Raw genomic sequence first — 138070 nt, forward strand, 5'->3', positions numbered from 1 at the left:
TTGAGCCATCTTAAATTTGACAAAAGGAGAAAAATATTCATTTAGTCTGTTTCAGATTATCTTGCACATCAAGGTTTCAAACTCTTAAACTTCAAATTAGCAATTATTTTGTTTTACACATGCCTATGTACAATGTTTAATTCATTATGCTTGGGGATGGGTCCCCCCATTATTTCACAATTACACGTTGAGATTAAATGTCATTTTATACTCTAATACAACATTTCTTCTTCAACAAAATACAAAGAAATTCTGATGAGGAATGTGGCAGGGTTTGGCTGATGGTACAGGAGGTAAGGTTGGAGCCCTTGCTTTGTGAGGTGCCATGGGCAAATTATCCTAGTTGTCCCCCCTCCCCAAGCAGCTTTACATCCTGCTTTCAGAGATACACTTGAAACTCTTCAACATCTCTTTTGCTTTTCACCATCCATATATATAAACTTGAACACTTCACTGCTCACCTGATCCCAGATCATTTATCTCCCAGGTAATATTGATACAAAAAGATTGTGTTTTTTAAACTAGTCACTGGGTGTGTATATGCTATTCAATGGCTGTTTTACTGCCAGGATGTTAGGGCATATACTATCTACAGAGTGCGGTCCGCATTCCTTGTTACCTTGTTCACAGTGATAGTTTCAAATGAGGGATACAAGAATCTTCTTGTGGTAGATGTTAAATAGAAATGTTCTTTGGGCAATGACTTCTGGCTATAATACCACTTTTCATGCCTCTACATTTATTTGTTTGTTTAATTCATAGCTGGCCTTTCTCACTGAGATTTAAGATAAATTACAGAATATTTTAAAAGGGCCAGTCTCACAGCATAAGATATCTAATAAACAATGCAGTAAAAGTAGAATTACAGTACTAGAAAACAATGCAGAGAAAAGAAAACCTCTGTAAGAGATGGCATACCATAATGCAGGAAGTGGGTTACAACTGTAGAAGACAATGCAATAAAAGCAAGGTAACAATATCATAAACATTGCAATAGACCGTGGCCCAAGGATATTAAGGGCTTTGTAAGAGATAACTAGACTGTTTAACTGAACCTGTAAACCTATGGACAAGCACAATGATGAACCAGCAAGAAATTGGGGGAATATGTGCAAGTGTTGCTCTGCCCTTGGTTTGGATTTGTGACACTCTTCCATAGTATCTGAAAAGAGCCTTCATCAGTGAAATACTGGACTACTTTTTCAGCTCAGTAAAAGTTTACATCATCTGAACAAGAATGTCTTAATTTACTTTCTTGCCAAGGACAAATGCAACTCTCTTATTTTGGTTGCTTTGCAACTCATATATACAAGCAACACAAAACAGCTATTTGTACTTCTGAATAATATAAAATCAATCAACCTATAAATCAATTCTATAAACACTATCTTTTTATTTATACTCTGCTTTTCTTCCCAAAGTGCCTTACTTTGTTATTTTCCTCCTCTCTCTCGTTCTTGCAACAACTGCCCTGTGAAGGAGATAAGGATGAGAGAGTGCGTGATTGGCCCAAGGTCACCCAACATGTTTCCATTGCAAAGTGGGGACTTGAACCTGTCTCCCAAATCCTAGTCTGACATTGTAACCACTTCCCCAGCACTTCAAGCATGTATTACTTTCAAGCAAATGTGTACAGGACTGCGCCCTTAGATATCTGCTATTGTAATCCACTCCTGAAATCACTTGCAAGCAATTCCAAGACCATGATTTTGCTGAAGCTCCATAAAACTTGTATCATTTACCAGTTTGAAGGAGCAGGGTTTTAGAGTAACTGTCTTATGTTATGCTGTGCAGCAAGACTAATAGCCCTATCCTTTAAGTGTACCTAGCCTTTAATAAGATGAGGCTGAAAGTGTTCGTTTATAGTGCCATTCTAAAGAAAGTTACAGAATTGACTTCAATTGACTTAGAAAGTTCAGGATGGTGCCACTAAATCTTCTTGTAAGTGATTTTACTCTAAGAATTTATACAAGAACTTGCAGAAACAGTATTTTAGAATTCGAACTCTTGAATTCCAGGGACTCCAAATGGGGCTGAGCAAACAATAATGCATCTTAGGGCAACTTTATATGTGTTATATTTGGTCTGTTTTGCTCACTGAGACTCAAGGCCATGTAATATGTTTTTGAGGCTTTCATGAGCTGAAAAAGCCCATTTTGTCAGATGGATATATATGTATCCTGATTACAGAAAGAAAAAAAACACATTTTATCTATTTTTACAACATGAAGCCAAAAGGCTAAGTAATGCAAAAGACACTGGTAGATATGTTATACTACTATGCTGAACATGAATGAATACAAAATCCAATCAGTGTGGAGTGTATGACTGGTGCCAAATAAACACAAGATGATGATTAATGTAAATGAATTCTCAAGACTGTGTCATGGGAGCCCATTCACTTCGAATCTCAGTTTCAAGGGGATGGACAAAAAGGGCCATGAGACTGTGCTTTTTTATGCATATGCAGCAATAGAAGTTAATTGTTTGCTAATTAAGTAGTGGATTTAAATTGCAGAAGACAACACCCTTGTAATTGATTGTGTTATTCTGTTGAACCATACAGTAAGACTAATAGGCCATCAGGTTAGTCTTTATCTAAAAGGGTTCTTAAAACCTTAGCCAACTGTAAGGAAGAGGCTGATAGGACAGTCTTGCATTTCAACAACAGAACAAAACAGTTTAAAGTTTTGGAACCGGCTAGAGAAGTAGTCAGGGGGAGGAGGTGGGAGTCCAGGTAGATTGCTAACTCTTGCAAGAATTGATGAAGTTGTGGGATTCGCAGGGTGTGTAGGACTACATGCTTCTTTCCTGCTTAATCTGTATAGCTTGTAATCTTTTTAAAAGGAGAAAATCACAAACCTGTTGTGTTTTTGTCCTCACAAGAAAATTGAGACTAAAGTTTCCATGGAATTTCCTACTTGGAAAAACTAGTAACTTGAAACAGTATTAACTCAACTCCCCAATCAGGTCTTTCTGGTCTAAGTTTAATCAGCCTTACTTTCAGGTAGATATATTTAGAAAACAATCCTAACCTGGTCTACTCAGAAGTACCATTTTAGTTGATGTGGCTTACTTCTAGGAAAGTGTTCTTAGGCTTGTAGCCTTAGGGTTTCAATCAGCTGATATTTTAAAATATGCAACACCATCTGTTTTCACATGAGAAATTAAGTATTTCTGTAGTTTAGTATTATTTAGAAGGGTGCAATATCATGGAAGATGTTCCTCCATGGAAGAAAAATTTATTTAGAAAAGATATATCAGTTTTAGTAGTCAGTTTGTTCTATGGTAAGGAAAGGAATACTGAAAATGGGCTGACAAACAATATTTAAGGATACTTGCTCCTCTGCATAAGGAAGTACGTATCTCACCCAACTTTTGAGGGGGGGAGAGAAAATAATAAATAAGCATTCTATGGGCTTTCTAAACAGAAGTATCTTTTTGTAGATTGGTCTTGTGATAGCACAGGAAACTCTGGAATAGAAGATTAAATCATTTGGACACAGTCTTGGTGTTCCATTTTTGAAGTGATACAGCATTTCCACAGAATAATCTCTGTGAATGTAGTAACTAGTTGGGTGTGTTTTAATAAACAAGAACTCAGTGCTAAATATACCCCTCCTCCCTTTTCTTATAATTTTTCAAAAATGCACATTCTTCTTTGTACACACACCTTGCACATTTCTGAGCATCCAACTAGCCATTTATTCGGAAACCAACAAGGCATCCTCCTCCCTGGGTACCACACTTGATGAGGAAGGGTCTTGTATAGATTAGAGCCCCGACACACTCCCCGCATCTTCTCCGCCACTAATTCAAAAATGGAGGATGAGCTTCTCATCCATTAATTAATAATGTAGCTCTCTTGTCTTCCTGTGTGTCATAAGCTGGAAAGGCAGCAAGCGGCCAATAAAGATGTAGGGGAAAGAAGTCGAAAGCTCCTCCCTACAGCTCTTCCTCATTGAGAGCTGAAGTAGATCAAAAACTTCCGAGGAGCCGGGGAAGAGCAAGAAAGGGCCACGGCAGGGGTGGGGAACAGAAGGGAGCCTTATTAAATACACCCAGGCGGAAGGGACAATCGCGTTACAAATCAGGTAGGAGGGGAAGGTGCAACCTTTAAGCCCGTCTGGAGAGGGTCGAATCTGCCTTCCAGACCAATCGGGGAAGACCGAAAAGGGCACTCTCGGAACATCCTGACAGGAGGAAGCTCGTCCCAGCTGGAGGGTGGAGGTGAATCCCTCATTAACCCTCAGCACTGGTGGGAGGAAACGCGGGGTTGAAGGGGCTAAGTCCCTACAGAAGCTGGGCAGATAAAGGATCAAATCGCTGCTTCCTCCTCTCCCTTTGCTCTCGTTTGCTAAGTGTTTAGGGAGGGAGCGCGGCGGGGTGGCCAACCCGAGCGCAGCCAGGTCAGGAGCCAGCGGGGGGCCGCCAAAGCGTGCTCGGGGAAGATTCCACCCCCTCCCTACCGGGGGTTGTTGAGCACGTTGTGCGGGGCGCGTTCGAGCAATCGTTGTGGCCGCCGCCGCCTGCTGTTTGGCGTCATGGCCCCATTGTGAGGCGGCCTAGGGGAGGGGGGGGAGCGGGGGAGGGGGGGAGCGAAGGAAGGATTCACACGCACGCCGAGCTCTCTCGGTCTCGGGCAGGAAAGCGGCGTGTCAGGCGCACACAAAAGAGAGTCTGCAGCTACTGGGGATTTTTTAAAAAACTTATCACGTTCCCCACCTCCCAATCCCCGCTCCCCAACGGAGTTAGGTCCCGAGCGATGCCGCTGTTACACCGCAAGCCTTTCGTGAGGGAGAAGCCTCCCGAGGATTTGCGACCCGACGAGCACGTCTTCTACTACAAGGTCACCAACGAGATCTTCAGGGACTACGAGTAAGAGGCGCTTCCACTTCTTTCTCTTTCTTTTCTCCCCCCCCCCCCCCGTCTCCTCGTGGGCTCTGGCGGGCTGGTTTGAAAGGGGAGCGCGCGGCGGCAAACGGCTGACACCTGGCGAGGGGGGGGGGGAATCCCCTGCAAGAGGTCCGGGAAAGCCCTGACCGCCCCTCTTCTCTTGGGCAGGCGGCAGGGAGGGGGGAGGAGCGGGGTTTCGGGGCTGGCTGCCCGCCCGCCCGCCTTCCACGCTCTTTCTGCCTCCCCTCCCCTTCCACTTCTCCTCTGGGCGGGAGGAGGGAAAGTTTTTGCGGCGAGCTAGAGTGGCCGGCCGCTGCCCTCAGCCTGGCGCTCGCTGGGCTTCAAGGACTGCGTCGCATGTCAGAGGGGCTCTTACTAGGCCTCGGGGCGAGTGTCGGAGCTTGGTTTCTGAGCGCGCAGCTCCCTTGAGCTTCCCCCGCGGAGACAGGGCGCGGAAACCGTCACGAGACCAACGGTTGAGCGCGCCCTATAGGCCGGGGCTTGGGGCTGAGACGGCGGGGGCTGCCTGCCTGCTTGACGGGTGCCAGCAGCCTCATGCTATTGTTTTCCCAGCAGCTGGGCGGACGGGGACCAAAACTCGCCGCCTCCTTAGCAGCCCTGGCGGGGCTTCCTGCTGCGCAGTCCGTCTCTTTTGGATTCAAAATCTCGATACAGGGGGCGTCAACAACAACAAAACCCCAAGCTAACCGTCACCTAGTTTATTGACGTTCGTCTCACCGCTTTTGCCCCATTAGAGATTTTAGGCAGCTTTCTATGTCGTTATTTCTACTGGTGCGGGCAGGCTTCAGCACCTGCTTGTAGGAAAATTGTATTTCTTAATATTTTTGTAGCCCGAAAGAAGATTTCTTCACAGCTTTGCCGTGGTTCTGCATAGTTCTAATCTAGAACTCTTTCTCACAGAGAAAAAATGGGATTCCTTTTTCATCCCTCCCTCCTTTTGCCCACAAAAGACTTGAGACACAATACTTTGAAGTTCTATTCCTTTTATTGCAAGAGATTTAAGTGTGTGGTTGGTTTTCCCCATTGATACAAGTGGACTTGCTGGTTAGGTTGTGATGCTGCATTTTTAAAATATATGAATCTTTAATCTGATTTTTTTTGGCAGTTTATAAATTCAGAACACACCTTGCTGTTTTCATGCTTAGACTTGTCTGTAATTCAAACAGGCTTTATGTAGTAAAACCATAAGGATGAGATTAAATAATATTGAGTGACTTTGCTGTCAGTACAAAGTATCAAAGTAATGACCTGGAGGAAAAAAACTTGTGATCTCTTGATTCAGTGTAGACTTGTTTCAGTGAAAGAGATCGCAGAACCTGTCAGTGTCAGAGGTCATCCCAGGGATAGATAATACCTCAAATCACACACACATTTCCCCCCCCCCCTCAGCACTGAGAAGTCATTGCCAGATTCTCTTATAGAGTGAGGTAAGTCTTAGAGCATACTGTGTGAGCTCCAAGAAGACACAATTCGATTCTGTTAAGTAGAAATGACATGGTAAGAAAAGAAGTCTTAAAAATTTCTTTAAAGATTCAACTGTATACATGTGTACTATGGATATATAATGTTACAAAGTACAATAAGCTTTTAAGAGTTCAAGTATCTTCACAGAATATTTGCTTACTTGCTTTTTAAATCTGTAATTTGGGTTTTAAAGTACTGCTTAGTGACAAAAATATGAATTCATTCTGATTAATGTTTTATTGCCACTTCATAAAAGTTTTTTTAAAAAAAGACTTTAGGAGACTTGTGCGAGGATCAGTAAAGCTGCCAGTTCTCTATTTTAATGGTAGATATTTGACTGTTTCAACAGTTGGTTGCAAGTCATATGTATTTTTTTAAAGAGATGAGCAAATAGTTCTGTGCTCATGCATTCTTCCAAGAAGCTCATGATGGCATATATATTGTTCAGTTTTATTTTCATTAAAAACTATGTAAAGTCAAGAGATCATGACTGGGCCATGGTTATCCAGTAAACATGGACCCAGATCTCTTAAGTCAAGTCCAGTCCTTGTCTACTATAGCACACATACACTAAAGTTTGGAAATTCGTCCTTTTCTGTGATCATGAGTCTGAAATATGATTTCCTATGTTACATACTCTGTTAATCACAAACCTTTCCTGGGCCAAAAAAATTTGCTAATAGGAAGCTCAGAGATGCTATGTCTTTGAGACAGATATTTAGAACTTCGTTTTTTCACAATACTAAGCTCCACAACTCTTAAGCAAATATAATCAAGGAAGCTAGGATTTCTGGAGCAGGGTCTCATTGTGACTAATTGGAGAATAAGTGCACATTTATTAATAATCAACTGTATTTATAGTTATATTCCAGTGTCAGAGAGTTATGTTTCAATAAAGCAAGGAGAACAGCAAGCAAATCAAAAGAGAACTTCCATTTAGTTCTGTGTATTAGGCACTATATTGACTAACTGCAGCATAAGAGAGTATCACAAATACTGTAAGCATAAAATATAGAATATCAGTTTTTGTTGAATCATTTGAATTACTAGTGTAACCAACCATAACCTATAACCTTCAACCTATAACCTTCTCCAAAAGTGAATACCAAATGTATAAAGAAAAGGGGCAAGTTAACATATTTTATCTCCTCTTTAAATTTATTTCCCTTTTTTATCTCTCAAGGGGACCCAAAGTAGTTTTACATTGTTCTTCCTTCCTCTACCTTAGCCTTCCAACAACAATCTTCTGAGGTAGGTTAGGAAGAGAGATTGTGATAGTACCAAAGTCATCTGGCAAGCTTAAATGATTCAAACCTGGTTGTCCCAGCTTCTAGTCTGCTACTGTAACTACTACCCATGCCAGTTCTGATGCTAATTCAGAAGTAATGGAAGAGTATGAATGTCACTATTTAAACAAGCTTCAGGAATCTGTTATTATAAGATACCTTTTCTAGTGAAGAAATGGCAACTTTCCTGAGGCTATCCAATACTTGTATTCTCTTCCAATAGCAGGAGAATGACAAGACTTGTAGTGTCTGAACTATTAACGTCTTACAATGCTTGTGGAATCCTAAAAAATAGCATATTTAGAAAATGCCCCTGATGAAATATAACTCAGAACGAAATCATTGAAGGAAAGTTAAATAGATTAAGACAAATTTGAAAGGAATAGAATATTCCATTTCTTACTGAAAGTGAAATCTTTTAGGGCAGTTCCAATACGTATACACCAAGCTACATCTCTAACACCTGCATCCCAAGTAAAGATCACATTTGAAAAAAAACACACCAAAGGATGATAGTGTGAATCCTATTCTTGCCAGGCAAAGTCTGAAGCCCAATGATAATTTGCCTTGAATCTCTGTGAGGAAGATGTACTACAGCTAATCCAAAAAGGCAGTAGACAGCAAGTTGTTGAGTTGTTTATTTTAGTTTTTCAGATGTTAGTATGAGTGGGTCAGTGGTGATGAAGTGTCAGTTATTGTATTGTGATCAAGGATGTTCATTCTAAAATTAATCATTTTGGTTAAGGATGGCCAGCTTCTTAATCTATGGAGAATTGATGGGTTCCTTTTGCTAGAGTTTGTGCAGTCCATCAATAATATGTGCATGTAAGCTAGCTGTGTGTTCAGGAAGTGTTTGCTGTAGGAAGAGGAAGTGACTTCTCAGCATGAGGGTGAAGCCACAAAGGGAACAAGCTGGAAACAAAACAAAAAATTGGGGTCATAGTGGAAATGGAGTGTAAAGGCAGTAGAACAAAAGTGGTGGTAAGGAGATGGCTGCTGGTTCATCTGGACGAATCAGCGGGTACAGAAAATGCACTGAGTCAGCTATGGCTGCAGTAGATGGATCCTACCATTGATGTGTCATATTTTTATTCTGCACTTCCATCGGGTATTCCCATCCTGTGTTTTATCCTTGCACCCTGACTTAAGTAACCCAGGAGAATGAAAGCTTTAATAGTTTAAAAAATACTGTTATCTGTCTGATAAGTGCAGGTTGACATGAACATGTCTGTCTAGAACATCAGCATTGATTACAAGTTTGCTACATGACTTGGACCCAGTTCTTTTGGAGATATTATCACATAGGAGTCTCTCATGGCTTTGAAAACAGTCAACAAGGCCGTACGCCAGTTATTTTTAGAGAACTGAGAACACTAGAAGCAGAACATTTTGGGGTTTTGAATCTAGAGATGCAGAATGCCCTTCTTTTGGATAGATCAATTTATGCTCCTTTTTTATTTCTTTTAAAAATAATGTGTAAGCTTTTTAAAAAAAAATTCTGCCAATCCTTTAGGGGTTATCTTAGGCTGTTCTTTCATGCTGTAAATTCATTTTTAAGTTTAAACTTTTAAATTAACAGTGCTGCATTAGGAACTTTGTTAAAACAATAGCTGTTGTAATGTTTATGGGAAACAGTGAGGTCCCCAGTTCAAATCTTCTGTCTACCATAAACTTACTAGCTGGCCTTAGGTAAACCCTCTCTTTGTAGCTCACCTTATTTGCAATATGAATATCATACTGGGCTAACTTGCAGAATGATATCAAGATTACAACATAACATTGTGAGGGGCTTTGAACACTGAAAGCGTTATATAAATGCAGAGTATTGATTTACACTTTAAAGAAATGGTAGAATCAACATCCCTTTAGACTACCTCAGACTATCCTCCTCCTATAAGCTATATTTTTTCCTGTCGTAAATGAACATTCTTAATGCCATAAACCTGTAGTCAACTTGAAATAACTTTTTTAGGTACTTGGGAAAACCCATCAAACATTTCTGAATCTCAAAATCCTTGAAATGAGGTATATGGATATGGTATAGCCCTCTTTGTATCACAACTGAAACCTGAGAAGAACAGAGTGGAATTTAGGGAGCTGAAGTTTGCAAATATTTCTGTCTCCTGAAAAGGACTTGTGTATGTTTTGAGAGGCCCAAACTGTTTTATGAAGGGTCGTGGTTGGAACAGGTAGTTCTTGTGTGAGCTTGCTCTGCCTTATGTGCTGCAATGAAATCATCACAGTGTAGTGTGGGAATAAACAACAACAACTCTGTTGCTGAGGCACAGTGGTTTCCCTGGTGATGTTCACTTGCTGTCCCCATACCAATTTAAACTGAGGCACAGGTTTGCCTTCATGAGTCCTAAGTGTGACATATCGATTGGCTGATTGACTATGTGAGGTGATGTCATGGCATTCCCAGTGCAGTTCCTGCCCAACCCAAGAAAAGCAGAACCAAAAAGAGAGAATTAGTTTGCAAGTAGCAGCTAAATAGTTACTGTTCTTCAGTGGTATAATTCATAATGCATAAAAAACACCCCTTTTGACTTAAACATTATAAGCATTTTAGAAGCCCTGCTAAATATGCAACCAAGTCTCACGCAGCTTCCATGAAGCCTGGAGAAAGAAGTAAGAAATGCTCAAGTTCTGATCCCTGCTTTCAATAATTAGTGAGAGAATATGTTTTGCTTCTCTAAGAGCTGCAGTTGTGAAGGTCTTGAAAAATTGGATGCAGGTGGAAACAGCCCCCCCCCCCAATTTTTGAAGGCTTTTCCAGTTTTTCTGAAGGAAAATTGAGATTTTTTGGAAGTGCTTAAAAAAAAATCCTGCGAATTTTGGGGAGTGCTAAAAATAACTCCTAAGACTTCTTCCCTTTTGGAATGAGTAAAATGTTTTTTAAGGCTAATGTTTACTCTAAATGCATAGTATGAACAGTCCTGTGTAAACCAATGTTCAGCATCATATAATAATTCCTGTGTATCCTGTAGACATATACAATATCTTAAAGAATGTTTTTACTGTTCAAATGTAAAAATGGGGCAACAGTTAATATGCTCTAATACTTTTAATGATAACACATTAAAGAGTTCAGTGTTTTCAGGGTTAAAAGTTGATAACCAGATTGTGGTGATTGTGACTGTATGATATTATACTTTTAAATACCATAAATATGCCAAATACTACAGTTCATTTTCTGAGTTACATACGATGCATTTGTGATGTTAAATCAGGAAAAGTTTGAATTTGACATGAGAGTAGGTATTGCATAGATTTCAATTTCTCCCTAAATGTACATTTTTTTCAGGAAGAAAAAGCTTTATTTTCTGTAGCTTCAAAATTTCCAGAAATACTACTCTAATAAAAGCAGAACAAACCATGAGTGATCAGATTTTAGAAATGGTATTTGACATCTTTGTATTTAATAGTTTTTTCTTCTGGAGTTCATGTCATGGGGCTCAAGAATCATGTAAGTGTTTAATTGCAAACTGGTCCATAAATCTTACTGAAAACTTGCTTCGGAAGTGTTCAGCATTGTCACATATGTAATACAAGATAAGTATGGTTAAAGTCACTGAAAAATACAGTTCTTATTGATGCTTAGACATGCCATCATTATGGAAGGAGATATAGCTAATAGTATATTGTTATAACGAACAGCTGACCACAATAGTGTAAACAGTGTCTAGATAGAATTTTTTCTTAGTCTGTTTTTTTTAAAAATGTGTGTTTTATCCAACCATAAGTAAATACTTTAAATTCCATAGTTCACTTATTTTAACTTCTTTCATTTCAGTGACTTTTTTGAACGAACAATTCTGTGTAACAGCCTTGTGTGGAGTTGTGCTGTTACAGGCAAGCCTGGACTCACGTATCAGGAAGCATTAGAATCAGAAAAGAAAGCCAGACAAAATCTTCAAAACTTTCCAGAGCCACTTGTTATTCCTGTTCTGTACTTGGTTACCCTCACCCATCGTTCACGGCTGCATGAAGTTTGTGATGACATCTTTGCTTATATCAAAGACCGTTACTTTGTTGGTGAAACTGTGGAAGTACTTAGGAATAATGGTGAAAGGTAGGCATCTTTGATATGTGCTTGTCTTGATGGCTGTGCTTGACAGAGTTAAACTTGTGAACAGTTATTTGGGGGTAGTTAAAGCTGCTGTTGATTCAACTCCTTGTTTCCTGACTTAAGATGACTTTAGCAGATTCACTAGTTCATTGACTGTATTATCCTAGTCAGTATAGAATATAGTTCTTCAGGTTGTTTTACTAAACCTATAGGAAGACTGGATTATAAATCTAAATAAAAACAATAGTGAGTGACAGTTTTCATTCTACTTTCAAGCATTAACTTTAAGCCTGGGATCTAGTATTATGTGTGCTTTGACACTAACTTAAGTTAATGCTAACTTAATTCTTGTGTAACCAGGATATAGAATTGTAATTCAAAATTATTTGTTTTAAACTCACGTGAAGAGCAGAAACCAATTTAGTGTAAACCAAGGTTAATTGTAGCAGGTCAGTTTTTTTAAAAGCTGCTTCGAGCTGCCATAGTCAATGGGAAGGGTGGTATATAAATAAATAATAAATATTATAAATAAATTATAAATTGGGCATTTGATTATGCATATTTGCCCGTGGATTCATAGAATCAAAGAGTTTGAAGGGGCCATACAGACCATCTAGTCCAACCCCCTTCCCAGTGCAGGATCAGCCTAAAGCATCTCTGACAAGTATTCATCCGGCCTCTTCTTGAAAACTGCCAGTGAGGGGGAGCTTGCCACCTCCTGAGGCAGCTGATTCTACTTTTGAACTACTCTGACGGTGAAAAAGTTTTTCCTAATATCCAGCCGGTACCTTTGTGCATGTAATTAAAGCCCATTGCTTCGGGTCCTACCCTCTGCTGCCAACTGGAACAGCTCCTTGCCCTCCTCCAAATGACAGCCTTTCAAATATTTAAAGAGAGCAATCATTTCCCCCCTCAACCTCCTCTTCTCCAAACTAAACATTCCCAAGGCCCTCAGCCTTTCCTTGTAGAGCTCAGTCTCCAGACCCCTGATCATCCTTGTCGCTCTCCTCTGCACCCTCTCGATTTTGTCCACATCCTTTTTGAAGTGAGGCCTCCAGAACTGCACACAATACTCCAGTTGCGGCCTGACCAAGGCAGTATAGAGTGGGGCTATGATCTCCGATTTCGACGCTATGGCTCCTTTGATACAACCGAAGACTGAATTAGCCTTTTTTGCCACCGCGTCACACTGACTGCTCATATTTAGTTTACAGTCCACTCTTACCCCAAGATCACTTTCACATATACTACTGCCCAGAAGTGTATCCCCCATCCAGTATTTGTGCTTCCCATTTTTGTGGCCCAGATGTACTACTGTGCACTTGTCTTTGTTGAATTGCATCCTATTCACAGCTGCCCACTTCTCCAGAGTATTCAGGTCTTGTTGAATTTTAATTCTATCTTCTTGGGTGTTTGCTACTCCTCCAAATTTGCTGTCATCAGCAAATTTAATGAGCAGCCCTTCCACTCCTTCATCCAGATCATTGATAAAAATATTGAAAAGTACTGGGCCCAAAACCGAGCCCTGCGGCACCCCACTGGACACCTCCCTCCAATCTGATGAAACACTGTTGACCACCACTCTTTGAGTGCGGCCCTCTAACCAGTTCCTTATCCACCGAACTGTCCTATAGTCCAGTCCACAGTCTTCCAGTTTGCCAATCAGAATGTCATGGGGGACCTTATCAAAAGCTTTACTGAAATCCAGATAAATCACGTCAATCCAGTAAATCCCCCAATCCAGTAAGCTGGTCACTTGATCAAAGAAGGAAACCAGGTTGGTCTGGCAAGATCTGTTAGGAACAGATTCAGATTAAGGAAAGCCAAAACCATGAACTGGGATAATCAAAAGGGCCAACTTTATTTTCATTGCTCAAGAGGATCTGCAGTGTACACAGAACATCATCCATTTCCAGACCTGGCTGCAGTACAGGCAGTTGGGATGCAGGTGAGGACACTCTGGCTCTGAGCTGTCACCTGGATGTATGGCTCATGCTCCTTCTTGCCAAAGCTGCTTTTAATGATCAAGGGAGGTATGCCATATGTAGTAACTTAGCTGCAAGGTCTATAGGTCAACAACAATGATACCCCTCAAGAGGGTCCTGTCCCAGGTCCCTGAAGGCACCAAGGTCTCTGGTCTGAGGATTACCTCAGATGGCTCAGAGTGCTCACCTAAGTTATGCCATGTATGACTCATTTTCCAAAACTACTACCGCCACAAGGGGTGATCACCTCATTGCTTGGTCCTCGTCACCCCACCTGGCTTTCTGTAAGGCACTGCTGTAGATCTCCCAAGAAGATGTCATTGCCCTCATCTGAAAGAGGGACATTATTGGCCCTGTACAGGTGTAGAAAACAATGCCTAATACCAAGATGTTCAATATACCTTTCACCCATACCTGCTACCCCATGCTGCACTTCACCATTCACCTTAGCCTGCTCCCTCTCCAGTAGCTCCAGGTCCATCCTGCTCTTCTATACTGTTCTTGGAGCATATCCAACCACACAATTAGCACAGCTGCCTTTAGGTGCACCATATTTGCCAAGGTCTGTCAAACAGTGGACTTTCCTGCATGTTACCCCTTGAAATTCTTTCCCTGGTGACTTAGTAAATGTGGGGTGGGGGGAGAAACCTTCAGGTGTTGTTAGAGGGTCAGAAAAAGCTAGCCTCACAGCATGTCCCTCATCCCCAACAACACAGTCTGGACTGTGTTGCTCAAGCCTAGTTTTAAGCTGAAGCTTCCAACAGTCACCTTGTGGCTGGTCTAGAAGATAATGCTGTGGCTACAGATGACAACTCTCTTCTGTGTGCCATGCCCTATTACACCTGTAAAGTCAGACGATTGATGCTTGTCCACGGAGAACTCTTGCATTGCTCCTGTAGCTCACATTTACCCTGCCAAGCACACAGGTTCTGAAAGTCAAGGAGCACCACCTACCTATTGTCTAATCATGCAATCCCTACTTGGAGCCCAAGAAATTCCCTCAGAGTTCTCACTAGGCAGACGGTGATCTTTGCATGGGTGTACAGGTTGATGACCTCCTTCCACTACTTCTATCTTTGAAGACCAAAGCCTAATTGCTATCCCTGTACTGATGAAGGTAGCATCCTGTATCTGTTGCACCTTTCCAGACTGAAGCTTGAGGTGCAGTATGACTTGTATCAAAGGGACATATTTAAAAGAATCTCTAGGGAGATTGGGATTGTACCATTCTTCCTCTTTGGCTGCTTTTGATGAACCACTCCAGCATCCTCCTTACCCCAAAGTTGCCTGTAGTATCAGTTTTCCCATTGGCCTTTGCACAGAAGGAAAACTCTGCCATGGAAGCTTGCTGGGTGACCTTGTGCTAGTCGCACATTCTTAGCCTAACCTACCTCACAGGGTTGTTGTGAGGGAGAAATGGAGGAGAGGAGAATGATGTAAGCCCATTGGGGAGAAAAGTGGGTATAAATAATAATAAATAAATAAAAGGCTGAGGTTGACAGATGGTCAGCTATAGTGGTGACTGAATAAGCTAATGCATGCATTCAACTGGATACAGTGTTGCATGAGATGGTCCATTGAGATTGAACAAGATTGCTTCAACTGCTTTTTAGCTCTATTTATGATCCTTAGTTTGATCTTAGATCCTATGTTGATGTCAGGCTTAGAAATGCTTATGCTCTGTTACAGCATTTCTTCAGCTCTGTATTGGATTTCTGCTGGTTTTTAAATCTCTTCAAATTTTCATTTATATACCCTATTACATTGTTTATTGAAGTGTCTTTGAAATTGACTGTACTGCATTGAAATTGACTGTACTGACACACACTATGTAATCTGCCTTGAGTCTCAGTGAGAAAAGCAGACTATATAAATAATGTTGTTAGTAATAATTCCTCAAAGGCCCTATAGATCCCAGCATAACTATGCCTGATCCTTGGGATCAAGGAGTTTTCTATGACCCGCCAAGCCTTACTCCTTCAAGGATCCTCAGTGTCCTGGACATCTCTTCTGGTGATTACTGCGCCATGGGGCTAGGAGTCTGAAGTGCTGCATCTATGACTGAAGGTAGTGAATTAGCAATAGTGTTGATGATCCCTGGAACACGCTGCACTGTGTTAAATTTAAAGCATTGGAGGACAAAGGGAAATCATCTAGGTAGTGCACTGTGCAGCACTGTGGAAATCTCTCCCTAACTGCCCGTTCCAACATAGTGTTGGATTTCTCAAATACTCTGCCATTGGCAGAGCCTTGTTTAAATAAAACGTGCCATTTAACACGAAGTCCAGGAGACAGAAGTTGCTTGGGTGCATGGGTAAGAAGTGGAATGCTTATCTGATATTTCACTTCCCTAACAGGGCATCCCTTCCACAGACCCATACCATCCGCACCGTACTATTGATGGATGAGTTGACCAAGCAGAGCTTCAGGAAAATGACATCATTGACTGATTGTCCCTTTGGATATGAGAGATGATCAGGCAAAATTCCCCTGGTTCCTTCTTTGGAACTATTCCTGATGATGAGATGCACACGTTCTCCTAGGGTAGGGCATCAAAAGGGCCTGCTACTCTGCCCTCCCTAACTTCCTTATCTGTTTTCTTTTGAATGATGTCCTCCATCCCAATGACCAAATTCAAGTTCCTAGCCATACGGGTGAAATCCTCCACCAAAAACTATACATCAAATTTTAAAGGGTGGTTGGCTTCCAATCGCCTAAGTTCAAGGAGCTTAATTGGCCTGTGAGCCATTTGGAGGAGTGCCTCTGTTAGCCAGTCTACCATTTTTTGACCTTTGCCCTGGGCCCCTGTTTAAGTGTTTTCCCTTTTATACTGGAACTGCAGCTTCTAAATAAAAGAGAAATTACTTGAACTAGATGTCATTTGGCTGAACCTATCCTCTGTCACATATTTTTTGTATTCTTATGCTTGAGTGATATGCGTACATACCAGATGGAGACTTAAATGTATTGGGAAGTAAATGGGCCATTATCAAGATCAGATTAGAAAAATAGTCATATTATCCTTGCTTATTTAGGTCATCAGCTATTATAAAGGAGGGTGAATTGCCAGTGTAGGTAGTTAAGCAGCATACATCCTTTGTATTTTTCCTAATTCCTCTTTAAAAATCAAGTGTTCAAGCAACGAACTGTGCTTTCCATTTAAGCTGTTTACTTATCAGTTGGATAAAACAAAGTTTTTGGGGTCAAAATATTAAACTAGAAGGTCATAATACTTATGATAAGATAAGGGACATCTCAGCCTTGAAACAAGAATTTGCTGCTGGATTGGGTGAAGTTCAAAAAACAGCACAGAAGAATACACAGGAAATTGAGACTGTCAAGAAACAATATAACGAACTTTAACAATGTCAAGAAGTCTTAGCTCAACAACTAGAACTAGCAGAACAAAAATTAGAAACCCTGGGAATGCAAAAAACTCCAATTTACGATTTTGGTTTATTCCAGAAGATTTTGGGGGGGAAAGATCTGGAAGAGGAATTTAGAGCACAATTACAAGACCATTTTAAAATTGAGGAAGACTATTTAGGCATAGATCAAATATACAGGATTTACTCAAGGTTTGCGGCCAAGATTAAAAAACCACGTGATATACTGGTAAAATTTACATGTAAGAAAACCAGAGACCTGATACTGAAGAAGCAGAGAGAAAATCCACTTAAACTGTCTGGGTCAGAAATAGAAGCTTCCAGGACCTTCCACAAAGCCTATTGAAAAAGAGGAAAGATCTAGACTTCTTGAGGCAACTTCTATGCAGAAAAGAGAGAAGATATTACTGGAGAATCCCGTTTGCTCTTGAAGTTCTACTACCAAAGGGAAGAAAGCTGATATCAACTACAGAGCAGGCTAAACAACTGTTTGAGGAACTAACAGCCGAAAACTCATTGGAAAGTCAATTGGAGAGAGTGGATAGAGGAAAACCAGAAAGTGAGAAAGGAAAACTGGATCAAGTAGCAGCATTTTGACTAAATGGGAAATTTTAGTTTTCTTTCAGTAAATATTAATGGTTTAAACCCCCCAACAAAACAATCTAAAACATTTAATCTGTTAAAAAAGCAAAAAGTGGATATAATGTCTTCAAGAAACCTACATCAAGAAAAAATTTGAACATATTTTGGAGAATAAAAAATTAGGCAAGGCCTATACATCATCAGCAGAGGAGAAGAAAAGAGGAGTGGCAGTTTATGTGAGGAACTGAAGGATTCAGGAGGAAGAAGATATGTATTGTTGAAAATTAAATGTCCAGAAGGGAGAATCTGTACCTTAGCTATAATATATGCTCCAAATAATGCTAAAGAAAAATTCTATGAGAATTTTTTTTGATAAATTGCTAGATTTTCGAAAAGGAGAAATTATTATTTGCAGGGATATGAATGGAGTATTGGATTTAAAGATTGGGCTGCTCCAAAAGAACAAGAGGAGGGAAATTACCCGAACATCTTGCATTACATGAAGCTGCTACACCTGGTAGATACTTGGAGAATTACAAACCCTAAAGTTAAGGATTACACTTTCTTTTCAGATAGGCATCAAATGAACGCGAGGATAGATATGTGCTGGTTATCCAAATCTGCGTTATTGAATTTAAAGAAAGTAGAGATACAACTGAAAATATATGCAGATCATAATCCTCTGCTGATAGAATAGAAAGAAAAATTTAAGAAAGGAAGATGGAGGCTGAACAACAATATATTACTACATGAAGACATTATAAAGAAGCATAGGGAGGATCTAGAAGAGTTCTTCCAACTGAATTGTAACGATGTCTCCATTACCACGGTTTGGGAAGCAAGAAAAGTTTTCATGAGAGGGAACCTAATAGCCTTGACCTCAAAGAAAAAGAAAGAAAAAGCATAATTCATCAATGAAATTACAATCAAAATTCAACATCTGGAAGGATAACATAAGAAATCCCTAAAGAAGTCAACATTAACTGAAATTAAGCAACTAAGAAATCAATTGAATTTGTTACAAGTTGAAGATCTGCAGAAATTGACCTTCATGAAGCCGAAATATTTTGAACACGCAAATAAATCAGGTTGTTTTTTGGCTTATTTTTTAAGGAAAGAAGATGAAAAAAGGATCACTGCCATTAAAAAGTCGGATGGAATAACATACATAGAAAAAGAAATACATCAACTATTTCCTTCGTCTCCAAATTGTATAAGAAACTCTTATAGAACAAGGAATGGAAGAATACATCAAAGACATGTTAAGACAAAGAGGTGTTGAATCATAACATTACAGTGCAAGAGATTTCACAAGCCATAAGGAAATTGAAAAAAGATAAAGCACCAGGCCCAGATGGACTAACAGCCACATATTACAAATGTTTTGAAGAAGAACTGACATTGCTGCTTCAAAAAGTGATGAACAAGATAAGTAAAGATAAGAGTCTACCTCCAACATGGCAGGAGGCACATATAACACTGATTTATAAAGAGGGGAATGACCCAATGTTACCCCAGTCATATAGACCTATTTCGTTATTGAATGTGGACTATAAATTATTTACTTCTATTTTGGCAGAGAGACTTAAGAGATGTATAACAAATATATATTCTGCTCAGACGGTCTTTGTTCCCAAGAGACATACGAAAGAAAATGTTTGATTTGTAATTGATGCCATGGAGTTAGTAGGAAAAAAACCCCCATAAGTCAGCATTTATCTTCCTGGATGCTGAAAAAGCATTTGATAATCTCTCTTGGACCTTTCTGCGTAGAGTAATACAAAATCTAAATTGCGGCCCAAAATTCAAGAATTGGATACAAAGTATTTATAGAAAGCAAAAGGCGAAGATTTTAGTTAATTGAGTATTAACTGATGAATCACAGATTGAAAAGGGCACCAGGCAAGGCTGTCCACTGTCACCACAACTATTTATCCTAGCAATAGAAAGTTTTGCTTCAAGGTTAAGGCAAGAACCTAAAATTAAAGGTTTGAAAGTTGACGATGAAGAATTTAAACTAAAATGTTATGCAGATGATGTGGTTTTGACAATTTTGAACCCGTAGGAGACACTACAACATGTTATGGAACACCTCGTGAGTAGAGATGGGCACGATCAGAATAAGAATAATAATAACATTCGATTTATATACTGCCCTTCAGGACAACTTAATGCCCACTCAGAGAGGTTTACAAAGTGTTATTATTACCCCACAACAATCACCCTGTGAGGTGGGTGGGGCTGAGAGAGCTCCAGAGAACTGTGACTCGCCCAAGGTCACCCAGCTGGCTTCGTGGAGGAGTGGGGACTCAAACCCGGCTCTCCAGATTAGAGTCCCGTGCTCTTAACCACTACACCAAACTGGCTTTCCACGATGTGGAAAAAACCCCGATAATGGCGTTTGCGCCATCTTGACTCAGCTAATCGGTTCCGTCCACGGTGACCGATCCAGCGTTCGGGGGGGGCTTGATCGGGGGGCCATCGTGATCTAATCGGAGAGCCAGACACTCAGGCGCCAATAATCTATTCCCCTAGCAACGGAGCCAGGGGAATGCCTGAGCTGTGTTTGCCCTCCTTCTGTTCTGTCACCCTGGAAAACCAAATGGAAGCCCAGCTTTTCTTGATTAGCAGGCTTCCTTCCAACCACGGAGCAGTAACCCGGGGGAGGGAGGGGGAAGGGGGTGTTCTGAAGCCATGCGCGCAAAGGTTTTTTGCTTTTTTTTTTTAAAAAACGGGGCTTTGTAGGAGGAATGGGTGTTTTTCTGTCTGTCACTCTCTGTTTTTAACCTGCTTTTAAAACACTGTATTTTGTGGGAAAACCTCATTCACGGTTCTGTGTGTGTGTTTAAAATATGCTTTTTGAAGACTGGCTGCTTGCTTTTAAAATCAGGTGGGGAGGAACGGAGGATTCTGTCCCTGCTTTTTTTAAAAAGCTGGCTGAAACATGTTGACGGGGTGTCTCTCTCTATTTGGAGAGGCAGGGATAGATCCCCCCCTCTGCTCTAAGAGTGTGTGAGAGAGTGAGAAAAAAATCAGGGCCAGATCGGCAAGGGGGTAGTCTGCCCCGAGTGCTGCCATAGAGGGTTGCCAGCCCCAGGAGCGCGCCTGGGGAAAGTTGAATGGCGCGCATGGCTTCAGAACACCCCCTTTCCCCAGGACAAGGGGTGTGCAGGCAAGCCGGCCACCCCTTGTCTTGCGGGGCAGGTGAATGGCGCGGGTAGCCTCCGAGCCACTCGTGCTGCCGCCAGCTCCACAGCTCACCGGAACAGCCAGCTTGCTGCGTGGGGGGGGGGAGCGTGTGTTTGTGCGCGCGTGCGCGCACACACAAGAGCCTGACTACGGTTGCCCTGGGCACTGGCAACCGTAGATCTGGCCCTGGTGTGAATGTCCCCTCCCTGAGGGGAGGCTGCTCGTTGCTGGGTTAAAAACTCCCCCCCCTGCTCTAAGTATGTGTGTGTGTGTGTGTGTGTGTGTGAACGTCCCCTCCCTCCCCGTGCCCGCCGGGCCTGGCGGCAGCTGCCACCAGCCACCATTTCTATGTCGCTGGAAACAGCAGGGTGCCTCCCGCTTTGGCCTCCCCTCAGGGACTTGATCGGTTAGAATCAGTGACCTGGGTTTGGCGGCGGCCCGGATCCACAAACGGCTTGATTGGTATTTTTTTGGGGATCATGCCCACCTCTACTCATGAGTTTTGGAAAATACTCTGGATTTAAAGTTAACAGGGAAAAAACTAAAATCTCCAAGTTTCTAACAAGACATGAAGAGGAGGAACTTCAGAAATTATCGGGATGTGAAATAGCAGCAAATCCAGTAAAATATCTGGGTATAAATTTAACAGGAAAAAAGAAACACTGTTTAAAGCTAATTATGAAGCATTATGGAAGACAATTAAAAAAGACTTAGAACGAAGGTCTAAGCTAAAATTGTCCTGGCTAGGAGGAATTTCCACAATTAAAATGAACATTCTACCAAAAATTAATTTCTTGTTTCAAATGTTGCCGATTAGTATTAAATATAAGACACTGAAAGACTGGCAGAGACAGATAAACCAATTTATTTGGAATGGCAAAAAGCCAAGGGTAAGATTTAAGGTACTGCAAGACGGAAGAAGTAGGGGAGGATTGGCATATATGTCAGTCTGTGGAAGGCAGGATACTCTGATTTCATCTCCCACCCCTTGCAGCAAGAAATCCAAGGTCTCTTGAGTCAAAGGTTATTTATTGAGAGAATATATATTCAGAAAGTACAAGTGCCCATAGATAATCCAAAGGCTAAAAGAAGCTTTGGCTGTACACAGATCTCTTGTTGAGAATGACATGTTAAGTGCTTGCTACAGTATATCACCCTTTTCGTCCAGCCCCCACCCTTGGTGTCTACCCAACTAGTACAGAAGATGGGAAAGCGAAAGGAGTTGTCTCTCAAGGTCTCTGTGGTGAGCCATCCTAGATAAGGCTGTCTCGGGAACCAGGCTGCTCCTGTGAACATAAACAGTACTGGAAAAATACATCAGGCAAGCAATATGGAAGAGCTGTGGGTAACAGATCTGACAAGGACAGATTAATTTGTTCAGAAGCAGCTGATTTGCCTGATGAGTTACATAATCACCTCGGGGTGAAAAGAAGAGCAAGGACAAAACAAAATGCCCATGTGATAAGGGACAGTTTGATCCAAATTTGGGATTCAGTTAAAATGAGAATAAGCTCTATGACTTCTCCAATATTTTCACCAATCAACGGCTTTTGTGATAAGAATCAGAGAAAAGATCATTACTTTTTAACTTATCAAGATATGATAAATTTGCAAGGCAAGATAAAATCATGGCAAGAAATTTGGGACGAGGGAAAGAAAATACAATAGCTGATATACTTTCAGGCAGCTTCCAGATTAAAAGAAGCCCTTATGGATTACAGAGGCCAACTGAGGGATCTCACTGATTTTGAGAAGATAATTACGCAGAAAAAGAATCATATACTATGTCAAATTTACTAACTCTTAGTTCGATATGATACAGAAACAGAACAAGTTAAAAATTGTACGATAAAATGGATGCAGAAGTTTGGAGAAAGCATAACATTTCAACAATGGGGAAATCTATGGACTAAAGGAACAAAATTTACCGCATGTCAATCACTTAGGGAAAATTGGTATAAGATGTTTTATAGATGGTATATTACACCAAAATACATTGAAAAAATGGACAAGAAATATGTAGGATCATGTTGGAATTGTAAAGAAGCAGATGGTTCCTTCTTTCATATATGGTGGACATGCAAAAAAAGCAAAAAAAAAATTGGAAAGATATACATGCTGAGATTCAGAAGATTTTAAGAATTAATTTTGCCCTGAAACCCCAGATTATGCTGTTGGGAATGATACCAGACAATATTGATAGAACATTACATGAACTATTTCAGTATTTGTTAACAGCAGCAAGAGTAGTGATGGCAAGCAAATGGAAAGAAGAATGCCCCCCCAGAGAAGTATGGACGGCTAAAATGTCAGAATATGAAGTGATGGCAAAATTGATCAACTATATCAATAGAAGGCCCATTGACAAATTTAAAGAGAAATGGGGAAGATATTTTGTTTACAATAAATAAAATTTTATGAGGTCTTAATTCTGGAAACTGGGAAACAATTGTATATTGATGTATTTCATAATTTGATTTTAAGATGGTCAATTACACAAAGATAATTGATTGTTTATGTAAATAGTCAGTAAAACAGACTGTATAATGTGGAAATATTGGTATAGAAGTAACATGTTTATTGAAAAGTAAAGAATTATCACAAGGTAAAGAGATGCAGAAGAGATAAGAGAATTCCCTTTTGTACAAGATAAGGGATAGAAAGAGGTTAACATTTTTTATAGTAACCCATATTTATATTAAAGGTTATGGTGAGCAGTTGTATTAAGAAATAACTAGCGATTCTGCCATTAATTGTAATTGTTAAAAAGGAATAGATAGTCAGGAGCAACAATGAAATAACGAGGTATTTCTTTTTATTAGTAGTATTATTAATATTAAAAATAAGCAGGAATAGGCTCAAACTATGCTTGTGTAGCATAGCTGGAAAATATATACTAGCGTAGTTTAATAATTAATTAATTTCTATCTTAATATTGGGAAAAATTTTTGGTTATAAACTCTGTATTTTATAATCTTTGTAGAACAAAGTTATGTATCTGTTTTAACTTTCGTCCCCCCTTTTCCCTTTTTCTTCTGTACCCCCCTATGAATTGAAAATAAAAATATATTTTTTAAAAAAGGTTTGGGGTTAATATCAATAACTAAAATGAATAATATAGAACCATAAAGACTCACTTAAAGGCTTGGCTGCATTAATAGAACATTGTTAATAGGGTAAATTTTATTATTGCTTATTCTTTGTGCATTAAAACTGGCAACACACTAAAGGCTTACATGTGGAAACTCTCCAGTGCTCTTGAAATGTTTAATGTACTGGATCCAAAGGACTGGACGTCTTCCATATGGATGTCTTGTACTAGAGCATTGTGCAAGAAAAGTGAAAATAAAGCGAAGTTCTTTCAATTTAAAGAAGAGCTTCCAAAATCATAAAATCTACTATAGGTCCTCCTATTAAAGCACTGCATAAGCTCTTCCTGTGCTTGCTCAAGCATTTGCAATACTTAGCTTGCAGATGTTTGTTTAGATCCTACCCATAGTAAATTATAGAATTGTATGCATGGGTGAAATGAAAGTAAGATAGTGATGAAGTGAAGGTTGTAGAGGTTAAGATGTTAAATTGGATTAGCAAATTGTTGCTGAAACACACTTCTGTTTATCTATTTTTGCTAGGTTGAATTACTGGATTGCAAAATATTTAAGTTACATACTCTAACTAAATCTGTCTGCACTCTAAAAGTATTGAATCTGCTTTATTTCAGATTGCACTGTAAGATTTTGGAAGTTAAAACACCATTGCATCACAATGGAATGGCTAATGGCCATGTCAGCAATAGAGATGGAGACACTATCGTCATTAGTGATAGTGATGATTCAGACCTGGATGCCAGTCCTGCACAAAATGGGTGAAGTCTGATTTTGTACTTGAGAAGCATGGATACATTTTTTTTAAAGTTTTCAAAAACTTACCTTAGTGTGGTTATTTAATGCTTGGTGCAAAATGTCTTCATACAATCCTGTAGAAGAATTTTGTCTTAAGTAATAAAAGTATTGCAGCTTTCACAAATCTGATAAATACCTCACTTTTTATGCTTTTGTTTGCATATCCTGGAACATGTTAATACATATACCTGGGTATGCTGTATGTATGTAAGTAAATATACATAATCATAAAGGTTTTTTTTCCTGGGAAAAGAGGTGGCAGAACTCTCGAGGTAAATGAGAAAGAAACACATGGGTTTCTTTGAAATAAAATTATTTTCAAGCACTGTTGCCAAGTATTTTCAAGAGGTTCCGGAACTCCTTTCCACCGTGTTCCCCCTGAAAAAAAGCCCTGATTATAAACAACTTTCCACCTCCTAATTGTATTCTAGGTGACCATTTGAATTTTAAAACCAATGAGACAGCACTTTGTACTTTCCAGAAATCCTGTTGGTTCAAATATAACTTAACTTGTACAATAAATGATACTCAGTGTTTATTATTGAGGAATAAAATTTTTTTTTTTTGTTTTTAGGAAGGGAAAAGCTGTAATTGATTCATCTTTGTTCAGATACAAAGTGAAGCCTTTAAAGAAACAGCTGTATGAATCTGTTACAGTGAAAGCATCTCAGATATGGTGAGCCTTACTGGTCATGGTCATACTATGTCTTTTTGTACATGAGACTACCGTCAGTTCTGAAGCTGGGCTGCTTCCTTTCCTAAAGATGGCTGTACTGAGTTTGTGGGCTGAATATAAAGATTTTTGATAAGGTTGGCATACAAGTCAAATATTGTTACTAGAGAACCATGTCCACAACATATCATGTACAGTTCTTTGTGCTAAAATTCATGTGTCAGCCTTTTAAAATAATTTATACATACTATGTCCGCTTTACATGTTTATAAGTATTCCAGTGAAAAATAATTTGTACATGAAACTTTGGGTTTGTTTGATTATAACATTTAAACCATACTTGATTTTTTCCTAATCAAGTATTTGTTACTATTGGGACATAAAATAAATGTGGGACACTTTTTAAAAATTTGCTTACTAATTAAAAGTCAAACATGCTAGATCAGATCACACTCTATTTAGGACACTGAAAACTTTTTCTCATCCAGATTTTTCTGGAGACCCCAAATAATTGATTATCCTGCTGTCTGCTTTGCACTACAGCCTTTAAAACTAACTAAAAAAATGTAATGGCATTTTATTTGTTTTACTTAGATTTCTAAATCATTGTACCAGTTAACACTAAAGTGTTCAGCCATTTGTTCACACTTCTGTAAACTTTACCTAATGTTGTTAATTTAAAAAATAATATAACTTTGTTTCACAATAATTATTACTAATTCGCTTTTTGGAATTAGCATAAGCACCAGATCTGTTGACTGAAATAGGGTTTTTTTGTCCTTATAAAGTTGGTGCTTTAAAAATACACGTCAGTTGACCAAATCACTCTTGACTGCCTAGCACTGGGTCGTGGGATAGCAAAACTTGTTAGACATTTTAAGAATAATATGAGCATAACAACAAAGAAATTCAAAAGCTAACAGTATTGTTCATTTGCTTTCTGGTAATGTGTGTCTTCCTCAATGGCTGTGTTTCAAAAGTTCTCTGTGGTTATGTCTCCTAAAAAATATTTTAATGAACAAGCAGCACTTTTAAGGTTTCTCTCTAACATCGTTACTTAGGATAACTTCTAAGTGCATAGAGTAGCTTTTCAATACAGTGTTGGAACTTTGTTCTATATGAAGGGTAGGCAGCCTTTTTTAGCCCAAGTGCTGGGAAAAAAATGTATCTAGCTGTGAAGATATGGGGTGGAGGGGACTCAGAGGGTTGTGCTTGCACATGCTTAGGGCAAGCAAGCCTCAGCAGAGTTGCCAGCTTCTCAGAGGGTTGCCTGGGACTCAGCTGGAGGCTGTGCAGATCTGGCAGGTGATGACTGGCATAAGGCATGCCCATTGTCTCCTCCGGTGCCACTGGCCCGCTCAGTACTTCAGTGTCTTGGTTACCTGGGCAGAGATCTGGCCCTGGGTGCTAAGCAAAATGGTATGATGTATAGCTGTCTGACATGTGCTGGGGGTTATCTTCCTTTTTCTGTGTAGTGCAAACCCTCTGTTTATTTGCTGCGTGAGAATGAATATAGCTTCTGCTTTTTCTTGCAATAAAATGGTAGACTGAGCCAGCTTTGGAGTGGGTCACTTGGTATCTGTATTTCCCATTAGAAGTGCTCAGTAGTTGCTTATTACTACTAAATTTAAATTTCTTTTTTTAAACCTGTAAAACTTCAATGCATGTTTGATATTTTAGTGCTAATATTGGTAATATGATCTTTGATAGTGAAGTTGTACTCCTTTTCTTTTTGGCCTGTACTGTAGTCGGAGGAAGCATCTCTTTTCTCGTGACAGACTTAAGCTTTTTTTGAAGCAACACTGTGAATCGCATGATGGTCTTGTTAGAATTAAGGTAATCAAAGTGTGTAAGCAAGTTAAAATTTAAATAGATAATTGAAAATATTTAATTAGTCTGAAGTAGGCTATACACAATTTAGTATTTTGACCTGTACTTTCTTGTTTAATAGTAAACTTGGCAGAACGGCAGCCAAATCCTACTGTGAAGTAAGGCCTACTGAGTTCATTAGTACCTGCTCTCCTCAGTTAAACAGGTTCCCCTTTGCTTTAAGTGAGCACAGGACTGTAAACTTAATTTATTTGGCTTAGACTTTAGTTTTCTGTAAGATTTATAACTTCAGGATGCCCATGTAGAATTTGCATGGGTTGACAGGAGAGGCGGCAATTTTTGCCCCCTTTTCCCCAGTGTGTGGCTGTTAATCTATGTGGACTCCACAGCCCCAGGAATCTACTTCTGTGGAAGGGACTATAGAAGCAGAGGAAAACATGCCAAAGGAGCCCATTCATTCTGTTGATGATGTTAAGATCTAACCCATTTAAGAAAAAAAGAAAACACTTCAGTAGGAAATTGTATCTTACATTGCTTTGCTTATTTGCCCCAGATTGTTCTAAGAGTTGTGTGTAGTACTATTATGTTTAATATAAATTAGAATTAGATTTGAAGTTTCATTGGTGGTATAATTTTTTCTGTTCTAAATTGCTTTTTATAAATAAAGAGTACAGTTCTTGGGCAGTTTCTCTCAATGGTGCTGACTCAAGAGTGGTTCTATTTAGTAGTTCTGTTTAGTGCTTCTGTTTAGTACAGATACGTCATTCTTGTGCAATGGACTAGAAAACATTGGCATTAGGAGTAGCTGCTGCTTTGTCCTTCTAAAACAGTACCTTCATAGACTGTCTCAACAAATTATTTTTTTTCTTTTTTGTCTATTAAGGCAATATCAGTTGCAAAGTACAAGATAGCAGAACAGAATTTTTCCTACTATTTTCCTGATGATCCACCCACTTTTGTCTTCAGTCCTTCAAGCAGGCAACGAAGGAGGCCTCCAAAGGTGGTATCTGAGGATCAGGTAAGTTCTTCCAATTTCTTGAGTTAGACTTTGTAATTTTTTCTACTTTCATAATAATTCTTGGAGGTAAGTCACTGCAAAGGGGAATATGATGCTGAGATATGCTAACCTGTCAGAATCTATGGGCAGAAGTACAGCTTGCAACCATGCCTCACAGATTCAGGCTGACTATATAGATCAACATAGTATTCATACTTGGAATTTGCAAAAAAAAAAATGGTCAAATCTGACTGTCACCGCAAAGGTCCTGGTCAGATGATTTTTCTAGTGATAAAATTACTCTTCCAGTCACTTACTATATTACTGCTAACTTGGAAATGCTTTCCCCTGTGTGTTAAAGATTACTGCTCAGCCATTTGTTGGGTGGTTTGGAAGACCGATACTCCCCTTGACCAGACCTTCTCCCCTCAAGTTGAGCCCTCCATGGAATGGGACTGTGTATTGTTTGGATCATCATGTGAGGAAGACAGGACCCAACCCCAGAACTGAAGCATCTTGACTGGCTTGGCTGCCTGATGCTTCTGTGTTGGGTCTGACTTTTGGGATCACTGTTAATCATCATCACGGTCAAAGGGGTAATACTTAGAATCTCTTCACCTATATCTTTCTGGATGGTACAGAGATTGCACACACAACACACCATCTCCAAATACCATACCCCTCATCTGTGCATTATGAGGGTTATGTTCCCTTGCAGAAACCACTGAACGATAATACACTAGACGATGGCAAACATTTCATCAAACCACAAAAATGCAAACACCAAAACCTTTGCATCCCTCCCACCTTCTCAACACCCTAACAAAACCCCAACTGCACCGGATCTACTTACTGGGCAAATTACAAACACAGAGAAATGTGCCTCAAAAATCAGAGTTACACACTGCGGAGACGTGATGCCCTTAAAGCCTGGTTGAATAAAAATAAGATCCAAACTATATATGAGATGTTCTGGGAGGAATTGACCTACTATAGAGAGCCAGTTTGGTGTAGTGGTTAAGAGTGGCGGGACGGTAATCTGGAGAACCGGGTTTGATTCCCCACTCTTCTGCTTGAAGGCAGCTGGGTGACCTTGGGTCAGTCACAGCTCTCTGGAGCTCTCTCAGCCCCACCCACCTCACAGGGTGATTGTTGTGGGGATAATAATGACATACTTTGTAAACTGCTCTGAGTGGGTGTTAAGCTGCTGTTGTTGTAGTTGTAGTATAAATGTGTCTGAAAGTTCCTGATAATAACATTTTGTCATAGCTCCGGCTGGGTTGGAGGATAGGACATCAGTCATGGTCCGCAGGTCTTTCTTCATTAATGGGTTCCTGCTGCAAATGGAATCTGGCATTGATTTGTGTACTTGTTGAGTGCAAGGATGGATTAGGATTTTATTAATTTACTGCCCATTTAGCTTTCCAGTTTGTGACATGGCCAAGTTGGCAGAGGTAGACTTCACCATGGTGTTGAGGATCTAGCGTCTTATTCTTCTGGAGTCTTCAACATCTATGCTAAAGCAGCCTTGTCTCTCAGATCTGTTCTAACTTGGATGCCAGATTATATGTAGTTCCTATATCAGGGAGTATCAGAAATGTGGATAGTTCAAGATTGTTCTGTCTGAGGGATTCTGCTAGATGGTAAGGCCACCATTTATATTTTAGAACTCTGTTTCTCTTGGCTGTTAAACTTTTGCAGAGAGAAATTAAGTAGCCATCTTGCTATTTTTAGCTAAAGAACTTTTCCAAGAACTGAAAAGAGGCTATAATTAGGCCTTTACTGAAAAAAGTCGTTGATAAAGAGAGTTGCAGCAAGTTGTAGACCAGCTTCAGTTCTGCCATTTCTGGTCCGCACTGTTGAGTGGGGTGCTGGCTAAGCAGCTCTTGAATTTCTTGAATGATACATTTGCCCTTGATCCATTTCAGAGTGATTTCAGACTTTGTTTTGAAATGGCTATAGCTTTGATTGCTTTGATGGGAAATCTCTGCCTTCAGATGTTGGATATGATTGTTCTTTGTTAATGTGGATCATTCAATTTTGTTAGCTTGATTGGCTTGTGAGGTGGGCATTTGGGAGTGGCACTTTAGTGGTGTCACTCATTTTTGTATGATTGGAGGCAGAAAGTGGGATATGACATGAGGTGCCCTAGAGTTCTGTTCTTTCACTGAAATGATGATGCTTGGAAAAACAGAGATCTTTGAGGGAGTTGTTAGAAACTTTAAAGCAGGCCATTATCACAGAGTAGCAAAACTCAAGGCTAGAGTATTATAATGCATTTTATGTGGGGCTTTCTTTAATGACAACTCAGCATTTTGTATTCATTGTCATTTCTGAAGTTTGGCTATGGTCCAGTAGTTTTACTTACATCTCACCTATTCTAAAGAATTGGCTTCCAATATAATTCTGAATTTTGGGTTCCATTTAAAATGCTGATTTTGACCTAGAAATTCTTCATGAACTGGGACCTACAGATGTGAAGCTGTTCCTCTCCTAGTATTTGTCTATGTGCAGTCTAAATTTCTTCCAACAACTTTTGCTGACTGTCTTCTTAATTATAGAGAATACATTCAACAGCAGCCCTTTTCAAAGCTTTCTGTCATTGTTCAAACTCTCTGGAATGGATTTCTGTTGGATGTTCATGTTACCCATCTTCAGAAGGAGCTGTTAAACTGCCCTATTCAGGAGAACATTTGGGGGCTTATGAATGCTGTATGTGGGTTAGGTTTCTGAGATTGTTCCCCCCGCCCCTCAGGTTAATGAGTTTTACCCATTGCCATGTTTTTATTTATATACTGCCTTCAGTAATATATGCAGTAAGGGTGTTTTATAAAAAATTTAAATAAATAAATACAGTGCCTTTAATTTGCAACACTGTGGAAAGATTTGAGTTTTCAATTAATTGCCTATTTGTAATTGTGTGTACCTCTCTTCCCACTTGCAACCCCCATTAAGGTGGATGGAGTTGTAGATGAACCACTTAGTTCTAGTAACATGAGAAGCACAGCAAAAGAGAGAGCAAGACTCCAAAAAGAAAAAGAAGAAATGAAGATCATAGGTAAGATGATGCACAACATGATCTAAAATCATGTTTACTTCTGCAGAGTAGTACCATGAGTAGTTTTGTGCATTATCTTTGGAGACTAGTACGGCTCAGTCTTAACCATATTTATTTGGAAATTAAGGCACCAGTGTCATTGAGCTTTGCTACCAGTTAATAACAATTAGAACAGTGGCCATTGTGTGTTTTTGTGTTTTAAAAATTCTAGCAATGTAAAAAATATATTATAGCCAATGTTGTTTTTTAAATCCCAGGCATTATGCATGGCCAGTTGGTGTTCAAGGATATAAAATATTTTCTAGCACTGCTTTGCTTAAAAGGAACTGATGCTGACCTTTGGGTGTGATTAGCTGATTACATTTATGTCTATCATGAATGTGATCAGAACACTTTGGTTTATTGTGTTTATGAACACATAAAGGTGACTTGTACAGAGTTAGACCATTGGTCTATCAAAGTCTGTATTGTCTACTCTGACTAACTGCAGCTGTCCAGAGTCTCCAGCAAACGTCTTTCAGGTTAAAAAATACCTGAATGTCTTTCACTCACCAAATACCTGATTGATCTATTTAACTGGAGATGCCAGGGACTGAACCTGGGACCTTTTGCATACAAAGACATAGACACAGTCCCTCCCCTAAATCAGGCAAAATTTGACTGATGCATTAGTCAGTCTGCTGAAGTACAGATACTGTTTGCATGCCTTTCCCGTTAAGCTCAAGGCAACTTTGTGCATATATTCTTGTATTCCAAGCTGTTTCTGACAGTGAAGTCAGCCAGAAAACTTGGGTGCCTAGTGTGCTTGTACCCAAAGTACAAGCAAATTCAGAGGCTGGTTATCTACTACTAACAGGACAGGATTGCTATTTTTACTCTCCATCTTTCTAGTGCAATATTTCTACAATATAGTGTTTGTGGCATTCATTCTGTCATGCAGAATCAAGCACACACCCCTTTTTAATTCAGGGTTACATTCTACATGTGGCAGGATCTATTAAGTAACCTCTAGAATGGTGCTCTGTGTTAAACAATGTGTCTTGAGCTACTTTTAAACATAAAGGGCCAGTAACTCTCTTTAAAAGGGAGAATTGGGATTTGTCCAGTGATCTGTGGTTAATTCTTGTTTATTCCCCCCACCTCAGCAGCCAGGTAAAGGTGAGAAGTAAAGATGCAAAGTAAAACAGTATATTTTTTGCTGGTTTTTACATGAATCATTTTTGAAACTATTTGCTTAACATTTTATTTTATAGATTTGAATTGGGTGATTAAACTAACATGCACTTGTTTGTCTTTATTTGAAAACTTGATCAGGGTATATAGTTTCTTTCTGTAACCTCTTTTAAAACAACTTTACTTCTCTGTACCTTTTGAAAAAGAAAAATTAAAAAGAGAGAAAGCAAATGTAGTAGAATCCAAGAAGAGGGAGAAGGAAGATAAAGAGAAGAGGAGAGAAGAACTTAAGAAGATTGTGGAAGAAGAAAGGCTCAAGAAGAAAGAAGAGAGAGAACGACTAAAAATAGAAAAAGAAAAGGTTAGGAGCTTCCTATTTAAGTCCTTAACAGCTGGAAATTTGAAATGGCAATCTTATTATGTAGCTGCACTTGAGCAGCAATAATGCTTCTTTTCAAACTGCTCCTGTGATAGACTACTTTTTAAATAAATGATCTGGATGAGAGTGTGAAAGGGTTATTCAGAGTCATTACTTTTGCAGGTGACACCAAACTGAGAGGAGTAGCATACACCCTTGAAGACAGGGATAGAATTCAATAAGATCTGAATACACTGGAAAAGAGGACAGATTTGAATAAGATACAGTTTAACATTAATAGGTGCTAGGTTCTTCACCTGGGTAACAAAAATGCAAAGCACGCATATTGTATGAGGGATACACTTCTGGGTAGCAGTGTGTGTGAACAAGATCTTGGGATATGGGTGGATATGAGCAGTCAGTGATGCAGCAGCAAAAAAGGCAAACACAATCCTGGGGTGTATATTAACAAAGGCATAACATCCAGATTACAGGATGTCATTGTCCCACTGTATACCACATTGGTCAGGTCCCACCTAGAGGCCTCACTTAAAAAAGGATGTGGACAAATTGGAACGGGTGCAGAGGAGAACAACCAGGATGATCAGGGGCCTGGAAACCAAGCCCTACAAGGAAAGACTGAGGGACCTGGGAATGTTCAGTTTGGAGGAGGAGGTTGAGGGGAGACATGATTGTTCTCTTTAAGTATTTAAAAGACTGCCACTTAGGGGAGGGAAGGAAGCTGTTCCTGTTGGCAACGGAGGATAGGACTCTAAACAGTAAGTTTAAACTATAGGATGGAAGGTACTGGTTGGATGTTAAGAAACTTATTCATATTAAGAGTAATTCAGCAGTGGAATCAGCTGCCTAAGGATGTGGTGAAGTCTCTCTCATTGGCATTCTTCAAGGAGCCTCTGGACAAATACTTGTCAGGGGTGCTTTAGGCTGTTCCTGCATTAGGCGTGTTGAACTAGATGGTCAATAAGGTCCCTTCCAACTCTATGATTCTATGAACTATTTGCTAGCAAAACACTCTTAACCTTGCAGATGAATGGCTCAAAATCTAAAGTATTGTCTTGTTGTTCAAAACCACTTAGCTAGTGCAAGTTAAAATTCTAAAATGCAATGTAAAACATAGGTTTAAATTTTCAAGCAAGTGGCATAATATATGTTGTAATGATGTCTTGATATGAACACATGTGAAGCTGCTTTATACTGAAGATGCTTGGCCCACCAAGATCAGTACTGTCTACTTAGACTGGCATATGCCACCCACTTAGTGCTCCCTCAGCCTTCAGAGGGGCTCTTGCTTCTTCTCGTATTTGCTGCCACCACCTGGCTTTTTTAATAACTGCCTGCAGAGAGGGCCAAGACTCCCTGCTCACCTATGCAGGCTTGCCACTCTGAGGGCCATGTCTTGTGCCCAGTCTCCTGCTACCCAGCGCCTGGTTGCCACAGGGACTGCTTGCTGCACTGGTGCACCACTGAGGGATCAGCAAATTAGTAACAGACCATGCACTTCCTGTGGCACCTTTTTTAAATATGGTGGTTTAGCAGTGGAAGTCTATGTGGTAAAGAGACAGCTACCAGTATTTAAGAATTTTAAAAAGCATTTATTAAAAAAGGGGGGGATATTCATATTTATAGTTTCAAGCACAACAAATTTGAGCAAGGGATCCCAAAGGAAATGTGTAAAAACGCAGTTCCTCTGTTCCTCAGCTTTTTGCAGGAAGTGGAATCTGCATGGCTAAAGTCCAACAAGGCTGGGTGTGGGTTAGGAAAGTATTTGGTTTTCCCTCCTCTTTCTTACCTGTTCTCAGCTAAGAGAGATATTTTAAACTGGGTGTAAATGTTTTGATACAGTCCAAAGCTATAGTCTAAAAAGCATTTCTCCTCAGATGCTACCAAAATGATTATACTAAAACTGTTATATTACCTTTGTGTATAAGGCATTCACTTAGACTGATTCACTTAGAAGTGTTTATGTAAATTTTATAGCTTTCTCAAGTACAATAAGTGAAAATTACAGTTCAATCTTTTTGATAATCATTTTCAATTTAATTACAGGAAAGAGAGAAACTACGTGAGGAAAAGAGGAAATACCTAGAACATCTAAAACAGTGGAGTAAGCGTAGAGAAGACATGGAATGTGATGATCTAAAGGTAACATGGTTTCAAGAAGGGTAGCCTATGGCATGTGTAAGCTGTGGAACACAGAAACCAAAAGGGATATAAGTGTCTGCATGCATGTGCTTTGAGTTCTTCAAGTTCCTGCCACATCACTATGCTTACATCTAGCATGTGAAAGGGGGAAAAAAAGCAGGAGATCATATATGCTTGGGAATATATCCTCCTAACTCCTTGAAATCTATATAGGGATGTTTATGTACTCCCTCTTCTGTGCCTTCATACTAGTTCTGAAGTCAGAGAAAGTTCTAGATGCAGCATATGGTGATTAATTATGTTCATTCCTGTTTAAGGACAATTATCATGTGTTTTCATTCACAAGGTGCTACCTGCATGTTATAGTTAAAAGCTTAAATAGGTTTTAGGAGGGTAGCAAATATTCTGTAAATGGAAAGTAACCCAATAGAAAGTGAAATATGACCACAGATTTATTTAAATACCCATTAATTGAAACTCAGATATAATCTGTACCACAAGTTAGGAGAGATACCATCAAATCGAAGAGGACACCAGCAAGGCTAATTGTCAAAGAAGCCATAAATGCAAGAAGGTTTTCTTTAAAAAATAAAAGTTGACAGGCAAGCAAGATGAAAATTTGAGCATACTGTTAAAACTATTACAGATGCAAATCTATGCCATTCATACAGTTGGGTGCTCACTTTATGGTTATATATAGCTGAAACCTGCAATAAAACTTCAGTTGTTTTTTCCTTACATTGCAGGAACTTCCAGTTCCAACCGCAGTGAAAACCAGACTACCTCCTGAGATCTTTGGAGATGCACTCATGGTCTTGGAGTTCCTTCATGCCTTTGGAGAACTCTTCGATCTTCAAGATGAGTTTCCTGATGGAGTGACTTTAGGCAAGTTTCTTAATTTTTTTTGCCTTAAGTTATGACTTCTTACGTTCTTGGGGTGTTTTTATATTTGTTTCCTAAAATACCATTTGTCTTGTGAATCATCTGGTTGTCTTTTTATGAATGTCATATCTTGCATATGTAATTGCATGATGAAGTCTTAATGTAAACGTGGCTGTATGATGGCTGCAGAAAGTGCCATCATGATAATTATATGCCTGTGGTCTATCTCTGTCTGCCCTTTTCACATGGTTCACATGCTTTCTTCATGTAGCTGGTTCATTGTATGTGATCTGGCCAAAACATCATTTTTGATAATGTAAAACATCCTCTAGTTTAGCCTATTTGAACATTCAATCTTGAAGTTTTACCATGATCAGTAATTAAACTGACTGCTGGCCAAATAGGCTATGTTTTATCCTTCCCTTCCACAACACATTTCTCCATCATAATTTATTTTAGTCAGAAGCTTCAGAGTTCTTTGCTGTTCATTCTAACTGGAAAGAAAAGGATGCAAAAAACATACATTGTACATTCTGTTACGTTTGTTTTTCATATTTCCCACTCTCCCAGTGGGCTGACCAGAACTTTTTTTCAGCTGGAACGCAGTGGAACGGAGTTCCGGAACCTCTTGAAAATGGTCACATGGCCGGTGGCCTCGCCCCCTGATCTCCAGACAGAGGGGAGTTTAGATTGACCTCTGCGCCGCTCCAGCAGTGTGGAGGGCAATCTAAACTCTCCTCTGTCTGGAGATCAGGAGGTGGGGCCACCGACCATGTGACCATTTTCTCCGAAGGCGATTTAAACTTTTAAAAACTCCCCCCTTGTTCCAGCTGACCCAAAGTGACGTCATTAGCCCTGGGAGCATGCGTGCACTTTGCGTGCACACATGTGGTACCAGTTCACCACCTCCTGCCAAGAATTGCCCCCTGTGCTGGCAACCCACTGAGTTCTACCACCTCTTTTCCCAGAAAAAAAGCCCTGGGTCTGACTGATGCTAAAGGATTCTTTGTACCTGTTTGAAAGGGCACAGGTGGATGGTGGAGATTAGCTATATTTGTCTTTGGTTTATGGGCTTCTGGTTAGCTATATTTATTTTAGTGTATCTAATTCATTTCGCTCCATAGTGTAAGTATGCTGTGTACAGTCACTCTGATCTTGAAATCTGTGTTCAGATGTATGTTCAGATCATTCATGTCATCAGAAGCTTTATTAATTTTGTTAGAGAGCAGTGACAAAATTAACATGAACATTACACACATATTGTCCAGAAACAGGTAGAGGAGCACCATGCCTGGGGCCAGGGGGTGGGGTAAATGCTGAATCAAGGCAAGACATCTTTTTGTGCTCCAGTTTGAAAATATCCCAAACAATGACTTGATAAGTTACATGGATAGTTACATGGGAGGGGATCAGCTTTCAGTTGTTCCATTAAATGGTCATAGCAGTTTAACTAAGTGACCTTTGTTTTGTTATTTACAGAAGTATTGGAAGAAGCACTTGTAGGAAATGACAGTGAAGGCCCACTATGTGAATTATTGTTTTTCTTCCTGACTGCTATTTTTCAAGCTATGACAGAAGAAGAAGAAGAAGTGGCCAAGGACCAAATTGCTGATGCTGAGACCAAAGGTCAGATTTCAGCTTTACTGCTAAAAAAAGAACTTTCACACTAATTTGCTTGCATGGCAGTCTTTCTTCTATTAACTTTGGTTTGCTTCATTGTGCTCAAATGATGTTTAAAAAGGGGCATTTTAGGTGTAAGCTGCAGTAGTGAACCTGAGTTCTTTAAAAGGCAAATAGTCTCACTATTATATACACCTCAAGAATTTCAGACCGGTGAATTTTCAAAAAGTGTCAAACTCCTTTGTTTTCTTTTAAAAATTAGTTCAGCACTACAGGGTTGCAAAGGACTTCATCACCAGCTTTGTGAACTGAATGATTATAATATGACATCTCTTAGTTCTGCTAATTCTTCAGTGGCAAGCACATATACCTGGGCCCAGCCTTGAATGCTACTGGCATATTTCATAGGCTAATTTAATTATGCCAAAGGGCACACTACTGAGATCAGAGCAGTACATTTTAATTGGTTTTTATTTTTGGAAGCTTAAAGCCTTATGTGTTCATAAAAATACTAGCTTTCTATAGAACTCAGGATGCACCAAAGATGGTGCTTCTTCACAGAATGCATAATTAACTCATGGAACACACCACTGAAGGATGTAATGACTGCCACTTGTTTTAAAGGGGATTAGGTATCTTCATGGAATGTAGTGGCTATCAGCAGGGGTCATTTCCTAGAAAAAAAGCTGCAGGAACTCATTAGCATAACTCATTAGCTTATGCCACACCCCTTGCCATCACCGGAAGTGTGTCATTGGCATAACCAATTTGCGTATGCCACACCCCCTGACATCGCTGGAAGTGTGTCAGAAGGCAGGACCCACCCCTCAGGCTCCACCCCAAAAATCTCCAGGTATTTCCCAACTGGCAAGCCTACCTGGAGAAAAAATGCTTCAAAACACAGAGAATATAGTCAAGATGTTAAATGGTTTTATTATAAAATCAAGGGAAATCAAGAAGTAAAACGGCACACTAGGCAGATAGCTGAAGCAGTAGAGCTAAGCGTCAGACGAAATGAATTCAAGATCTGTGGATTGATTTCCCTTTGCTTTTTAAAAAATTGTATGTACTATTTGTTCTCTACTAAAGTCAAAATTCAGATTTCTAAACTCTAGTTGCCAGCCTCCAGGTGGTAACTGGAGATCTCCCAGAATCACAACTGACTTCCAGGCCATAAAAATCAGTCCTAGTGGAGAAAATGGCTGTTATAGGGGGTGGACTCTATGGAATTGCATCCCCACTAAATTTCCTCCCCAAACAACATGTCCCCCCGGCTGTGCCCTAGATCTCCAGGAATTACCCAAAACAGGGTTGGCCAGCTAGTGGAATGATTTAGAAGTTATTTCCAAAACCCAAGAGGGATTTCAACTAAAAATAATGCACTAAACCATACAACCAACAAGTGCTTCATGGAATTATGAAAGGAATTAAAGATTGCATTAAGATATTATAAATCTAGAAGTTGAAAAGCAATTCATAACAATAAATAAACAATGAAAACACTGAAAAATCAGAAATCCATCACAAAATCAGAACACAGATGCTCTGCCAGTACATTACCCCTGCCCCATGACTGATACTGCCAAAATCCTTGTTTGGATTCATAAAAACCCCTTGACCTACCCCCCCCCTCTTTCTCTCTCCCTCCACAGACAGACACACATACACTTTATCTCTCTACACCACCCCTACTCACTCTCTCTCTCTCTCTCTCTCTCTCTCTCTCTCTCTCTCTCTCTCTCTCTCTCTCTCTCTCTGTCTCTCTCTCTCTCTCTCTCTCTCTCTCTCACACACACACACACACACACACACACACACACACTTTCTCTCCCCCCCTCACACACGCACTCTTTCTCTCCCGTTCTCCCTCTCTCTACCACCCACTGGCGCCGCGCCTCCTCCTAAGGCTGCAGCCACCCGCCCTGAGCTGGGACAAGCGGCAGGCGCGAGGAGGAAGCTGCGCCAGTGTCCGCTCGCCAGGGCTGGTGCTGCATCTCCTTCTAAGGCTGCAGCCACACACCCTGAGCTGGGATGAGCGGTGGGCATGGGGAGGAAGCTGTTCAGGCGGGTGTGGAGGAAGGGAGATGGAGGCGGCAGTGGCAGAGGGAGGAATGGATGGCCAGGTGGGCTGAGCAGAGAGCAGCACTGGGAGGGAAGCCAAGAGGGAGGCTTTTTGGTGGTGGCAGTGGTGGTGGCCGCGCCCCCCCCCCCCACTCCTGGCGTGGAGGCCTCTCACCGGGAGCAGAGGAGATGTCGCTCGGCCCGCTGCCCTGTCCTGTCAACAGGGAGGCACGGCAGCAGTGCCCCCCCCCCCCACTCTTGGTGCAGAGGCCTCTCACTAGGAGTGGAGGAGACACCGCTCGGCCCACCACCGCTCGGCCCCGCCGCCATTTTAATATTTTATTTTAATTTTATTAACGTTTATTTAATAAAAAATCCATGGGCGGGCACTCATTTCAAAGAGAATGAGGGGGCAGGGCCACAGCCACGTGATCTATTTGTAGCTCTGCCGGAATGCTGTTCCGGCAGGAAATGACTCCTGGCTTTCAGACATGATGGTTGAAATGAATGTTCGTGTTCTAAGTGAGTATAACTCTGTACTAGCTGCTAGGAGACAATAATGCAGGCCCTGTGGCCAGTTTGCGCTCATTTGTAGACCTTTCAAGAGCATCTGATTGGCCCCTGTGAGTAGTACAGAATTGGGCTAGAGGGACCCGTCGCTGTTTTAGATTCATTAATGTTGTCGTGAATTTTTGATTCTTTCACTGTCTCAAAAGCCTCAGTTCATTGTACATTGATTTGAGTGCAGTATAGATGTGCATATTCTGAGACGTAGTTTGCTGTAGTTTGATAAGGCTGATTTTTTTTCAGTTCACATGACTAAAATCAAAAGGCATTAAGATATGTCTGTAAAGCTGTTCAGAGGAGTGCATTAATTCTATTCACATATTTCACAACAGGATTCTTCCTGCACATGTTAAGTTTTGCTTCCTACAGATGTGTAAAATGCTTTGAGTCTCAGTGAGAAATGTGGACTATAAATAGTGTTAATAATAATGATCTCTAGAATGGGATCTGAGCAGTGGTTGAGATGTCATCAGTGTGGAATCAGTTCTTATGAACATACAGTGATAATATACCTCTTTTAACAAGGAACTGTTACTGTACTACTCACTCATTTAATTTCCAGATTAGAACAGGAGTGGACTTAGTGCTTTAAGGGCCTGTTAACTAGAAAGCTGTATGTGTGAAGGGGGTAATGGTTCCTTGCTTATAGGCCATAATGATTTGGAACTATCTACTCCCATTGAAAACATGCACCAAGTTGGTTCTGGAGAAGTTTTTGCGTTTTTCTTCTGGGTACCTTGTTGGTACATCTAAACTGCCTATAGCTACTGTAGAGTTGGTTTATTACTGTTTTCTGATCAGCAACTTAGAATATGAAGAGAGTTTCAGATAGAGAGTTTGTTGGACTGCAATAGAGCATCAGGATTTGAGTCCAACAGCATCTTAGAAACGAACAAGATTTTTTAAGGGTATAGGCTTTTAAGAGTCAAAGATAGAATATGGAATGTCTTTTGAGATACTCCACTATGAACTGTATGCTCGCATCTGTGTTTCTTTCTTTTGGTCTTGCACTATATGATAATTTTAATGACATGATTAATTAGTAGAAAAAATGCAGTTGGGTGCAGTTTGATGGCTTGCATGAATGGCTTTTACAAGAGCATTTTCTGGATTTTGCTTTTGCATGCGTGTATGCAGTCAATCTGTGTATGATGTAAGAAGCTTTTAGTGACCTCTGCATGCTTTCCATGGTGCTTCGGTAGCATGCCTCGCTGATTGTTTTGCCCTGGAGCTTACATGAATATCTATCTTTATATGTTGTATGTCTGCATTGCTTTAAAAAAGGTTTGCTTGCTTCTCCTCCCAGATGCAAGTCTTAATTTACACTAGAATAAAGTCTTTATTTCCTTAAAGATTTAACAGAGGCTTTGGATGAAGATGCAGACCCAACAAAATCTGCACTATCTGCAGTTGCAACTTTGGCAGCTGCTTGGCCCCAGTTACACCAGGGTATGTGTGGGTTCACTTTTTTGTTATGTTTTGATCTATTTTATAAAGAGTATATTTCACTTTGTTTGTTGAATACTGCAGATAAGTAAATAATCTAGCCATCATCTGTTATTAACTGTAGGTTGCAATTTGAAAAACCTGGATCTTGATAGTTGCACTCTTTCTGAGATTCTCAGACTCCATATCCTAGCATCTGGTGCAGATGTAACATCAGCCAATGCCAAATATCGTTACCAAAAGCGAGGAGGATTTGATTCTACTGATGATGCTTGTGTGGAGCTAAGGTTGAGTAATCCTGGATTGCTGAAGAAACTCTCCTGTACCTCGGTATATGATTTATCATCAGGTAATGAATCCAAATGAACTTACCAGATTTTTATTTAAAATAGTTATACCATGCTCTCAACATAAATGCTTCTAATATCAAACAAAATATTAAAACAATATCAGAAAAGTAAAATTACTGAACAATAAAACCATCTTAGAATAGCCATAGAATAAAATATTGGTAATTCTTGACATTGCACTCCTTGATAGGCTTCATTCGATGACTAGTAGTGCTCGAGTACTGGCCCTCATCCATTGCTTCTTTGATATGCTTGTTTTGGACATCCAGCAAAACAGATGAAAAGGAGAAGTAGATTTGCATGGCATCAGCATAGTGATAGCATTTTACTCCAGATCTGCAAATGTCCCCTCTCTCTGGTTTGTGTATAAATTAAAAAGCATAGGGAGCCTGGTGGAACGCTGTGGGACCTGTTATTATAAGCGCCATCATTCTGAGTAGTTGTCCCAGCACCACTTTTCTGGTGCCAGCCAGATACAAATAGAACCATTAGAACATAGTGCTTTTGAATGCCCATCTGATGTATCCAAAAGAATGCCCTCCTCCCTGCGAAGGCCATTCCTCAAGGCAGTCAAGGCAGTTTCAGGTCCAAAACTGATTCTGAATCTAGAGTGAAATGGCCCCATTTAATCCCAGGAATTCACTTTGCAGATGTCTTTAGACTGAGTTACACTTACAAGGATGAAGTCAAGAAAAACCTGCATAAATCTCTTCAAGGATAATAACAAATAGATTAAAATTTTTAGCACTAGAAATTGTGTTAAGTGCTGCACACAGTGCCCAGAAGTATTGCAATAAGGCAAGACATAGCACAGTAAGAGCAGTAAGACTTGGACTCTGTCGTTAACCACAGCTTTTAATTAGAAGTTAGGCAGGTCCTTTAATGTGGTGGAGCTTGTTTTTGTTGTTTCACTTGAGCTTATTCTTTCCAAGAACCAGTGGCTGAGATCCAATGAGCTACCTCAGGTGCAAGTACTTAAAAATGCTTCTTGGAATTTTTGATTTTCATTCTCTGAGCAGCTGATTCCACTCCTCACCTCCCATCCCCATGCTATACAAATTGCTTTTAAGAATTCTTTACAGTTCAAAAGTACTGTTCCAGGGGCACTGTTGTTCCACAAATTTAATTAATTTAATTTGAATCCTAGTCTATTTTAGACAAGAAAATACTTTTCAGGAAGTGACTATTGGAGGTTATGGTGGATCTTATACTGTCAGAAAAAATTAACATAAAATGACTAAATTCTGAATTTAACAGAGGCTTTGGGTGAAGATGCAGACCCAACAAAATCTGCATTATCTGCAGTTGCAACTTTGGCAGCTGCTTGGCCCCAGTTACACCAGGGTTGGCCCCAGTTACGCCAGGGACATTACAGCCAGTATAAAGGTTCCATTGTCCTCCTAAGAGATTCTGTTAGTGGGCTATGTGACTTAATTATCAAAATGCTACTTTTGGAGATACCCCATTGTACAATTATGAACCTAGCTATCAGAGCAAAGGGAAGTGCTCAGATTACCATAGTTAAACATTACTCTTAACATGAATTAGGAGAGAAGATGAAGATTCTTCATGCCCTTTGTGGGAAACTTTTGACTCTTGTTTCTACACGGGACTTCATTGAGGACTCCGTTGATGTGTTACGGCAGGCAAAACAGGAATTCAGAGAGTTAAAAGCAGAACAGCATCGCAAAGAAAGAGAAGCTGCTGCAGCAAGGTGAGCACAATACAGAAGTTTAAACATTACTAAGATAAAATTAAGTTGGGTCTCTTGTCAGAAGCTTCCTGATATCTAATAGTCAAGGGCTGTCCCCTGTGCATATCAAACTATAGACATAATGAGGCCTCTCATGGCTATAATTTAGGATTCTGCCAATCCAGGGCAACCACCAAAATCAATAAAAGTGAAATTTGTACAGCTGGCGTGCATGCACGTACACAAACAGCACAAAGTTTGGATGACATCTAGAATCACACACAAACATAGTGATGGCTACTTGGAACAGGCAGAAGCTGGAGCTGACTGCTGCTTACTTAATTCCACTCACCCACTTGCTTTACTGGTTTGAGTAGAAAGGTAAGTGGGCAGGAAGGAGAATGGTGGGAAGACTGAGCTGAGCAAGTGAAGAGAGGAAAGTGGGGAGGAAGATTGAGTGGAAGGAGATGCAGCAAGTGGTCCCATGTAGCTTTTAGTTTTTTAACTAAGTATTGAAAAGGTAGTAACCAATACAGCATATGGTATTAAGACCCTTCTATCATATCTAGCTTAGAAAAATTAATGTGTTTAAGACTGATTACTTCAAACAAAAACTTATTACAAATTTTTTAAAACCACTCCAGTACAAAAGTTTGACTTCGTAATCTGCCCATGAGACTTAATTATAAATATTTAGTAATATGATTTATACAAAGGTTTCTACTGAATTTGCATATGTTCTGTGTGTTATTATGCCATGCTTTTTAGAATAATGAGATGATCAGAGGAAATGGTTCAAAAATACCGTATGTTGAAACTAATAGTGTATACTATTTAACTCTAGAATCCGCAGGAGAAAAGAAGAAAGATTAAAAGGACAGGAACAAAAGTTGAAAGAGAAACTGGAAAAGCTGAAGGAAGAGCATAAAAATCCTGCAGTGGAAGTATCTGTTGGGTACGATCAGTTATTTACTTATGTTATCTACAGGTAGGGGAAAATGTTTAAATGCATTTAAAAGTTCATCTTTTTCTTAGAGGGACAATAATTGAGAGCAGTGCCTCTGCTTTGCCCATGGTGCATGGGTTTAACACAGCTTTACATAATATGCTGTATGGTTTATAACAATGTATTGTGCAGATTTAATTCATATAACTCTGATTATGGAAGGCTTGCTCTCTCTATTATGCTGTGCTTATTGTATTAGGGAGGAGGAACGGGAAGACCTTGATACAAGTACAGAAAGCAAGGAAGTTGAAACTAAGGAACAAGACCTAGATTTTGCATCAGATGATGAATATGACATAGGACCAAACAAAAAGAGAAGAGGAGGTAAATCAATGTTTATATCTCTTCATGGCCAAGTTTGTATTGGTGCAAAGTTTTATATTCCTAAGGGTTTTGATGGAAAGTACTATCACTAGATCTTCTGTATTAGCTCCTTCATCATGCTGGGGAGAGAGAGAGTGAGAAGTTAAAATCTTAAATTCATTCCACTCATTACTCTTATGTTGGCGTCTTGATCCTTGCATCCAAGGCACAAAAAACTTGCTAGGGTCCTCCTCATATTCCTAGAAACACTATCTTCTGATTACTCTCAACAAAAATGCATATTGTGAAGATGCCTATCTTTCCGTATTTATTCCTCTGTTATGTGTAGTTCTTGCCCCCCCCCCCCCCCCCCGCGCCGATAGCTATCTGGCTTTTTATTTCTCTGAAAGGATAGCAGTCATGCAGCTGTATAGCAGTAAGATCTGTGTTGGTATAAGAGAAAGATGTGATAAAGTTGGAGGTTGGAGGCTATCATCTGGTATCCTTCTGGACAACCTTTCTGGGCTGGGAAACATTATTTTGTGGTATAGAGTCCAGTAGCACCTTTAAGACTGACCGACTTTATTGTAGCATCATCTTTCAAGAACCACCATTCTTTTTGTCAGGTTGCATCTGACGAAGAGAGCTGTGGTTCTTGAAAGCTTATGCTACAATAAAGTTAGTTAGTCTTAAAGGTGCTACTGGATTCTTTATTATTTTGCAACTACAGATTAACAAGGCTACCTCCTCTGGATCTATTATTTTGTGGTGGTTCCAGTCCTAACTTGAAGGTAGTTTCAGAAATTGGTGTTGGGGGAGTGCTGCTTAGCCCCTTGGTTTTTGGCCTGTGTTGTCCTGCGGGGTTCCATCTTGCCCCCTGTGCTTTTCAACATCTACATGAAACTTCAGGGTAAAGTCATCCAGAGGTTTGGGCTGAATGGTCACAATGTGCATATGACATTCAGCTCTATCTCAGACTTCCAGTCTAGGGAGGCTGTAGATACCCTGAACAAGTGCCTGGAGGCAATTTTGGAATGGACGCAGGCTAATAAACTGGAGCTTAATTCCAACAAGACAGAAGTGCTACCGGTGAGCAGAAAGTCTCACCTGGAACTTAAGTTGTCACCGGTTCTAGTTGAGGGATTGTAAGTGTGAGGGATTGAACAGCAGATGGGTTCTTGTGCTGCTTCTGTTGTAAATTTGTGGAGTTTGCCATTTCACCTGTTAAAGTGTCACCCATTCTGGATGGTGTTGCACTCCCCTTGAAGGAACAGGTCCATACTTTGGGTGTGCTCTTGGACCCAGGCCTACTGCTGGAGAAGCAGGATGGCAACTCTGGCTAGGAGGGCTTTTTATTATCTTTGACTGGTTAGCCAGCTGTGGCCTTTTTTGGCCAGAAAGATTTAGGCATTGTGGTGCATATCCTGCTTGCATCTAGTCTAGATTATTGAAATGCACTGTATGTGGGACTACTCTTGAGAAGTGTTCAGAAACTTCAGTAGGTGCAGAATGTTATAGCCTGGAAGTTAACTGGAATGGGCTGTAGGGACCATATCGCTCCAGTCTTGACCCACCTATATTGGCTTCCAATTTGTTTCCATTCAAGTTTGTTTTAATTCAAGATGCTGATACTGACCTTTAAATCCCTGTATGGTTTGGCACCAACATACCTGAAGGTTCACCTATTCCCTTATCAACCTGTCCAACTGCCACAGTTATCTTTGGAAGCTCTGTTTCAGGTTTCCTCTATGTCTGAGATTAGGTGGACAGCAACCTGGGAGAATGCTCTCTCAGTCATGCTGCCAAACCTCTATAATTCTGTTTCCAAGGACATTGTCCATCCCTTTTTGTTGCCATCTTCCACCAGTGTGTGAAGATTTGTTTGATTAATCTGGCATTCCCACAATGATCCATCTGCCCTGCTGTGTTTTTAATTGTTCTAATGTATGTGTATTCTAGTGTGTTCTGTGTGTGTTTTAACTTGGTTTTAATGGTTTTAATTACATGTTTTTGTTTGTTTTAATGGTTTTAAAGATGTGTTTTTATTTGTTTTTAATCTGGTAGCTGCCTTGGGCCCTAATGAGGGCAGAAAGGTGTGTTATAAATCCTGTAAATGAGATTGTCAAGGTGCTCAGACGAGAGAGAGCTGGCTGTGGAGAAAGGGAATAAAATTGCCAACACCAGACACCAGCCAGCTTGCTCTCTTCCTAGATTGTTTACCATGGTGGTGTGGTGGTTTTATTCTCTGTGGCCAGCTTACTCTCCTCCCTGCAGCTCTCCAGGCACTGGGATGAGAGTTCAGAGGCTATGGAGAAGGGAGGGAGTTTTCAGAGAGGACAGACTTTTTACTTCATTTCTGAAAAACACCTCTCACTTAGGGAGGCTCACAGTTTACCGATTCTCCACAGCAGGGGATGTTCCACAGTCTGAATCACAAGATCTGCTGTGCCATGGCCTTGCTTGCCAACTTTCTGAAAATGGGGTGGGTACCATGTTGGGGACTGGTACTCCGAAGAACCACAGGTTGCATGGCAAAGAGCCCTGTTTGGCTCCCAAGCCACTGAATAACACTGTAAATAAAGCAAATACTACAAAAAGTCATAAGTCTCCAGTGCTCTATTTTCTGGTAAGGAAAAATTTCTTTAAAGGTACTCTGCATTCAGATTACATTTCCCAACAGCTGTCACCCACAGTGATCTAAGACACCAAAACAGTGATCCATAAAGAATAATGAGCTTTATTAACAATAAAACCCAGATGCAATGCCATGTTCCAACATATGCATAAAGATCAGTCACAGCAGAAAGTCTTATATACTTATCACAGCTAATTGTTTACAGAATAAAAGATCAAAGGTTAACACAGGGTTTATACAAATAATTCTTTGGAAATGCTGCCTTCAGGAATTATGGCACCTGATGGGTCTGGATGACAAGACAGTAAATACTTCCTGATATAAACATGTCAAAAGGTTTGGCACCTTACTTCTTACAGTGTTCATAAGAAGCTCCCTTAAAGGCTGTTTTCCAAGGCTATTTCTTTACTAGAGAAAAGGAAAACAAAGAATGTTGATATTCCTGTGTTTACTGTAAGGTTACTATGACTTTTAATTCTTATGACTTCTAATCTAAAGAGAGAATGTTCCCTGTATGAAAGATTTTAGCTTCTGTGTTAAAAGGTCTGCTTCAATAGCGCTCGTATATGGGTGAAAGGTTACAAAAATTCCCTAACACCTTCCAAAGAAGAAATTTCAAGGTTACCATTTCTTACCATTTGGAGAGTATGTAACATGCCTGTTAACTAAGTTATCAGTGACTACTAGAGATGGGCACGAACCGGGGAGGAAAATGAACCATGCAGTTCGTGGTTTGTTGTATTTCACGAACTTTCACAAACCTGCCCCAGTTCACAAACTGGTTCGTTTGGTCCATGAAAATGTCACATCCAGGTCAGCAAATCATCACTTCTGGGTCAGCAGAAGGCCACTTCCAGGCCAGCAGAAGGTCTGCAGGAAGTCCATTCCCTGTTGCCTAGGAAACTGATTGATCAGTGTCAGGCTGTCTGCAGTGATGAACCAAAAAAACGAACCAGCGTAAAGTTCGTGGTGGTTTGTCAGAAATGGGTTCTGATGAACTGCTGGTTCGCAAACCATGAACCGCCCTGGTTCGTCACAAACTTTGGTTTGTATTTTGGTTTGTGCCCATCTCTAGTGAGTACAAATTGGGAATACGTGACATGAAAAACTTACGGTACTATCAGTAAATCAATTTAAGTTCAAAAGTATGCAGAGGAAAGAATATCTCTATAAAAATCAGGCATCGGGCCACAACATGGGTATATAATGCAGAAGTGCTACCTTACTATTTATATTTAATAATTATTGGCAGTTTCTATCCATGGACAAACAAGAAAGGTACATTTTGAAGCTGTTTGCAGAGAATGGTACTGTTTATAGTGTCATCTCCTTTTTAACTGTCTCTTGTAGGCAGAAGAGGACAGAATGGCTTTAAAGATCTTGCAAGGCAAGTGGAGACTACTGTTGAAAAGTGTGAGCCACTTAATCCAGAGGAGGAAGAAGCCTTAAAACAGGAGCAGCAAACTAAAGAACGAGAACTTACAGAAAAGATTCAGAAAGCCACGGCCTGTACCAATATCTCTCCTTTGGGTCGTGATCGCCTATATCGACGCTACTGGCTTTTCCCCTCTGTTCCTGGATTATTTGTAGAAGAAGACTATTCTGGTCTTACAGAAGACATGCTCTTGCCACGGCCATCTTCATTTCAAAATAATGTACAATGTCATATTGTAGATAAATCTCAGACAGCCACTGACACTGGAGAGTCTACAAAAATGGAACCTACCTCCAATGATCACCAAGATGTGCATGCTGGTGTTCCTCTACAGGTGCCAAGACCAATATATAAACCAAACCGATGGTGCTTTTACAGTTCTCAGGAACAACTGGAACAACTCTTAGCAGCTCTCAATTCCCGAGGTCACAGGGAGAGTACCTTAAGGGAAATTCTTTTGCAGGAAAAGAACAGAATACTTGAACAATTGAACAATTTTCCTGTGGAAAAATACAATTTCTCAGGTAAATATTCTTGGTTTTTTCAGGTGTATTTAATTCAGTTATTGATGGCTGTCATATACTGTAGTTTCAAGATAAACTTCAAACTAGCTTCTCTCCTATGGAATTTTTCATTATATTAACAGTTTGAATTCCTTTGCTTTATATGAAAACATGGTTTGAATACTCTTTGCTGTAATAACATTTTACTGTAATTACCTCTCACAGTTGAATATGGAAGATACCTTATCTTTATTTCCTGTATGTCCTTTTTCTGATGTTCTTTGAAATTCTGTTACAAGAAAATTTCAATTAAATTCATCCTATGTGTAAAATGATGCATGGGCTTGAGATGTCCCTTTAATAAAAGATTTGTCATTTTTATTTGATTAAGGCCATGCCTTTGAGCCCCATGGCGCAGAGTGGTAAACTGCAGTACTGCAGCCCAAGCTCTACTCATGACCTGAGTTCAATCCTGGCGGAAGCCAGGTTCAGGTAACCGGCTCAAGGTTGACTCAGCCTTCCATCCTTCCGAGGTCGGTAAAATGAGTGCCCAGTTTCCTGGGGGAAAGCATAGCTGACTGGGGAAGGCAATGGCAAACCACCCCGTAACAAAAAGTCAGCCAATAAAACGTCGCGATGCGACGTCCCCCCATGGGTCAGTAATGACTCAGTGCTTGCACAAGGGACTACCTTTACCTAAGACCATGCCTTATTGTGAAGTAACCAAAGCAGGTTACAAATACGCCAAATCGGTCAATAGACTACATGTTGTTGACAGACACGAATGAAAAATTCCCTGCAGTGTATAAAAATACATTTAAATACATAATTATGCATTCAGTCATCAAATGGGCATGGACCATTCTCACAGGGCTTAATGGCCTCACCCCAAGTTGCACAGACATGCAACAAGACAGACTGTCAGAGTAAGAAGCTTGTGTGTGCATCCAGCATCCTCATCAAATGATCCCATTGCCTGAGGACCAGAGTTGCATGGGGATATGGAAAGCATGCTCAGAGACGTCCCCCTAATGACACATGGAAGGCTACATATGCATGCAGAAGTGGAGAGGGCAGTAGAATAGACAGAACTCTATTAGTTGTGTGGGCATCCCTGTTATAGGGACACAAAATGGATTGTGCCTATAACAAAGGCTTGCTGTGTTAAATAAATCATATTTTAAGCCTCAGAATAAGACACGATTAAAATATGGCCTCAAAAGCTATCCTTGATTCTTGCGCTTATACAGTATAGAAATGTACTTTGGCAATAGTATGACAATATCCTGAACCACTATATTATATATAAATAAAAATGTGTAAGATTTTTTGTTTAGTACATTTGGTCTCAGTGATAATCACTTTAGTTTGTGAAAAGCTGTTAATGCTGACATCAGAATGCAGTTTCAAAGTATATTTAGGTGCTGTGCTTTTCAGTCTTACTGTGAAGAATACTGTTAGAGTATTGGTTCCTGTTACAGAGAAGTCACAGAATGAAAGCAAGCCACTATTAGGACGGGGAAGAATGCAGAATGCCTGTGACATAGCTCTGATGTCTGCAGAAAAGCAACTTGAATTGAGACTTAGAGACTTTCTTTTGGACATTGAAGACAGAATCTACCAAGGAACTTTGGGCTCCATTAAGGTAGTTTCTAACTTGTATTTTATAGGGAATGTTTCAGGTGGATAGCCATGTTGGTCTGCACTAGAAGAGTAAGATTCTAGTCCAGTAGCACCTTAAAAACCAGTGAAATTTCCAGAGTATAAGCTTTTTAAAGTCAGCTCCCTTCATCAAATACAAGTCAGAATGGAGCTCCTTGAGCCCTTATATCCCAGTCAGAAGGTGGGAGGGGAGCTGTAATGAAGGGAGTTAGGATGCGAAAGGACAATGCAAAATGTTATCTGTTTGGAGCTGGGGAGAAATGCTAGAGGCAGGAAATGCAGAAAATGTGCATCTGTAGTGATGTAAGAATCCTTTATTTACAATGGAGATTGCTGAACAAGTTCATTCGTAAATTCAGAATAGTAGACTCCCCCTCCCCGCCAGGGCTTAACAGGGACATGGGATCTTATATAGCTACAGATGCTAATTTTCTGAATTTCCTACCCCTAACATTTCTCCACTGCTTCAAACACATTGATAACATTTTTCAGTGTACCTTTGCATTCAGACTTCCTACTTAACAGCATCTTTTGATTGGTGTATAAGGGCTCAGAGATCTCCTTTCCTATTTGAATCTGACAGAGGGAACATTGACTCTCAAAAGCTTATACCCTGCAAGTCTTGTTTTCTAAGGCGCTACAGGACTCAAATCTTGCTGTTTATGAGGAATGGTACCCATAAAAGTTATGACCTTGTATCCAACAAAACATAAGTAGCCTGAAGCTTATGAAATAGAACTTTCCAGCCTTCTACTTCCAGCTCACCGAGGCCCCAGCCCCCAACTCTGGGATCGGGACCTGCATGAACAGGATTGGGAGGCAGAGTCTGTAGTGACACTGGCAATTGGATAAAATCTTCCTTTGTTCTTCCATTCGCAAAATATGTCAGTAAGATGTAAGCCATTTTTTTGCTTGAAATAGCAAGTTAGAAATTGTGTTTAAAATACAGTGTCTGTGTGAGAGTCCAATAATATGCTATATTTACAGGTAACAGACAGGCAGGTTTGGCGGACAGCCTTGGAAAGTGGGCAATATGAACTTCTAAATGAGGAAAACAAAGAAAATGGTGTAACAAAAACAATCCCTGAAGATGAAGAGATGGAAGCCAATGATCAAGCAGGAGTTATTGTAAAAGACAGGTAAGAATATACGTTAAATGCTGACTTGCATTTCATTCCTATTTACACATTTTAATAATTTGGTGGAGGAGAGTGCCATCAAGTCATAGCTGACTAATGGCGACCCCTGTTGGGGTTTTCAAGGGAAAAGACTAACAGAGGTGGTTTTTTATTTGTCATTTGCTATTCTTGCCTCTGCATAGTGACCCTGGTCTTCCTCGGAGGTCTCCCATCCAATCACTAACCATGGTTGGCCCTGCTTAGCTTCTGAGAGCTGATGAGATTTGGCTTGCCTGAACGACCCAAAAGTTAGTTGTTTTTGTAATTTATTAACTAGTAGCTTCTGTATGTTGTGGGTTAATTATTTTTATCACTAACCTACTGAGACCTGGGGTATGGTTAAATTAGAAAGTGTGTTCAAACAGTCATGATAATATCTGATATACAGCAACAGTACTAACTGCTAGGTCAGTCACTGCTCTCTGAGAGCTCTCTCAGCCTCACCCATCTCACAGGGTGATTGTTGTGGGGATAAAAATAACACACTTTGTAAACAGTAAGGCAATGTTAAGTTGTCCTGAAGGGCAGTATATAAATCAAATGTTGCTGCTGCTGCTGCTGCTGCTGCTGGTGGTGGTGGTGGTGGTGGTAGAATGCTCATGTTAAAATAAAAATATATAAAATATAAAATAAAAGTGTACATTGAAAAGGTGTGTATAGTATTGTGTCACTCAGTAAAGACAGGAAAGAGGTAGAACAAGAAGGTAAGGCAGGGCTGGTTATAGCTACCTATCTGCAAAGTTTCCAGGCAAATTATGTGGATACAAAGCAAGAGTGTCATAATGCCTGGGCAGCCAGTAATCCATGGGGGTAATCCAAAAGCAAATACAGTGAGCAGAGAAAGCAAATAATGTGTGCTATGCTTAGATGCTTCTGTAATAGTACTCAAAGATGATGTCAACCAAAACACATCTGCCACATGAGGCAGAACTCATGGGTGCATGGCAGGATAAAACAGAGTACCCCATATGCTGAATGCATCGAGGATGATTTAGGTACATATTCTGACTTCAGTTATCAGGCTTTCCGCTTGAAGAAAAACAAGTTTCCTTTTTCCTAGATTAGGATAAGGGGCGGTGGGGTGGGGATGGGGGAAACCAGGTGAACTCTCCGGTGAACACACTCTGATTCTCCTGGGAACTTGTCCAAATAAGGAATGGAAGGGGAGGTCTTGGGATGGGGAGAAGGCATGTTGGAGGCAGTTGTAGTTACCTCATCAATCTAGGGTTTTTGAAGGAAATTCCAACTGATCTGTATTGAGTTTTTATGATGGAGAGCTTTTTTGCTGATGTAAGTCTACATCTTTACTAGCAGGAATGCAAATAGAGCAGAGCTGATTAAGTTGGATCCATTGGAAAAGGATACAGTTTTCATTTGCTCCCCTTTCCGCTGCTGATATTTGACTCTCCTCTCTTGTTTTTCCTAGTGGTCCCCTTGTCTGTCCCAGGAGGAGCATTTCAGGGGGCATTTGGGGCTGCAGGAGGAAGGGAAAGGGAAGGATGAGGAGCAAAGCCATTGTATACAAATGTACCTTGATTTATTGTGGTCCGAAATAATGGTCTATGGCTAGGAAAAGAGAGAGGCTTCCTTTTTTTCCCAATGAAGTTGATGGTGTCAAGATAGAGGTTTGCCCAGTTTTGCCTCATCTCTAAGGCTGTTGGAGAGTTTTTTTAATCTTATGCAGAGAAGAATTGGTCTCCGTGCCAACAAGATGAAGACTTGATAGATACATTATGCTCGTTGCCCTTCAGAAGCCATAGAATGAGGGGCAGGGTAAGAAAAGAGGGAGTGGATATCTCTGAAGTCTTATATAGTATTCTGGAGGAGGAAGGTTGGGATCTTGCTGCACATACTGTGAGGCACATCTCTGGACTGTAATTCTTCCTGCTATGCATAACACAAGGAAAGGCCGTCCTGGCAACATTCACACAGGCATGCATGCATGTGTTTGAGGATGGAGGGATCTCCTGCAGGCTCTGAGTCCCACGGCTACCACAGAAGTTCATGTTATGCAGATTAGGGTAAACAATGGAAAGAAAAAGCAATTATTAAAGAAGAGCCAGGAGGTTGCAGGCATGTAGAAGCTAGTTCATGTCCATCCAGTGACCTGCTGCTGCTGCTGCTCTTCATTTAGGTGCCATACCAGGGCCACTTACTCCAAAGTCCTCCGAAGATAGTGGGTTGAGGAGTCCCAGGAGGAATTTCTTCTTGCCCAGAAAACCTTTTGGTTTGGGGGGCTTTCCTGATTAAAACTGTTAACGCAGAGTTAAATGATGGAGAGGTAGTGTAAATTGCACACTCACACATGCATGCACCTCCAAGTCTTTCCAGATCAGTATTCCATGTGGAAGGACTGAGCTGGGGAACATGTTCAGTTCTTCCCACCATTTCATCTTCTTCAGTTTACTCTTGGGTAAAAGGTTTTACTTGGAAAGGGAGACTGGCACCAGCAACCTGTCCAGTCTCCTACTTTTACTAGTAAAAAATAGGGAGAAAGAGGGCCATCCTCCCTTTGCTTCCCTTCCCATGAAGGAAAAACCACTGTCTAGCCCTCCCTTTTTGTGTGCTTTTACGCAAAGTGCAAGGGCCAGCTGGCTGCCAGACAGTTTAATCGGATAGTCCCATGCTGACATGGGCTCCTGTAGGAAATTAGGGAGGAGGATTTGCCTCATTGTGGAAATGAAACTGTAAGACACAGGGAAACATGGTATCACAGTAGCATGCAAGGGTAAAATTTATTGGCTTTGTCACTGAAGTAGGAAAGTTTTTTTTTAAAAAAATTCGCTGTGCTGGTCCAATTGGCAATAGAGCGCTCTCCTTCTTGCACACTGTGCTGGTGCCTCTTGTTTCCCGCCATTGTGTGCGCCTGACCACCTCCAACTCCTTCTTTGGCGTTCATTGTTTTGTGAGTTTTCATGTACTTGAGGAGAAACTCACTGGATTGATAAGGTTTTGAACGATGCAGAAAGAACAGTGTGTGCGCAGCTGCCCAACACTCACTTTGACATGCGCCTTCCCCATTGTTGCATTCTCTCAAACTCAATGCTTTCTGTGTGATTTTGGGGCTGTTGCATGCGAAAACAGTTGCTCCAAAGCCTCCCCCTTGAAAAGAAGACCGTGTGTTTGTGCATGTGCAGCCAACACGTGTGCAAGGGACCTAAACTCATGAAAAAACTAAACAGATCACTTCTGAGCCGGCACTGCCCCAACCAGAACAAAGCAGTAAAGGGATGTGATTGATCCGGAACCCCCAGAATCAAAACTGAAATGGGAGCTTTCTAGATGCACTCTCCTATTTTACCATCTTATATACGAATAGCCTTTCCAGGGCTGTTTTGGCTTTTGAGGGAGGACTCCTTGCAGCCAGAAATAACCACCCAACAACTGATACTACATGACTTGCATAACTCTCCAAGGCTTGTCTGCTTGCTACTGTTCAACAGAAAAAAGCAAACAAGCCGTGAAATCTAACTAATGTTTCTATTGTAAATCAATCAAATTTAAAGCAATATTATAGTCAACTTGAACAAAAGAAACGTGTGTGTGCGCGCGCGCGCGCGCACACACACACACACACACACAGGGTGGGTGATTACAGAGGGCAAAGCATCATATAAAAGTAATTCAAATATAATTCAACAAGAATTCCAGTGCAATATTAAAGTGCTATATGCCTAGAATTGACCAGAGGTCTATACAGTAATCACCAAAGTCCCATTAAGTTTATGGTATAACAATGCAAGAAGGTCTTCAGTGCAATCAATTTCTTTTGGAGAAACGGTGTATATGGTCTCATATGATAACAATGAGAGGTGGCAGAGAAGAATTGATAAACAACTGCGACGCAAGCCAGCAATCTGCCCGTTTCATCTCTTCATCCTGGCAGTCGTTATATCACAGTCCAAGCATATACACTTCCACTAGTCACTCAATATTCTTGTCTTTAGCATCTGCCTTCCATTTTGGCACATGTGCTTGTTTGCTTTTTTCTGCTACTGTTCAACAGCAGTCCATCCTCCACAAAAGCCAGTGTAGCATAGTAGTTAGAGTTTCAGAGTAAGATCTGGAAGACCAAGGTTTGAATAGCCACTTTGCCACTTGGTGACTTTGATCCAGTAACACAAATTCAGCCTTGTGAGGATAATGTGGAGGCAAAGAGAATGATGTAAGCTGCTTCGAAAGGCGAAAAGCAGTATACAAAGGAAGTAAATTAATAAATATAGATGATGGGGGGGGGCAGATAAAAGGTGAGTTGTTTAGTGGGTTTGAAGGAGAGAAGGGGGCAGGAAAAAGGTGAGCATATGAAGGCTGCCGGGAGGAAGGAAAGAGGAAATGGAGTGAGGAGGGGGTGCAGGGGAAAGTGAAATCCTTCCAGCAAGTCCTTGCACGTTCCACATCATTCAACCACAGTAGATCAGTGGCTTCATTCACCCTCTATTGATATTATACTGCCGTATCTGTTTGGCTATGCGATGCTGTGACTTCACATTAATCATGTAATGCTTGATAGTTAGAACAAGTCAAATGAATGGAGAAAGAAGTCAAGGCAGCAGCAGAGGAAGTGGATGAAAATAGCAGAGGATAACTACAAAAGGGTTTTTTGGGGGTAGAGTTTCCCCCTCCTCCAAAGTAATGCTTTCACTCTTGAGATTTGATTGCAAAGTTTGATGCAGTCTTAGTAGTAATATTGACATCGTATATTTATGCCTTTGACTCCACAGATTGCTGAGCAAATAAATCCTTGTTAACGATAAGAAATTGTGCTGTTGGGAGACAGCAATCTCTTCTCCGTTTCAGGTTGTGTTTATTGGAGTGATAAAATATTAAAGATGTGTTTGGTTGCAAAATAATGGCTGAAACTTCAAAGCATCGAAAGTGTGTGCAACATCTGTTCTTTTGATCTGTTCTCCGAACACACCAACATCTGGATGATAGGTTTCCAAAGTCATTTTATTAAAGTCCCATTGCAGTTACTTTATCTTTTGAAGTTAAAACACTAATAGAAATTAAATTTTTAAAGCCACAGTATAATTATTAGAGGAGGACAGGATAAAATTCTAAATTTAAAACGATGGCTTTTACTACATTTTAAAGCTTTACATGTGAAGCTATTACAATAGAGCGTGTGCGCGCATGCGGTAGGTTTGAACAATAAAATAAGATACTGAATGTGAAACAGTAAGCTGAATTACAGTTTGTTGTTGGACATATAGTCTCTGTTGTTTGAAGCTTTTTAGAGTTAATCTGGAAGAAAAGACGAAATTTTGAACAATTATTTTCAAACCAGAGCCAACTAAAACTCTTTTGGTGATTTTTCTTTTGAATTCCTAGTACTTTAGCTTAAGTTTGTGGAATTCAGCCTGTTGTTGTTGTTGTTGTTGTTGTTGTTGTAGTAGTAGCAGCAGCAGCAGCAGCAGCAGCAGCAACAACAACAAAAACAACAATAGTGGAATTCAGCCACTGTGAGACTGATTATCTAGATTTGTGTTTAGATCACAAGGCTGTAGTTTTTTCCCTACACAATTCTTAAGAATGATTTATCTTCTACAAAACAAACCAATTTAGAAGGCTTTAGACAATTTTAGATGTCAGAGTCTGTGATGGGCACAAACTTGATTAATTTCCAGGCTCTTGTATGCCCTACCTCTTGTCTCTCCTTCTTACTTTGTACAGCTTGTTGAAATTAAAGTGTAGGTTATTCCCCACCCCCACTCTACGTTAGCAGCAAAATGTCTACCCATGTGCTAGCAGTCAGAAAATAGAATAGCTAGCAAACAGGATCCTGCTTATGTAGAGCTAGAAAGCCCTTATGAAGTCACTGAGAAAATACAGAGGATGCAGAGGAGTTAGCCATGTTAGTCTGTGGTAAAGGAAGCGGCAGACTTGCCTGCAAGCTGGGTTGGCACCTGGGGCCGGACAGCGTGGAGGCGGGACCGGAGCGGAGGCGGAGCGTCCATCCTGTGAGGGTCCAGCCGCATGGTCAGCGCCATTGCTGTTTGAGCATCTGCCGGATCAACTAGCACCCTCCCACCCTCCGCAGACTCAGAGCTATTGAGGGGGCTCTGTCACAACTTTATGGGTTGGCGGTTTTTGAGGCATTGGGCCGGATCCCATCAGGGTGAGCTGGCCTGCGGGACTGCTCACCCCGACGGAGCTGGAAGCAAGGGTCGCCAGGCGGAGCCGGCGACGGAGCAGAATGAGCCGACGGGCCAGCGGGAGGCTGGCGGGGGATGCATCGGTCGGCAGGAAGGCCTACGATGCCAACGGGGATCCAGCCCAGATGCCAGGCCAATGCTCCATATAGCTGTAATCAATAAAGTTGTGGCCATTTCAAACCCACGCAAGTGTCTGGTGTGATCATTTAGCCATAACGCAGACCGACATAGCCCCTAGGTGACAACAAAATCAAAAAGAGTCCAGTAGCGACTTCCGGTTTGGGATCTATGGAGGTCTGAAGCAGCTCCAGTGGCGGAGCTGACCGGACTGCCGTTTTAAGCGGCCGGCGGGGTGAAAATAGCCCGCGGCCGACTGCTCTCAGGCGGAGAGCAGGCAAAGAACGCTCGAGACCCTAGGGCGCGTTGATCTCGGACGAGGGGGGGCTCTGCGCAACGGGCCCCCTCCCGATCCTTGAGGTCCCACCCTGCGACGGGTCGGCTAAAATCTCTGCGGCAGTTTTGGGGCCAATTCGGCTGGCATAAGACCTACATACCCAAGCTTCGATTGGGAGAAGAAGTGGAGAGGAGAACTTAAAATCGAAACAGCGATTACAACCCGAGAAAAGTGAAGGGAAGGTAAAGATCACTATCTTCCGATACGGGACAGATTGATAAAAAGAGAGAGGAAAAAAAGTAGATTTTTAAACTGCAACAGACTAGTGAAAAGGAGGGGAAGACTCGGCAGGAGTTGTATTTGAAAAGAGACTAAGTTTAAAGAAGTTATTAAAGAAACTGGACTATTGTTTTGAATACCTGTGGTTTTGGAGCTGTGAGAAAAAGACACCATCGCGAGATCTGCTGTGGGAAGACGGGAGACAGGAAGTGCGTAACAACAATAGAGTGGCTGGAGAGAACCGGCCCTTGCTAGAGGGCAGGAAGAAGAGAATCGCCATCTTTGAGAGGGGAAGGGTCGCGGCCTCAGCGGAAAAGGAAGTAGGCCATCTTGGATTACAAAATCATAGAGAGACCATAGAGAAAAGACGCCCGACATTTTGGACCTTTTAAAATTAATTTACGCAAGAAGACCGGGACATTTGAAATAAAAAAGGTACCAAATTCAACGCCACGGAGTTAAGGAAGAGAGCGGACTCGTGGGAGCGAGCTAAAGCAAGCCCCACGATGTCGAAAAAAGAGTGGCAATCGGCAATAGAAAACCTGGACAAAAAACTTTTAGAGGTGATTAAGGAATTTAAAGACATGAAATTGGAGCTGATTAAAGAGGTTAAACAGACAGTAAAATCGGAGCTGTCAGAAGTAAAATCGGAGCTGTCAGAGGTGAAGAAAGGTATGGAAACAATACAAAACGAACTACAAGGGACGCAGCAGAGAGTTAAAACAGTAGAAGGAGCGATGGAGAACTTAGCAGACACGCAACAAACGGAGATGAGATTGATGAGGGGAAGGATGGCGATTGCGGAAAGTAAACACATGGAAAAGCAGCTCAGATTTCGCGGTTTGCCGGAGATAGAAGGAAAGACAGCGCAAGAACAGATGACTGAGGTGTTAGCTGAATACCTGGGGAAGGAGGAGGAGGAAGTTGTGGCTATCCTTGATGTGGCATATCGCGTGAATTCGAGAATTGCAACCCAGAGGAAAGTACCAAGAGATGTGATTGTGCAATTTACAACACGAAACATGAAAGAGAAGATTGTGACTAAACAGTTTCAAGATCCATTGGAGATTGATGGCAAGACAATTATCATAATGAAGGAATTACCCAGATCAGTGTTGCTAGATCGGAAAAAATACAAAACGCTAATCCAGATGTTGAAGGACATGAAAATCAGGTACAGATGGGAGCTTCCAGAAGGTGTGTCCTTTGAATTTGGAGGTGTCAAAAAGCGCATTAGATCTGAGCGGGAGATGGAGCGATTTATAAGGGACAATGAAAAAGACCAACAAGATTATGAGTATGGAGTGTAAAGTATTATCTTGGAATGTAAATGGACTAAACTCACCGAATAAGAGGAAAAATATTTTCCACTGGCTATTAAAACAAAAATGTGACATTGTTTGTTTGCAAGAGACTCATATTCGAAAGCAGGATGTAAAATATTTAAAATTGGGAAAATTGGGAAAGGAATTTGTAGTGGCCTCAAACAAGAAAAAAAGAGGAGTGGTGTTGTATGTAAAAGAGGAGCTACAGCCAAAATTTGTAATGAAAGATGCGGAAGCCAGATTTGTAGCAGTGGAATGTATTTGGAACCTAAAGAGAGTGTTGGTAGTCGGAATCTATGCACCTAACGGTGCAAAAGAGAGCTTCTTTGAGGATTTGAAGAAGCATTTAGACGATCTCTCATATGATCAGATAATTCTTGCTGGAGACTTCAATGGAGTGACAGATTTGGAATTGGATAAAAAGACAATAACGGCACAAAATAAAAGAGAATTATTACCAAAGTTCTTTTTTGAGTTGATTAAACAAGAGACTCTCGAAGATGTATGGAGGAGAGAATATCCCAAAAGCAGACAGTTTACTTTTTATTCTGCAAGGCACTCTACATTATCGAGAATTGACATGATCTGGGCCTCAAAAGACTTAGCGTTATGGACTAAGGAGGTAGAAATAATGCCGATGATAGGCTCAGATCACAACCCAATTATGTGGAAATTAGGGAAAAGGAGAAAAAGGAAAGCATGGAGAATAAATGAGGACTTGCTACAAGAAGACGAGAACATGGAGATATTGAGAAGAGAGACAAAGTTCTTCATACAGTATAATGTGAACAAAGAGGTACCAACTGACAAAGTTTGGGATGCTTATAAGGCGGTTATAAGGGGCATACTAATGGACTTAAACGGCAGAGCAAGAAAGAAAAAAGAGGAAAAAAGACAAGAGATTGAGGAGAAAATAAAAGCCAAAGAAATACAGCTAAAAAAGAGACCAGGGAAAAAGAAACTATTTCAGGAAATTAAAATACTTCAAGAACAACTGACAGCAATGAGTAACAAAGAATTGGAGTGGAACCTTAAAAGACTGAATCAGAAAGCATTTGAAGGTGCAAATAAACCTGGGAAATACCTGGCATGGCAATTGAAGAAGAGAAAGGAAAAGAAAATAATAAACAAAATTTGTGAAGACAACAAAACGTATTTGGAACAGACTACCATTAGTAGAGCCTTTTATAAATTCTACGCTAAGCTGTACAATAAGAAAGAAGTAAAGAAAGAATCAATAGCGTTATACTTGGAGAAAATGAAACTTCCAGAAATCTCGGAAGCTTGGAGAAATAAACTGAACGGTGAAGTAACAGATGAGGAAATAAGTAAGGCAATACAATCTGCAAATCTAGGAAAGGCGCCAGGGCCAGATGGACTTACGGCTAAATTTTATAAGACAATGGCCAATGAACTGGCACCATTCCTAAAAGAGGTGATCAATGGAGTTTTAAGGGATCAAAGGATTCCAGATACCTGGAGTGAAGCGAACATATCATTGATCCCAAAAGAGGGCCAAGACTTGACTAATGTGAAAAATTACAGACCGATATCGTTACTTAACAATGACTATAAAATCTTTGCGAAGATACTGGCGGAGAGACTGAAGGGGTGGCTCTCGGAAATCATAGAGGAGGAACAAGCAGGTTTTTTGCCAGACAGACAAATCAGAGACAATTTAAGGACAGTGATTAATGCTATTGAATATTATGACAAGCGTTGTGACAAAGAGGTTGGTTTCTTCTTTGTTGATGCTGAAAAGGCGTTTGACAATTTAAATTGGGATTTTATGTTTGCCACTATGGAAAAGCTACAACTGGGAGAAAGATTCATCAGAGCAATTAAGGAAATTTACAGAGACCAGACTGCAGCAATTGTAGTGAATGATGAATTGACTAAGAAATTGACTATTAGTAAAGGAACAAGACAAGGTTGCCCGTTGTCTCCACTGTTGTTCATTTTAGTATTGGAGATCCTGATGATACAAATACGACAAGACGAGGAAATTCGAGGAATAAAAATTAAGGACTATTCATACAAGGTCAGAGCATTTGCGGATGATATAATGTTAATCGTAGAGGACCCACTGGAGAACATGCCAAAAGTGATTGATAAGATTAAGGAGTTTGGAGACTTGGCAGGTTTCTATATTAATAAAAAGAAGTCAAAGATATTATGTAAAAACATGACTAAGCAGAAACAACAATTGTTAACGGAAATAACGGACTGTGAAGTAACAAGCAAGGTGAAATATTTGGGAATTGAACTGACTGCAAAGAATATAGACTTATTTAAAAACAATTATGAAAAACTATGGATTCAGATAGAGAGAGACTTGATTAAATGGAATAGACTGAATCTGTCATGGTTGGGTAGGATTGCAGCAGTTAAGATGAATGTGTTACCAAGAGTTATGTTTTTGCTACAGACAATACCAATCATCAGAGACTCTAAACAATTTGAAAAATGGCAGAGGAAATTATCAGATTTTGTATGGGCAGGCAAGAAGCCTCGAGTGAAAATGAAAGTTTTACAAGATGCAAAGGAAAGAGGCGGAATGCAACTGCCCAACCTGAGACTCTATCACGATGCAATCTGCCTAGTGTGGCTGAAAGAGTGGATGACATTAAAGAACAAGAAATTACTAGCCCTAGAGGGATACAAAAAAATATTTGGATGGCACGCATATCTATGGCACGATAAAGTAAAGGTCAACTCGATGTTCCTGCATCATTATATACGGAGAAGTCTATATACAATCTGGAAGAAGTACAGAATTTATTTACAAGAAGGAACTCCTTTGTGGGTAGTTCCATATGAGGTGATAGACCCGAGAGTTGTTGATAATGAACAATGTTTAACTTATAAAGAAATAACTAGAATTGAACTATCTAAACTCAGAATAAAGACGCAAGAGGAACTATCACCTCATTATGATTGGTTCCAGTATAGACAGATCAGAGACTTATATAATTCGGACTCTGCAAAGGGAGGCATACGAATAGAGAATTCGGAACTAGAGCAGACCCTTCTTAAAGAGGACAAGAAAAGAATATCCAAGGTATACCAAGTACTGTTGAAATGGTATACTGAGGATGAGACAGTTAAAACACAAATGGTGAAATGGGCTATAAATTTTAACAAAGAAATAACAATGGAGGCATGGGAATACTTGTGGAAGACTACAATGAAGACAACGACATGTACTAGTATTAAAGAGAACATTTACAAAATGATTTATCGTTGGTACATGACACCAAAGAAGATTGCGCTAGGGAATTTGAACATTTCTAATAAGTGCTGGAAATGCAGGAAGCATGAGGGCTCCCTCTACCATATGTGGTGGTCGTGTGAGGTAGCCAGGCAGTACTGGGCGGAAATAATAAGGGAAATGAGTGAAATTTTACAATTTCAAATTAATAAGAACCCAGAACTCCTGCTACTAAACTTGGGAATGGAGGGAATTCCAGCCCATCATCGGACATTGATATTTTATATGACGGCAGCGGCTAGACTTTTGTACGCGCAAAAATGGAAAGTACAAGAAGTACCAACCACTGAAGATTGGATTTACAAATTGCTGTATATGGCTGAAATGGACAAGATGACAAGAAAATTGAGAAATCTGGACTCAGGGCAGTTTAACACAGATTGGGAGAAGCTGAAACAATATTTGGAGAAGAAATGGGAGGTGGGAGGAAAACTGTGGCAGTTTGAGAACTACTGATGTATAACAAAGTGCAGAGGAGGGTGACTTTACCGGGGGGGAGAAGAGATAAAAGTGAATTTATAAGCAGTTAGATTAATAGATGGATATATATATAGATATATGAAGGTTAACAAATAGAACATTGATAGAAAATAATTAATTATAAGGTTTAAATATAAGGATTGAGTAACCAATAATATTTTCTTTCTTTGGTATGATCTGTATAATGCCAAACTGAATGTCTAAGGTTAAAGATGAGTCAAATTGATTGAATATATGATGAGAGTTATATTGAATTATAATGAAGAACTATTATAAGAAGACAACAATATATGGAGTATAAGTTAAATTGTTTGACTTAAATGAATGTATGATTTACATGGTTTATAGAAATATCTGAATTATAGAAATTGGGATAAATTGTTTATCCAAGATGGAAACGAGGACTTACAGTTTAGGCATAGAATATTAAAAATAGTTAAGGATGTACTGCTTAGAATAAAGGAGAATATATATTTGTTTTAGATAGAGAAATTAAATTGAAGTAAGGGAAAAGGGACAAGGGGTTGGAAAGCTGTTGGAAGTCAATAAAAGGGGGGGAAAGGGAGGGGGTTAGAAATGAAAAATTGGGGATAATTGAACGTAATGTAAAAAATAATGGATTCTAACCCAATAAAAAATTTTTCAAAAAAAAAAAAAGAGTCCAGTAGCACCTTTAAGACTAACCAATTTTATTGTAGCATAAGCTTTAGAGAATCAAGTTCTCTTCGTCAGATGTCTGATACAGAGACTGGTCAAATACAGAAGAGGGGGAGAGCTGTGGCTATCGAAGGCCCATACTGCATTGGAATTGGATGGTCTAGCTGTTTGGCTGCTACAAACTAACAGGGCAAACTCCTTTGAAGCCAACAGATCCACACACCAAAAGGAGATGTTTACATATACTAGCAAAGGAATGTTTTGGTTGCACCCTCCCCCTCTCCCCCCCTAATTGCCTCTTCTCTCTCCTCCCCTTCTCCTCCCTCCTCTTCTATATTTGACTAGTCTCTGTATCATGCATCTGACGAAGAGAACTTGATTCTCGAAAGCTTATGCTACAATAAAATTGGTTAGTCTTAAAGGTGCTACAGGACTCTTTTTGATTGAGAAAATACAGTGATTGGTAGAAAGTCCAGTTGCTGTGCATAGGAAATGCCTGTTGGGATGTACCTCTTTGATGGGTATGTTTGCTTAACTCTTCTGGTTGGAAGATGTCTCTATCACTTAAAATATCTGCTAAATTGCTTTTCCCTCACTGCTCCTTTTGCTTCCATTTTGTGGGACAGGACTGGCACCAGAATTTCTGAGGACAAGTAATCACCATGAGAATAGCTAGTCAGTCTGTTAATGGCTCTTTTACAGGATGAGTTTCTTACACAGATGAAGAGTATTGTGATTACTTCATGTGGGACACATGTACACATATATTTTGCAATGTATACACATGACTGCAAGCCACAATTAGTGGCTGCTGGCTCCTGCTGCAAGAACATATCCCAAAATAGATAGATAAATATGTTCATTGCACATGAGAGTGTGCATGGTGGTTATATACACTTATTTATTTAGAAACTGTATGCATTCTCTCCAGACAGCTGCCTGAGGTAGCTCCCAAAATCAAAACCATACAATATAGTTACTGATGTAGAAGTCTGTGTGTTAGAAATTCATGTTGTATAAAGTGGTCCTGCTTCTTTTTCAAACTTTTCTTAGGGCACAATTATTCATTTATGTTATTTGTAATGTTCTTAAATCTTGGTTTGATGTTCTTATTTCTTCATGACCTTTTGTTTACCAAGTACACTGTAACTTGTAGTGCACAGAATGTCTCAGTTCAAGTGTACTGCCATGATTTGAATGAGTATATATATATATATATATATATATATATATATATATATATATATATATATATATATATATATATATATATATATATATATATATATATATATATATATATAAAGTACATGTAACTTCAGGGTGAAAAAACTGATAACTTTTTAATGTACTCTAGGTTGACTGGACTCAAATCTGAACCTCCAAGTACTGCTTCAACTAATGCAAGCACTCCACAGCCCGTGAATAATATAGTCCGCTACTTGGCAGCTGCACTGCTTCAGATACAACAAGGCATTGAACGCAAGTTCCTGAAAGCCCCACTTGGTAAGCACCTACACCTATAACTTGATCTGTTCTCTAAAACAGCTACTACATGGTTAGCTGCTGGATGCATATGTACAGTCAGTCTGCTAAAGAAAAGATGAATTGTGTGGGTGTTGGCCATATGGGCCTAAGGGTCACTTCTTTCCCTTATTTTGAATATGAGTCAGGCAAAGTATGATTCAATCCCAAATTTAGAATATACAAACAAATCAAATGAGGTATGTATATGTGACCCATCCTTAAGACAGGTCATTCCTCTCACAATAGGAAATACTTATTTTATGAAGTAGTATTTTTGTGCTTGCTGAACTGTGCTAACATCACTGATCTGTAAATAGCCTTAAATATGAGTGTCTAAGGGCATCTTGCCAATTTATTAAAGGAATTTTTAACCTGTCTTTCTCCTGGACTCAGGATGAATTAATGTGGTTTAAAATACATGTCACATAGAGTAATTAAAATGGGAAATCAAAGGTCATACAATATACCCTTCCTAGCCAGTAAAATTATGCATTTGAAAAAGCTGTTCTCAGTAACTCCATCTGACATTGGCACTGAAATGCCATCAGTCTGGGGGCCTTCCTGATGGATTTAGGAAGACCACTCCATAATACAGGAGCCACTGCAGAAAAGGTCTGGTTCTGCAGATAATGACAAAATCTGCATGTGTTGGCTCCTTAAGCAGGCCTTAATGTGATGAATGGAGCCTCTGCACTAAAATATATTGGGACAGGTGGGATTTGCAGATAAAGAGGGTCCCAGGCCTTGAAAGCAATAAGCAGTGTGTTTAATTGGACCCAGAAACAAATGGGCAGCCTGTTCAGAGCTCTTAAAGCTGGTAGAATATGCACATTCTGGGTTGTCTTCAAGGACAGCCACATAAGAATAAGAATAATAAGAATATTCTATTTATATATTATCCTTCAGGATGACTTACACCCACTCAGAGCGGTTTACAAAGTATGTTATCATTATCCCCACAACAACAATCACCTTGTGAGGTGGGTGGGGCTGAGAGAGCTCCTAGAAGCTGTGACTGACTCAAGGTCACCCAGCTGGCTTCAAGTGGAGGAGTGGGGAATCAAACGCAGTTCTCCAGATTAGAGTCCTGCGCTCTTAACCACTATACCAAACTGGCTCAAACATGTAGAGCATGTTACTGTAATACATCCTTGAGATTACTGAGGCAAGGATAAGTGTTGCCAGATTTGTTGAGTCCAAATAGGGGGCCAATTTATCAACCAAATCTTAGTTTTATGTTAGTAAGAAGTTACAGTAGCTATCAAAACAATGCTGAAATAACTTTACACCTTTAATACTAGGTGATGCAGAGGAAAATAAGAGAGATTTAAAAGGGGATAAAAGGAGGAAGCGAGAAGATGATCCATCTAGTCAAAAAGATGGTAAACTTATTAATGTTCTTCCATATATAAATTTCAGTAATTACTTTTTGTTGTAACTTTGCTTACCATGTTCGTTCCATAATCCTCCACTTTAGTGTGGCTAATACAGCATTGAAACCACAAAATCTTGGTCTGAACTTTCCAATGGAGTAATGCATAAAAACGATTTTAAAGATAAAATTGATTTAGATTCTGGTGTATTTTATCTGTAAAATAACAGCAAATCTGAATCTGGCATACCATCATTTTTTTGTGTCATTTGAATTGATACAGTAATGCTTGATTAGAAAAAAGGCAAGTAGTAATTAACATTTTGGGAGTTTTAACCACCCAGTTTTTAAATTGATGGAGAACCGCTCCCCTTTCTGCAACCATTCCACTGTGCAGTTTTTTTGACCCTTGCTCTGGGACAATGTTCGGAACTAGAGACATAGATAAGTGCAATATGATAGTGGCTGTTGTATTTTCAATCCCTTTCCCAATAATCCCAGGCATGAAAATTGTGTCTCATTGCTCTATTGATGTTTTCATTGAACTACACCCAAGATCTCTTGCCTGGTAAGATTCCACAAGTTCAGACTCCCTCATGGTTAGGATTATGGTCTCAGTATACATCATTTTACATTTACTTTAATTTGCTGTTTTGTTACCCATCCATACAGTTTGGTGAGGTTCTTTAAAATCTCTTCATTGTACTTGGCTTTTCACTATCATGAATAACTAGATGTCATCCCAAACTTCACTGCTCACTCCTGACTTCAGGTTATTTGGGAAGAAATTAAACAGCAGCATGTAGTACCAAAACTCATCCCTGAGTGGCCCTGCTGCTTTCTCTCATTTGAGGAAAAGTTTTATTCCTCTTGTTTTGGTATCAGTTTTTAATCCATTAAGTGGCCTGCCCTCTTATCATTTGGACTACTAAGTTTACTGAGGAATTTTCATGAGGGACTTTCTACAGAGTCCAAGCACCTGCTGTTCATGACTATCTACATTTTTGCTGCCATGTTCACTGAATTCTAAAAACTTGGTGAAGCAGCCTTGGTGAAGCAGTCTATAGTGCTAGATTACAGATTTCTTCTAATAAAACTGGATAAATGTGTGGTATGTACTATAACTGCTTTTCAATTTTTTTTCTTCCTTCTGTTGCAAGACGGCTGTGATAGTAGCCGATCACATAGAACAGTCTTGGACCGGTGGCGAGAATCCCTTCTAACTTCTGCTAGCCTGTCTCAAATCTTCCTTCACCTCTCAACACTGGAGCGAAGTGTAATCTGGTCTAAATCTATTTTAAATACTCGCTGCAAAATGTGCAGGAAGAAAGGAGATGCAGAAAGCATGGTGCTATGTGATGGCTGTGATCGAGGTTATCATATCTACTGTATCAGGCCAAAGCTCAAGGTAACCTAGATTTTTTTTTAAAGTAGCCTGAACTAGTAAGGACATCTTACTAAAACATTCTTGCCCTTTGTTAGGCTGTACCTGATGGAGACTGGTTTTGTCCAGAATGTCGACCCAAGCAGCGTTCTAGGCGTCTCTCTTCTAGACAAAGACCTTCTGTGGAAAGTGATGAAGAGACTGAAGAACAGATTGAAGAGGAAGAAGATAAAATGAGTGATGAGGAAGTGGGGCAAAGTGAGGAAGATGACTATGAAGAAGATTACTCTGATTCTCAAGATGATGAAAAAAGGTAAATCAGCAATTGTAAGCCATATCCAGAGACTGTATACAGATCTCTGTACCAGCAGAAATTCTTTCTGCACATAGCCTGACCTGCAAATAAAGTTTCCGGATACTGAAATGAGTGGAGGTTCCCATTTGTACAGTACCTCCATGTATTTTGGTACAAAACGTACTATATGCAACTTATTTTCAGTATACCTTGTACTTACTACACCCAGGTTTACAGCTAAATATTTATGTATTTATGATCTGGAGCAGCTTTCATTCTCTATGAATATTTGCTCAAAAGTATGTTCCACTGAGTAAATATTTGTAGCATTATAACCATAGCTGTATTGAAATAGGATGTGCTCTGTTGATTGCAGTGAAATGTAAGATAGTGAGTTGCAATGCTTTTAATTCTTAGTTTGCAAGGACATGCTGACATTCTAAAATTGGCCATGTCTTTGTACTGATGAAGTTTTTGAAAAAGAATTATACATGTCTTCAATAAGCTAGTGAAAAAAGCTTGAGTAAACGTACATGAATACACCAATATATAGATGAACATTGGTACCATTAAAGGAAAGCATAACTTTACCAATGCAATTCTCCCATGTTTATCTCGGTCACTGAGACTTGTGTAACTTCTTACAGCGTATCCAAATCAGGAAAACCTCAGGTAAAACTTTCATTAAGAACAAGAGCAGCAAAACTTAACCCCATCAACTTGGGTCACTGCAGCCAGCAACAAATTACTGGACGGTACAGTTCTCGAAGTCAGCAGAATACACCTAAGCAAGCTGGATCTTCATGTAAAAACACTGGGAAGGGCATACGAAAGACAAAGTCAGCTCCTCCATCAGTAACAAAATCATTAAGCCTCAATAGTCGTACTACTCGTCAGAATCGAGGGTTGCTACAAGCAGATGCCTTTATTGAATTAACCAGTCCCCGAAGACAACGTAGAGGAAGGAAGACCACAGATAATACTCCAAACAGCAGTCCTTCCAGTTCTCTTGGCTTCAGAATTGTTAATACTACAAACAATGAACTGAAAAATCCTGCATTTTCTACAGAAAAATGTTCTCCCCAAAACATTGAGCCTAAGAAGAGGGGTAGGAATCGACAATCTGCCGGTAAGTTAGTTCTTATTAAAATAAAACTGAGCCTAATTCTCCTAGATTAATTGGAGGATGTCAGATCTTGGGAATGTAGTTGAACTTTACCATTGCTTTCAAGTATTGAGCAGACTCATTCAACTTTACTTTGTTTCTGTGTTTACAAATATGGAATTAGCCACAGACTTTTTTGGATCCAAGAGAATCTTCTGTCCCTGTGCTTCCACCTCCCCACTTCTGTTAAAGCCTTCTCTAGGGAGAAAGGTTACCTAGTTGAAAAACAAATGGGAAATTGCCAGAAAGCTTTCTTAACTTCAGTACAAGGAGTGGAAGTGGTTGGTTGAGTTGGGTTGCAGTCTGTTTAACCAATGATCGTTTTTCTCTTCTGCTGTACCTATCCTTAATGGATATCCAGGGTGTAATTTTCTATCTTAAAAAAGCATTACTGTGGCAGTGAGGGTCTTTAAATGATCTGGATAGCCTCAGATGTCTGTAATGGCTAAAGAAGCTGCTATATAGTTGTGTACATTTTCTCTAAAAGGAAGAGCTGTTCTAGTATCTGCTTTGGTAGGATGACTGGTTGAAAGAGTTGTTGGGCATGACATTAAAAAATCTAAACAGGAAGAAGCCAAATACAGCTAAAGCGATGAACATCACCTGATTAAAAAGTTAAAAGCTTGCCTAAAACATTGGTGAGGAAGAAAGTGAAAATATATATTGAAATCCAAGCAGTAGATAACATTCGATTTATATACTGCCCTTCAGGACAACTTAATACCCACTCAGAGTGATTTACAAAGTATGTCATTATTATCCCCACAACATACACCTTGTGAGGTGGGTGGGGCTGAGAGAGCTCCTAGAAGCTGTGATTGACCCAAGGTCACCCAGCTGGCTTCAAGTCAGAAGTGAGGAATCAAACCCGGTTCTCCAGATTAGAGTCCTGTGTGCTTAACCTCTACACCAAATTGGCTCTCAAGGATGAGGAGAAGAAAAATGGATACTTGATTATGAAGGGAGATGTACCTTTGTGTAATCTCAAGAGTAGTTCTATAAACCACTGTCTGAAAGAAAGTCACTCATGAGATGACTGTTTTCTTTTGTCTACTACCTGAGTATCCCTCAATGAAAGACACCTTTATTTTCTTTGAAAGTTTTTATCCCACTATTCCTCCTGGAGCTCAGACTGGGGGACACAGGTCTCCCCTCTTTCATTTTAACCTGACAGTAACCCTATGAAGCAGGCTTCTGTGAATGAGTGACTATCCCAAGTTCACCCATCTAGCTTCCATGTCAGCATCTGACGAAGAGAACTGTGGTTCTCGAAAGCTGATGCTACAGTAAAGTTAGTTAGTCTTAAAGGTGCTACTGAACTCTTTACTATTTTGCTACTACAGATTAACACGGCTAACTTCTCTTGATCCATGTCAGAGTAGAGATTGATCCTGGTGTCCCAGAATCCTAGCCAAATTGTCAGCAAACAAAATTACATTATTTCTTCAGTTGATTAGCTTTCCCTGACATGACTCTATACTCTGTTTAACATTGGCATTATATCTTTGTCAAGTGGTTCAGTGATGCTGTTTGTTTTTTTCAGAATGCCCTCAAATACCATTAAATAGGAGGAGTTCAGGTCGTCAGGGTGGAGTCCATGAACTGTCTGCTTTTGAGCAGCTTGTAGTGGAACTGGTGCGTCATGATGATAGCTGGCCTTTCATGAAGCTAGTGTCAAAAATCCAGGTAAACTTGGGTTGGGTTCAGAGTGGTGAAAGTGGTGTTCAATTGGCATTTACTTCTGATTCAGGAATAGTCATAAACATGCAGTGGGAATTCAGATTCTGCATTTGACTCTTATCGGGAACTAAAAGTTTGCTAGTTTCACATAATAATTATTACAATAATTATGATGTTTTGCTTATTTATTCATTTAAAACATTTATATGCCACCTTTCCACCCAAATAGGATCTCAGAGATGGTGAACATCATGGCATTAGCACCTTTAAAACATTTAAGCAACAATTTAAAATGTATGTAAAATATTTAAAAATACAATAAAAGCATATTAGACATAAGACAAACACAACCAGGGAGGAGGGACAATATAGTTTACTGGGGGTATGCCAAACAAAACAGAAAAGTCTTCAGTCGCTGGTGGAAGTCAATGACAGAGTTACACGAATTAATCTCTCTGGAAAGGGAGTTCCAAACGCCTAGCATCATGACCAAGACGACTCTCTCTTGTCACTCATCTAGCCTCAGATAGTAGTGGCACCTGAAGCAAGGCTTTTGAAGATGACTAGAGTGGACAGGTAGGTTCATATGGGAGAAGGTAGTCCTTAAGGTATGCTGCCCTCAAAGTCATATAGGGCTTTAAAGGTCAATACCAGCATTTTGAAATGGATCTGGAAGGAAATTGGCAGCCAGTATAGATGGAAGAAGGCTGGAATAATATGGTCCATACAACCTACTTCAGTCAACATACTGACTACAGCATTGTGTGCCAACTGTAGCTTCTAGACAGTCTTCAAGGTTAGCCCCTCATAGAGTGCATTGCAGTAATCTTAATTTGAATGTTACCAGAGCATGCACCACAGTGGCAAGATGTTTCCTGCCCAAGATGGGCCACAGCCAGCTCACCAGCCGAAGCTACCACTGCCCTGTTTATCCAACAGAAGCTCCAGCGGCACCCCCAGTGTATGAACCTGTTCCTTTAGGGGGCATGCAATCCCATCTAGAACAGGAGATATCCCTAGTCCTCCTGGGTCAAATCTTCCCTCCCACAGTAGCACCTCCATTTTGCCGGGACTAAGTTTCAGCTTGTTTGCCTTCATCCATCCCAATATTGCCTTCAGGCACCTGGGATATGCTGAAAGTGTGAGATAAAACTGAGCGTAATCCACATATTGGTGACAATTCACCCCAGATCTCCAGATAATCTTTTCCAATGGCTGTACATAGATGTTGAAAAGGATGAGAGGGACAATATGGAACTTTGTGGAACCAGGCTAGAGGCCCTCAGTACCATGCTCTGAAACCTACCTTCAAGGTCAGACTAAAACCGCTGCAAAACTGCCCCTCAATCCCAACCCCGAAAGGCAATCCAGAAGGATACCATGCTCAATAGTATCAAAAGCTGACAAGCAGTCCAGGAAAATTAGCAAGGTCACACTCCTCTAGTCCATCTCCCAGCATAGATCATCCACCAGGATAACCACAGCCATTTCAGCCCTGTGACCAGGCTTGAAAACAGATTGATACAGATCCAAACAATTGCAGATGGCCTTGTGTCTCCTTAGTAGACACCTGAAAACAGCAAGATTTGAGAATATCTGGCTTAATATAAATGCACTGGTATTGATTTTACCTTGGCACTTGATTATGACAATAATGGAAGTATGGTGCAAGTTCTTAGTACTATTTTATTTCAGAATTAGACTGTTGGGACTTTCAGCAATTTCCTTGCCATTTGTTCTTGAAGTCTTCGTTATACTGAACACTTTACTGTACCTCCTACAGGTAGAGGGCAATATCGTAGTGAAAAACATTCCATTTGTAGTTTTCCATTATTAGAAAGAATATAATTTTATACTCTCATAGAAGACTGGTGCAGGAGATTGGTAGGACTTTCAAATTGCCTAATCTCTTCCACACTGTGACTTCTTAGTAAAAAGATGACTCTACATTACAATGGGAGAAAGATCTCTTATATATAGGAAGGACTTAAATACAGTCATTCATTGATGTTTTAGAATGGATCAGTCTATTTAAATAGTGGCTCAAAGCAAATGTTGATTGCTTTGACTTGCTATTACACAAAAATAAGTGTAAAGAATTTTTAAAAGCAACATGTCATTCATTACAGTAAAATAGTATTCTGACTCATTTGGATTTGTAGTGTGACAAAACCAAAGACTTTTGAGAAGGCTTTAAAAATAAACTGTACAGTGTTAAATGCAGGGGGGAGATCAACTGGGTGCAGCAAGGTCAATATTAAGTTCCAGAAATGGAGAAACTTGTAATCTGTTATTGGCAATGAGAAGAGACATCTTGGTTTATATTTCAATTCAATCTCTCCCTTGAACATCACGAGAGAGAAATAAAAAGTGTATGCACTTTTAGAATATATTTCTATACTTTGTATCTAAAAACTGGTCATACCTTCTAACCTGATCACAAGTGGTGGAGGACTAAAAATGTATGATTGCTTCAAAATTCTCCTGTTTGCTTCTGTCTGCCTCCTTTTCTGGAATATTTGGGAAGGCAGACTGAAAAGATATAACAGTTCTGAGTGTGTTTTTTTAGCCTAGAAATTGGTATAATTTCTCTTGATTACGTACAGCATGGGGGTGTTTTTTGCATTGGATGCTTCTATTAATTAGAAATTCTTGGTGTGCTTTTTTCAGGTACCAGATTACTATGACATTATAAAAAAACCAATTGCCTTAAATATAATACGTGAAAAAGTAAACAAATGTGAATACAAGCTAGCATGTAAGTAAAGTTGACTCCTTTACTCATTCCTCTCAAAAAGTTTAAATTGCATGGACTCCTGATGGTTTTATGGTAGTGAACCTTATTCTCAGTTAGTGCAATAGAAACTGCCAGTGCACTGTGAGAGTTTTGGGCTGGGCCACTGGCAATGAGTATTCAGGATACAGCAAAGCACATGGTTAAGCAAAATTTACTTCTAAATGAAAATGTGCAATGCCTAGCTAGGTTTTAAACCCAGAGATAGCTTCTGACTTCTCATGTAAAATATTTTGAAACCATTGGCTTGGTTTCTATATCTGTGGATTTTATAACACGTCTAGTGCATTTTTTATCCCACCATTTCTCCAACGAGCACAGGGTGGCATACATTGTTCTCCTCACCTCAGCAATCCTGTATGATAGGTTTCTTTGAGAGAGAGTTACTGGCCCAAAGTCAGTGAATTTCATGACTGAATGGGAATTTGAATCAAGGTCTCCCTAGTCCTAATTTGCTGTTAATCACTGTACTGTACTGATACACTAAAGGGCTCGTTTGCATTTTCTTCCTAGCTGAATTCATTGAAGACATCGAGCTGATGTTTTCAAACTGTTTTGAGTACAACCCACGCAATACAAGTGAAGCAAAGGCTGGATCAAGACTTCAGGCATTTTTCCACATCCAGGCTCAAAAGCTTGGACTTCCTCTTGCATCTGGTAACATGGACTATGCTGCTCCAGCAGCCAAGAAATCCCGAATCTAGCTTTTTCCTTTTAAAGGACTTAGAGGAAATCTTTATAATTTCATGGGAAATTAAACCTTTAAATCATGCAGCCATCCTATCTATTGAAAGCAATAACATCTACCACATCTTAAAAGTGTGGTCTGCACTATGTTCTCGATTTATTAAGCACTCAGGATAATGTAGGAAAGATTATCTTTGCTACAGTTTTGTTGTGTCTAATAACTTTGATAGATGTGTATTGAATACAGTACTGGTTTACAGTAGTTTTTGTACTTTTAAAGAATGCTTTTGTGTACCAAATACTTTCCAGAAATATTTTTCTTTGGCACCAGGTAATATTGTCATGTCCTTTAGATTTTGTAAGAGCTGTATCATTGTTTTATGAGGGCTCCAACTAGGATAAAAATCATCTACACCAGTAAAAATGTTCGAGAAGTTGCTTAAGCACATATATTTGACACTACACATTAGTAAGTACAGTTTTATATCCTTTAAATTACTGTGCCAGTTTTGGTTGGAGAGATTCAGTCTGACTCTAAGTAGATATTTATTTAGCATTTAAATTTGTGGATTTGTTTTGTATTTATAAAATTTTTACTATGAGGATAAAGAATTCCTTAATTTTTTGTTTTCTGTTTGTTTTGTGTGTTATGCTTCTAATAATTATTATTCACTTCTACCTGGCAGTTCTTCCAGCAAGAAAACAAACTTTCAGACTTGTATCAGTTTGTTTGTACAACTTTTGAGTGTAAAAATAAAGATAAACATTTTTCAAAATACAACATGTTTCTCTGTATTTAATCGGTGTCCAATTCTTGGATGAAGCTGAGAATGGATGGCAGGAATTTTCTTTAGTCAGGGTTTTATCTTAAATTATAAATGATAACTTTTTAATGTTTTCTGATCTAGTGTGGACTGTCTCAATGCCTATCATGTATGATTCACTGTTCTTATGTCTTAGCCATAGCTGCCTTTTTTGTCAATTTAGCTAAAAATGCTATTTTTAGAAATGCCTTGATGTCATTTTCTACATTGGTAATAATTCCCAAGTGTTGGATAATTTAAGATTTCAATAAAATTGCTTTTGCCTGAAACCATCTTTGAGAATTTGTAAATTTGTCTAGATACAAGAGAACAAGTTTTTAATATTGAGCAGTATAATCTGCTGTGCTGCTTTCAATATGAGTAGTATGAACAACATATTACAATATAATAATCAAGAGCTAGCGAGAAGCTTTAAATTTGGTTTGGGTCTGTGCCACAGAAAGAGAGAGACTGGTTGGCAAATGAAGTAGGAGAAAATGTGTGTGCGTGTAGGTAAAATCTTCAACAGCATGTTTGCTAAAAATTTTCTCTCCATCCCTTGGTGCCTTAAGGAATTACATAGAAAAGTATTGGAAATGAGCTGATGGAGTGCCCACTACTCACAATTTTCAGTACCACAAATTTAATGAGACTTATTAGAATGCTGCTGCTACTTTTTGGACACCCAAGGACACCCATAATGCTTGTATTGGAAAATGCTGAATGATGCAGAGAAATTGCTTATTATTTATAAGGTCTGAACCAGAAAGACAACATCTGAAATCAATGCGTTAATTTTTATACCACATAAATTTGTTGAAGTTTGCAATGAAAAACATTAGAGTATATTGTAAACCTCGTTTTAGCAAACCTCCACCAAAGCAAGTTATTCTTGTGTTGGAAGATCCTTTCTCCGGAGGTCCTAGGAGTGGGGCAGTCCTTACTTTTGGGATATATTTTCTCCTCTCCGAAGGCAGGTTCAGTCAGCTGATTTTGATCCTGGAGGGGAGGGGCTTGTCCCTGGAATCACCAGTCTTTCTGGCCCTGCCATCCGAGCAGGACGTCTTCAGCAACGCTCTGCAGAGCGCAGTGATCCTGATGAAGAAGAAACTGCCAGAAATGAGCCGGGCGTGGTGGCGCGCGCCTGTAATCCCAGTACTCAGGGAGGCCGAGGCCACAGGCAGTGAGGAGCTCACAGGGGAAAGAAAAGGCCCTACCACCTACCACATCCCCATTTCACTCGGAGCGACAGCGAGCATTAGAGCCGATGGCCCTAGGTTCCTCCTAGGTTCCACGGCCATAACCACAAAACTCCACCGAGGTTCCCCACCTTTGGGTTGGAAGTACCCCCCCCCTCAGAAGGCCAGAGGGTGTGGTGTTTGAGTCTGCGGTAGCCTGTTGTAGAGACTGATATTATCGGGAACTCCCTCAGGCTTGGAAGGAGCAGCCTCCAGCAGCAGCAGAGGACCTGCTCCAACCCCGGCAGCCCCGACTGAACCGCGGTAAGACTGATCCTGCGAGTAATGGGGGCAGCGAAAGGAAGGAGGGAGGAGACGAGTAGCAGAAGCCTCAGAGCCAGCTTGCTCTAAATAAAAAGGAGCCCTCCTTTATTTCTCTTTCAGCCAGGACTTGTGAGGTATGCTTTCACTTTCATTTCTCCTTTTGGAGGGTAAATTTCTGTTGGCAGAATGTCAGCAAAGGCAGGCCTAGCCACCTCACAGGCCTCAAAGAGCATAAGCCTACGGCCTAGACCTTCTAAACTCACAGGCCTCAGCCCCTTCTAGGCCTCTCAACAGGCCAGTGAAAGAGAAATGTCCAAGGGCCTGGATGGCAGAGTTCAGCAAAGGCAGGCCTAGCTACCTCCCAGGCCTCAAAGAGCATATGCCTGTGGCCTAGATTTTCCAAATTCCCAGGCCTCAGCCCCCTCCTGGGCCTCTCAACAAGCCAGTGAAAGAGAAATGCCCAGGAGCCTAGATGGCAGAATGTCAGGAAAGGCACGCCTAGCCATCTCCCAGGCCTCTAAAAGTGCAAGCCTGTGGCCTAGACTTTCCAAACTCCCAGGCTTCAGCCTCTTCTAGACCTCTCAATAGGCCAGTGAAAGAGAAAAAGCCCAAGGGCCTGGACCCGTCAGGCAAGAATGCCTGGAAAATTTTCTGCTGGTGGTAGGTCAGAAAAGGCAGACCTAGCCTCCTTCCAGGCCTCAGATAGTGCGAGCCTGCGGCCTAAACTTGCCCAATTCTCAGGCCTCGGCCTACTCCCGGGTGTCTCAAGAGACTAGTGAAAGGGAGAAGGTCTGGGGTTTGTATCCACCAGGCAAGGAAGCCTGAAATGAGTTGCTGTAATGTTGTGGTTAAGTGCTGGGACATGAATCATTACCCTGCTGGTTCGAGTCCCATAATTTCTTGAACTCGGTGGCTGACCTTGGGTAAAAGTCTCAATTACCTAGCAGTTCTGGGGGAATAATGATGATTCTGACCTTATCACAGCCCCTGACTGTGATATCACAGTCCAGGCAAGCCACATCTCATCAGATCTCAGTACTTCAGCAGGGTTGGCCTTGGTTAGCAATTAGATGGGAGACCTCCAAAAAAGACCAGTGTTGCAGAGGCAACTATGAATGGATGACATTTTCCACCACTAAGGGGAAAGAAATTACATGCTCCCTATTTACGTAGTTGCAGCCATAGTTACTATTTAACAAATGAACTGGCATGGCCCAGGATGAAATAAGGAATTCAAAGAGGTCCTGAAGGCACACCAATAAATAGTCTAGCGGCTAGACTCTCAGATGGGCAAGAGAGGCATTCCAGTATGGGAGTCTGACTCCAGATAGGTAAAGGGGTGCCCCCTCCCCAGATTAAAGAGGCAAGGACCATTAAGAGCACAGATATCGGTTAAGCCTTCAATTGAGGACCCTGATCTATCAGATCATCTTCGTCCTTCTGTGCAGCCCCACATTGGGACTGCGCAGGCGCAGGCCGGCCGCGGAAAAGATTTTTCTAGCTCTAGAGATGTAAAGGGGACGTTCGGATCCACCGCGCATGCGCGCTGGTGTTCCCGCCAATTTTGAATGCATATATATCCGAACGTCCCCGGCATTCCCTCAGTTCCTTTTTCGCCGCCGTCGAAAAGGTTCTTATTGTCTAGTGTTAGTTGTCTCTCAGCGTCTCTTCGGAGTTTCTTGATCGTTTCCTTCTGCTGTTCGGTATTTTCCTGTGTCCCTCTGTCGGGAGATACCATTCAAAATGTCTCAGACATCTTTATTTAAGAAGTGTCTGAAATGTGGCACAAAAATGACACACTCAGATGGCCATGAGCTCTGTCTCATCTGCCTGGGCGAGGGGCACGTTGTGGAGCGTTGTGCCATATGCATGTCTTTCACCCCGAAAGCGAGGAGCGATCGAAAGGCCAGGCTCCGTGCCTTTTTCTGGGATGCCAACCTTCTCCCCCCTAAGCCATCGGGCTCATCGGGAGATAGGCTCCGCTCCGCCGCTCCGTCACCGGCGCCGTCTCGTAAGTCGCCAGAGCCGCTTCCATTGGAACCAACAGGGCAACCCGTTCTGGAGGCCTGATCCGACTCCGGCTCCGGGGATCGTCCTTCGGGCCGGAAGGCCAAGAAGCGTTCCTCGTCCAAGCCAAGGTCCTCCTCCAATGCTTCGGCTACAGTGGCTACTTCGGAGCCCCCGCCGAAAAAGGCCAAGGCGAAGTCAAAAGCCAAAGGCCGTGCACCATCTCCGGCTCCGACTGTGCGGCCTGGGACTCCGGCCGAACCGGTCCTGATACCCGACGATGTGGTGAGTCTCCACACCCCGTCGCCTCCCTGTACGCCTCCTCCGTCGGTTCCGGAGGAATTCCTGCCGTTCCCGTCTTTCTCGGAGCCCTTCTAACCCTTCGAGCGCTCCCTGCCGTCCGCCCCGGCACCTTCGGAGGCCTCCATTCCGATGCTGTCCACCTCATCGGTTCCGACAGCGTTTCGCTGGCCTGCCCCAATGCCTGCTCCACTGCCTCCTTCTCAGCCTGTCCCGGGAGTTGGGAATATGGCCTCCTGGCAGGATTTCGTGGCCTGGTTTCAGCAGTCCGTGCCCTTCCTGCAGCACGCTTCGGTTCTGCAGCCTTCCGTTCCGCCTCAGCCGGTCGGGTTCCCTGCATCTGCTCCTCCACCGGGCATCCTTCTCCATCCTTCGGTTCCTGCGGCTCGTCCATCAGCTGCGGCCGATCACCGGGCTTCGGTTCCGACGCAGACGTCACCGGAGTTTTCGGATTCCGAGGATGAGGAGGGTTTGGCCTCACCGTCGGAGTGTTCGTCGGATGGCCCTTCTGACCCTTCCCCAGATGACACCGTGGGTGAGCTCCGTTCGTCATCCCCGAACGATGACTACAGAGTGTTCTCCGAGCAGATGGTGAGAATGGCTGCCGCTCTGGAGATTGACGTTTCCTCCACGACCTCCAAGCCCAAAAGCAAGCTGCTAGAAGCGCTGTATTCTGGGTCCCCCGCATTGGTGGCGTTTCCCCCTGTGGAGGATTTCGTGGACAATGCTCTTGCGATCTGGCAGACTCCGGCGTCCCTGCCGGCGACGGTGAAGAAGGTTGAGAGGTACTACCGCCTGAAACAGGACGACTGCCCGTACCTCTTCACTCACCCTAAGCCCTCTTCCATCGTGGCTGAGGAAGGTCAGAGTCGGTTCCGCTCCGGTTCCTCATCGGCCCCGGCAGACCGAGAAGGCAGGAAGCTGGATGGCATGGGCAGGAAGCTCTACTCGTCTGCTTCTTTGGGATTCCGTATTGCCAACTTCCAGGCCATAATGGGATCCTACAATTTGTTCCTCTGGAAACAGCTGTCCTCTTACCTCTCCGATCTCCCTGAAGATCGCCGCCACTTGGTGAAAGCCCTCCAAGCTGAGGTCATGAGGCTGTCAAAACAGCTGATGACAGTTGGCAAGGACGCCGCCGACTCTGCAGCGCGCTCTATGGCAACTTCGGTGGTCCTACGCCGACACGCCTGGCTCCGATCCATGGCCCTGCATCCGGAGAAGAGGGCGAAAGTGGAGGACTTCCCCTTCGAGGGACCCCAGCTCTTCTCGGAGAAGACGGATGAGTCCCTCTCCCTGATGAAGAAAAACCAGCAAACAGCCAAGTCCCTGGGAGTTGCCCCTTCTGCTCAGCCGTCGGGTCCGAGGTACCAGTATGGTCGGTTCCGATCCTATCAGACCCCCTATCAGCCTTACCAGCAGCGTCAAGGGCGTTTCTCCTCGGGCCAGTCCTATGGCCACCGATCCTACTCTGCCCAGCAGCGTCATTCCTCCAGGCGCTCCGGCCGGTCCAAGGGCAGGCAACAGCCCCCTTCACCCAAGCCTTCGACCTCCGTACAGAAGCCCTCTGTCTTCTGACTAAGCCTGAACGCTACCCAGTTGGCCTTTGAGGACACTCCCTCTACTGCCCGGTTCCTGGACAGGCTTCGGCCTTTTTTGCCCTGTTGGCAACTTGTTACTTCTGATGCTTGGGTCCTGTCCATTGTGGCCCATGGTTACAAATTGTTATTTGCTGATGCACCTCCCCTTTCTCTCCCCCCCCCCGTTGTTCTCCATGTTGTGATGTTGTGTTACACAATAATGTTATAGAGTTGGTGAACAAAGGTGCTGTCCGGGTGGTCAATGTCACTGTCTCCCCTTGGGGATTTTACTCGAGGTACTTCCTTGTGGATAAGAAGGATGGAGGTTCCCGGCCCATTTTGGACCTTAGAGGTCTCAACAGCTATTTAAGGGTTGAGAAATTTCGGATGCTGACCCTGGCACGGGTCATAGAGCTCCTAGAGGTGGGCGTCTGATTAGCTATTCTAGACTTGAAAGACGCCTACTTCCACATCTCCATTTTTGAAGGCCACAGAAAATACCTACGGTTTGTCTATGGGGGTTCTGTGTATGAATACACGGTGTTGCCCTTTGGGCTGGCCTCTGCACCCAGGGTTTTCACGAAGTGCATGGCCACCGTGGTGGCATATCTACGGTCCAGGGGGTGCTTTATTTCCCCATACCTGGATGACTGGCTCCTGGTGGGACCCTCAGCTGACTCCCTCCAGGCCCATATTGCCCTCACTGTCTCGGTGCTGGCTAGGTTGGGCTTGGTGGTTAATGGGGATAAGTCTGTCCTGACTCCGGGCACGGCCATTAGGTTTATTGGGGTTCACTTCAGTTTACTGCAGGGCAGAGCCTACCTGCCCCCGGATCGCTTGACCAGGCTTTCCTCTTTGGCCCGTCACTTTCTGCACAACCGGTATCAAACTGCCCTTTTGATCCAAACCTTGCTTGGCCTTATGGCCTCCGCCAGGATTGGTTCCCACTCTTGCTCTCCCTTTCACGGGGGCGCTGCCTGGCGCTGCCGCCGGCCCCGGACCTATTAGTCAGGGACGGGGTCAGGCACCACAACGTGGCAGTTCTGAGTCTGGCTGCCTGGCTCCTGTGCGCCCCGGAGTAGGCCTCTCCTCGGAGGTCCTTAAGGTCATTCTGAATGCTTGGAAGCCGTCTACAAGGCTGTCCTACCAGAGGAAGTGGTCACGTTTTTCCCGCTGGTTGGCCCCAAAAGGGGTCTCTCCCTTTGATTGCCCTTTGCCTGTGATTCTCGACTACCTCCTGTATTTGTGCTCGCAGGGTCTAGCCTTCTCGAGCATTAAAGTCCACATGGCTGCAATCTCTGCTTTTCATGAGCAGATTGATGGAAAGACCGTTTTTACCCACTGGCTTTCCAAGCAGTTCCTGAAGGGCCTCTTTAAGACCTTCCCTCCTAGAGCCCCACCGATTCCTCAGTGGAGTCTGTCCCTGGTTCTCTCCCAACTGATGCTCCGGCCCTTTGAGCCTCTGTCCACCTGTCCTTTGCCCTTGCTCACGCAAAAGGTAGCCTTTCTGGTGGCAATCACGTCCTCTAGACGTGTTGGGGAGCTGTCTGCCCTACGGTGTGACCCTCCCTTCCTGCAGTTTTTCCCTGGTACGGTCATGCTTCACACTAGCATGGAGTTTCTACCCAAGGTGGTCTCAAAGTTTCACCTGCAGCAAAAGGTGTTTCTCCCTTCCTTTTTTCCAACACCCTCATCCCCAGGGGAACGGGCACTGCACACATTGGATGTAAAACGTGCTTTATTATTTTATTTACATCGCACCAAATGTTTCAGGAAGTCTCCTGCCCTGTTTTTGTGTTACTCTGGGCCTCGTAAGGGCTCACCTGCTTCTGCCCAGTCCATCTCTCGCTGGATTGTGTCTACCATTAAACTCTGTTATCTGCAAGCTGGAGTCCAATGCCCTTTGTTGGTTACTGCTCATTCCACTCGAGCGCAAGCTGCTTCTGCTGCCTTCCTGCGAGGAGTGCCGCTCCGGGACGTCTGCCAAGCTGCGACATGGTCCACTGCAGACACTTTCATCAAACATTACTCTGTGGACATGCATGCACGGCGTGAATCTGCTGTTGGCACGGCTGTCCTGCAGTCTTTGTTCAAGTAGACACTCACACCCGCCCCCATTGGTGAGATGCTAGTTACTCTCCCAATGTGGGGCTACACAGAAGGACGAAGATGATAAACAAGGTTTCTCACCTGTAACTGTTGATCGTCAAGTCTCTTCTGTGCAGACACACATTCCCTCCCACCTACCCCGCTGTGAGTGTTTGGTTAATTGAGTTTCTCCGGCGGCTCAGGTGAACTGAGGGAATGCCAGGGACGTGTGTGTCTGCACAGAAGAGACTCGACGATCAACAGTTACAGGTGAGAAACCCTGTTTTTTTCTCCCTCAGCCAAGAAGAAAGGGGAGCTGTTAAAAGAAGGGAAAATTCCCTAGTAGGTCTTCCTCAGGAGCCGTATCCTAGAAAGCTCCCTATGGTGATGAGGATCCTGGAGTCTTCTCCCTCTGAGTTGGAGGACATCCTGGGTGTTTCCCTCTGTCCAATCAGGGAGGCAGGAAAGTTGATCTTTCTTCCCCTTCCTGTGGCTGTATGTGGGAACACCCCCTGTCCTTCCAGTTCCTTTCCTGCCTCAGGGGAGAGCAGTTCGCTTTAGGCTAGCTCTGCACTGCCTTTCCTAATTTCTACCTCGTATCTTCTATTTCACATCCTTTCTTCCTCTTACCTTCTATTTTCCTTTTCTCTGCCTCCCTTCTCCTATACCCTTCCTGCCTGGGATGGCCAAGGAGAAGTTTGGAGGCTGAAGATCCAGAATGGACTCTGCAGCTTCGTCAGACTCGGAGGAGAGCTTTATGGAGAGGGCGAGCCACCTCCAGGAGCTGTCTTACCGATGGCGGGGGTGTGCTCAGCCAGCGCCGGCTCGCCTTGCGAGGCTGAGCAGCTCCCCGGCGAGAAGATGGCTCCCAGTGAAGATCAGCCCTCAACGAAATGGCCCCGTATCCAGCAGAGGGCGCCACGGAGCTCTACACTCTGACACCAAGAGGCCCCGAGCAACAGCAACGGAGCAAGTTTATTTTTGGCGGCAAACGACGGCGCGGCTAGTGTTTTCCCGCCTTTTGCTTTTCCAAAAGTGCAAGGCAGAAATGCAGAGGAGTAACTATTGGGTATGGAGATGCAATGATGGGATAGGCTGTCATTCAGTTTTCAAAGGCCTAGGGCCTGCAAGAATAATAAAGAAACTGGAAATGCTGTGTGTGTGATGTTATTAAAGCTAACTAACTGATAATGTTCAATAAAATGTATGACCATTTGAGTACTCTCTATTGTTAGTATTAGCAGATGGGGACTGCCACCTATTTCTATCTCACTGTAGATGTCTTCATAAAGGACCCACATAATGCGAAATTGACACCATGGATTCTTTACTACCCCTCCCCACAATTGTATTAAGGGTCTGGGTCTGAATCTTACTCATAATTTTACCAACTAAGCAATATTAAATATCAAATTTATTTTTCCCAGGAGAGGATGTGCACTTTACTAGATTAAACACATATGCAATGTTTCTTAACAGCCCAGATTGTCAAGGTGAAGCAGAACTTCAGCCATCTTGATCACTTAGATCAACTGTCTTCTGTTCCAGAAGAGAACAGGGTTGAGCAGCCCTGCAGCATTGACAATGCCACAGGGCCTATGAAAGATTCTGCTGCTGCCTGGATCATAACCACTCCTGTGACACAGTCAGCATCATTGGGGCTTCTCTTGGGTTGCTTCTGGCCATCAGTGACCCACTAGATTCTTTCCTGATCAATTAAAGGGTCACTCCCCATCCCTCTTACATTATTTATAACTTCATTTCCTGTGTCTGCAAACAGGCTGCAGATGTTTACTATGTGTGTTCCTGTCTTCTGTGCCCATGCTCTTCAGCTAAATACATAGCTATACACTATAAACCCTATAAGATAAAGGACCTTGTAGCTCCTCAAAAACTAACCTGTTGAGAACTGTGGCTAAAAAAACCCACCCTAACTGGATGCATTTTTGGTGATTGTAATGTTTTGCCATGTAAACATTTTTGTGTGTTTTATTTCAGCTAAGTAACTTGGGGTTTTGAATGTATGTTTACTGGGGTTAAAAATGTAGGCCTCTGAAGTATGAAAGAGTGAGGCTGGATGGTGGAGTGAAATGTGCTATTATTGGATGCTAGCTGTACTCTCAGGAACAGCGTAAAGTGCAGTTTAGTCAGAGCGGATTAGAGGGAAAGAGTTCAGTCAGTCAAATCTGTGTGAAAGTGTGTGAAGAGTTATTCTCCGGTGGTCCTAGAAGTGAGGCAGTCCTTACTTTTGAGAGATAGCTCCTCTCCAAAGGCAGGGTCAGTCAGCTGATTTTGATCCTGGGGGGAAAGCTTGTCCCTGGAATCACCAGTCTTTCTGGCCCTGCCATCCGAGCAGGATGTCTTCAGCAACACTCTGCAGAGCGCAGTGATCCTGATGAAGAAGAAACTGCCAGAGATGAGCCAGGTGTGGTGGCGCGCGCCTGTAATCCCAGTACTCAGGGAGGCTGAGGCCACAGGCAGTGTAGAGCTTGCAGGGGAAAGGAAAGGCCCTACCGCCTACCCCACCCCCATTCTGCTCAGAGCGACGGTGAGCATTAGAGCCAACAGCCCTAGGTTGCTCCTAGGTTCCACAGCCACAACGGCAAAACTCCACCGATGTTCTCCACCTTTGTGGAGACGGCCAGAGGGTGCGGTGTTTGTTGTAGAGACCGATATTATCGAGAACTCCCTCAGGCTTGGAAGGAGCAGCCTCCAGCAGTAGCAGAGGACCTGCTCCAACCCCAGCAGCCCCAACTGAACTGCGGTAAGACTGATACTGGGGGTAACAGGGGCCGCAAAAGGAAGAAGGGAGGAGAAAAGAGTAGCAGAAGCCTCAGAGCCAGCTCGCCCTAAATAAAAGGGAGCCCTCCTTTATTTCGCTTTCAGACAGGACTTGTGAGGTGCACTTTCATTTCTCCTTTTGTGTTGGCAGAATGTCAGCAAAGGCAGGCCTAGCCACCTCACAGGCCTAAAAGAGCAAAAGCCTGCGGCCTAGACTTTCCAAACTCGCAGGCCTCAGCCCCTCCTTGGTCCTCTCAACAGGCCAGTGAAAGAGAAATGCCCAGCGGCCTGGATGGCAGAATGTCAGGAAAGGCTAAGGCAGGCCTAGCCATCTTCCAGGCCTCTAAAAGTGCAGGCCTGCAGCCTAGACTTTTGCATATGACTAATTTAATCAATCCGCTGTCTAAACAGCTTGCCGAAATAAAGCTTGACTTGCAAACTGTTAACCTAAAAGCTGAGAAAGCTTTAGACTCTAGTTTGCAGTCTCAGAAGGAGGTAATTGTTATGCAAAAAGCAATTGAAATTCAACAGGACAGGATTCTTAGGCTCGAGGTCACAGCCAAGAAAAACTGCCTTAAGCTAAGGGGACTTAATATATCAAGTACCCATAATGAAGATCTCACAATGCTCCTTTCAAAGTGACTTGCAAAATATTTTAAGTTGGAAAATGAAACAGCCCCGCTCATAACTAATGCTTACCAAGTCGGCAGAGTATTACAAGCTAAAAATAAAATGACTCCAAAAGACGTCATTATTGAAATACCAAATCAAAGCATAAGAAGGAAAATATTGGAAGAAGCCAGATTAAAAGGATCAATTCCATATGAAGGCATGCCAATCTACGTATTTGTGGATCTCCCAAAAGAAGCTCTTGCTAAAAGAAAAGAATTAAAGCCTATAACTGAAGCGCTACGAAAGACCAGTACTCCCTATAAATGGCTAAACTACACTAAGCTTCTGGTGATATATCATGGAAAACATTATGTTGCTACAGACATGGACACAGGAATGAACCTTTTAAATTCTATTGAGCTGGAAATTCCTATGGAAAGAGAAATGAATAAATCCAATCAGAAAAGGAAACCAGTTGACCTGCTTTCACCACAGAAAGGAAGCAAGATTCCTATCAGACATATTTGATGTTCCCCTTTATGTTTGCAAGAACTTTAGGAAGAAATTTAAGCATGCTTTTATATATATGCAGTTCGTTGTAATACCCATTGAATGCCTTAAAACAAATGAAGGTTTGGGGGAAGGGAGGTTACAGTCCTCTCAGCATAGCTCCCCTTGTTTTATAGCTCTACCTGTTGGTGGGGGGTGGATTAAGTAGGGTACCCAAAATTTTTGTGTGTAGTATCACACTAATTCAGTAGGGCTATACATAAAGCTAATAGATATTAATATATATTAAGATCATATACTTTAATTATCAACCAAGATGCAAGGTTTACTTTTATGCAAAGGGGTTGTATGGGTTAGGGAGGGGAGGGGAGGGTTAGGGAGGGGGTGGGTAAGTGGTTTAGGAAGTATATAATTAGTATTATAATTCAATCAATAAACATCTGAATAAAATATTTATAAATTAAGTGGTTAAAGTAGATTTAACAGAGTTAAAAGGTAAAAAGACTGGTTAAATATAAATCATTGTTAGTATTATGTTTGTTTATAGCATGTTAACAGTCAAAGAAATCATAGAAATTTACTTTTGGAAAAATATACAATGATCTGTATAATAAGGATTTTTTTTAATATTCCATTTATCTATTTGTTAAATCTATCTTCAGATGTAATGTGGAACATTTTCTTTCATTGTTGTTATGGCTATAATACTATTGTTACATGTTAATTTGCTTAATACTAATAAAAATATTATAACCCCCCCCCCAAAAGAAAGAAAGAAAAAGCCTTCGATTCCTTAGAAATATCTTATTTAGATGAAACACTATACCATATGGGCTTTGGAGAAAATTTCCGACGTATAATAAAGACAATCTATTCACAACCCACAGCCTATGTAAAAATAAATGGCAACACTTCAGACAAAATCTATCTACATAGAGGAACAAGACAAGGCTGCCCTTTGTCACCTGCTTTATTTGCAGTTGCCTTAGAACCACTGACAATAGCGATCAGAGAGAACACCCAAATTCAAGGAATCACAGTTAACTCTAAAACATATAAACTAAGTGCTTTTGCCGATACCTCACAAACCTAATCCTATCGCTTCAACACTTATAAAATCTTTTAAGTTTATTTGGTCAAATTTCAGGATTAGAAGTAAACTACACCAAGTCAAACATACTTCCTTTAAACACAACAACTACAACTCAATTGAATATTAAACACATATATAAATTCCAGTGGGAACCAAAAAAACTACCATATCTGGGTATAATCTTACCATCTGACCTCAACCAATTACTAAAGTTAAATCACATAGATAAAATGGCTAAAATAAGAGCAGAATTAAGTGACTGGAATAAAAAACAATTATCATGGTATGATAGATACCATCTAATTAAATCATTTGCACTTCCCAAGTTAATTTTTCTCTTTCAAACAATTCCAATATTAATCCCACCAAAACTTTTAAAACAATGGCAAACCTTCTTCAATAAATTTTTGTGGCAAGATAAACATCCAAGAATTGCATTTACAACACTAAGATTAAAAAACACACAAGGAGGCTTTAATTTCCCAGATATTGATCTCTATCAAAAAGCTGCATGATTAAAAAATGTAATTTCTATAATACAGAAGGAAGATCATATGGATTGGATCAACCTTTTACAAAACACACAACAAATTGAATCCATTCAGGATCTTCTATGGAATAAACAACATGTCCGCCCCACAAACACTAAACAAAACATCTTTTTTACAGCTATCCTAAAAGTATGGGATGCTTATAGAAATAAAATCACCCCCAAATATTCCAGGTTCTCTTCTTTTTCAGGATTGGTTTCCACCGTGTCTCTCACCCGCATTCACTAAAAAATGGAACCAAAACAACATAACAAGGCTAACTGATATTGCTTCCCGAGAAGGCTTACTAGATAAACCAGAACTGGAGCAAAAAATTAATAGTAATATATCATGGTTTATTTATATTCAGTTTAAGAATCTAGCCTCTTTATGGCTAGATGGACATTATGAAACAACAAAAGACTGCATTTGAACGAATTATAGATAGGAAAGGTCTTTCAAATAAAGGAGTAATCTCCAAAATTTATAATATTTTGCTACAAAACATTAAACTAAAAACCTTAACATATCAGTCAAAATGGCACCAAGACTGTGACAAAATATTATCAAAAGAACAATGGGAAATATTATGGTCCTTTAAAATATTTAATTCATCAACAGTTAATATTAAACTACAGTCCTATAAGATATTAACAAGATGGTATCTTATACCCCCCAAATTAGCAGCTATTGACTCTCACAGTTCATCTTTATGTTGGAAAGGATGTGGCGATACAGGATCATATATACATTGTTGGTGGAAATGTCATTACATAGAAGAATTCTGGAATACAATCTTGCACCAAATCTTTTTGTTAACTGGCTACAAAATACCAAAGAAACTTGAGCTGATATTTCTGAATCGATGGGATGATATAGAGATCCCACCAATTCGACGAGACCTCATCAATATCTTCTTAATGGCAGCAAAAAAATTAATTGCTTTAAAATGGAAATCACATACTGTACCAACAATTACCAGTTGGTATTCTAAAATATGGGACCATTTTTTATTTGAAAAAATCAATGATGGAATCTATCAAGCTGAAAATTTCCCCAAAACAACAAATTTTATTGAAAAATGGTTCCCCTTTTTTGAATACATTTCTAAAGAAAATCTATATCTTCCCAATAAAATATACCAAACAATCCTGAATCTATAATCCAAAATATATCAGATCATTCAACTTGAATTTGTCTTTCCATGTTTTACCTTTCTCTGTTATGTATTTTAACAATTTACCCATGTTGTATTTCATATTGTAAACAGTTTTGTTAATAATTGAAATAAAAATATTTTAAAAAAAGAAAAGAAATGATCGATAAGGTGGTCACATGGAAATCAGTATATTCTCTCATCAAGAAATATAGGATAGATAAGTTGTCTTCCCCAGAGACAACCTTTAGCATGAGGGTACTACTACACACCCTCTAGGCCTGGAAGCCGGACTACCCACCCTGGGGTACATTGCTCTTGTATGTCCCAAAAGTAAGGACTGCTCCACTCCTAGGACCATCGGAGAATGGAAGATTTGTATTCGCTTACTGTGAAGCTTCCTTTCTCAGTAGTCCAGAAGTGGGGCAGTCCTGTCCACCTGAGTTTCTTGCAGGGCGGCTTCTTGGATTGGATGAAGAGTTAGGACAATAGTCTTCCAGTGGATTCAAGGGAGGGATGTATTTAAAAAAATTGAGGGGAGTTATTATTTTCCCTTCTGGTATCGTGATGGGGAGTCAGGGCTTGGGAACAGACTGGTGATTCCAGGGACAAGCCCCTCTCCTCCATGATCAAAATCAGCTGACTGACCCTGCCTTCGGAGAGGAGGAGCTATATCCCAAAAGTAAGGACTGCCCTACTTCTGGACCACCGAGAAAGGAAGCTTCATGGTAAGTGAATACAAATCTTCCATTCCATGAATGAAATGCTGAGGGAAGAAGTCTGTGTGTTTGATTTTGTGGAAGAAATCAACCTAAGCGGCAATTGAGGAAAATAAGTTTTTGTGACTGAATCTTTTAATAAATATTTTGATACAACTATGCTTATGAACTTTTCTATAACCACTACAGTTATGAATTGCTTTGCAATCATTATGCACATGTACCTATGTTTTAATCTAGAATAAACCATCCCTTTTTTACCTCATAGCCACTACCATCTATAGCTAAGCCTTTCTATACTATAAATCAAACTGAGAGAGAACTTGGGGTGAGAGCCTTTGATGGCAGCAAAATATAAGGAAATAATTGGAAAGGCAAGTTTGCAGTATAATACAGGTCTCATAAAGGGGGCAAAATGCCAGAGTCACAAAGTTGTTGATTTTTTTTAACAGACTGATACAGCTGCTGCTACATATGTGGCTGCTTTTCCAAAAATCCCTTCCTTGCCAACAGAATGTGCTTGAGTCTTTCATAACTTAGCACACTGATTACTCCTGAGTCACTATTTATGTTTTCCTGCTGGTGATTTATTGGGAACTACACATAAAAAGCCAGTTTTGATTTTGCCATACATCCTGTTGCTTACCAACATCATAACTATATTTCCTACCTAGATGTTTTTGCCTGTGATTCCGCATATTGATCTACTTTACAATATACAAATTTTCTCATGAATTCTACTGACCTAAGAAGTTGAACCACAAGCAGCTTTTAAAAAGTTCCACAATCATCTTCTCCAACCCTGTAGCTTTGTTTAGGCTTACTAGATTTCTTGTATTTTAAGGGAATACGGAATATCAAAAGATTGTGTTTCTTTTACCTCTCTTAGACTGCAGATCAAAATTTAAATTCAGAAAGCCCTGCAGGCTAGGTTCCCATTCTATCATGGTAATAAAGCATTTCCAGAATTTGACCAGGAAGAAAAATAGTGATGAGAGATGTTTTCAAGGAGGCTATTTCAAAAAACAGAGCTCAGTCAATTGCTGTTTGATTATTCTATGAAGTGGTCTGAGTGGTGGACTAGCAAAACTAATTGCTGGAAAGAATCTTCTTACTGTGTAAGTGTGAGGGATTGAAGAGCAAATGGGTTCTTGTGCTGCTTCTGTAGTAAATTTGTGAGGTTTGCCATCTCACTCATTAAAGTGTCCCCCATTCTGGGTGGTGCTGAACTCCCTTTAAGGAACAGATCTGTAATCTGGGGGTGCTCTTGGACCCAGGTCTACTGCTGGATAAGCAGGTGGCAGCTGTGGCCAGGAGAACCTTTTATTAGCTTCAAATGGTTAGCCAGCTGAGGCTTTTCATGCAGTGCGTACCTTGGCTACATCTAGATTAGATTACTACAATGGGCTGTACATAGGATTGCCCTGGAGAAGTGTTCAGAAACTTCATTTGGTGCAGAACGTTGACCTGAATGATTCATAGGAGCCACCTACACTGGCTCCAAATTGGTCTCTGGGCACAATTCAAGGTACTGGTGTTGAAATTTAAAGCCCTATATGGTTTAGGACCAACATACCTGCAGGTTCACCTTCTCCCTTATAAACCTACCCAACCACTGTGGTTATTTTCAGAAACCCTGCTTTGGGTGCCCTACCTTCTGAGATTAGGCAAGTAGTAACCCAGGAGAGGGCCTTCTCAGTCATGGCACCAAAACTCTAACTCTATCTTGAGGGAGATTAGTCTATCCTCTTCTGTTGCCATCTTCTGCCTGCGTATATTTTTGTTGTTGTTTCATTTAGCATTCCCTTGGTGATTCTGCCTTCCTGCCCAGTGTTTTAATTGCTGTTTTTATGTCTTTGTGTGTGGTTTTAATTGTTTTGATGTGTTTTGGGGGTTGGTTTTAATTGTTTTAAAATGTGATTTTATTACTAATATTTTAATTTGTTAGCCACCTTGGTAGCCCCTGTGAGGGCAGAAAGGTGGTGTATAAAATTTGGAAAATAAATACACAATCTTTCTTAATAGGTTAATACTTCTGTTTTTAATAACAATATGATTCTAATTAGTGGTAAAGCAGAAATTGTCTTGAGAATATGAGTAATACCTGGGAATACCTTAGACAGTGGTAAGCTTGTGTATTTTTTTGTGAAGAGGGCTGCCAGTGGTTATAGACTGGATGTCAGATCTAATATTTACCTATTTGTAAGGATTAAACAGTAGTCCTATCATTAGGCATCCATACTGATATAAATTGTTATAGTCCAGTTTGGCTAATGTAAATGGTAGAAGGGCTCCATTAGACCATAACAGAATATATTCACATTATAGGACATACAGATAAATGAGCCTTTGACTTTGTCTAGGCAAGAAAAAATGGGCACAACCCAAACTGGAAGCATTCAGGAACCAACGGGAGAGCATTTCAGCCTCCCTCAGGTGTTCAATAAATGGTAGAAGGGCACTGTTGCAGTACTTCAGCAAAAGGGGGCCTCACCAAGATGCTGGTTGTAAAATTCATAAGCAGATTTGGCATTATCTTAATAGGGATTTGGAGCAGCTGATTCACTAGAAAGTGATTGGCCTATAACAGGTTTATGTACGCTACTCATATTCATCTTTTGTTGCTTTTATGGCCAGTTCCTTTGGTTGGATCTTGTCCCCAGTCTCTGATGTGTCCTAGGATACGGCATTGTGGTCTCTCCATAATGCCTTCTGTCTGCTTGCATGCACATGTGTATACAAACAATATATGCTGCTGAGTGAAACCCTTCATGCATCTCACAAAGTGGGCTCTGGCTCTCCTAAGCTAATGTCACAGCAGATTTGTTAATCTTTAAAGTGCCATGCGACTATCATTTTATCTGCAGCACAGCTGCCCCTTTGGAATTATATTGAGATCTAATGAGATGTTATTCACTTGTTGCCTTTGGATCTTACTGTTTACATTTTCTGTGTGTGTCTCCCCTCCCCACTCCTCCTGAGGAAATACTTCATACTCTGTCCTGGATAGCCCAGGCTAGCCTAATCTTGTCGGATCTCAGAAACTAAGCTGGGTCAGTCCTAATTAGTAATTGCATTCAAGACCATGAAGGGCTCATGTAGGCTGTGACTCAAGAACTCTTTACACAAACACACACACAGAGTCTCACTCTTCATACCAAAGTTTGTGCAGCAATATGCAGTTTATGCAGCAATAAATGTGTACGTCTTCAAGAAACCAGAAGATTCTTTTGTTCATTGTCCGTCTTCTGTGCAGTTCTACATGGGACTGTGCATGTGCAAGCCTGCCGATTGGACATTTTTTCTAGCTAAGTCCACTAGGGGGCGTTCGCTTCTCAGTGCGCATGAGCGAGACTTGCTGCCAAAACGGCACTGGGAAGCAGTGCCCCTGACCTTCCAGTTCTTTTTTCACCGCTGGTCGAGAAAGTTCTAATTCAGCTCCGTTCGTCTTTGGTTGCATTTTAGGCCTAGTTGGTGAGATCTTCTTCATTATGACTGATACAGCCTTGTTTAAAAAGTGCGCTACTTGCGCTACCAAGATGACCAAAACAGATGGTTACCCTATCTATCTGGAGTGCCTGGGGGAGGGCCTTAATGTTCAGTCCTGTGAACATTGTAAGAGTTTTACCCCCAAGGCCAGGACGGAAAGAGCCAAGCAGCTTAAGGCTCTTCTCTGGGAGTGCGCAATGAAAGCGTCTGATGCCCCTAAAATTCTTTCCCCCTCATCATCGGGAATGGCAGCTATACAGGCCCTCAAAAAGGCCGCCTTCTGCCAAATTGCCTTGGATCCGTCATCCAGACCGTCAATCGACGGTATCCTCAGATCCGACTCGGAACTGACCTCGACTTCAGGGTGCGGAGCCGCCGGTTCTGGCAGTCATCTCGGATCCACACTCCTGCTAAATCTTCAGCGGTGTTGGATCCGCTTCCCTCGAGCACCCCTAAGACAAAGAAGAGGTGGTTGGAGGAACACCAAGAGACTCCAGGTTTGAGTTCTTCGGAACCAAAGAAGAAAACTGGGCCAGGAAGCTCGCATACGCCCTCTCTGCGGTCAGCCTCCCCTTCATACTGCTCCTCAGCTGAGGAGGGTGAGTTACAGGAAGGCTTCCTATCATACGAACCCTGGCACTCTGAGAGTCAATTTTATCATCAAGACTCTTTGAGAACCGAGTGGTCCCATCCAAAGCTTTCTCAATATGGTCTTGATCTCGGGGAGCCCTACGACACGCATTTGATAGCGTCAGGGTTTGAGGCTTTTGAGGAGAACGGGTTCTAGGTCGCCCTATGAGATCCCGGAGTCAGCAATGTCTTACCATCTGTCCGATAGGAGCAGGAAACGGAGTCCCAGCCCAGTGTCCGATCCGTTACTTGGTGAAATTATCATTGGATCTGGCCAGGTCTCTCCCACTGAGGACTACCGCATGTATATGGAGTAACTCCTCAGGATGGCCCGTTTCTTAGAAATCAAGGTGGCTGCAGTCAACCCCAAGCCGAGAGATAAAATTCTGAAGCACATTTATTCAGAGAACCCCTCAACTGTGGCTTTTCGCAATTATTGAAGGGTTCATGAATCTCATTAATACCATCTATGAGAAACTCGTTTCTACACAACCTACCTCCAAGAGGTCTAAGGGCCTCTACAAGACAAGGGAGGGGATTTGCACCTTTTTGTTTCAGCATCACCCTCCTTCATCTCTAGTAAAAGAGGAGATTCAGCTGCATCAACAGCGGGGCTCTTACCACTCTCCCTCGGACAAAGAGAGCCAAAAGCTCAATGCCCTAAGTAGGAAGCTATACTCTTCTGCTGCATTAAACGTTAAAATTGCCAACTATACGGCAATCATGGGTGCTTACCAGATATTTCTGTGGAGTCGTCTGTCCTCCTTCATAGACAAATTACCCCAAGACCAGAAGGTATTGGTGAAGGTCATCCAGGAGGAGGCGCTGAAACATTCCAAGCCGCAGATCAATGCAGGTCGCAATTCCGCTGACACTTCTGCAAGGGCGCTGGACTCCACTGTAGTCCTCAGCCGCCATGTCTGTGTCAGACTATGGAATCCCAGTTATCTAGAGTTCGTCTCCCCCTTCGGCAAGAAGCACAAGGTTTCTTGGTTTCAAAAGGTTTATTGGAAGATTATGCTCAGGATACAGGTGTCCACCATCCAAAGGCTTGAGGCCCTTGGCTGAACGAAAGCTTTGTTGAGAATGACACATGAAATGAAAGTAACAACACTTCAAACACCCATTCCCAGCCTCCCCCCTTAGTCCTGTCTGTGAAGGCATGGGAAGATGAGGACGTCAAGGTCTTTGGCCGGAACGGGCTAATAAGAATTCTTCGCTCCCATGGATATATGCAGCCTGGGCACCACCTGGGCCTAGAGGGAGGAAAACTAAACAACAATAGATTATAACAAAGTAAAATGGTGTAACTCTGGCTAGAGAACTGACAAGCAAACTGACACTGACATTCTGCCTCCCTTAAGACCCCTCCCCTCACCCTTCAGCCCCTGCTTTCTCAGGGTATTTCTTATGGAACTTAGCGAGTAGCTTAGGGGCATTTACATGAGAAGCCTCCACCCACTCACGAAACCCCTCCTCAAAGTTCTTCCACCTGACCAGGTAAAAAGTCTTGTTGTGTCTACGTTTGGAATCTAAGATTTCTTCTATCTCGTAGTGGATTTGGCCGTCAATCACCGTTGGGTGGGGCAGTGGTTTTTCTGGATGCGATTCATCTGGGGGAGGTGCCTTTTTGAGCAGGCTAATATGAAAAGTAGGGTGGACCTGGCGCAGATTCTTTGGCAATTCCAATTCTACGGTCACGTTGTTGATTACTCGTTTAATTGGGAAGGGCCCTAAATACTTTAACCCCAGTTTTCTACTGAATTGCTCTGATCTGAAATTTTTTGTAGAAACATAAACTTTATCTCCGGGGTGTAATTCCCATTGCGCCACACGATGGCGATCGGCATACTTTTTGTAGTCTGCTTTTGCTTTAGTCAAAGTCTTTTGAATTACAGTCCATTGCTCTGTGAGGGAGGTCCACCATTCCCCCAAGTCCCCCAAGCGCTTGGATTCTGGCTGCACTTCGAAGGGGAATGCCAACCCCTCATATCCATGTACAATTTTAAACGGGGTTTCACCTGTGGAACTGAACCGAGTTGTTATAGGCGTACTCAGACAGATGAAGAATTTAAGTCCAATTTTCTTGTTGAAAATTAATATAACATCTGAGGAATTGCTCTAACACCTGATTAGTTCTTTCTGATTGTCCGTCGCTCTCAGGATGGTAGGCGGAGCTTAATCCTTGTTCAATGCCTGCCACTTGCAAAAGCTCCCGCCAGAAGTTGGCAACAAACTGTACTCGATGTGATATCACCTTGGAAGGAAAAGAACGCAGCCTTACAATGTGTTTCATAAACAAACTGGCAAGTTTCTTTGCCGACGGTACAGTGGTGCAAGGAATAAAGTGTGCTTGTTTTGAGAACAAATCCACCACTACTAGAATGCATGTGCAACCTTCAGAGCGGGGTAGCTCAGTGATAAAATCCATGGAAATGACTTCCCACAGCCTGGAGGGGGTTTCCAGTGGTTGCAAAAGCCCCGGGGGCTTCCCCCTCCTAGGCTTCGCCATTATACAAGTAGGGCAGGAAGCTACGTACTGAGTCACATCCTTCCTGATACTGGGCTACCAGAACTGTCTTTGTATTAAATGCAATGTTTTTAGGTACCCAAAATGGCTGGCGGTCCAAGCGTCGTGGCATTGTTGCAGCATCTCTTTCCTTAAACTAGCTAGGATGTATAGCTTGTCTCCCTTCACCCACTCTCCAGCAGCCGTTTGTGTCATTTTCTCTGTGGGCGCTCGCTCCCCCTCCTTTTTCACTTCGCTTTTCACTTTGGTTGCACTTTTCAGTCTGGTTGCATGCGGCCGCCTTACCTTCGGAAACAAGGAGCAAGATCAAGGATCTGCCATTTAAGGGTACTACTGTTTTCATCCGTAACAGACTACTACCTCTCTCAGAAGAGGAAGGATCGCTTGACTGCTCGTTCCTATGGCGTACTCCCCAAGTATCCACCAAATCAGCATTATTCTTATCATCAACAGCATCTGGACCAGCAATCTTATCATGGGTGATCTGCTAGATACCAACCATATCCTCAGTATCCTCAGTATGGCCAACAACAATCCCACCAGGGACAATTTCAAAGGAGGTGCTCCAATAACTGTGGCAGACAGAACCAGCAACCTCCCTCCAATAAGGAGGTGTCTGGACAGAAATAGTTATGACTAGAATTGGAGCAGTCTATTGTTTTGGTGGATAGATTGACAAATTTCTTCCCTGCCTGGGAGGGGAGAGCCTCTGATGGATGGGTGTTAAGTATCATTCAGTTTGGTTATAAAGTTGAATGTAAATATTACCCGTCTCAGACTCTACCTAATAATGTGTCACGCTCCTCCTTGGAGGCCGTGCAGACAGAAATAGGGCAACTTTTGGTCAAGAGGGCAATACAACAGGTTCCCCCAGGAGAATCCCTGTTAGGCTTCTACTCTAATATGTTCTTAGTTGATAAGAAGGATGGGGGTATGAGGCCTATATTGGATCTTAGGAGGCTTAACAAGTACATTCAGCAGAAGAGATTTAAGATGGTGATGCTAAACATGGTATTGCAGCTGCTCCCACAGAATGCCTGGTTTGCCGTCTTAGATTTGAAAGACACTTATCTTCATATATTGATTCATCCCTCGCATAGGCGATTTTTGCATTTTAGTTGTATCGGCAACGTGTATCAATACCAGGTCTTACCCTTCGGTCTCTCCACGGCCCCTAGGGTCTTCACCAAGTGTATGGCTGTAGTAGTGGTTCATCTCAGAAGGCAGGGTTGCTTCCTATACCCTTACCTGGATGACTGGTTACTCACCGCCTCATCTGCTGAGGCTCTACAGGAATTTGTGGGATTGGTAGTTAGTACTTGCCAGAGATTGGGTCTGATTGTTAACTTTAAGATGTCCTCCCTAACCCCATCTAGGAGAGTTCCGTTTATTGGGACAGTGTTATATGGGACTGTGAACAGAGGGTTCCTCTCGATAGATCAAGCCAGAAGGATTTCTGGTCTAGTAAAGCATTTTCAATGCTGTAGATTTCAGTCTGCCCTGGCCATCCAAAGCTACGACGTTTGTCACCCTTTGGGCGAGACTACACATGCGGGTGCTCCAGTTATGGTTTTTTTCTGTACATGACTTCAAGACGCAGGGTCTGAACAAAAGATATTCCATCCCCAGACGGGTTGTACATTCATTGTCCTGGTGGACTGAAGATGTGACCTTACTAAGAGGTATAGAATTTGGACCCTCCCAGGTTGATGTTGCCATCTCCACTGATGCCTTGACTTCTGGGTGGGGGGCCCACTGTGGGACCCTGACTTCACACGAGAGATGACTTATCCAGGAGACACAGTTGCACATTAATGTTTTGGAGTTACGTGCCATCCGTTATGCCCTTATAGCATTTGCAGATAGTATTCAAAACAAGAATATTCAGGTCTTAACAGACAACTACACGGCCATGTTCTATCTGAACAAACAGGGAGGCACCGCATCTAGAATTTTGTGCAAAGAGGCCATGAGTATATGGGACTGGGCCGTGGCCAGAGGTGTCTCCCTACAGGCAGTTCACGTTCCAGGCATGGTGAATGTGACAGCAGACACTCTGAGCAGACTGAGATCGGAGAACCACAAGTGGTCCTTGACGGATGTGTATCTGAAGCCTGTGTTCCAACGACAGGGTTATCCAGAAGTGGACCTTTTTGCGAGAGAGAGGAATCAGAAAGCATTGGATTTCTGTTCCAGGGGAGGAATAGGACGCAACTCCCTAGGAGATGCCTTTCAGATTACCTGGAAGGGACGTCTATTCTATGCATTCCCTCCATTCCCATTAATTGCTCAGGTGGTAAGCAAGATTCAAGTGGACAAGCCATGTGTTATATTAGTAACACCCTTCTGCCCCAGGCAACCATGGTTCCAGCATGTATTGTATCTATCCAGGGGATGATGCCATCGATTTGGTCCTCAACTGGATCTTCTCACAACGGGGTATGGTTTCACGACCTACTCAGACTGAGGTTGACGGCATGGCTCATAGAGAACAAGGGACCCTTTCCGCCAGGGTAGCGGAGGTTGTGCTAAACGCGAGGAGGCAAAACACTAGGAGATCCTATGAGTTTAAACAGGGAAGATTTGTTCAGTGGGTCACATGGAGAGAGGTAGACCCATTTAACTTTCACATTTCAGACATCTTAGAATTTCTTTTGTTTCTCAAGGATGAAGGCATTTCCAATTCATCTATTAAGGTCTACCTTGCTGCTATTTTGGCCTTCCATCCCAGGGTTAATGGCAAAACAGTCTTTTCTCACAGCATGTCAAAATCATTCCTCAGGGGTCTTTAGAATTTGTTTCCCCCAGTTAAAGAAACAGTACCTCAGTGGTTGCTTCAGCTGTTTCTCTCAGAGCTGATGTGCCCCCCATTTGAACTTCTAGCTACGTGCGCCCTTGCCGAACTTTCATGCAAGGTAGTTTTCCTGGTAGCCATTACTTCCAGCAGAAGGGTGAATGAGATGGCTACCCTTTGCTTGGATCCCCCTTTCTGTAAGGTTCATAGTGGGAAGGTAGTCTTGAGACCTGATCTGAAGTTCAGACCCAAGGTGTCTAGTCAGTTTCACATGGTTCAAACCATTGTTTTACCTGTTTTTTCCCCGAATCCGAATTCAGAGTCAGAACAGGTGTTGCACTCCCTAGATGTTAGGAGGGCATTACTTTTCTACTTACACCACACTGCTGAGTTTAGAAAAGACAGGCGTTTGTCTGCTATGCTGGGCCAAAGAAGGGATGTAAGGCTACTGCCCAATCTATTTCTCGTTGGGTTGCTTCTACGATTAGACAATGTTACAATGTAGCTAACATACCTTGCCCCCTCGAGGTTCGAGCTCATTCCACAGGAGCGCAGGCTTCATCTTCAGTGCTCCTGAAGGGCATCCCGCTTTCCGATATCTGCAGTGCTGCTACGTGGTCTTCTCTGGACACGTTCATGAAGCACTACGCCCTGGATGTGATGGAGAGAAAAGAATCAGCTGTGGGACAGGCTGTGCTCCATTCTCTGTTTCAATGAAGAACACTCCCACCTCCAGGTAAGAAGCTTGGGAATCTACCATGTGGAACTGCACAGAAAACTGACAATGAAAGCAGAGTTGCACTTACCGTAACTGCTGTTCATTGACGTCTTCTGTGCAGGCACATATATCCTCCCTCCTACCCCGCTGCATTCTTCAGTACTTACCTGTGGGACTGGTGGCTCAGGAGAACTGGAGATTTAAGATTTCTTAAAGAAGCTGGCAGCAAACAGAAGCAAATTAATGTAGATGTTAATTTTTTTTTTTAATTTTTTATTTTTCAAACTACAAAACACTACACAGCACTACACAAGACTATCACAAGGAAAGGGGAAAGGGAAGGGACAAAGGGGGATGGAAAAAGAAGAGGGGGGGATGACCTACAAACACTAAACACTACACTTCAATGTTTTCCCTTCATACTGTCATAATACAAAAATAGCTCCATAGGATAATGATGGAGTGGTTAATCATACAGAGAATAGGCATTTCAAATTCTGATTAAACTTTTCTCCCCCTTCTAGGTCCCGGACGCAATTCTCTCTGTGCAACCGCTGTTGCGGTGCTCTCCTCCTCCTCCCCCCCCTCCGGCTTCTCCTTTTCTTCGTTCTCGGTGCAGCAGAATTCCGGGTTTTTCTCCTCAAAATCCTTTAGTTGATCTTCTGATAATATCTTATAGGCCTGATCTTTATATCTAAACCATATTCCTTCCGGGAATAACCATTTGTACTTTATTCCATGGTCCCTCAGAAGAGCTGCAAACTTTTTATACTTAAAACGCCTTTTCCGGACTAGAAATGGAACGTCCTTCAAAATCTTGACTTTCAAACCCATAAAGTCCAAATCCGCATTGTATGAGTTATATAGGATGGTGTCCCGAATCTTTTTAAATGAAAAGTCAATAATGATCTCACGAGGCAACTGTCGCTTTGTTGCATATTTTGAAGAAGCCCGACGGACCTCCAAAATGGCGCTTTTAACCTCTTCTTTAGTCGTCCTCGCGGGTATCGCCAATAGTTCCGAGACCACCTCCCACAGATCCTCATTTTCCTCCTCTTTCACGTTTTGGAGACGCAAAATTGTCTGCGTTCGTTCCATCTGTAGCCCGATCAGCTGGTTCTCAACCAACTTCAGCTCCTTTTTTGTAGCCTTCACAAGTGACGCACTTTCCAGAGCAGACTTCTCTGCCCCCCCCCCGCTACTTCCTTAATGGTTTTCACTTCGCTTTCAATTAAGCCCACCCTTTGATCAGTTTCGTTCAGCTTGTCAACAAAGGGTTTTATGGCTTCCACCACCGCCCTGCGCACCAACTCTTCGAGCGACTCTCCCTTCAAGGTAGCCGAGATTGACTTACCGAGAGCGGGACTTTGCTTCTTTGCTGCCATTTTGGGGGGGGGGGGGCGCCAACAAAATTCTGGAACTCACCGAAGGGGAAGAACGAGTCTTCTTCAGATCAACCTCTCCTTCATGAACGCTTGTAGAACAGAAGGGATTCGCTTGTTTACGGGCTTCCGCCTGTTTCTTTTATTTGCCGTTTCTCGTTGCCCGGTGGCACTCGAGGCGCCGCGCACATCTGCCGGCCTCCATAGGGACAAACGGGCAATCCCCCCCCCGCATTGATTTCGGGGAGTTCTTCCCGCAGCGTCCCGGACCCTGGCTCCCTCCCTGGGAGTCCTGGGGGCTAATCCTTGCGGATCAGCCGCCCGGTCAGGGTGCCCGGTCGTTTCCTCCCGGACCAGCCGAGAGGAGCGTCCGGCATGGCTGAGAAAACGAAACCGAATATCAATGTAGATGTTAATTTGATGATATTTTTACTTGTGTCTGGAGGAAGAAATAGATGATAGTAAATATATTTATAAATTGAGGTAATTTTCAGATTTTTGCCATGTAGAACTTTTGACTATTTCAAACTTTCAGCTGTCTCTTACTTACTAGAAGTGAAATGTATGTCTTTTAGAATACTGACTGATCTCGGTTAAAGAATTTAAAGCATGCAGACTATTGCTAGATGTCTTGATTTTGTAGCAGAAAAGAAAGTTTTAATACCCTTTAAAGGAGATGATTGGGAAGTGTGTATATTGTCCCATGTCTTTCAAAGATTCTGCCTTATGTACTGTATATAGCCTGGGTGCTATAAAGTCTGCTTTTTGCTCAGTCATTTTATAACCCAAGACTGCATTGGTTGTTTTCTAAAATTATGTGGTGATCTAACACTTTATTGCAGAGAACCCAAATGCTTTAAAATGAATGCTTGATTTAAAAAAATACAGAGTTCTTTGTAGCCCATCTGCAATGTAAAGCAGTCTTTCAGTTCGTGTAATCCTCTGCTAGTAATGTCACTGGTGTTTGCAAATTGTATTGAACAGATGTCTGAGGCTTTAGAACTGAATATTGGAGACTGTTTCCTTTACAATTAAGCTTGGTTGCTTGGGTTTCTGTAAATTTTAAACTGTGTTGATATTTCTGAACCCCACATTACACTAGCTTAGATACAAAAGTTTTAAAACCTGTTCATTGCTGAGAGGATACTAATTGAGATCCAGTGCAGTAAACTACAGCTTGCTTTTGGAAGTGCCACTACAAAACTCTTTCTGCTTGGACAATAAAACAAATGAGAGACAGCTGGCATGTGTTCCAAATGGGCTGTCAGCTGTTGTTTTCTGTCAGCATACAAAATGATGGCCTCATTGTGACTTGGAGATTGAAGGAAAGCTTCACAATCTGAGCATCTTGTCTCTCTCATCATAGATGTGACATTGGGTGTCAGCTTCAGTTACTTTATTGATAAAACAATGTTAAATAAAAGGTTTCATGACAGTATGGAGAATTTTTGCAGACATTGCATTTTTATTTTAAAATTCTTTTCTGCTACTTTAATTATAAATCAGCTAAGTTACAAATATGAAGAGTTTGAGTCTAATCAGAAAACAAAGCTAAATAAGTGTGAGCTAAAAGTGACTTTAGGAATAACCTTGAATAGAACTATTAAGTTGACGTCAGATGTAGTATGTTCATCTGGGGGAAAAAACCCAACCCCCTCTCTGGTCTTAATTTAAGCTCTGTGTCAGAGTTTTTTTCAGGTGAAGGATTTCCCCTCTTAGTTCAAAATGGATTTGCTTTGGTGAGTAATCAGGCAACCTGATCCTAGTTATGGGTGGTCTAATTGCCATTTATAGAAGTTGAAAATAAACATATAATTCTGGCTACAGAAGGTGGCAACATCTACATATTTAGTGTAGATGTTCACCCATTCTATCTGAAGCACTTTTGTGCGAAACAGTAGATCTTAACACAAGAATTTAATTTTATTTTGACTATTTCTGTGCCACCTCTTCAGTGTCCTGCTTCAGGCAGTTTACAATGAAAATGATATAATAATATAAAATAAGCCAAAGTGTTAGATAAATACTATCACCCTGAATTTTTCTCAGGTTTCTTAGACTGGAGCTGCTTACTGAAAGGAAAATAAATTTATGTTGGGATGCCTAAATATGGTCTCTTCAATATACAGGATTTTCTACTGACAAGTTTAATTACCCTACTTCTAGCAAAAAATGGCATTTGACTTACCTGTTTGTCTTTAGTGGTATCAATATATAGGGTGCTTTACAGAGAAGCACTATCAAAAATACAGTGAGAGATGTAGAGGAGAAGAAATGAAGCAAGAAGAAGAATGGCAGGTATGATGGGTGAAAAGGTATGGTTGCCAGTCAATGTGTTTTGTTTTGGTCGGAGGTAAGGTCTATGATTATGCCATCTTCATGAAAAATGACTTTAAAGAGATTTGAAAGAGTGGCATTGAAAAGAAAATCGTTTAAATGGAGTTACAGACATAAGAAAAAGCATTGGAGAATGGATTTCCTTGTTTCAAGATAATCTTAAGAGCAATACATTTGGAGGAACATATGGGGAATAACTCAAAATACAGCTAGTAGAAAATGGTATAGCAAGCCCATGGGTCAGAAACATTTTCACAAGATATAAAAATAGGAAGGGTCAAGGAGATGAATTATTTTGGTAGTTCTGAATAGAGATTAGAAGATTGGAGCATACTGGAAAGTTGAGAGTTAAGGTTTTGATCTCTGGCTTCTCTATTGCTATTTATTCTAGAATTTAAAAGAATTGACAATTTAAAAAAAAACATCAGTAAATGCCAGAAAAATGGGATGCAAGTAGTAATGTTGTAGTAAAATAACAGTAATACTTTCATTGTAGTCCCATTTTGTTTGCCCTGCTGGATGACAAGCATAAAAGTATTACTGAGCTCCTGAACAACTGAAGGCATACTTAAATTTCCTATACCGGAAGAGGAAAGAATTGTACAGTGGATTTCTTAATGTGTACCAGAAGAGGGAAAAAGTTTATACTATTGAAGGCTTTCTTTGTACTTTGTCTGAAGCCTTGGAAGATTATATAGCTGTACAGTGTTTCTGACAATCTCTACTGCTGCATGGCTGTCCAGACCTGCATTCTGCTGCTTGTCTTTAGAATGACAGGCAGACAAATATTTTCTTTTTACACAAATGTGACAGTAACAAAAATTTTGGTTATCGTACTCTGTATATTATGATAATGTCCTTGGTATCACTTCCAATATAGCTGTTTTATTAATAGCCTGGGCCTGAAAATAACTGATTAGAAATTAGATTAGATAATAACTAGATTAGAAAGGACTTCTCATGGGAGGGGAACACAGGAGAGAGAAGCAGTCTTTCTGTCTGCAGATCGTTGGATCCACCCCAATACTTGGATGTACACCTACTTGAAAGAATGGAAAGTTTAAACATGATTAAGGAGATGGCTGCCCACATCGTTTGTGTACTTACATATATTGTATGGCATGTAGTGGGAACTGGCCTTAAACCGGTTTTTGCCCTGTAACTTCTTCACTGTGTAGCCACAAAAACAGGAATCCTATGAGAAATCCACTGGACTGTATAGTAGACTAAACTAATCTACATGGCTATTGATTACGTCGTTACAGTTAAGGTATTCCCATTGAACTCTTCCCTATGTAATTCTGGAATGTTCTTAATGTAAACATCTTTCTAGCATAGTAGTTAAGTGACTGAGCTGCAAATCAGCACTCTGTTGGTTCAAATCCCACTACTGCCATAAACTCAGCTGGTGGCCTTGGGTAAGCCACTCTTTTCAGCCCCAGCTCCCCAGCTGTATTGTGGAGATAATAACACTGACTAGTCAAGAAGACTAGTATATAAGCACAATTTTTATTATTGTAATTTTTAGCTCTGAAGACGAAGTGGATGTGCTCTTACATGGTACTCCTGAGCAGAAGCACAAACTGATAAAGAGAAAGTGAATCCTCCATAGAAGCAGGCTGTTGTTATTACTGGTCTTAAAATAAAAATACTTAAAGACTAACAATATTTATTCCAATATTTCTAGTCTTGTTATTTCAATTCTTAGACTTTTGTGAGCCCCAGTCTGGTTTAGGGAACAAGGCTAATGTCTTTTTCACCTAATGATGTCAACAAGGCAACAAGCAGGGGGCATCCTTATTTTTAAAAGCAACTGGTTCCAGCATGCTGTACACATTTGGGCAGATAACAAAACTGGAACAAGTAATGCCATCATTCTCATAGCTGCTTCATACCCCTTGTCATTCAAACTATCTAAAGTACAATGGTGTAGTTCCAATACTGAGAAGTCAGTATGTGTAAGAAATGTTTACTGCTTGATTACTTGGCAAGGTTGATAGTTTCCAAGGTGGTTTTACATATGGAAAGCATTTGCTACAGATGTAGATGAATGAGTAGCAGTAAATCAAAGCAGTAGTCTCAGATGGTATAATTTTTCATATCACTGATTTATTTGGATCAGTTTCATATCCTAGAACATAGCTGAAATCATACAGCAGAACAACATAAGAATTTTTAAAAACCAAGTCCATATAAAGTGAAAGATAATTTATATGTGAACATCACACATACATTATGGATAAATTTATTTGTATTTTTTATCCTGCCTTCCAAACCAACCTTGTTTTATTTGCCTAGAATATACTCACATTCTTAGGAGAAGGTAAGTGTTCCTCAGATTGCTTGTAGTTATATGTTTCAAGTATGTGACTCTAAAGTGATCAAAATGCCCTTTGCAGGGAGGGGGGGAGGGGGAGAGGTGTTACTAATTCACTATAGTGGTTGCCTCCCCTGCTGTTGTCATTTCTGCCCCCTTCCATTAACTTTCAGTGCTTGTTACAACATTGTGCTCCTTTTCAAAACTCTAGAGTCAAAGTACCTTACTATCTTAACTATGTAACTTCTCTCCTACATATATGGAATGGGATTCAAGAGACAACATTGCAGGGAGCTTATTGATTAATCCATTTCATTTAAGGGAAACTTTATCAAAATCACCTAGTCCAGTTCCATCGGCAGCTAGAATCTTGAGTGTACACAAGGCCATGAAGCTAATAGCTATGGTGTTCGCATAACAGGATAGCAAGAGACTTCACCTTTGTACACGTGACCCATTAACTGTAACATCTAATACCAAATGTGTACTCCACAGAGTTGTCTAATTAGTTCTTCTATAATGTCTAATTAATCTTCAAAGCCACCAAAAGTTGTCACTGTTGCTGCAGGTTGTAATTGTAAATTCTGTACGTTCCCTCATGCGCTGTGAAATACTTATTGACCCTAAAGCCCTAAACACTTTTAATTATTCCTGGTAGTGAAGGGGTTCCAGCTTTCTTGATCATCTTAAGTTTTTCTTTTCCTGTACGTTACATAGCTCATTGTGTTTATCTCCTGTTTAGTCATTAATTCCAGGAGATTTTTGCAGTGGGGATATTAGAAGCATACTCTGTAAGCTAAAAAGTGACTTTGCTATTGATTTCTACAATGGCATTGATATTTGCAGTTTTGTTTTCAGCCTCTTTTTATATCTGTAGCAGGCTGAATGAACATTCTCAAAGTTTTGCATTTCATTACAGGATCTCTTGGTAGTTAGAATACCCTGTCAGGGTATTTTAGGAATTAGACATTTTTAATATCACTTTACACTAATAACTCATCCTGTCTGTCATTTTGTTGCTCATTTCAGTTTTGAGCCATTCTTTTGGAGGCAGTTTCAGGAGAGCCTTTGGAGATCTACTTAATTTGCTTAAGGTTTTACTACCCTACATGATTTGGTGTTAGTGGGAAATTTACTTGTACATCTCTAGCTCCAGATCAATTTTGAACCAGTTAAAAAGCACCATTCCCAATAGTGATTAATTGGAGAGTCTATTGTAGCAGGACTAGGGATTTGCCCAAGGACTTGAAACCAAACAGAATTTCAAGAAGGAAAATTTATTAAGCCGGCTGGCTCAGATGTGATATCATATCACTTCAAAATCTCTGAGCCCCGAATAGAGAGAGTTCAGATGCTGAAATAGTCAAGCTTGCTTACATCACATAGCATGTGGTACATAGTTGATTACAAGCTTACAATATTTTAGCTTCATCATTAGAATCAATTGACCCAGACATGACTTTCCTTAGTGCAGCATAAATCTAGACAAATTCTCTTAAATCATCAGTTTTATCTTTCAGGCAGTCTATTCTGAGATACACAATGCTGTATACTTCTTCTTTTTTCAGGCTACAAGTTTCCTGTTCCAACAGTATCTAGCTGACTTGACAGCTATATTTTACTCTGAAGAAGGATTTTATTTAATCTTTCTAAATGTTAGTTAATCAGAACAATATTATAACACTTATTAGTTAATAATCAATATAATATAAAACATTTTCCTTGAGGCCTGCTATACTATTACAGTGTATCTCAAGATAGGGGCAGCCTTTTCCCCTTTACAGACCTAGATCAGCAGACATGGTGATAGGTGCCTTGAGTCCTATCTCTGAAGAATGGCAGCTTATAAATGCCATAAATAACTTTATATTTTTGTGGACTTAAAATACAGTATCCCCTTTTGCAAATTTTTAAATACAGTGCTATACCAGTGCTGGCCATCTCTCTGTGTGTGCATAATACATGGATGTGGGAGGAGCAGGGCTATGGGAGACTGGATTAAGCCACTGGATGTCTTCAACAGTCCACCAAGCATGTGTGCACTCTGTGTGCGCGCATTGCTGTACTGCTGGTATGTGGTGTTGTGAACTAGTTTTGGCTTCTAGATTCCATTTGAAGCATTAGAAAAACTACAAAACTAACATTCATTTTGCTGTCTCCCCACAGTTTCTGGGCAGTGACACATTGACAAAATCATGAGCAACTGTCTGAAAAGCTGCCACCTCTATGCAGCCTCATTAGTATTTGCTATAATTAATAAAGGCAAAAAGAAACATGACCATTTAAAAAGTCATATGTGACAGACAGGACTGGCTCCAGTCCTGCCTCTCCTGAAAGACAGCCAATTGGAGCGGGTAGAATGCTGGGTCAATGAAAATTAGTTCTATTTAGAAAGTATTTATTATAAATGTGCACATATATAGATTAAAAACAAATTTAAAACATAAGGCCTGAATGGCAGGCTACATACATATGCTAAAACTTTCTAGAACATTCCCAATGTACAGATGATGGTACAGTGCAATGACCAATACAGACAGACCATGGTACAGTACAAAAACTGACCAGATGCATTTCAGCCCTAAGGCCTTCCTTAGTGGTCAATTGAAAATTCCTCCCCCCCCCTTCTTTTGTTGCAGTTTTGGATAAAACACTAGTAGCATATCATGATTGGTTTCTGTATGTGTGGGTGTGTTTGATTATAAATAGTTTACAACTGACCACTGAGGAAGGCCTTAGGGCTGAAACACGTCTGGTTGGTTTTGTACTGTACCATGGTCTGTTTGTATTGGTCATTGCACTGTACCATCATCTGTACATTGGGAATGTTCTAGCAAGTTTTAGCATATGTATGTAGCCTGCCATTCGGGACTTATGTTTTAAATTTGTTTTTAATCTATATATGTGCACATTTATAATAAATACTTTCTAAATATATTTTATTTTAGGTTGTAACTTGACCCCTCTATTTTGTTCCCTTGCTAGTTTGGGTTGAGTTTCCCCACACCCCTTTTTCTTCCTTGTTGTCAATGAAAATTATAGTGTCTGTTGGAGGGAGAGAAGGCTTTTGAGAGGCTGAGAAAGAGAAAAGTTTGAGGCACTGCTAAGAGAAGCAGCACAGCAGAAAGCTGGCTGTCAATCTGTTCTGTTACACTGAAACATTCTGTTTAACTCCAGTTTGTTTATTAGTTTAAAATCTGTTCACTCCTATGTTCCATCTTGTAAATAAAATTTGTTTTTGTTTAACCCTGGCTGGCTGGAAATTGTTAGCCAAGGGGAAATAAAACAGCCACAGGCCTCAAACACTTTAGATGAGTTAAATGGGCAGAATTTAAATAGTGGCAGAGTATATATAGGGAAAGTAATCTCTGAGTCAACTCCCCCCGCATAGCCCTGGGTTGTAGCTGGGTGAGGGGAGGTAAATACTGGGAACAGGCTGCCTGTCTGGTGGAGGCTCTGGAAGAGGAGAGAGGGGACCCTGTGAGGATTTGGGCCAGGGCTTTCTACCTGCTAAAGCAGAGGCTAGATAGGTGGTTTGTGGTGGACTCCCAGCCTTTACTTGCCTGGGAAGCCCCAAACCTGTGAAGGAAGGTTCAGGTAAATGGCAGCATGTGAAAGGCTGTGTGAAGGATCCCTGCTGTATCATATATAAAATGTTAGGCTTATTGTGAATATCGACATATAGTTTTCCTTAGATCATCCTGGAAATCACATGGTAAAGAGACAATATGTGCAATGGAATATGTTAAAACAATAGCCTGTGTATACATACAAAGTATGCGTGCGTATAATTTTTTTCTCCTAAATGATTTCATGCATATCTTTGGAGAAATACATGCACGCACACAGTATTTACAATCTAAATAAAAAGGAAATAGAGGGCTGTAATCGTGCATCTCTCCAAACTAAATTACATGGCCTTTGAGGTTTCCAGAAGTTTGCCTGTTGGAAGAATTTAAGGTTGCAGTTTGTAACTGAAGACTATTCACAAATGGTATCCAAGTTTCTAGCCGGCAATATTAAAATTATGTCCATAGCACCATCTACTGCCGATTAAGAGGTTTGCAAGTTTTTATTTGTAGCTAATTGTATTACACTTATAGTAGCTAATTAAATAAGATCCAAAGTAAACACAACTGGGACATCAAAGTGTACATATTAATGCATCTGCCTGTTCAGATGGAAAGGTATGTGTGTGCGTGCGTGCATGGGTGCACATGTGTTTATGTGTCCTTTTTTAAAACAGACAACAGAGCGTGTAGGTGAGGGGAACTAAATCCTGGCCTTCCTCCACTTCATTATGATATGCTCCAGTTTTTTTACAGCATTTTTCTCCCCAGCCAGGCTTAGTTATAGTACTGGAGTCAGGCTTTCCTTGGGAATGGTAAGACACATTTTTTAAATTTTAAAAATGTTTTTATCCTGCTTTTCCCAAAAAAGCTTGACACCTTACATTCATAAAAGCAATATACAACACTCTATAACCTAAATAATACTGAATAAACAGGTTACTTGAACATTTATAATCCTGACACATTCAAAAGACAATAAACTGAACTCTGACCATAATGATACAGATTCTTGAACAAAAAAGGCCCAAGAATTTATTTTTAGGTTTCAAATCTGCAAACATGTCCTTGCTTCTTACTGTTTCAGCTTTGCTCTCATTTTTCTAACTTTGAGAAAGATAAAGTTATAACCTTGAAAAAGATCATTTATAGCTTTACGACAAGACTAACACTGCAATCTTGTTTAGAGTTACCTCAGTCTAAGCCCATTGACTTCAATGGGTTAGACTGGAGTAACTCTCCATAGACATATAATAATATAATAATAACATTCAATTTATATACTGCCCTTCAGGACAACTTAATGCCCACTCAGAGTGGTTTACAAAGTATGCTATTATTATCCCCACAACAAAACATCCTGTGAGGTGGGTGGGCTGAGAGAGCTCCAGAGAACTGTAACTAGCCCAAGGTCACCCAGCTGGCTTCAAGTGGAAGAGTGGGGAATCAAACCCGGCTCTCCAGATTAGAGTCCCATGCTCTTAACCACTACACCAAACTTGCACTGTTCATCTTTGAATTCAGCAGAATTAAGCAGAATGTAGTTTGAAACAAGAACTCTTTGGGAAAGTGTCATTTAGTGCTTTGAGATGTCTGATATCATGCTTCAGAGGAAACCGATGGTTTAATACAGTTGTGAGGTTCATGTAACCGGACATATGTAAGGTAGCCACACCCTGAAACCTCAGATCTGGGTGCAATGAGAGTTTTTATCTTTCTGAAAATGCTTTGGGGAGAATTTTAGAAAGTGAATCATATTTTTTTAAATTAAGATAGATAGGATAAGATTTGATATATATGCTTTTTATTTCTAACTTCATTGACATGTGCTAGTATTTTTGTATGACTGTGATTCTTTTATACTTAATTGTTTCAAGAGTTACTAGACTGTTTTTAAATAAAAATCTTAAAAGATAACATCGAGTAATCATTGGCTGGGATAGAAAGTTTTCTGTCAGTCCTTAGCAAGTAGAATCCCCAAGTTCGTCATTGGTCTTCAGTGCAGTCCCACAATGGGACTGTGCAGGCGCAGGCCAGCCATCAGAAAGATTTTTACAAGCTCTCAAATGCTAGGGGGCACTCCTCCCCAGCAACACCTGCGCGGAACGTTCCTGCCGAATGCAGTGTTGCTGGGCGAAGCTACCCCTCTTCCCTCAGTTTCTTTCTTGCCACCTTAAGGAAGGTTCTTTTCTTCTAGCTCGCTCTTCTTTCTAGTTCTATTTTTTCTCCACTTTCTCTATTGTTGGTGTGACTACGATGTTGACTTCATCTCAGAAAGCCTTTTTAAAAAAATGTTCGCACTGTGGCATGAAAATGCCGCACTTGGACGAACACGATCTTTGTCTGCATTGCTTGGAGCACAATGTTAGGGCCTGCCAGCATTGTAAGCGCTTTACTCCCAAGGCTAGGAACGATTGTGCTGCCCACTTGAAAGCTACCTTTTGGGAGATGTTTCTCATGGGTTCCGACAGGTCGGCTGCGTCCCATTCAGCTGAGCAGGACCCAAGGGCACATTCTGATGGGACCCCCTCCAAGCCCAGGACAACCTCACTGGACCCGAACTGGACCCAACCCTCAGTTCTGGCTGCTCCACCATTGGTTCCGACTGCTCCACCGTCGGAACCTAAGACTTCTAAGGATGTGAAGTCAAAAGATAAATCGGAATCGAGGAAGTGCCATTCCCCGGCTGGGGAAGGTTGAGCCACATCGGAACCTCTGCCTAAAAAAGCTAAGGCAAACCCAAAACACCTGAAGAAGTTGGCTTCAACGTCACATCAACATCACACCAGCACCATCGCTCTTCTTCCTCAGTTCCATCTAACCATCAAGGAAGAGATACTGTGGCCACCAGCGACGCCATCACCACCTCAAACCCCCTTCTTCCAGAGGGATGAGGAAGAGAGAAGTCCTGCTGTGGATTTTCAGCTGGCATTCTCGCCAGATCCAGGAGCAGTTCCAACTACAACCACAAGTGTGATCCCTCTGGTACCGACAGCATCTTCTGCAGTTTGGGCTTTGCCTCCAGCAGTGCAGAACTCTCCATGGTCATGGGCTGTACCACCTCAGTAGCCCCCAAATTGGAAGGAGTTCCTTACTTGGCTCCAATCGGCACCACTGCTTCTACAGTCGACTCCAACGCCGATTCCTCCATCGGGCCCAACACCCACAGTGGGTATCCGAATACCTGCACCATTATTCTTGCCTCCTTCGGATCTGACCGCTTCATCTACTAGATCTCACCGCTCCTGTGACCACTCCCCATGTTTTTCAGATGACTCCAAGGAGAGGAATGAAGCAGCCTCACGTTGTTCGGATCCAGCCTCAGATCCTTCCCTGGAGGTAGCAGTGGGGGACACGTCATTGGTCTTGCCAACAGAAGACTCCCGACTGTTCGCAGAACAGATGCTATGAATGGCACGGGCACTAGATCTTGATGTCACTGCTGCCACACTGAAACCAAAGAGCAAGGTGTTACAGGCCCTCTACTCTTCCTCACCGGGTTCAGTAGCCTTCCCTTCTGTAGAGGACTTGCTGGCTTTTCCCACACTGTGTGCGCGATATCCAGTATCTTCACCTACGACCTCACAGAAGATTGACAACTCCTATAAACTCCAGCATAAGGACTGCACCTTCCTCTTCACACACCCATGCCCATCTTCTCTTGTCACTGAAGAGGTTCAATCGCGCCACCGCTATGGCTTGCACTCATCACCTGTAGATAAGGAAGGGTGCAAACTAGATTCCCTAGGGTGCAAAATCTACTTCTCGACAGCCTTTGAGTTCCGTATCGCGAATTACCAGGCCATTATGGGCTCTTACAACCTATTTTTGTGGGACCGTCTGTCATCTTACATACAGGTCATGTCAGAGGAGAGGAAGGCCCTGATTCGATCACATCATGGAGAAGCATCGAGGCTTGCTAAATAACAAATGTCAGCGGGCAAACATGCAGCAGATTGCTCGGCCAGATCTATGGCATCTGCCATAGTCCTCAGATGCCATGCTTGGCTACGATCCACAGCACTTCCCCAAGAGAAACGAAACAAGATTGAGGACTTCCCCTTTGAGGGTTCCTCCTTATTCTTGGAACACACCGCTGAATCGTTGCAGCAGATAAAGAAAAATCAGCAAACTGCACGTTCTCTGGGTGTCATCGCACCACAACAGCAACAGCAACAGCACTGCCCCTTCAAACAACGATACCAGAATCACCAGACCTACCAACATCGTTCGAGGTACACGTACCAGCAGTACCAGCCTTACCAACAGAGATATTACTCCAATTATTCCTGCTCTGGGACCAGAAGGTCCAGCAAGCCTAGGGCCCGTCAGCCCCAATCCAACTCACCAAAACTGGGGCAGAGTCAAAAACCCCTTTTCTTACTGACCGTTCAACCTTCTCAGTCTCTCCTATTTCAGGACAGGCTGACTGTTGTTGACTGTTGGGCCACAATTTTGTCAGACTCTTGGGTCCTACAAGTTATTCATCATGATGGTTGTTGTGGGTTTTCCGGGCTGTATTGCCGTGGTCTTGGCATTGTAGTTCCTGACGTTTCACCATACATGACCTACATCTTTTCCACACTGTGACACTGAGAGATCTCTGTCTTTTGGTGCTACACTTCTGAAGATGCCAGCCACAGCTGCTGGCGAAACGTCAGGAACTACAATGCCAAGACCACGGCAATACAGCCCGGAAAACCCACAACAACCATCGTTCTCCGGACGTGAAAGCCTTCGACAATACATTATTCATCATGGTTACAGTTTACGTTTCTCTGAGGTCCCCCAGCTGTCCTTGCCTGGCAACGCGTCAGCTCAGGCTTTCCCCCGTTATTGAAGAACTTCTTGCCAGTTCAGAGAGTCCCAGAAGATTAGTCCCCAAGAGGGTTTTCCTCCAGATATTTTCTGGTGGAAAAGAACGGTGGTGGCCTCAGGCCCATTTTGGACCTCAGAAAGTTGAATGTGTTCATTAAAACAGAAAAATTTTGAATGTTAACCTTGGCTAGTGTCTTACAATATCTCACACCAGGTTGTTGGTTTGTGGTCCTTGACCTCAAGGACGCTTACTTCCACATTGCCATTCACCCAGACCATAGGAAGTATCTCAGGTTCTACTTCCAGGGGAAAGTTTTCCAGTACTCAGTTCTCCCCTTTGGCCTATCTTTCACCCCAAGGGTTTTCACCAAATGTATGGCAGTAGTCATGGTATATTTACAATCATGGGGATGTTCACTTTATCCATACCTTCACGATTGGCTGTTGGTTGCCCGCTCCCATGACCTTCTTCAACAACACATTGAGATCACAGTTCGAACTTCGGTCTAGTCATCAATTGGAAGAAGTCCACATTGGTCCCCACACAATCTATCCAGTTTATTGGGGCCTGGTTGGACGCTATAGTGGGCCGATCCTTCTTACTCCTAGATAGGGCCAGGTCATTCCAAAGCATGGTTTCTCATTTTAAAAGGAAGCGATTCCAACTGGCCATACTTATCCAGAGACTCTTGGGCCTGATGGTGTCCACAATGAGTGTGATGCCACTTGCCCAATTCCACATGAGACCACACCAGAATTGGTTCCTATGACATTTTGACCCCCTTAGGGGACCCCAGAGAAGGGCACTCTCTATTCCCAGGGTTATAATTCCCTCCCTGGACTGGTGGTCCTTAGACGATAATCTTGTATGAGGCACACCCTTTGAGATCCCATTACCTGTATCACCACAAATGCCTCTCTACTGGGTTGGGGAGCACACTGTGGGAATTTATCTGCTTAGGGCACATGGTCACATACTGAGCATTCTATGCATATTAACGTGTTAGAATTAAGGGCAATTAGATACTCCCTTACTTCTTTTTCAGATCTCCTTCACAACAAGAGGGTGCAGGTGCAAACAGACAACATGACAGCCCTCTACTATGTCAACAAACAGGGAGGAACAGCCTCAATGACCCTTTGTGTGGAGGCAACGGAACTTTGGCACTGGGCAGTACAAAACAATACTGTCCCTCAAGCCATTCATATCGCCGGAACTGCGAACAGCAGGGCAGACTCCCTGAGCAGGGTGCTCAAGCCATAGCACGAGTGGGCGATCAACTCTACATACCTTTACCCCATCTTTGTGAAATGGGGAACAGCAGGGGTAGACCTGTTTGCAACAAGGGACAACTCCAAAGCAGACACCTTCTGTTCCCTGGGGGGCTCACATCCAAGATCTCTGGGGGACACCTTTCAGATTCCATGGGAGGGGGGCCTCTTTTATGCCTTTCCACCCACACCTCTCATCCCCAGAGTTCTAGGAAGAATCCGTCATTACAGAATACGTTGCATACTTGTTACCGCTTACTGGCCACACCGCGATTGGTTTCCAACCCTGTGGGAGATGTCACAGGGCTCTTACATACACTTCCCAGAGGTTCCAGATCTGATCCACAGAGGCCAGGTGTTACACCACACGGCATGGCTTGTACTTCCTCCATAGCACCTTTCTCTAAGGAGGTGACTCAAATATGTTAAATGCTCGTAAGGCTTTTACGAGGGCATCCTATGGCAGCAAATGGCATCGTTTTTCTCAGTGGGTGTCCAAAACACCCTTCTCCCCTTTCTCTTGCCCACTGGCAGTTGTGTTTGATTACTTGTTGTCACTGTTGAAGAGTGGACTGGCTGCATCTTCAATTAAAGTGCATCTTGCAGCTATCTCCACATTACATGAAACTGTTGATGGCAAAACGGTGTTTCCGCACCAGGCCTCCAAACAGTTCCTTAAGGAAGTAAACAATATCTTCCCACCTAGAAGGCCCCCCTTACTGCAATGGAGCCTATGGAGCTCATGCTAGCTCCCTTCGAACCTTTGGCCTCCTGCGACCTTAACCTGCTGTCCTGGAAGGTAGCCCTTCTGGTAGCTGTTACATCGCTTAGGCAAGTAGGGGAATTAGGCGCCCTTCACATAGACCCCCCTTTCCTCCAGTTTTTTGATGAGAAGGTCATACTGTATCACAGTTTAGAATTCCTGCCTAAAGTTGTTTCAAGGTTCCATTTACAGCAGAAGGCCATTCTTCCTGTGTTGTTCCCCGTTCCATCCTCGGATTTGGAACATGCACTTCACAAATTAGATGTGAGGAGGGCGCTTCTATATTATCTCCATAGGACCAAGCCATTCCGTAGATCTAAAAATTTATTCATTTGCTACACTGGACCCCGCAGAGGTCTCCCAGTGGCTAACCAGTCACTTTCATGGTGGATCATGGCAGCAATTAGACGCTGTTACATGACCACCAAAGTCCTCTTCCCTGTGACTATTAGAGCACACTCTACCAGAGCCCAATCAGCTTCAGCTGCATTCTTGTGGGGGACCTCACTACTAGATATTTGTCAAGCAGCGACTTCTTCATCAGCGGACACCTTCATCCAGCACTACTCCATGGACACAGCAGCCAGAAGGGATGCAGTGGTGGGGACGGCTGTCCTACACTCTATATTGACTTGATCATCTCACATCCTCCTCCATTGGTGAGTAGCTTGCTATACTCCCAATGTGGGACTGCACTGAAGACCAACGACAAAAACAGTGTTGCACTTACCTGTAACTGTTGTTCGTCTAGGTCTTCATGCAGGCGCACATTCCCTCCCTCCTACCCCGCTGTGAGACTCTCTGGAGGTTATGGCGGCTTAGGTGGAACTGAGGGAAGAGGGGTAGCTCCGCCCAGCAGCACCACATTCGGTGGGAATATTCCGCACAGGTGTGTTGCTGGGGAGGAGTGCCCCCTAGTGCTTGAGAGCTTTTAAAATTCTTTCCGACAGCTGGCCTGCGCCTGCGCAGTCCCAATGTGTGCCTGCACAAAGATCTTGACGAACAACAGTTACAGGTAAGTGCAACACTGTTTTTTCCACAGCAAACACACAGGTGTATTAGTTGAAGTAACTTTATTAGAGATCCATCAAGTTCAAGGTGCTCAGACAAGTGAACTGGCAGAAGTGATGTAAATGGGGTCGGTGATGTTAGTTATAGGGAGCATTTCCGCCATCAGGATAAGGACCATTAAAGTTTTGGGCGAGAAAGAGCCAGGGGGGGAGAAAGGGAGAAGCTAGGTTTAGGCTAGACAGAACAAAGAATGAAATCATCTCAGTTCCCAAGAAGGATACATTTCGAGCTGGCCGCAGCCAGTCTTCAAGGACACTTCTGGAGGCAGCGGGGAAAGAGAAAGTAAATACTTGTGAGATAACCTACTGCCTTAACATCAGTAAGAAACTTCTCATGCCCTCACAGGACCAGTGCATAACAGAATATATTCATGGTAGATATGCAGACAGGTATATATGACATTTTCACTTAACCCCTGGAATAAATAAACTTCTGATCTCTCTTTCGTCAGAGGACTGATTATCTGTTAAAGATATATTATTAGAGAATAATAATATAGACCTGTTATATAGAGAGGTTAATGTGTTACTTCGAAACAGACAAAGAGCTACTATCCTAAGCAGAGTTATTCCAGTCTAAGCTCATTGATTACAATTGGATTATACTGGAATAACTCTGTTTAGGATTTCACTGTTAGTTTCCATATGCTTGTTTAAAGTACATATTTCTGCCACAAATGTGATAAGGCTCTGTGATAAGCCTGTAAGTAAATGTAGATGACTCTAGCATGTCTAGTTTAGCTCTTATACTAATTTCCTTCAAGTTTTTGTTCTTCACAGTGAACCTGTATTAGAAAATCATTTCCCCTTTACCTAATAAACATGCATTGTTTAAAGGGGCTGCCTATAAGTGTAGTTTCACACCGCTTTTTGCCAGCCCAAGTCATCATGATGACCCAGGATTCAGCCTATTAGGCTGTTGGGGAGGGATTTAGAGGTCAGCAATGGTTGTTATAAGTAGTGCACTGACTGTCAGCTATAAGTATGTCTAAATAGCTGCCAGACAGTTTCAGACTGGACTGGCTTGATGCATATTAACACCAAAATGTCTTTTATGGTACAAGACAAAGATATGATTTATTTTGGTAGCTGTAAAGAACCACAACTTTATCTGGAAGGACACCTCTAGAATTAGTTCCTCTTCCACTTTTTATAATGCAACTATTAGCCATTTTTTCCTGCATCTATCATACAGAAAGTCAGTTGCTTCATTGTTTCTGAGGATGAGCCTTAGAAAAGAGGACAGGTTCAGATATGTTTGAATACTTCAGCGGGCCACTTTTATTTCCTTTCATATTATATCTGTAGGGTATTGGAGAAATGAATTTATGTTCTCTTTAAGAACAGGAGTAGAGCCTGATGAATCAGACCTCTGGTCTATCTAGTCCACCATTCTGTTTCATATAGTGACCAACCAATTACCCTGGAAGGCCAAACAAACAGAGCATAGAGGCCAACACCCTCCTCCGCAGCTGCCTCCTATCACAGGTATTCAGAAGTTTGCTGCCCCTGTATATTAGGGTTAGCAGCTGGCTAACCTCTGGGAGCAATTGGGTGGGCAAGGACAGGTGTGCTGATGGTGCACCAGTAGGCTTGCCAGTTCTTTGGTGGGGGAAGGGGGATTTCCCCCCCCAGCCTTCACCCCCCCCACACCTCTTGCCTGGCTGGGGAGGAGAAGGTGCAGGAACATAGGGAGGGGTGGAAGTGCACTCCTGAATGCTCAAGTGCCTTCAATTTGCACTGGGAATAATGTCATTGTGAGGCTCTACCTCCTGGCATCGAAGCCAGGGGGGGACATGCCCTCCAGGTTGGCCCTCTCCCCTAGTGGACTCAGGGATTGGCCTCAGAATTGAGGGGAGGAGGGGTGTTTCTCTCTCCCTCCGTTAGGCTGATAGACTTCCCACACTTTCTCTCTGGCTTGCTTGCTCTCTCTCTCTCTCCACTCTCTGGTCTCCAAAATACTCATCAGCCTCCCATCAATGCCTGCTTTTATGGGGCTTTTCTAGTGAGAATCCCCACCTCTCCCTGGCTTCACTCTACCCCCCATTACCCTGAGTGACTGCCAGCTGAGCTGGCCTATCCCAGTGTTACCAGAACTGCTTTTTATAATGGGGAAATTAGCTTTAGCAGTCTGTAACTAAAATTAGCGCAGATCTAACCAATGTTTACGGAGGTCCCGATTCCAGACACTCTAGTGACAAAGAGGCAGACTACAAATAGGTTCAATCACGTGTATTTACTAATAGTGTGGCGTAAGCCTGAACTTGCACATACACACAAGAAAGCATACAAGGACTAGGAAATACAGAGTAAGAAATATAGAGACTGTCGCATTAGCAGGTTCCCAATGATGGTAAGGGAAATACTCACTTATCCTGAAGCGGAGCAGAGACACAACAGCGAGGTGGTCCAATGCCAGCAATGGATCCACGGACAGACAGCAAGGGGTTCTGGATAGGAATGGCCTGAGCACCATGCGGTCTGAGAGACCGACTTAAATACCCCAAAACGTACCCTGGGGCTGGTGCTGTACTTGGTGGTTCTCACAGATTAAAATAAAGGCTCTAATGGGTTACTGAATGGCTTGGATGGGCCACTTTGGTAATCTGATTGTGATAAGTGACACCTCAGGAAGAGGGGACAAAAGAAGGAGGGGGAAATCCGAGTGGGCTGAATGGATGTTCCAGCGGACAGGGCTTGCCCTGATGTCATCAGCTCTGGAATGCGGAGGTTTCTTTGAGATGCATTCTCTAAGTGCTTGGGATGGTCGGCACTTAGTTCCTTCTCCAGGGCGACTCCTAAGATATGCAGAGCGGGGTGAGGTACTCTCGCTGCGGACGTGGGGTGCCCGCTTCACCGAAATGGCTTCTCAAAGCAGTCTTCTTCCCTGGGTCTTCTGGCTGCCTGAGAACATGGTTGCCGGCTGGGCATGGCAGGGGCTGGTTAGCAGGTTGCCTGGTGGCGAGGGCAAGCTTAGGGACCGGCCCGCGGGAGGCTCCAGGCGGGAACTGACCAGGGAGCGCCTAGCCAGGCTCGCTGGAGGTTTCCCCGGCAGGCGCCCGGCTGCTAGCAGCGGCTTGGGCCCAGATGAGGCAGGCTTCCATGGAGGCAGGGGGAACAGCACGTAAAACACAGTCCAAAGCAGGGAACAGGCACGGTCCGTGGCAGATGGCAATGCAGGCACGGGGCACACTTGTAATAGAGTCCAAACACACACTGGGAGTTCCAGATATAGGTCAGGGCAGGGTTGCCCAGGAAGAGAGTCCTTTGTGCAGTTAACCAAACATGGAGTCAGGAAACTAACACAGTCTATTTCAGCAGCAAGGTAATTAAACAGCAGACAGGAAACTGACACGTGTATTAGAACACACACGTGCAGGGCAATCTTTGTGTAGCAGCAAAGCAGCAACGCAGGAAACTTTAACACAGTCCATGGCAGGCCTTAAAGCAGGAGAGGGGGCCTACTTGCCAACACCAGGAGCCTCCCTGGCATTTCCTTGTTCAGGGCTCCCTGGGCTTCTCTGCCTTGCTGTATGGTGGGGCTGGCTGGGCTGTGCCAGGCCCGAAAGTGCCTCCCCCGCCCTGTTGAGAGGCATGGTTCTGTGGCCCCTAATGGGCTTGGGACTTGTGTGGGTTGGCCAGCATTCTCTTCTGGCCCCATTGCCTGTGCTAGAGGCGGGACGAGTCTTGCTGCTGCTGTCGCTTGCAGGGACGCTGTGGGCTCTCCTGGCTTGGCTTTCGGGGCAGGGGTTGGCTCGGCCAATGCCACAGCATGTTCTTGTGCCACCGCCTCTCTCCTGATGCGGCCGGCCCTGCTTAGTGAGTGGCTTCCAGGGATCTGGCGGAGCCTCATCTGGACCCTCCAAGTAAGACCGGGTGTGTGAGGAAAGCTCCCCCCCGGATAGTCATTCCGGGTGCAATGTGGAAGACATGGGTTGCTTCAAGGGCCGCTTGAGTAAAAATCAGCCCCCAGTTTAGCGTTTGGGGCCAATTTTTACCCAATCAGCCCCTGCCACAACTCATCACTTCTGCATCATGCTAGGAATGACATTATTCCTGGTGTGACTTGGGTTGCTTTGGAATGTGTGCGAGCTGCGTATGCTCATGAGGTAGGTGCTCCCCAGCCTGAGACCACCTCATCCCCTGCTTTCACCCCCAGGGGCCCTGGCAAGCATAGACAATGGCATATGACAGCATTTCCAATGACAAAACAGAAGGGACATTATCATGTTATTTGTGTGTGTAATGTTTTACATGTAATTAAGTCTAAGCGTTTTATTTCTGCTGGTTAATGTAGAGATTTTAATATATTTGTTACTTTGGGTTTAAATGCAGGCTTCTGAGGAAAGAAGGAGGAGAGGTGGTTGGGTGCATGAAGCTGGCTGCGATTAGATGATGGCTGTATCCTAGGGGGCAGAGTAAACTGCAGTTTTAATCAGAGCACTGAGTAAAAGTATTCATTCCGCAAATTGTGTGGAAGCCCAAGAGGAGTCTCTTTCTGTTAAATTCAGTGAATCTGTGTGAAGATCTGAGAAATTCTGGCTAAGTCAGGCAATCTGTGTGGAACTTGAGTTGTCTGTGTATATCTCAGAGAAAGTATTTCTTTTGTCCAATTCAGGCAAACTGTGTTTGAGCCTGGGTTCAGTTTGTGTGTCTGTGTGTAAGGTTATTTTATCTAGGTCCACCAAGTTGTGTGGAAAGGCCAGAGTCAATCTATGTCTGTGTGGATGAGAGGAATATGTCTGTGCGGAATATTAATCTTTGTGACTGGGTTTGTGACTATATGACAGTTTTTGAAACTACCAAGTTTAAGAACTATTATGAAACTACTCTGCAACCATCATGCTTATGTACTTATAAATTCTACTTTTGTTTAAGTAAAAAAGATCAATTTTTTACCTCTCAACCACTCTCACATCCTGACAAACTACCATCTATAACAAGCCTTCCTGTAATACCAGGTAAGCAGAGGTGGTCTAAGGCAAAAGCCTTTGGTAGCAGTGAAAACCTCTTAGGGAGTCAGGGAGGCAGCAGTATACAGGTCACACAAAGAGGGGAAAATGCCATAGGTGGTGTTAACAGTGGGATTCAAACCCCAAAGGGAAGGTTTCTCGAGGTATAAGCCTGGGTAAAGTAGAGAACACTTGAAGCGCTGAGTGTGTGGAAATAAAAAGAGTATTGGTTATGACCAGGGTCATCCTGAGGTAAAAGTTTAAGGAGGAACTGAAAGGTCCAAAGGTAAGGTTTTCAAAAAGAAAATCGTTATGGGGCATTCTAGGATTTGGTTAAGTCTCTATGGTTAAATCATAGTTTTGTGCAAATCCTAGATCGTCACCCTGGGCATGATGATGGCACTTCCAGTTTGGCACTGAAAGTTATGTTGCACACTGGCATACCCACCCCCCACCCTCAAGCCTGTGAATAATCAGCGAGCGTAGAGGGAAATGGACCCCATACTGAATATGGAAGTTCCATTTACTTCACTATGGCTAGTAGCCATTGATGGATCTCTTCTCCATGAATCTGTCTAACCAAGTTTTAAAGTCATCTATGTTCATGGCTATCACAATGTCCGCTGGCAGTGAATTCCACAGTTCAATTACTCATTCAGTAAAAAAGTATTTCCTGTTGTAATTCCTGGACCTATTTTCTAACAGCTGCATTGTCTTCTAGTATTACAGGACAGGGAGAAAAAACTCACTCTATCCACTTTTTCTACAAAACACATAATTGTATAAACCTCTGTCATGTCCTTCCTTAGCAGTCTTTTTTGTAGACTGAAAAATTTCAGTCTCCAGCCTTTCCTCATAGAAAAGCGCTTCAACTCTGCTTGATCTTCTTGGCTGTCCTCTTCTGTATTTTCTAGCTTTGCAATATCCTTTTTTGAGCTATGACAACCAGAACTGCACACAGAATTCCAAATGTGGCTGAACCATAGCTCAGAGGCATTGCATTATTGACCACTTTATTTTCAATCCCTTTCTTAGCACAGAGTTTGCCCTTTTCATCACTGTGGCATAGTGAGTCAACATTTTCATCAAGTTTTTCACTATAACCCAAATATCTCATCCAGTCTTGTCTCAGTCATTTCATACTCCATCAGGTTATATTTAAAAGCAGCAATTTTGGTTCCAAAGTACATCACATTACACTTACCAACCCTTTCTGCAGACAAGCTTCTGTTCACAGAAAGACAGCAAAATATTTAGCTGCCTTTGTAAACCGGTTTGGTTGTTGTTTGTAGACTTTGTACCATTTTAGGCATAAAACAATTGGCTGCTGGTTGCTAGCATTTTTAAAAAACTTTTCACACAAAGCTGCTTGTGTCCCATATGCAATGCATAGTTGAGCTGTTTTTTTTAAACCCTCGTTCTCCCATTCTCAAGTGTTCTGTGTACTTCTAATTCACTGCAGTTCACTGATTGAAACGTCAGTGGCAATTCTGCCAGCATTGCCTTTTTTATTTTCCCATCCATTTCCTGCGTGCTCTCACCCCTCATTTTTAGAATAGTGATTTTCATTATAGCACTGAACATTGGTATGACATGTATATTATGACATCAGCATATTAATACATTGACACTGTAATGCTATGGTTCTAAAGTTTAAAAAAACAAAACAAACACCTGCATGGGCACTGCCAGAAAAAGCATCGGTTTGAATTGGCTCAGCAATTCACATAGGGGTCATAAACAGATGCAAATGCTGTTTGAAACGGTTGTCCCCACATTGCTTTACATAGGGCAGCAATGGAAATCAACCCGGTTAAAACTGGGGTAAAATGGAAACGTGAAAGTACCCTAACTGTCCTTTATCTTCCAATGAAGTCTTTATTAGCCTCATCAGTGAGGTAGGCCTTCATGTTGTTTCATAAGTAGGGCTCTAAATTATGAGTTTGAAAGTCCAGAGTGTAGTTGGCTTGACTGATTTGTTTCTGCAGTTAACATACTCAGGGCTTGGGCCATACATTGGTAAAACATAAAAATTAAATCATTTGCCAAGGAAGTCCAATTTTTTCAAGTTTGCAGGATTTCTTTGATTTTGCAAAGCCTACTTCTGATAGCCATTAAGAGGGACAAGGAGCTGTACAGGGTACTTGCATTTGCCTACTGGAAGTCACAGTCAAGAGCACTTTGTTGGCATCTGTGATGTTACCAATTACTGTCTTCATACATGAGCATAATTTTACAACATGGCTTGAATTTTAAGTGACCTTTCCACTCACAGTAGGCAGTTCTTCTCATAGAAGAAGGGGTGGGTGATTTGCCATTTCCACACTCTCATTGCAGCCCATCACTTCAGTCTCTCTGATATCCCTGGAACTCCACTGACCCACAGTCACTCAATTTCAACAGGAAGGAGAATTTTAGAGGGAGATAGAAAAGTCATTGGTTACAGAGCACAGCTCTGCTTGCATTGCATAGGCTCTCAGGAAGCTAAAATGGTGAGTTCCGGTGAGGAGGGCAAGGAAGGCAGGCGCCCAGCTAGTGAGCTGAGGGACAACACTGCTAATTTGCTGGGTGGGAGTTTTTTCCACTCGACTATCTGCTTGGATCAAAAGAGTTTATCCCATCTGCATTCCTAAGACTGCTTGCTGGGGGAGGGGGGCTTTTTTGCTGAGACGGAGGTTTTTGCATTGGTTCCTGCCGCAGCATTTGGAATCTGGGAAAGTTATCTTCACTCTTAGCAGTGCTGGAGCCGATAATCAACACTAAGCATTCCGCTCCTCATTTCTTGATGTTAGAAGAGACTAATTTAAGTTAACAAAGAGAGATTTTCTCCAAGACAATGAGATAACATCCTTTGGGGAGTCTTTTTTAAAGGAGATATAAAGGACGTTTGAATAAATCTTTCTTATTCCAGTTTTTTGGAAGATTTATAGATCTGGGAAGTGAAAAGTCTAAAGTCTGAATGTTTGTTCAAGATTTATTAATGTAGATTTGGACATTTTTAGGGGGAAAGTACTTTTGCGATTAAAATAATTGCCTAGTAAAGGAACAGTTAAGCTGGGAAAGTGAAACTGGGGAAACAACTGTTTGTTTTGGCTATCCAAGATAAGAGCACCTGGACTGTGTTATTGTTTTCTTCCTGTTGCTATGGCAACGGGACTTGGAAGACAAGTTGCTATAATGAAGGAGAGACACTACTAAGAGAATTTTAGACGTCTACTGCCATTCTGTGGCGCCTTCTGGCAACTACAGAAATATCTACAAAATTATGACAACTACAAAAAAAACTCACCTTGGATCTCTAGATCTTCCAGAAATAGAACAATTTCAGAAATATTTTCAACAAATGACTGATAAGATGGATCTGTTGGGGAAGAATTTGGGGGCCAAAATAGACTCCCTTGAGAAACAAATAGACAAAAGGATTGTTGCTTTGAGAGATCAAATGACAGTGCAAGTTCAAAAATTGGACCAATTTATGAAACAAGTCTCTGTAGAAGTGAATCAAATTGAGGAAATTGAGACATTGCAAAACAACGTAGATTCTTATGATAGTCTGATTGAAAAACAATTAGACAGCCTTGCACTATTAGAAATGCAAAAAAAAAAAAAAAGAATTTGTCCTGAGGTTTAGATCCATCCCAGAAGAAGATGGTGAGGGCATTGTAGACAAAATTACTGTGGCTTTGATGGAGTTTTTGGACTGGGATCAGGATGCAATGCAAATGGAAATTGATCACTTAAATAAAATTAACTCTAAATTTGGTAAAATGAGAAAACTCCCAAGGCATGTGCTGGTCTACTTTGTAAGAAGAAGAGTGAAGGAGCAAATTCTACAACAGCACTATACCACAAAATTAATAATTGGTGGTGCCCAGATTATAGTTCTGAAAGAAATTCCCATCCAATTTCTGCGTAAATACAAGGATTATAGCTTTCTGGTGGAAAAGCTAAAACAGAAAAATACTGCTTTTCGATGGGATACTCCAGAAGGAGTGATTTCTACATTTCAAGGGCAAAGATTTAGACTGAACTCAGTACATAAAGCCAGAGACTTGAAACATACAGGCATCAATTGGAGTAGAGTAAAGAGGAGGAGGAAGTGGAGGCCCATATTTAACTCTGTTCTTTTCTTCTCCATGTATTGGAACCCCCCCCCCCCATTTTATTAAATTGTAAAATTTCATGGTACTATAGATTACAAAAGTTTAACATGGAATATCAATGGAGCAAATTCAGCCCAAAAAAGGATGAAAATTTTTCACAACTTAAAGGAACTAAAATATGATATGATTTGTTTGCAAGAAACCCATATTAGGAGAAAAGATTTAACTTTTTTTAAGTATAAAATTTCGGATGAAGAATTTATAGCAGCAGATACCAAAAAGGAGAATGGAATTGCTTTATACATTAAGCCACATTTAAAGCTTAAATTGATAATGAGTGATGAGTATGGAAGATATGTGGCGGTGGAAATTGAGGTACAGGGGACAAAAACATTGGTGGTGGGTTTTTACGCTCCAAATGAGAATAAAACTGGATTTTATAAAAAAAATTGGGGATTGTTTAACATATCTAGCATATGAAAACTATTATTTGATGGGGGATTGGAATGGAGTGATCAATCCAAAGATAGATAGATGCTCTGAGAAACTTTTAAGATGAATCAAGGTAAACTACCTAAAGCCTTTTTTGATCTAATGGACAATTTGGATCTGATTGATTTGTGGAGACAGAAAAATGGTAACGCAAGAGAGTATACTTTTTTCCCAGAAAGACACAGATCTTTCTCAAGAATAGATATGATTTTAACATCAAGGGACATTACCACCAAGGTAGTTAAAATAGAGGTCCTATCCAAGACATTTTCAGATCATAATTCAGTATCCATGACTTATAGGGGGAAAAGGGGTACATTTAAGGTGGAGATTAAATGAAGCTCTGTTACAAAATTAAGGGACTATCAAAGACTTTAAAAATAAACTAAAAGAATGGTCTGGGATGCAAGTAAAGCATATATTAGAGGTTACCTAATTCAATATAATGCTCAACTGAGAACAAAGAACCAAGAGAAAAAGCAACGTATTTTGGAAGAGATAAAGAGCAAAGAAGAACTCAAGAGAGCTCCTGGAAATACTAATATATTGCAACATATTAAGATCTTACAACAACTATCGATGTTAATGTCAAGAGAAATGGAAATCAAATTGAATTATGCTAAACAAAGAACATTTGAATATGCAAATGAGCCAGGAAAATGGTTGGCTTATAAATTGAGAGAGAGAAAAGAGAATGATATTGAAAATACAAGCGGCGGATAAGGCATTAACAGACACTGTAGATATACAAAAGGCATTTTATCAGTATTATACAAATCTGTATAAGAGCTGTGATGTGTCAGTGGAAAAAATAGATAAATATATTAATAAACAGAAGTTACCTAAGATCACGGAACAACAAAGACAAATTATGAATGGACCTATAACAGTAAGAGAAGTGGGAGAAGCCATAAAAAAGAGTAAGTCAGGAAAAGCTCCTGGACCAGATGGCCTCTCAAGTAGCTACTATACGTGTTTTAAGGATGAACTTCTTCAGCCTTTACCAAAGAAGATGAACTCTATTTTAGAGGGAGGGAAAATGCCGGACTCATGGAAGGAGACCAACATAACACTTATTCCAAAAGAGGGACAAGATCACACATTGACAAGAAACTACAGGCCAATATCACTCTTAAATAATGACTATAAGCTGTTTGTATCAACCTTGGCAAGAAGACTTAAAAGTATCTTACGGGACATTATTCATGAAGACCAAAGTGGATTCCTACCTAGGAAGCATCTAAAGGACCAGTATTGGATATTCTGGAATATTTAGAAAAGCATAATGAAAGACAAGTTGCTTTGTTTTTCCTAGACACCGAGAAGGCCTTTGACAACTTAAACTGAAAATTTTTAAGACATTGGAAGATATGGACTTTGGGGACAATTTTATTAAACAGACTAAGTCAATCTATACAACCCAGAGTGCACGGATAGTCGTGAACGGAGAGTTAACCAAACCATGTGGAATACAAAGAGGCACAAGACAAGGTTGCCCATTGTCACATTTGTTATTTATACTGATGCTTAAAGGTCTGAATAGGGACATAAAATGAGAGAATTCGAGGTGTTAAGGTGAAACAGGAGAAGTACAAACTGAGAGCCTTTGCAGATGATTTGGTGTTGATTTTGGAGGACCCTTTGAAAGGAATATGAACTGTATGTTATTCCAAAATAACTATATTAAGACTTGGAAAGAAATTAAAAGGGATATGCTAAAATGGGATAAAATTTAATTATTGCTATTTGGAAGAATAGCTACAATTAAAATGAATGTCTTACCTAGAATGTTATTCTTATTTCAGACAATTCCTGTATTGACAATAGAGACACCATTTAAACAATGGCAGAAGGATATATCGATATTTATATGGCAAGGCAAAAAGCCAAGGGTTAAATTTAAGGTTCTACAGGATGCAAAAGAAAGAGGCGGCTTGAGCCTCCCAGATTTGAGATTATATTTTGCGGCTAACTGTTTGGTTTGGATGAAGGAATGGATACTGTTAAAAAATAGATTACTGGACCTGGAAGGGCATGATCTAAAATTTGGGTGGCATGGGTATCTATGGTATGACAAAGTTAAAGCCAACACAGAGTTTAATAATCATTATGTAAGGCGTGCAATCCTGAGAGTATAGAATAAATACAAACTTAGGTTTTGTTCAACAATACCTCTCTGGCTGTCATCGCAAGAAGCTCATTTTAGAAGGGAAATGGTTAGTCCACCTAAACGGTTAACTTATCAGGATTTATTGGAATTCTCTCAGGACCAAGTTAAAATTAAATCAAGAGAGGACTTAGCAGCAGAAGGGCACACCTGTCAATGTGGTTTCCATATATGCAAATTTTGGAGAGATTCAAACTATACAAGAGTCATTATGACCTCGAGAAATCTAAAACTGAATTTGAAATAGCCCTTTGTACAAATGATGAACGTTATTTCAAAAATGTATAAACTTTTGTTGAGGTTTGAGATGGAAGAAGAGCAAGTAAAAGAATATATGATTAAATGGGCGAAAAATTGTGGACATGATATATTAATGGAGCAATGGGAAAATATGTGGACAAGAGGGCTGAAATTTACATTAAGCTCCAGTATTAAAGAAAATTTTTACAAAATTATGTCTTGTTGGTAGATGTCTCCTGAAAAATTGGCTAGAATGTATAAGGGGGCATCAAATGTATATTGGAAATGTGCTAAACAAGAAGGGACATTTTTTCATATGTGGTGGACATGTAAGAAAGCAAAGAGGTTTTGGTTGCAGATACAATCATCGATGCAGAAGATTTTGAAGATTAAACTTCAGCTGAAACCAGAGACATTTCTGTTGGGAATAATGGACAGCCAATGTATTGTCGAAGGCTTTCACGGCTGGAGAACGATGGTTGTTGTGGGTTTTCCGGGCTGTATTGCCGTGGTCTTGGCATTGTAGTTCCTGACGTTTCGCCAGCAGCTGTGGCTGGCATCTTCAGAGGTGTAGCACCAAAAGACAGAGATCTCTCCCACGGCAATACAGCCCGGAAAACCCACAACAACCAATGGACAGCCAGTTGGAAAAAAGTTTTAGAACACTGTTTTTATACTTTATTGCAGCAGCAAGAGTATGCACAGAAGTGGAAAACTACAACATTGCCTACAGTGGAGGAATGGTTGATAAAAAGTTTTGGAGTTTGCGTTAATGGCAAAACTTACTGCATTAATTAGAGAAAGGACATTAGTTAACTTCTTGACTGAATGGAAACCGTTAATAGACTTTTTGCATTAAATGGATAACAAGGACTTGTTGACATCTGGACTTTTGGATTAAGAAACATGAACAATAGAAAAAAGAGGGGTTTTGTGACTTAGAATAAGCGGGACTCTAGAAATGATATATACTTGTTGCAGAGAAAATCGGAACTCAACTTGTGTAATTTATGGGTTTTTTAAAATTTTATTTATTTAATTATATTCTTTAATTTTAATTTTTTTTTCTTAATTTTATATATATATATGTATTGTTAGTGTGTCATGTTTAGAACTGTGTTTTTTCTTATTCTCTATGTTTATTGTTTATTATGTTACGGTGTATAGTTTATAGTTTAAATAAAGAAAATTCAAACAGGAAGCTGAGATGGTATGTAATTTATTTATTGGCAAGATTTTTACTCTGCCTTTCTGCTTTCATAAGGCAGCCAAGGCAGCTAACCAATTAAAATATACAAAATCTCATCTTAAAAACCATTAAAACCAACACATAATTGAAACAATTTAAATGCAGAACTTAAAATAAATACAAAAGATGAAAACAGCTAAAACATTAGGGAAACAGAAGGCATTACTTAGGGAACACCAATAGAAACAAAGAAATTTTCACCCGCTGGCAGAAGATGGCAACAGAGACAGGCAAATATCCAGGGGGAGAGAGTTCAAGAGTTTTGATGCCACTTCTGAGAGGACCCTCTCCTGGGCTGCAGCCACCTAATCTCAGAAAGTGGAGGCACCTGAAGCTGGGTTTCTGAAGATGACCACAGTGGTTGGGTGGGTTTATAAGGGAACAGATGGTCCTTATATGGTTTGGGACCATGTTGGTCCCAAACCATATAAGGCTCTAAATGTCTGCACCAACACCTGCTTCTGCTAGCCTGGAAACACACTGAAAGCCAGTGTAGATAATACAAGACTGGAGAGATATGGTCCTTACACTGCACTCCAGTCAACATCCTGGCTGTAACCTTCTGCACAAACTTAAGTTCCCAAACACTTTTCAAGGGCAACCCCATGTACAGCACATTGTAATAATCTAATCTAGATGTAACCAGGGCATGCACCACAGTGGCCAGATCTTTCCTGCCCAGGAAATGCCACAGATGGCTAACCAAGTCAAAGATGGTAAAAGGCCCTCCTGGCCAGAGCTGCAACCTGCTTATCCAATAGTAGGCTTGGGTCCAAGAACACTCCCAAAACTATGGATCAGTTCCTTCAAGGGGTAGATGAGTACACCCATTCTGTATGTGAATACAATCACGTACAGAATGGGTGACGTCTTAAATCCTGGGTCATACCTTCCATTCACCAGTCGTTCTTACATTTTATCAGGATTACGCTTCAGTTTACTAGCCCATATCCACTCTAAAACTAGTTCCAAGCTCTGGTTCATGTTTCAACAGCCATCCTGGGATCAGCCAGGAAGCAAGAGACAGAGCTGAGTATCATCTGCATATTGGTGACAATCCAGCCCAAATCTCTGGGTGACCTCACCCAGCAGTTTCATGTAAATGTTAAAAAGCATAGGAACAACATGGAACTTTGTAGAGACCCCATAGGCTAATGACCAAGGGGCTAAGCTGCAGTCCCCCAATACCACCTTCTGAAACCTACCCTCAAGATAGGACTGGGACCACTGCAGAACACTGCTTCTCAATCTCAGCCTGGAATTATGGACCAGAAGGATACCATGATTGATGGTACAGGAAGCAGTTGAGAGGTCCAGGAGAATCAACAGAGTTGTACTCCCTCTGTCCATCTCCTAGTGCAGGTCATCTACCAGGGTGATCAAGGCTGTTTCAGCCCCATAACTAGCCCTAAAACCAGACTGAAAGGATCTATAATATCTACAATATATTCTGTAGTGATTTTTTCAATGCTCCTGTGGAATTGTGATGTTTGGATGGATGGATGGTTTGTTCTGAAAGGAGGCGGCCACACCTCTGGTAGAGCCCATGCTTGGCTTTCAGAAGGTCCCAGGACCAGTGTTCAGTATCTCCAGAAAAAGGATCAAGTAGAAGATGAAAGACAGAGGCCTAACACTCCAAAATGCTGCTCCCTTTGGAGCAACAAATACTGACTAATGGTTTGACTGGGTATGGCAGCTTTATAGGGTCATATATAGCTTAATGTGAAGGTATCGGCTCACCAACTATTTATTTGGAAGAAGCTGAAGAACACTGTCAAGTTGCAGATGTGTACCCCTGGCTGATTAGTAAAAGCAAGTATGAAAGAACATCTTGCTTGCTTGTTATGGAAATACAAAGAGAAATAGTTGGATTTTGATTCATTTGCTTGCTCTCCATTTTTTTAAATAAAGATTTTTTATTAAGTTTTGGAAATTTTCCAAACATTAAATTAAGAGTGAAATCTGAAGCAGAGTAACTGCACTCTAAACCTATTGATTTTAATGGGTTTAGCCTAGACTCACTGCTTAGGATTTCACTGTAAGAAAAGTTTTAGAAAACAAGAAGGAAAAATAATGGCAGTAGCTTTCTGTTGCTTTAGCATTCATAAAGTTCTAGGAAAGATCTCCATGTACTCTGGAATTTATCACCTTCCTTGATGGACAAATGTTGCGTTTTCTTTTGCGGCAAAGTCCAGAAGATTTTCCATCCACTTCTCTATACTATGCGAAGTAACTGATTTCCAAGACTGAAGTATAAGTCTTTTAGCAACAGTTGTAGTTCTCAACACCCAGAGTTTTTTGACATGACTGCAATTTTGCTGCCTAAGACTAAGGTTATAGCAGGGAAATCTAATGCAGGGTCTAAGACAAAATTAATATATTTTATAGCAATATTCCAAAATGACTAAACAAGTGGGCAATGCATTAGCAGCAAAGTTCTTTTGAAGACGGTGCTTTAATTGCGTATATTGCCAATTTGCAGTGAATGGTTAAAAAATTGTTCCTATAAGGTACTAAAGGACGGAAAGGAATAATTTCTGTCCGGTAGTTGAGACAAGGAATGAATACTAGCCTTGGTTCATCTTTTCCACATGATCATATCATATTAGGGAAGGAATGAGGCACCTACAGGTGGCAATTTTATGCACAGTTGCCTGCGAGTATATCCCATTGAATGTAAAGTAAAGAGTATATCTCATTGAACTTGGAACATAAGGATTATATCTCATTGAACTTGGATTTAGTTCCAAGTAAAAAAACAAAGGATTGGGACATACTTTATTTATTTAAAACATTTCTACACTGTCTTTCCATCCAATTCAGCGCTCCCAAGGTTGTGTTTGGCCACTCTTGGCTACTAAAGTTGTGTGTGATGTGTCTATGTTGCAAGGAAAAACAAGATCAGCCCCACAATTCTAGTACCTGGCATGAACTCTAAAAATATGTTGTTTCTTTTTTATTATTGTTGTTTGGGTTGGCTTCTGGCAGCTAAAATTAAGTCATCAGGATTTTTATTACTTCATGTATTTTATGTTCTCTGAGCCAATGATCTGGAGGTAACTTAGAAATCTCTGCCTGCAGCACATATATTAGCAGGGCAGTCAAAATGATTTGTGAATGGTGAAGTGTATACAGCAATGTAACTAAATAATGCATAAATAAATAGCAGTGGTGGCATTAGACCACTGGTGATTATTTGCTGTAGTTCCAAGCCATCTCTGTTCCCCCCTGCTCTGTATCTATTTCTCTTCTGTCAGTTGTTCTCACAGTTGCTCAGGGCTGCCCAAATCAGAGAAAGTAAATAAAAGTGAGTCATGTCTTCATTTTATGAAAAAGGTTTGTTACTATCAAGTTTGAAACCATGTTTTCAAGCACTACTTCACAGATTTCCCTGAAGTCATAACATTATTTATTAAAAGTCTGATTAATAAACAAATCTCATGCTCTTGCTTCCCAGTTCATGTACTTTAAACATCTGAAGCTTGCTCACAAGAATTACAGTGCTGCAAAAGGGGGGGGGTGGCAACTCCTTCATTTTTTGTCAAAAGACAGTTTGGCACACTTCTGGTCTGCACTTTAATGTACAAATGGGACCTTGAGAACTATTCCTGGAACAGGAAGGTGCTTTTTCCTTTCAGAAAGAAAATGCACAGTACATGCTGTTCCTAGCGTCTATCAATCAGAGAAGCCAGTCTGTATGGACTGAAAGCATGACGAACTGAAACAGAAGAACATTGATGTACTGCAGAAGGTTGTTCTATATCTTCCACTGCACTTGTAACAGGAAATAAAAGGAAGTCTTTTATTTTTATACCTGATAATCTAAAACCACTCACATTTCTGGGTCACACTGATGGGTTCAACTAACAATCATGCATTAACTCCACCTCTATCTCACCCGTGGCCAAATTAGCTTAAGAAAGCAATACACAATCGAACCATGGCACAGTATGGATCAGATGTGTGTTGACAGTGATTCACAACTGATGTTTCGCTGACATACATTTTTTCACATACAGCCAGCGCCAAGGATTTCTACATAGTTGTCAATCTGCATTCTGTGCAAAACAGGTCTCCAGACTTTCCTGCCAACCTTCTTTTATGCACATGTAAGCTCTTCAGTGCACATGGAGGACACAGCCAAAAGTAGTAATGATTTATTTTCAGTGTAAAGGGAAAATGGGTAATAGAACGTGGAGCACAGGCTCTAAACTTCCACAGAATATGTCTGCTGTATCCTGTTAGTTGGCTAATCTAAATACAGCGCGTTCTGTATTTGCTGTATTGGCACAATGCACACTCTTTCGTTGCAAGAGACTCCCCTGATGGCAGCTTGTACCTTGTGCCCTCTATGGAAAATGCCACCATTAGCTGAGCCAAATTGTATAATATAATCTGTTGGTTTGGAAGATTAACAATGCAATCCTAAAAAGAGTGACACCTTGCTAAGCCTATCAACATAGCAGAGTGTAACTTTGCTTAGGATTTATTTATTAATTGAAATATTCTTAGCTGCCTTGACCCAAGAGGAAAGACAGGGTTTAGATTCATAAGTAAAACATTAAAAGTTGAAGCTTAAATAAAATAACAAACCCCAAATAACTCTCTCCTCTCCTAAGAGATGCCTGATATTCATAGCTTACCAAGAGTTGGCAAACAACTTTGCAGCACCTTCTACAGATATGCAGCAAAGGGGCACCCCTCACCTCTTCTGGGAGCCCATTCCACAGACCCATGATAGAAAAGGCCCAAGCTCTGGTTGATTCCAGGCAGGCTACTCTAAAAATGCAATCCTAAACAGAGTTACTCTAGTCTAAACCCACCGAAATCAATGGGCTTAGACTGGTGTAACTCTGCTTAGGATTGCACTGTAAGTGTGGGAACAGCCAGAAGATGGCAGCCTGAAAACTGTAGTTAGCACACAGGAACACATGGGAAGAGATGGCTCTTCAAATATAATAACAACAGTGCATATATACTGCTCTTCTAGACAGATTAGTGCCTCACCCAGAGTGATGAACATGTTAGTGTTACTATTATCCCCACAATACAGTTGCGGATCTGGGGCTGAGAAGAGTGGCTTACCCAAGGCCACCCAAGGCCACCCAAGGCACATGGCAGTAGTGGAATTCAAACCAGTAGAGTGCTGATTTGCAGCCAAACCGCTTAACCATATGTGGGCCCATGCCATGAAGGCCTTTAAAGGTCTTATCTCAGTAACAATTGAACTCAAAAACAAACCAGTAGCTGGTGTCATTTTCAAAAGTGGGCAAAATATGCTCCTGTCAGCTAGCTCCTGACAATAGTTCAGCTGCTGCATTCTGGACTCGTCACAATTTCTGGTTTGTTTTCAAGGGCAGCCCAATGTAGAGCATTTTACAGTAATTCAACTGAGAGGTTACAGATATATGTATCCACCTGGCCAGATTGGCTGAATCTATTAAAGAAGAGATTTGGTGTAGCTCATATAAGGCTACTGCACCTGTCTGCTTTTCAAACACTGAGACGGGGTCCATGAGCACCTGATGCTCTCCTGCTCTGAAAAAGCAAATTCCACTCTGTCCAGGATGTGTAAATCCAGTCCCTCTACAGCACTGATCGTCCTGATCAGGATTCAACTTCAGCTTGTTCTGCTTTGGCCACCTAACCATTATCTCAA

General features: G+C 41.5%; 1 protein-coding gene across 1 annotated transcript; it reads left to right on the forward strand.

Annotated features, from left to right (window-relative positions):
- The first annotated feature begins 3987 nt into the window (after positions 1 to 3987).
- On the forward strand, positions 3988 to 75956 carry BAZ1A (bromodomain adjacent to zinc finger domain 1A). The gene is made up of 28 exons (XM_054971087.1): positions 3988 to 4230; positions 4756 to 4878; positions 11461 to 11739; positions 24600 to 24743; positions 25355 to 25456; positions 27202 to 27289; positions 28167 to 28301; positions 31236 to 31338; positions 32718 to 32872; positions 34937 to 35032; positions 35779 to 35917; positions 37394 to 37540; positions 41516 to 41611; positions 41733 to 41957; positions 43507 to 43672; positions 44496 to 44606; positions 44857 to 44981; positions 48946 to 49554; positions 51015 to 51178; positions 52183 to 52334; positions 66292 to 66440; positions 67763 to 67843; positions 68994 to 69241; positions 69316 to 69530; positions 70160 to 70641; positions 72221 to 72363; positions 75028 to 75115; positions 75665 to 75956. The coding sequence occupies exons 2-28, from the start codon at positions 4766 to 4768 to the stop codon at positions 75853 to 75855; spliced, it is 4746 nt and encodes a 1581-aa protein (XP_054827062.1). The 5' UTR covers positions 3988 to 4230; positions 4756 to 4765; the 3' UTR covers positions 75856 to 75956.
- Positions 75957 to 138070: the final 62114 nt, after the last annotated feature.

The sequence above is a fragment of the Eublepharis macularius genome, chromosome 2 (genome assembly GCF_028583425.1).
Source record: "Eublepharis macularius isolate TG4126 chromosome 2, MPM_Emac_v1.0, whole genome shotgun sequence".
In the NCBI taxonomy this organism is placed as follows: Eukaryota; Metazoa; Chordata; class Lepidosauria; order Squamata; family Eublepharidae; genus Eublepharis; species Eublepharis macularius.

Coding starts and splice junctions, on each gene's coding strand:
- BAZ1A (XM_054971087.1), top strand. CDS start 4,766: ATGCCGCTGTTACACCGCAAGCCTTTCGTGAGGGAGAAGCCTCCCGAG. Junction 24,744..25,354: donor GCCAGTCCTGCACAAAATGG/GTGAAGTCTGAT, acceptor TTTTGTTTTTAG/GAAGGGAAAAGCTGTAATTG. Junction 37,541..41,515: donor TGCTGATGCTGAGACCAAAG/GTCAGATTTCAG, acceptor ATTTCCTTAAAG/ATTTAACAGAGGCTTTGGAT.